The sequence below is a fragment of the Lynx rufus genome, unplaced genomic scaffold (assembly GCF_022079265.1).
Source record: "Lynx rufus isolate CCGP_SWC_20201006 ecotype Redwood Valley unplaced genomic scaffold, mLynRuf1.p SCAF_2, whole genome shotgun sequence".
NCBI lineage: Eukaryota > Metazoa > Chordata > Mammalia > Carnivora > Felidae > Lynx > Lynx rufus.
This window is the reverse complement of record NW_025814834.1, coordinates 179,996,756-180,140,934: the sequence shown is the minus strand read 5'-3', so window position 1 is coordinate 180,140,934 and position 144,179 is coordinate 179,996,756. Positions and strand designations below refer to the sequence as shown.

The following is a 144,179-nucleotide window of genomic DNA, read 5'->3' as shown; positions in this document are numbered from 1 at the left end:
TCCATTCCTTCCCAGAGCGACTTGGGTATGAAATGGCCTTGGGACCTTTCTGGGCAGTAAATTCTTACCTTTACATTTTAATAACTTTTGTGAAGTATACATTTTGAAACTGTTAATGCTTACTCTCTTGCTTTCAGCCCCATCTCACTATGTGATCCAAGGAAGGCAGGCACCTTAGGTCCCAGGCAGGAACTGGTCCATAAAAAAATAACCCAGTACATCTGCTACCAAAAATCAAATTAACTCTTCAAAATTACAATACCAATAATTTAATTGGAAAGATGTAATTCTTTAAAAAGTAATTAAATGACAACACTATTGGGCCAAAGAATGCTAGTAGGTTGTAAAGGATAGTGATGGGTAATTGTTTCCTCTGCCATGTTCCAAAATGCATTTTATGAAAACATACCGCTTTTATAACCGAAAACTTCAAACCTTGCATTAAAAAAAATTAAATGTTTACATTTTTTTATTGTGGTAAATGCACATAAAATTTACCATCTTAATCATTTTTAAATGTATAGTTCAGTAGTGTTAACTACTTCGCATTTTTGTGCAAGTAATCTCCAGAACTATTTCATCTTGCAAAATTCAAACTCTATAACCATTAAATAACTTCCCATTTTCCCCTTCCCCCAGCCTGTGCCAACCACCATTCTACTCTCTCTCTGAGTAGATCTAGATACCTCATGTAAATGAAATTACACAGTATGTCTTTTTGTGATGGCTATTTCATGTAGCCTGTCTTTTAGGTTCATCCATGTAGCATGGGTCAGATTTTCCTTCCTTTTAAGGCTGAGTGATATTCCATTGTATGTATACACCACATTTTGTGTATCCACTCACTCACTGATAGACATCTGAGTTTGCTTCTGCTTTGTGGCAACTGTAAATGTTGCTATGAACATAGGTGCACCCAGAAATGGAACTGTTAGATGATATGGCCATTCTATGTTTAATTTTTTGAGGAACCACTATATTGTTTTCTTCCCCCCACCCCCCACTATATTGTTTTCTGAAGTGGCTATATCATTTTACATTCCCACCAACAATGTGTAAGGGTTCCAATTTCTCCATATCCTTGAAAATGTTTGTTTTTTTATTATTTTTTAATGTTTATTTATTTTTGACAAAGAGAGAGAGATAGAGCATGAGTGGGGGAGGGGCAGAGAGAGAGGGAGACACAGAATCTGAAGCGGGCTCCAGGCTCTGAGCTGTCAGCACAGAGCCCAACGTAGGGCTCGAACTCACAGACCATGAGATCATGACCTGAGCCGAAGTCGGACACTCAACCAACTGAGCCACACAGGGAGCACCCCCCTTTTTTTAATAGAACAGCCGTCCTGACAAGTGTGGGATAATTATCTCATTCTGGTTTTGATTTGCATTTCCCTAATAATTAGCGATGTTGAGCATCTTTTCATATGCTTGTTGGCTTACAGAGTTTATTTTAAACCAAACAAAAACTACTTCACATTTTAAAAATAAACTCACTTTTTAAAACTTATCTGCTCCTGGGAAAGTCCCTTTCCTCCATCAACTTGAGAAACTGGCAGGCCGAGCTTACAAACCTTCATCTACATTGCAGGCCTTCCTTGTAGAACAGCTGCAAAACTGGAAGCTCAGAAACAGTAGGTGGTGACAGACCAGTCCTGTTATTGCAGGAAAATGACAAGCTTGCCCCCTAGTGACGGGTTAGGAAGATAATAGAAAAGGCAAAGGTTTACCTTAAAAGAAAAAGCACAACCACCACAAAGAACATCTCTACCCTACCCAGAATCTGGAGAGAAACTAGTAACACAAACTACTAATCAATCACAATAGTTTATTCACAGAGACAGTTAAAAAGATCCAGTTCTGAGGGACAAAATGTGTCACAAAACCTTTGCTTACAAATCCCTAGGTGAAGTTGCCTTGGGAATAATCTGTCCTTCAGCATGATGAGCAATGCCAGGTGAGTGGACTGGGGATGCTAATTTTCAACTGTGGATGCCTCCGCTAAAGCACAGCTTATATTTCATCCTCTTTGGCAATCCTGAAGCATAATGACCTTTAACTTTTATGCTGCACATCCCTCTCAATCTCTAAGAATTTATTGAAGCTCTGACTCTAAAGGCAAAAAGGAAGCCCACACCAATGATTACATAAGTCAGAGGGTGGAAGTCGTGACTATTTAACTGTTCTTAGCTCCTTAAGCCCTCTATTATGTAAGTCAAGACTCTGATTTTCAAGCCCTCCCAACTAAAATAATAATAATGATAATAATAAGGTCTGATTCCTTCAGGCACTGTGGCTGCTGAGTCCTCCTGCTCTTTGTCTCCCCTCTCCACCCCCCTCCCAGTCTCTACTGCTCTCTAGTTTGCCTTTTTTCACAGAGCACAGAGTCTGAGACATAAAATCCCATAAATGTGTGTGTCTTCACAGAACACAACAGATGAAAGAATACTGACTGAAATAAACATTTCAGGCTACAACCTAGTAGGTGACACTCTGGGGTAATGGGTCTATGTAACCAGAGCTACTGACATTAAGTCCCAAGTCTTCCTGCTCCAGCAGGTTGACCTTCAAGGGCTATGTAAGACATAGGAGGTGCCAGCCTCAAGCTGTGTGTTACTTAGAAGCATGGGCCACACTACCCAAATGTCAAAGGCTGGACATTTTTCTGCTGTTCTTTGTGCAGCTGCCGGGCCCGGTTTTTTAGCACCTCGGCCTTTGCCTCATCTTTATCTACACCATCCCCCAGCCTGTACATGCGGCTGGCATTGGCACAGGCCCAGACATGGCCCAAGTCACAGGCTTTCATTGAGTATTTACATGCCAGGCCCATGTCCTTGGGAAAGCCAGGGGCACCCTGCAGGAACATGGCACTGAGATTGAAGCAGCTGGAGGCATAGCTGCCTTCACAGGCCCTTGTGTAGTAGTCTCTGGCCTTCTCCAGATCAGGCTGGCCATCTTCATTGACCTGTCCATCATGTGCCAAGAGACCAACGTTGTGACATGCCTCCACAGACTTCCTTCCAGGCTTCTCACACGCCATCAGAAAGCAGCTGGAGGCAGCTTTCAGGTCCTGGGTCAGTCCACCTGGGAGGAAGGAAAGGGAAGAAAAAAATAAACCCAACCAGGGCAGAACCTGCATGTCTGAGGCCAAAGTTAGAGACTAATTCCTGAATAAAGTTCATACATTTTGAGCTAAGGCAGCATGAAAGGAAGGTGGCCTGGTATATAGCACAAAGACTTTCCAGCCTTGGAATCTTTTGTTCAAATGATATCTTATGAGGCAGACCACCCCTAAAGGAGGTGAAAGGTGGGGACTATAAGAACTACCTCATGGGATTATAGGGAGAACATGTGATCTTATAAGCACTTTGTTAAATGTTCATTAAATGTATATTGAATACATATTATTTGCCAACTACTGTTCTAGGTTCTGGAATAAACAGACACAGTCCCTACCCTTATAATCTAATGAAACAGATATTTAACAACCACACAACCTAATGTATGATTTTAAGTGTGACAAGCATTTGGAAGAAAAGTCCAAGATGCTATGAGAATGTATCATGGCTCTGACCTAGACCAGGTTAAGATCAAGGAAAGTCTCCCCAAAGAAGTGATATTTGAGATATAATGGGGAAAAAAAGAAGGAAAAAAAAAATGGAGTAAGAATTGTTCTAAGCACGAGGAATAGGATACAAAGAGAAAAAAAGCTCATATGTCTAGAACCCAGAAATCGCTAGGGAAAAAAGGCTGTAGAGACAGGTAAGGGTCAGATCACAGGTCTGACGCATCTTATTAAGGATCCTGTACTTTATCTTAGAAATTATGGGAAACTGCTAATGGGTGATTTTAAGCAATGGTGGTGACAGGGCTCAATTTTCTCTTTAGTTTTTAGATTTTTCTTTTTAATGGAAAATTTCAAATCCCTATGTACTATCACTCATTCTCAAAAAATACAAACACTATCTTTTAACATTATTTTTTAAAGAAATCACTCCAAATCTACCACCTAAAAATAACCATCATTATCATTAAGAGAATACCATTCCAGTTAGCTTTGTAGTATATATTCAGATTACATGCTGGCTGGCTGAATGGACAGCTAGATAGACGTATGTACTTTGAAAAATTGGATTGTATATGCTAATTTTATTTTTTAAAGTTTGTTTGTTTGTTTGTTTGTTTGTTTATTTATTTATTTCGCATGTGTGAGAGCACAGGAGGGGCAGAGAGAGACAGAATCCCAAGCAGGCTTCGTGCTATCAGCACAGAACCTGATGTGGGGCTCAGTCACATGAACCATGAGATCATGACCTGAGTTGAAATCAAGAGTCGGATGCTTAACCAACTGAGCCACCCAGGTGCCCCTTAACTAAATCTAAGAAGTACTAACTCACAACTATAAAAGGTGAGGATACTGGTGTCTCACATTTCCTTCCATCTTTCCTCCCCCGCCCTCTACTTTTTGTTACTTCTCTATTATTTTAATTTAGGAAGACAGCATAGCACAGTGGTTAACAGAAGCCTGGGCTCTGTAGCCAGAAAACCTAGGCTCCAGTCCTGGCTCCATTCCTTGCTGGCTGTGTGACATTAGGCAAGTTACTTAACCTCTATAAGCCTCCATTTTCCTCACCTGTAAAATAAGGAAAACAGTACCTACTTCATATGTTAGAAGCTTAAATGCGTTTTTACAAAGAGCCTGGCACATAATAAGTGTCCGGGAAACATTGTGGTGTTTCTATGCTCTAAAGGTTTATATTATTTACATTCTATTCAGTAACCTAATAAGCCCAATAGTCATTCTAAATGGATTCCACTCATCACCAGTCTTTTCATTAGAGTTTCTCCATTCCTGAATTGTTTCTTTTGATTAACTTCTTTATTGGTTATCAAATAGATTTTTCCAGAAAAACTCATACATAGATTCTATTTCCCCTGAGTTCTTTCAGTTCTGAGAGTGTATTTGTGCCACCTTATATTTAAATAGGATATAGGTCTTGCTTTTATACACAGCCTAACAATCTATGCCTTTTACTGGAGTGTTTACTTACATTTAATGCAATTGTTGATTATAGCTGGGTTAAAATCTATAGGGGCGCCTGGGTGGCTCAGTCGGTTAAGCCTCCGACTTCAGCTCAGGTCACGATCTCACGGTCCGCGAGTTCGAGCCCCGCATCGGGCTCTGGGCTGATGGCTCAGAGCCTGGAGCCTGCTTCCAATTCTGTGTCTCCCTCTCTCTCTGCCCCTCCCCCGTTCATGCTCTGTCTCTCTCTGTCTCAAAAATAAATAAACGTTAAAAAAAAAAATTAAAAAAAAAAAATCTATAATCTTACTTATTTCCCATTTGTCCCAAATGCTTTTTGTTTTTTCTCCTTTCTTGCATTCTTTGGAATCGTGTATTTCTTTTTTTAAAGATTTTATTTCACTTTTAAGTAATCTTTACATTCAACGTGGAGCTCAAACCCATAACCCTGAGATCAAGAGTCACACTCGGGGCGCCTGGGTGGCTCAGCCGGTTAAGCGTCCGGCTTTGGCTCAGGTCATGATCTCGCGGTCCATGGGTTCGAGCCCCGCGTCGGGCTCCGTGCTGACAACTCAGAGCCTGGAGCCTATTTCAGATTCTGTGTCTCCCTCTTTCTCTGACCCTCCCCTGTTCATGCTCTCTCTCTGTCTCAAAAATAAATAAATGTTAAAAAAAAAATTTTTTTTTAAATAAAGAGTCACACTCTCCACTAACCCAGCCAGCCAGGTGCCTTGAATCGTGTATTTCTTTGAATTTTTTTTAATGTTTATTCATTTTTTGAGAGAGAGAGAGAGAGAGAGAGAGAATGAGTGGGGGCAGGACAGAGAGAGAGAGGGAGACACAGAATATGAAGCAGGCTCCAGCCTCTGAGCTATCAGCACATTTCGATGCGGGGCTCGAACCCACGAACCATGAGATCATGACCTGAGCTGAAGTTGAATGCTTAGCCAGCTGAGCCTTGAATTGTGTATTTCTAATAATCCATGTCATTCTTATCACTGGTTTTTTAGTTATACTTCCCTCTTCAGTGACTTATCTAGTGAACATATAACATTAATTTATCACAATCTACCACAAATATTATACCACTTCACATATAATGTAAGAATCTTAAAATACATTTTTATTCATTTACCACAGTTCTATCCTTTGTATTATTGCTACTATGTCTTACTTCTACGTATACTTTTTAATTTTACTTCTATATATAAACCTCACAATACACTGCCATTATTTTTGCTTTAAACAGTCTTTTAGAGATATTAAGAAATGAGGAAAAAAGTCTCATATCTGCATACATATTCTAATGTGCTTTATTCTTATGTATGGATCTTAGTTTCCATCTGCTATCATTTGCTTTCAATCCAAACAACTTTAACATTTTTTGTGGTGCAGGTCTGCTAATGATTCATTCCATGAGCTTTTGTCTGTCTGAAAATGAATTTATTTCAACTTCATTTTTATTTTTTTAATGTTTATTTACTTTTTTTTTTTCTATTTTTTTTTTTTTAACGTTTATTTATTTTTGAGACAGAGAGAGACACAGCATGAACAGGGGAGGGTCAGAGAGAGGGAGACACAGAATCTGAAGCAGGCTCCAGGCTCTGAGCTGTCAGCACAGAGCCCGACGCGGGGCTCGAACTCACGGACCGCGAGATCATGACCTGAGCCGAAGTCGGCGGCTTAACCGACTGAGCCACCCAGGCGCCCCAATGTTTATTTACTTTGAGAAAGAGTACATATGCAAGAGTGGGGGAGGGGCAGAGACAGAGAGAGGGAGAGAGAGAATCCCAAGCAGGCTCCATGATGTCAGTGCAGAGCTGGACATGGGCTCGATCTCATGAACCATGAGATTATGGCCTGAGCTGAAATCAAGAGTTGGACGCTTAACCGACTGAGCCACTAGGTGCCCCCATCTTCATTTTTAAAGACATTTTTGCTAAAGTAGAATTCATGTTGGATAGTTTTTTTCTTTCATCCCTTAAAGATGTTGTTTTGTCTTCTGGCTTATGTTGCTTCTGATGAAAAGTCAGGAGTTGTTCTCACCACTATTCCCTTCAAAGCCTTTCTCTGATTGCCTTTTTTTTTTTAATTTTTAAAAATTAAAAAAAAAAATTTTTGATAGAGTCCACATGGGGAGACAAGCAGGGGAGAGGCAGAGAGAGAGAGAGAGGGACAGAGAGAGAGAGAGTTCCCAACATGTGGCTTGATCCCATGACCCATCATGGCCTGAGCTGAAATCAAGAGTTGGACACCCAACTGACTGAGCCACCCGGGTGCCCTTCTCTGATGGCTTTTAAGATTTTCTCTTTATCTTCGTTTTTCACCAAATTGGTAATAATGTGTCTAGGTATAATTTCATTGGTTATCCTCCTTGGGTTCAGTGAGTGCCATGGATCAGCAGACTGATACTTTTCATCAAATTTGGAAATTTTTCTGCTGTTATTTCTTCAAATATATACATATTTTGCCCCAATCTGTTTTCTTTCTGGGACTCTGATATACATGTGTTAGGTTGAAGGATACTGACCCCTACAGGTTGAGGCTCTTTTTTTTTTCTCATCACTTCATTTTGGGTAATATCTATAATCCTATATTCAAGTTCACCAATCTTTCAAATTGTCTATTTTGCTATTAAGCCTGTCAAGTAACTTCTCATTTCAAATATTATGTTTTTCTACTGTAGGATTTCATTTGGTTCAAGTGTTAATTTCTCTAATGTGATTTCCTATCTATTCACTCATTATGCCCATATTTTATTTTAACTTTTAAAAATATTTATTACACCTGTTTTAAATTTTTTTTAATGTTTATTTATTCTTGAGACAGGGACAGAGCATGAACAGGGGAGGGTCAGAGAGAGGAAGACACAGAATCCGAAGCAGGCTCCAGGCTCTGAGCTGTCAGCACAGAGCCCGATGCGGGGCTCGAACTCATGGACCGTGAGATCATGACCTGAGCCGAAGTTGGATGCTTAACCGACTGAGCCACCCAGGCGCCCCTATTACACCTGTTTTAAAATATTTAACTGTTGGGGCGCCTGGGTGGCGCAGTCGGTTGGGCGTCCGACTTCAGCCAGGTCACGATCTCGCGGTCCGTGAGTTCGAGCCCCGCGTCAGGCTTGGAGCTGATGGCTCGGAGCCTGGAGCCTGTTTCCGATTCTGTGTCTCCCTCTCTCTCTGCACCTCCCCCGTTCATGCTCTGTCTCTCTCTGTCCCAAAAATAAATAAAAACATTGAAAAAAAATTAAAAAAAAAAAAAAAAAAAGTCCATGATAGTTTTAAAAAAAAAAAAATAAAATATTTAACTGTTAATTTCAACATCTCTGTCATATCTAGGTGTTTCTGTTGACTGCTTTTTTTCTGTTTAGCAATTTCTTATTTTATGCTAAACACTGTACATGATACTTTGTTCAATCTGGATTTTGCTATATTCCTTTGAAGGTTGTTGAACTTTTGTTCTGGTAGCCAAAATCCCTATGGCACTTGTTTGTAAGTTTTGTTAGAGCAGATTATAGAACAGTCTTGCTACTAGGGCAATCTCAGTTGAATGTAGTGTTCAATGTCTCTCCACTCGGGCTGGTTGGAATTCAAACCACTCCCATTACTGTGAAACCTCTGGAACCTCTTCTCAGTTCACAGCTCCCCAGTAGCTTTTCAATGAAGGTCTCTCAGTCTCCCTCTATGCATGTGCTGCTTAACATTAGGCCAAAGACCTAAAAGTACTCCTATATGGATTTCTGGAGTGCCTTCTCAGTATAGCTTCTTTCTTCTCTAGCATTCTGTCCCTCAAATTCCAACTGCTTTATTCACCAGAAATTCTGACTTCTGCCTCATCAGTTCAGCAAAATTGTCATGCTCTCTTTGGCTTCCATCTCTGTGATAGTCTGGAAAGAACTTCCAGGCAGAAAAAGTAACCATGGACGGGCTCACATTTTATGTTTCCCTTTTCTTGAGGATCACAGCACTACACTGCCTGTTTTTCATATATTTTATCCAATCTATGGTTTATATTCTTTTTTTTCTTTTTAACTAAAGAAAAGGGTGGAATTTAATCTTCATTTACAGGATACTGCAAGATACGAAATTCCACACAGAAATAAGAAACCTATTGAGAAGAGAAGCTTCAGACAGTATACATAACTTGGAACTGTTCAAGTATAACTGTAGTGTAAAAAATGCTATAATAGCAAACCACATTTAAAAAGAATTCTTGGGGGGGGGCACTTGGGTGACTCAGTCGGTTAAGCGTCCGACTTCGGCTCAGGTCATGATCTCGCGGTCCGTGGGTTCGAGCCCCGCGTCGGGCTCCGTGCTGACAGCTCAGAGCCTGGAGCCTGTTTCAGATTCTGTGTCTCCCTCTTTCTTTGCCCCTCCCCCACTTGCGCTCTGTCTCCCTCGATCTAAAAAATAAATAAACATTTAAAAAAATTAAAAAAAAAAAAAAGAATTCTTGGGGCGCACCTGGGTGGCTCAGTTGGTTAAACATGTGACTCTTGATTTCGGCTCAGGTCATGTTCTCATGATTGTGAGATCTTGCTCCATGTTGGGATCCACACTGAGCAAGGAGTCTGCTTAAGATTCTCTCTCTCTCTCTCTCTCTCCTTCTTTTTTAAATTTTTTTTTAATGTTTATTTACTTTTGAGAGAGAGAGTCAGAGTGTGAGCAGGGGAAGGGCAGAGAGAGAGGGAGACACAGAATCTGAAGCAGGCTCCAGGCTCCGAGCTTCCAGCACAGAGCCCGATGCGGGGCTCGAACCCACAAACTGAGAGATCAGTTTGTGATCTGATCCTGAGCCGAAGTCAGATGCGTAACTGACTGAGCCACCTAGGCACTCGCTCTCTATTTCTGCTCCTCTCCCAAGCTTGTATTCTCTCTTTCTCTAACATAAAAATAAAGTAAAATTGAAAAATTAAAAAGAGTTTTTGGGGCACCTGGGTGGCTCAGTCAGTTCAGCAGCCAACTCTGGAATTTGGCTCAGGTCGTGATCCCAGGGTCATGGGATTGAGCCCTGCATCAGGCTCTGCACTGAGCATGGAGCCTGCTTGGGATTCTCTTTCCCTCTCTCTCTCTCTTCCTCTTCCCCACTTATGAGAGCACTCTCTCTCTTTAAAATAACATAAAAAGTAAAAATAAATAAAAAATAAAAAGACTTCTTAGTAGAGAAACAGTAAGACAAACGTATAGCAAACATAGTACACAACAAACAACTTTCTGCCCCAGCTGTACAATCTAAAAGTTAAAGCTTCCAGATCTGCAATCCTGAATTGAGAATGTATAGCATTTGGAGGTAATTTCTGGCACATTTTTGCCCCCTCTTCTTCTACAGAGAAATACTTCTCAGTTGAGTGCAATGAAGCTTTGTATAAAACTCATGGTTTTGTGGAGCTTCAATTTTGTCCAAACCTCCACTTTCTTCAATCATTATGCTAAGTTTCTCAGTTTCACCTAGTTTCTTAGCAGCCTGAAAGATATTTGAAATAGCGTTCAGAATAACCCCAGCATCTTCCACAGTTAAGAGGTTCATCAGTGGTTCTATTATACCACAATGAATAAGATTTATAATCTATTCAACTGGCCCACCAGTTGAATAGTTGGTCACAGCCCATACAGCTTCCTTTTGTGTTTTAAAGTTTTCCTTAGAATGCCAGTGAGAAATGGGATTAACCCATGATTCGCAACTTGCTATGTCTGGTGCCGGCAACCAGCTGTGATGTTTCACACTGTCCACAGTGCTTCCTTCTGAGTATTAGTTTTGGGGCTCATTATCAGGCTGGGGAAGATGGCAAGTGCTCCCACTTCTATTACAACATGAGTCGGTTCATCTGTCCCAGTGACAATACTTCCTATGGCTCTTAGCACAGAAGTCACAATTGACAATTTAGGAGCTCTTAGAAGCATTACAAGTTGGGGCACAACTCCCCTTTCAACAACCACTTTTATCTGCTCATTTGGACCACCAGTCTGGTAAGAAATGGTCCAGCAGGTATCTGCCAATACTTCTGGATCACCATAATGCAGGAGAAGAACTAAAATAGGAAGAAGTTGCTTAACAGCATCTACAGGAGTACAGGATCCTTTCTGTAACAAAAATTTGGAAGCGTCCAGATAAGATTACCTAAGTAACCACATGCTACAGACGACATATCAGAAACTGCAAGAAGGGCCAACAGTGGGTCAAATGTACCATACTTGAAAACCAAATCTCAGAAAACTGAACTATCGCGTACAATGTTTCCTAGAGCTCATACAGCTTGTTCACTGATGCGAGCATGGGAAGATGTCAATGGAGAAATGAATGCTGGGACAGCACCTCTATCTACCACAGCCTTGGTCTGTTCTGATATTCTAGAAGCAATGTTAGTGAGAGCTCAAGCAGATTCAACTGAATGGGACTACAAACAATTCTGTCCAAAAAGGACACAAATTTTGGAATGAAACCAAGCCAGATGATGTTCTCTATGGGGGCTGCTTTTCCCCAGAAAGCAGTTTCTTAGCAGCTTGAGTAGCCTGGAGGTGGCTTTCCAAATTGTTGCTATTTATGCTTTTGACAATGCTATTAACAGATCAACTTACACTGCCCTGGTTGTTGTGGAGAAGTAGATTTATTAGGAAATTAGCTTACGTTTCTCCTTTTCAGCATCTAGTCTTCCTTCTTAGCTTTCCTCAGGTCCACATTAACTTCTACTTGACACCACCTCATTTTTATACTGTCTTTCCCCTTGTTCTTGAATCTGTTAAGGTGGGCAGCTGGTGAACTGCAGTGTCATTGGAAGACTGGGTTGTGACACAGAGGGAGAAAGCTACAAAGGCCGACTCAGGCTTCCACAGAAAGCACAGGCTATGGGTTGGCTGCCCTCAAAAACATCCACCACAGCTCAGCCCAAGACAGTGTCCGTGGTTTATATTTTTACAAGTTCATTTTAGGGGTGCCTGGGTGGCTCAGTTGGTTAAATGTCATATGCTTGATTTCGGCTCAGGTCATGATCTCACAGTCGTGAGATGAAGCCCCACTTCGGGCTCCATGCTGAGTGTGGAGCCTGCTTGTTTGGGATTCTCTCTCTCCCTCTCTTTCTCTGCTCCTCCCTTGCTCATGCTATCATAAAATAAACTTTTTTTTTAAAGTTCATTTTAGTTCCTTATGGAAAGAGGATTAGAGACCTGCATTAATCTCCTAACTGTAATTCAAGCAGGAGAGGAAGGTAGCTTGGCTAAGAATGATGCAGGAGAGGGAGAGAGGGCAGATTTGAGACATATTTTGGAGATACACTGGCTATTAGCTACTACTAGAGAGAGATCCACTTGCTAAGGTGGAAGATAATGGGCATAATAAATTGGGGTGAGAAAAAACAATTAAGAATTCCATATCTGATTTAAGTTAAAAAAATTTTTTTTTCAATGTTTATTTATTTTTGAGAGAAAAAGAGAGATAGAGTGCAAGTGGGGGAGAGGCAGAGAGAGAGGGAGTCAAAGAATCTGAATCAGGCTCCAGGCTCTGAGCTGTCCACACAGAGCCTGACACAGGGCTTGAACTCACAAGCTGTGAGATCATGACCTGAGCCAAAGTCAGACCCTTAACCAACTGAGCCACCCAGGTGCCCCTGATTTGTTAAGTTTGACATGCCTATGATAATTCTAAGTAGATAGGTCTAATAAAAAATCAGGTATGTGTGGTCTGAAGCTCACAAAAGCAATCTAGATTAGAGATAAAAGATCTGTTTGCGGGGTGCCTGGGTGCTCAGTCAGTTGAGCATCAGACTCAATTTCAGCTCAGATCATGATCCCAAGGTCATGGGATGGAGCCCCACATCAGGCTCTGCGCTGACTGTGGAGCCTGCTTAAGATTTGCTCTCTCTCTTCCTCTGCCCCTCTCCCCAACTCATGCTCCCTCATAAATAAATACATAAATACATACATACATACATACATAAATTTTTTAGATAAAAAATATTCATTTGCAATTGTCATCAACTTATCTGAGCTTTCATGTCCTCCTCTAAAGCAATCCCACTTTTTAGAAGAGGAAATTGAAGACTCTTAAACAGAAGGGAAACAAAAGTCATCTATTGTTACCACCACCTAGAGACCATCATTACTTAATTTTTGGTGTATTTCCTCCTAGCACTATGTAGTTTTTTATGTAGTTTGCGGTTTTTTTTTTTTTTAAAGTAATCTCTGTGCCCAACATGGGGCTCAAACTCACAACCCTGAGATCAAGAGTCCCACGCTCTACTGACTGAGCCAGCCAGGCGCCCCAATTTGGTCTTTTTACATTTGTAATCATGAACCTTCTTCGTGCCCCATTAGAAACCCTTCTTAATATCTGTTTTATTGGCTGCATAATATTTCCTCAAAGACATATGTGTCAGAGTTAACTTCTACTTCTTTTCATAGGACACATAGATTGTTTCACAAGAATAGTTCAAAGTTGATTTCCTATATGAAAACATTTGGCCAACATATTCCTTGGATGTGCACACTCTAAGTGTGCAATCCAGAGTAACTTCTGCAGCACAACCAGACCTGTTCACGTTGATAAAATGTTTTACAATTTAACAAAGCAGTCACATCTATTCTCATTTGATGCTCAGAAAAATCCTATGAAGAAGGTATGAGTGGACCTTCTTACTCTAATTTTGTCAACAAAGAAATTGCTACTCAGAGAAAGAAAATGCCTTGCCAGATGCTACACTGTCTAAAAGTGGGTTCTTTGGCCTCCCACTCTTTCCCTTGCCCCAAGCTATCCTTGGTAAAAGAGTTATTAACCTGTCTGTGTCAAGAAAGGACACGGGGTGATTTTTTAGCAAAAAGCAAAAGCAAAAGCAAAAAGACTGGAAAATTCTTTGGCTCAGAACTAGGCAGGGGGAGTCAACAGTTTTGGCTTTTAAACATGGCAGGGCCCAAGGTCTGTTAAACAGCAATCCAAAATGGCTTGAGTAGCAAAGATCAGCTAACAGGATCTTCCATGACCACTTTGGTTTGAACATCCAGAGAAATTTAACAGGATTAAGTACTGATCTCTAAACACTCTGTGTTCTTTCACACCCACATACCTTCTCTTTGCCTGAGATAACTCTTATTACCATCTCCACCAAACAAACCACACTCTGTCCTTCAAGGACCAGTTTGAATGCTGCCTCTTCTGCGACAGCACCCCCTGTGTCAACACTGAACACTCACTCCCAGCACTGACCCTCTATAGTATTTTACATATCTCTCTGAAGATGCTTCTCAAGCTCTCCCAGGTGTAACAGGTATTAGAGTCCTCCTTCCCTCCCTCTACTGGTCCATACTTAATTTATTCTCTCACTAAAGACAGTAAAAGTGTGCTCAATAAAGTAATATCTAAAAGAAAAAAATGTCAATATACAATCATTAATCACATCAATTTGTCTAATAAGAGAACAATTTCAGGGCCTCTTTTGTTTTCTCTAATTCAATAAGAAATTCAAAGTCCTTGTGAAATATATAGTAAAAAACGGTAAAAAGATTACTTAACATTAAAGGGGGTGGGGGAAAATGCCTGGCTGGCTCAGTTGGTAGAGCATGTAACCCTTAATCTCAGAGTTTTGAGTTTGAGCCTCATGTTGGGTGTGGAGATTACTTAAATCGGGTGAACGTCCAACCTCAGCTCAGGTCATGATCTTGCAGTTTGTGAGTTTGAGCCCCACATCAAGCTTGCTGCTATCAGCCTGTCAGCACAGAACCTCCTTCAGATCCTCTGTCTCCCTCTCTCTGTTCCTCCCCCATTTGCACTCTCTCAAAAATAAATAAACATTAAAAAAAGAAACATTATTTTTTAATGGGCTAATTAACATTCCATCCAATGGAGGTAACATTATTTATTTAACTAAGCTGCTACTGTTGGCACACAGGTTTTAGGGGTTTTTTTTTTAATCATTATTTTAATGAAATTGTGTATTACCTGTAAACTGTAAGTTAATGAAAATAAAATTTTGCCAGATAAATAATACTAGGGTATCTTTTCACATAACTTTTACTTGCATTTCCAGTTATTTCCTTAGGAAGGACACTAGGAGAATTATTAGGTCAAAAAAATGCCTCTCTGCTCCATCAAGGGAAGCTGATATTCCTGCTGATGCTAAACTTTCTTCAAAATAGTGACTACCACAGGCCCCACGTCCCATGTGAAAGCAGAAATAGTTCACACAACTCCAGAGAATTAAAAAGACACCCTCTTCATCAAACTTTCACTGAATATCTTTCTAACCAGGCTTGGCTGGGCCCTGGGAACAAGAGATCAATGAATCATACAATCCTCAAAAAAACAGTTGCCTGTCAAAGGTCATATTCTCTATTTGTGGTGTTTTTAAAATATGCCCATAAATTCTTTGCTATTCTTTCCTTCAAAAGCCTGGATGTTAGTTCTCTCCTATTAGTGTGGACTGGACTGATTCACTTCTAACAAACAGAATGTGATAGAAATGAAAAACATGTGACCTCCAAGGGTAGGTCATAAAAGACACCGTGTCTTCTGAAGATGCTTCTCAAGCTCTCCCAGGTGTAACAGGTATTAGAGTCCTTCTTCCCTCCCTCTACTGGTCCATACTTAATTCATTCTCTCACTAAAGACAGTAAAAGTGTGCTCAATAAAGTAACATCCCACTCTCTTTTGGATCACTCACTATGGAGGAAAGCAAGATGCCATGTCAAAATGACACATAAGCAGCCCACAGACAGATCCCTGTCACAAAGAATGGAGGTCTCCTGATAAGAGCTAGAAAGGAACAGAAGGCTTTCCTAACAGCCATGTGAGTGAGCCATCTCAGAATTGAAAACTCTAGCTCCAGTCAAGCCTTCAAATGACTCTAGCCCCAACTCCCTGGCTAATGTCTTAACTGCAACCTCATTAGAGATCCTGAGGCATATAGCTAAGCAGATCCCAAATTCCTGACCTATAGAAACCATGTGAAATAATAACTTTGTTGGAATAATTTCTTATTTAGCAGTAGATAATTTAAACACTACTCACTACTATAGTGATAACTGCAATTAGGGAATGAGGAGAAAAGACAGATGGCAGAGAATTAATAATTGGTCCTTTCCTCTGTGGCAGGCACATGCTGATGTCTTTACCTGCATTATCTTATTATACTTATTTAATATTACTTAATAGCAAGTACTATTTTTTCTCCATTTTACAGGTGATATAACTGAGGCAGAGTTAGAGTGAATGGGTCAAGGTCCCACTTCTTGCTAATAATATTCCCTAAGGTCTGCCTAACTTGAAAGGCTATGTTCTTCCCCCTTGAACTCTCTCCAAATCTTCCCACAATGTGCTTGCCCACAGCCTGGCCAGTGAGGACCCTGAGGTCCTGAGCATGACGCTCAGGATGTCATGCCAGTACTACCATCAATGACAATGACCAAAGAAAGCAGGCACCACCTTACCTTTTCCGGTCACATAATAAGCCCCCAGTTTATAGCAGCTATCACTGTGTTTGTTCTCTTCACAGTTGAACTTCAATACCTTGGCAGCCTCCTCAAAATTCTTCTGGATCCCTTCCAAATAGTCCACCAACCGATAGCATCCTGTGAGGAGAAGGCAAGAGCTGTTCTTCATGTCAGGGGTTGCTGCTCAGCAGTGGGGAGGGCTGAGGTGTGGCAGGCCAGAATGTGTCTTTTATTGAGGACCAGCTTCTTTCTGTCCTCCTGAGGTGTAGCAAGGTGACCTCACCACAAAGAATGCAGGTGGTGCTCAGCCATTCCTACAATTGGCATTGTCTGTCCTTAGCCAGGGCTGAGCAATGTACAGTCTGGGGAGACAGTGGCCACTATTCTGGCTCCACCAGTCACCAGCCATTCTGGTGGAGCCCTTCTGCTCCCTGTTAGCCAGGGCCAAAGATCCACTGCCTTTCATGACTGAAACTTTGCTACCTTTGGAACTTCCCGGGAAGTTCAGCAATAAAACACCGGAAACCAAAAGGGTCCGTGGGCTAGTCTCTGTAGTAGCAAGAAAGTGGTGTTTCCCTGACTATATTCCTCAGCCAGGCTGAGAATGAGAAGCCCAAAGACTGAGTAGAAATGGTAGCTACTAAAGAAGTTGGAAACAGACTCTCCCTTTTTAGCAGTCTCTAATCCCAGTGAGTATCTTCTTAACATCTCTCCCCCCCATCCCTTCTTCATTCCAAATGGCACTCATGTCATTAATTTTCCTTCAACAAATATTTGAGCTTCTATGTGTGACCATGTACCACACACTGTTATAGATGGTGGGCATACAGTCACTTCCCCTCCTAAAAATTACATTCTAGACGAGGGAAAAAAATAAGTAGATAGGTGAGCAAGATGCATTTATATTTTTTAAGACACATTTAAACAGTAACAAATGTTATGTGATTGAAATAAAACAGGGTAAGATAGTTTGTTGTGCAAACTGCCGGAATAGTTACAAGACTGGGCAATCAGGGAGGACCTAGTAAGGACTTTAATGTCTGAGCTGAAATGTGAATAACAAGAATGAACTAATGATTTAAAGACAATAAAACAGGACGGGGGCAGAAAGTCCCAGGCACAAGAAACAATAAATTAAAAGACCCCAAAGAGGGAATAAGCTTGGTACAAATAAGGTATTATGTGGCTGGATCGAGGAGAAAAGGGGTAGGAAACGAAGAGAGAAAGACAGGGACGAGATAGCAGGGCATTGTGGAACACAGGAAGGAGTTAGGATTTTATTCCAGGTCAATGGCAAATCACTGGAGGGTTTTAGGAAGGGTAGTGATAGAGGCCCCTGGGTGGCTCAAGTCAGTTGAATGTCCAACTTCGGCTCAGGTCACGATCTCACAGTTCTAAGGTTCGAGCCCCACGTCAGGCTCTGTACTGACAGCTCAGAGCCTGGAGCCTGCTATGGATTCTGTCTCCCTCACTCTCTGCCCCTCCCCTACTTGTGCACGTGCGCACTCTCTCTCTCAAAAATAAATGGATATTAAAAAAAAATTAAGAAGAGTAGTGATATGATTCAATTTGCATTTTTATTTTTTTTTTTTAATTTTTTTTTTCAACGTTTATTTATTTTTGGGACAGAGAGAGACAGAGCATGAACGAGGGAGGGGCAGAGAGAGAGGGAGACACAGAATCGGAAACAGGCTCCAGGCTCTGAGCCATCAGCCCAGAGCCTGACGCGGGGCTCGAACTCACGGACCGTGAGATCGTGACCTGGCTGAAGTCAGACACTTAACCGACTGCGCCACCCAGGCGCCCCTCAATTTGCATTTTTAAAAGGTTATTCCAGGGGGCAGCTGGGTGGCTCAGTCAGTTAAGCATCCGACTTCAGCTTGGGTCATGATCTCATGGTTCGTGAGTTCAAGCCCAACATCAGACTTGGCGCTGACAGCTGGGAGCCTTGGACCCTGTTTCGATTCTGTGTCTCCCTCTGTCTCTGCCCCTCCCCCTGCTCATGCTCTGTCTCTCTCTCAAAAATAAGTAAAAATAAATAAATAAATAAATAAATAAATAAATAAATAAATAAATGTATGTATGTATGTATGTATGTCATTCCGGTATATGTTTGTATATGCCCAGATGAATATAGAAGAACAAGATGCATGAGGGGGTATACTCCAGTAATGGTGACAACCAACATGTTGTTTTGTTATTTAAAAATCTAATAAGACAGCATTTATTAGAACAAAATGAAATTTTAACTATCAGTTTGAAGGTAGATAACAGATTTTAAGGGAACGAGCATGCAAACAGAGAGGTTAGAAGGCTATTTTAGTTATCCTGGTAAGAGATCATGATGACTTCAAAAGACAGTAGGTATAGTCACTATTGCCTCCTCTCAGGCTCTACTTCTAAAGTGCTGCAGCCAGTCCTTGTATGCCCACCCTTCCCCATTCCAATGCTTAGTATACTCTCCAGAGTACATTACCATGAACTCTCTCCTCAAAAACATGTACGGCTCTTCACTGCCTACAGAATAGTCTAAATGCCTTACCCTGGCATTCAAGGCCTGACACACCTCACTCTTCAATCTTATTTAACTACACTACAGTCTCGCTTCAACCTTCCAGAAGACAGCATTCTATTCTCCCACCCTCTCCTCCATTATCAACAGTTGCCTGCTCCTCCTGACCTCCCCCCAGAAGTCTTTCCCGACAATCCTGCTCCTCAGTGACTCCAACTCCTCTTAGGACACAGGTGAGCCCTCAAAGAACCACCCTGGGTTCTTATTAAGCCATCATACTGCAGAGCAACTCTGGTTAGTTGGTTAGCTTCAAGAAATGGCTGTATCATATTCTGGAAACCAGACTGCAAGCTATTAGAAGATAAGACTAGTGGGGTGCCTGGATGGCTCAGTCGGTTAAGCATCCGACTTCAGCTCAGGTCATGATCTTGCGGTTTATGAGTGTGAGCTCCACGTTGGGCTCTGTGCTGACAGCTCAGAGCCTGGAGCCTGCTTCAGATTCTGTGTCTCCCTCTCTCTCTGCCCCTTCCCTGCTTGTACTCTGTCTCTGTCTCTCTCTCTCTCAAAAATAAACATGAAAAAATATTAAAAAAAAAAAAAAAAGAAGGTAAGACTAGTGTCATTTTTTTCCCCCTTTATAAACCACTCACCTGGTGGGTGAGCCCACACCAGGCTGCTCTGGGTGACCTCTTTTGGACACCAATATCCACCCACACACTCAAGTCAACTCAATGTTCCCAGAACACAAGGGGCACATTCATGCCTCAGGGCCTTTTCTTCACTAGATGTTACCTCTGCCTAGCATTGATCTCACAGACCTTCAAGGCTTAGTTCAAATATAACTTTCTCAATGACTACCTTTGACCCTTAATTCAAAATTGCCCTCCTCAACTCCCTATACCTCAGCCCTTTTTCCCATTGCACTAATGACTAGATTCTAACACACGATTTCATGTATTTCTTTACGTTTATTGTCCAATTCCCTCCACTAGAATGTAAGCTCCAGAAGGACAGGGAATTTTATCTGTTGATTGATGTATCCCCATCGCTCTACCCCCAGCACCCAAGCACTTCTCTTCGTACCCGCCCCGGCCTCCAGGCTCTGTCCCTCCTAGTATGCCGCCGCTGCGATCCCCGCAGGTCCTCGAGAAACCCAACCTGTTCCTCCCCAACACACACAACGTCGTTATCGTCCCATCGCGTCCCAACGAGTCCCCGGCCGGGGACGCCTTCCAGACCTCTTCCAGAGGTTGCTAGTGACCCGTCTAGCCCCCTCCCCTCCCCCATGCGTCCCCACGTGTCCCCAGGCTGCGCCGGAGGCGCTCACCGTTCGGGTCCTTCTCGCGGTAGCACTGGTAGTTGCACTCCACCTCCATGTTTTCCAGAAAGGACTTCACCTGCTCCTCGTCCTGGAAGTCCACCACGCCCGCCATGGCCCCTGCTAGCTCAGCCGACTTTAGCCGGCCGCTCCTCCCCTGGTGGTTCTGCACACCCGCCCCGCGGTCACGTGAGCCAGCGGAGGGGCGGGGCCTGGGGGCGGGCAGCGGAGGTCTGCGCTCACCCGTATCCCGGAAGGGGGGGCGCAGTGAACCTAAATCCTTGAGCTATTGAGGCCTCAAGTTGTTTGGCTGACACGTCTCTTGCTGTGTTCACTCCTTTCCTAAAACTGATGACGATCTTTGTGCAACACTTTTTTCTGAGCCGGCTTTGTGCCCTAATGATTTTCTGCCTGCAGTTATTTATTTCTTCATTCATTCATTCGTTTGTTCGGGGATCTCCAAGTGCCTACTGTGTGCCTCACCCAGGGCTTGGTTCCAGTAATACAACAGCTAGGAAGTATGGTCCCTGCCTTTAAAGAGCTTCCAGTTTAGTGGGAAGACATTTGTTGATTCTGTTCAGCAAGCATTCTGAGCATCTACTATGTGTTAGGTATAGCTGCACAAACCAATATTCATAAGTCTGTGCCATGACGTCTGGTTCATCTGTATGTTCCTCCCAGACCTATCCCCCACCTTCCACCCTCAACCTGAATGACCTAAGAAATGAATGGCAATGGGAGATGATTACTGGAACACAGTGGCTACAGAGGTTGTAGTAATAATTGTGTTATAATAGCTACTGTTTAAACAGTGTTGAACTTTGTTCCAGATTCTATTCTAAGAGATTTTATACATGTTTTCATTTAGTTCTCACTATGACCCTCATTGTGACACTATGGGGTAGGTATTATTATCCCCATTCTGCATATGAGGAAACTGAGCTCCAGAGAAATAACTTGTCCAAGATCATACAAGAAGTGAGAGAACAGTGGCATGATAAATACTTTTTTAAATAAAAGTGCATGTGGTACAAGAGGAACATATGAAGGAGATGGGGCAGAGGAGAGAAACTTCACCTGGCTTTTGCTTTGTTCTCTTGCACAGAATCATCAGTTCCATAAAGCCTAGACTGCAAGCTCTCCAAAGACAGTCAGATCCAGTTCATCTTTAAGTCCCAGACAGCCCTATTCTAGAGTCCTCAGTGGTACTCAATCCTTGGTTTCTCATCACCTACAGGAATGCTTCCCCAATGACTCCTCTATTAACCTATCCCGAAAGACATCAGAGAGTGGACTACTTCCAACCACTGCCTTATCGGGGAGCAGCTTCCTATAACTGGGAAATATTTCTGAAGTCCCAATTTTATTTTAGTTTAGTTCTTTAAAAAATTTTAAATGTTTATTTTTGAGAGAGAGAGAGAGAGAGCACAAGTGGGGGGGGGAGGGCAGAGAGAGAGGGAGATACAGAATCCAAAGCAGGTTCCAGGCTCTGAGCTGTCAGCACACAGCCCGACAGGGAATCATGACCTGAGCCAGAAGTCAGACGCTTAACTGACTGAGCTACTCAGGCACCCCCAACCCCAATTTATTTTTGAAATTCTTATGATTTCACATTAAGTTCCATAATAATATATCTTTTATAGGAAAATACAAGATTGTCTTTTCCCAAGCCCTTCAGTAAAATTGACATTCCAAGTGATATGCCACATGTTTGTGTGGTTTCTCATATGCCTGATCACCTTGGGAGACCCCTCAGTACACATACACCTAGAAGGGAAACCCTAACCTTTGATTTTAGCCTGGCCTTTAAGGCCCTGGTACAATGTGATTCTAGCTTCATATCATACCTCTCTTTCCTCATACCCCACTCAACCTTCTGATCTCTGAATAGGTCCCAGGTTTGTGTCCCTGTTTACTGCTGCTCTTAAGGCCTTAACCCCCCTTCTCTGCCCAAATCAGAGGAGAGAAGTCTTCCCTGTAGTCTTCCCAGGTGCAACAGCCACTTGTCTCCCAAAGTAAATTTAAATGTGCCCATTCCAGTGTTCCACACCACTTTTTATTCTCATATAATATAGTAGGAAAAGACTAACTTTGGAGGACAGATTTTTTTTTTTTTGAGGACTGATCTTAATCAGAATCTATGCCCCATGTCTACTAAGTAGTTACCTTCAACCAGTCACATTTATGAGCTTGATTCCTCTTCTGTAAATTAAAATCCTTTGTGGCTGTTGGTAGGACTAAAAGTTCATGTATACAGAATGCTTAGCAGAGTGCCTGGCTCAGAGTCATTCCTGTTCCAGAAACGTTTCTTGTTATGCCCATAATGGCATGAAAGTCCGTGTCCCCCATGACACTGTGAGCTTTTTGTCCCTTGTGCCAGTCATAGGGACAAGAACAAAGAAAGGCTTGGTGAAGATGATGTAGATAGCTAAGGTCAGGAACAGGCCACAAATGATACTTTTCCCTTAATCATTTGCTGAACTACATTAAAAAGAGCCCACCTGGGCAGTAGAGGGTGATAGAGAGTTGGGGAAAAGATGGAAGACAGGCTGGGCCAAGTATGAAGTTACACCTTTAAAAGAAAATTTAGTGTCATCAAAAAGGTAGCCAGTTTCTTTTTTAGTCTTTTCCTTATCTCTGTAGATTTATTCCTCCTTATTCTTATAAATGTTCACATTTACTTTTAAAACTTATTTAATTATTCAAGTAATACATGAATATATGCTTCTTGTAAATTAATCTCATGTTTTTTACCTAACATCCCTTTTTGTTAAGCAGGATACAGCTTGTAGACACCGTTTAGAGTGTTGCTGAAGCTGAAGGTCAGAGAAGTTAAGCGATTTACTCTAAAACACGTAGTGAGATGATGAAGGAGAAACCAGCCTTCTTAGAATCCTAGAGTTCACAATAACCATCCCAAATCCTGGAGGGAAGAATTGAAGAATATTATAGCACTCAACTCCTGACTCTAGACTTAGATTCAACTAATATTAATTGATCACTAATTATGAGTTTAGTACTTTAGATCCATTATCTCATTTATTCTTCATTCACTCAACAAACATTCCCTGGATGCTTGCAAATGGCCAGGGCTTAAGGGATGCAAAATTGAAAAATGCAAGCTTTCAACAAGAGCATCCAACTCTTGAAAGAGGAAAAGCACTGGTCAATAAACATATGATGAGATGCTCCTCCAAATGATCAAAGGAAGGCAAACTAAGAACATTATGATACCATTTTCATCTCTCAGATCAACAAAGGTTGGCATCTTGTGTTTGTTAGAATGCTGAGAAATGGGCATTCCCATACACTATTGGTGGGAATGTAAATTGATGTCTTCTCTTTGGAGAGCAATTCAGTAACATTTATTAACATTTAAATGTGCTTATATATATTTTAGGGGTGGGAGAAAAAATTGCAAACCACCTATCCCACAATGGACTCGGATCCTAAACATGCAGAGAATTCGTACAACTCAACAGTAAGAAGACATTTTATTTTATTTTATTTTATTTTATTTTATTTTATTTTATTTTAAATTTTTTAAGTTTATTTATTTTGAGAGAGACAGAGTGAGTGGGGGAGGAGTAGAGAGGGAGACAGAGAAGCTCAAGCAGGCTCTGTGCTGCCAGTGCAGAGGCCGATGCAGGGCTTGAACCCATGAAACCATGAGATCACGACCTGAACTGAAACCAAGACCACCCATGTGCCCCAGAAAACATTTATAGACAAAATATTTGAGTAGATGTTTCACCAAAGACATATGGAGAGGCAACAAGCACACAAAAAGACATCCAACAAAGGGGCGTCTGGGTAGCTCAGTTACTTGGGTGTCTGACTCTTGATTTCAGCTCAGTTCATGATCCTGGGGTTGTGGGATTGAGCCCTGCATCATGTTCCATGCTGGGCATGGAGACTGCTTGAGATTCTCTCTCTCTCTCTCTCTCTCTCTCTCTCTCTCTCTCTCTCTCTCTCCCCCTCTGCCCCTCTCCCCAGCTCATGCACATGCTGTCTCTGTCTCTAAAAGAAAAAGAAGGAAAGAAAAAAAAAAAAAGAAAGAAAGAAAGACACCCAGCATGGAGAAGTGCAAAAAAAAAAAAAAATCGGCACTGAGATATCACTACACAGCTACTAGAATGGCAATAATCAACAAGACAAACAATACCAAGTATTGATGAGAATATAAAAAAAACTAGAACTCTTATGTACATTTCTGATTGGAATGCAATATGCGGTAGCCAGTTTATATTTAAAAATTTTTTTTTACATTTTCTAAAGTTTATTTATTTTGAGAGAAAGAGAGCATGCATGTGTGAGCAGGGAGAGGCAGAGAGAGAAAGAGAGAGAAAATCCCAAGCAGGCTCCACGCTGACATGGGGCTCGATCCCATGAACCATGAGATCATGACCTGAGCTGATATCAAGAGTCAGATGCTAAACTGACTGAAGCACCCAGGTGCCCCACCACTTCACATTTTTCATGTTTTTGTTTGCTTGCTTAAATTTTATTTTATTGTGGTAAAAACACTTAATATGAGATCTACGCTCTTAATAAATTTTTAAATGCACAATATATTATTGTTGGCTGTAGGTTCAGTGTATAGTATTGTACAACAGATTTCTAGAGCTTATTCATCTTTCTTAACTGAAACTGTATGTCCTTGATTAGTAATTCCCCATTTCCCCAGCTGCTGGCAACCACCATTCCACAATGTGAGTCTAAGAATTTGACTGCTTTAGATCCTTCATATAAGTGAATTGTGCAGTATTTGTCTTTCTGTGACTGGCTCATTTCACTTAGCATAATGTCCTCAAGTTTTATCCATGTTGTAGCATATTGCAGAATTTCCTTCTTTTTAATTTTTTTTAATGTTTGTTTATTTTTGAGAGCAAGACAGAAAATGAGCTGGGGAAAGGACAGAGAGAGAGCGAGAATCCCAAGCAGGCTCCAGACTCTGAGTGGTCAGCACAGAGCCTGATGCAGAATTTGAACCCACCAACCGTGGGATAATGACCTGAGCTGCAGTCAGACTCGTAACCAACTGAGCCACCTAGGCACCCCTCCTTCTTTTTAAAGGCTGAATAGTATTTCATTGTATGTATCATCTACATTTTGTTTATCTGTCTGCCTGTCAAGGACATTTAGGTTGTTTCCACATCTTGGTTACTGTGAATAGTGCTGCAATGAACATGGGTATGCTAATATCTCTTCAAGATGTTGATTTCAATTCTTTTGGATAAATAGCCAGAAGTGAGATTGCTGGGTCATAGTATAATTTCATTTTTAATTTTTTGAAGAACCTCCATATTCTTTTCCATAGTGGCTGCCCCATTTTGCTTTCCTACCAACAGAGTGCAAGTGTTCCAATTTCTTTTTTTTTTAAGTTTTTATTTAAATTCCAGTTAGTTAACTCACAGTGTAATAATAGTTTCAGTTGTACAATTTAGTGATTCAACACTTCCTTACAACACCAGGTGCTCATCACAACAAGCATTCTCCTTAATCCCCATCATCTATTTAGCCCATCCTCCCTCCCCCCTCCCATTTGGTAACCATCATTTTTTTCTCTATGGTTAAGAGTCTGTTTCTTGGTTTGCCTATCTCTCTCTCTCTTTGGCTTCCATTTTCTCTCTATCCTTGACAATACTTCTTCCTCTTCTTCTTTTTCCTCTTCTTCTTTTTCTTCTTCTTCTTTTTTTTTTTCTTTTATTTTTTTGCATGTAAGTTTCACACCCAGTGTGGAGTCCAATGTGGGGCTTGAACTCACGCCCTGAGCTGAGATCAAGAGTTGGATGCTTAACTGACTGAACCACCCAGGCACCCCTCAACAAAACTTCTTGTCTTGTTTTGTTTAAAAAATTTTTTTTAATGTTTATTTTTTATTTTTGAGAGAGAGAGAGAGGGAGACAGAGACAGCGTGTGAACAGGGGAGGGGCAGAGAGAGAGAAGGGGACACAGAATCCAAGAGCCTGTTCTGAGCTGTCAGCACAGAGCCCAACGCAGGGCTCAAACTCACAAACCATAAGATCATGACCTAAGCCGAAGTTAGACACTCAACCACCTGAGCCACCCAGTACCCATTAAGCATTTTTTTTTTTGAGAGAGAGAGAGGAAGAGGGCACAAGTGACTGAGAGGCAGAAAGAGAGAGAGAGAAAAGTGGAGATCACCTGGGGCTCGTGTTTTTACCTGAAGTGGGTCTGAGCTCACCCAATGTGGGACTCGAACTCAGGAACCATGAGATTATGACCTGTGCTGAAGTCAGATGCTTAACAACCAAGCCACCCAAGCGCCCCTCTTGTTGTCGTGGTTTTTTTACATTTTTTAATGTTTATTTATTTTTGAGAGGGAGAGAGAGAAAGCACACGTGCACAAGTGTGTGTGCGCACAAGTGTGTGCGCGCACATGCACACAAATGGGGGAGGGGCAGAGAGAGAGAGGGAGACCCAGAATCCGAAGCAGGCTCTAAGCTCCCCCGAGCTGTCAGCACAGAGCCTAACGTGGGGCTCAAGTTCACTAACAGTGAGATCATAACCTGAGCCAAAGTCAGACGCTCAACCAACTGAGCCACACAGGCCCCCCCCCCCCCCGCCTTGTTTTTTTGATAATAGCCATCCTGGCCAGGATAAGGCAATATTCATTATGGTTCTGATTTACATTTTCCTGATGTTTAGTGTCTTTGAGCATCTTTTCTTATACCTATCAGCCATTTGTACATCTTTGGAGAAATGTCCTCTTGAATCCCTACCTCATTTTTAAATCAGGCTATCAGTTTTCTGCTGTTGAGTTGTAGGAGTTTCCCATATATCCTGGTGATTAACCCCTTATCGAATATCTGGTTTGCAAACATTCCCTCCCACAAACTTTTCATTCTGTTGATTATTTTCTTTGCAGTGCACTTTTTAAAAATATTATTTATTTTTAGTAATCTCTATGCCCAGCATGGGGGTGGAACTCATGACTCCAAAACCAAGAGTTGCATGCTCTATTGGCTGAGTCAGCCAGGCACCCCAGTGCAGACAGTTTTTAGTTTGATATAATCCCACATGTTTATTTTTGTTTTTGTTGCTTGTGCTTCTGGTGTCATTAAAATTTATATTTTGACCTAGAAATTCAACTTCCAAGAATGTATCCTACAGAAACTCTTACATAAAAATAAATATTTTCTGCACTTTTTGTTGTCATTGCTGGGGCTGTTGTTACAATAGAAATAAATATCGAAGAATAGGGGATTTGAATTCAATGTAGACATTAACAATAAGTAAGTCTATTCATACCAACATTGAAAGATGTTCAAATGCATTAAGTGAAAAACAGGGGCTCTGTTGGTTGAGTGTCCGACTTCAGCTCAGGTCATGATCTCACAGTTCATGGGTTCAAGCCCTGCATCAGGCTTTGTGCTGACAGCTCAGAGCCCTGCTTTGGATTCTGTGTCTCCCTCTCTCTCTGCCCTTCCTATGCTCATGGTCTCTCTCTCTCTCTCTCTTTCTCTCTCCCTCTCTCTCAAAAATAGATAAAACAGGGGCGCCTGGGTGGCGCAGTCGGTTAAGCGTCTGACTTCAGCCGGGTCACGATATCCCGGTCTGTGAGTTTGAGCCCCGCGTCAGGCTCTGGGCTGATGGCTTGGAGCCTGTTTCCGATTCTGTGTCTCCCTCTCTCTCTGCCCCTCCCCCGTTCATGCTCTGTCTCTCTCTGTCCCAAAAATAAATAAACGTTGAAAAAAAAATAGATAAAACATTTTAAAAAAGTGAAAAACAAAAAATTCTATGGTACAACAATTTTTTTTTAATGTTTATTATTTTTGAGAGAGAGAGAGACAGAGAGCAAGCAGGGGAGGGGCAGAGAGAGAGGGAGACACAGAATCTGAAGCAGACTCCAGGCTCCGAGCTTCCAGCACAGAGCCTGATGTGGGGCTCAAACTCACAGATGGCGAGATCATGACCCAAGCTGAAGTCGGCAGCCCAACCGACTGAGCCGCCCAGGCGCCCCTATAGCATAACAATTTTTTATTTAAAAAATAACCTTTTGGGGGGCGCCTGGGTTGTTCAGTTGGTTAAGAAACCAACTTGATTTTGGCTCAGGTCATGATCCCAGGATTCTGCGCTGAGTGTGAAGCCTGAGATTGAGATTCGCTGTCTCTCTTTCTCTCAAAAAAAAAAAAAATCTAAGGGCACCTGGGTGGCTCAGTCTGCTAAGCGCTGACTTAGGCTCAGGTCATGATCTCACAGCTCATGAGTTCGAGCCCCACGTTGGGCTCTGGGCTGACAGCTAGGAGCCTGGAGCCTGCTTCAGATTCTGTGTCTCCCTCTCTCTCTGTCCCTCCCCCGCTTGCACTCTCTCTCTCAAAAATAAATTTACAAAATTTAAAAATTAAAAAAAAATCTAATAAAAAATAGCCTTTTTATGTTTATAGGGAAAAAGAAAAAAAGAAAAAAAACGAGGAAAAATACCCTGAACTGTTCATAGTTAACTATGAGCTGGAAAGGAGGAAGGGAATAGCATACAGAGGACTTTCAGTGTTTGTATTCCATCTTTATTTTTATGATAATCATATATTATTTTTGTAAGCAGGCAAAATAATAAAAACATTTTTAAAGACATGATGTCTTCCCTAGACATGTTCACAGTCTTATGGGTCATTTCAGGATAGATATTAATATATCCATTTCATAAATGAGGTTCAGAGAAGTAAAGCGATTTCTTCAAGGTCACACAGCCCGCAACCCTTCCTCAAAGATTACGTATCTGAGAGCTGACAGGATTCGCCCAGGGCAGAAATGACCGGACCAATCACATTGGCTGTGAGGTCACTTTGAAGGGTTGGGATTGGTGCTTGTGACCAGCCGTCTGTCCGCCACTGCAGGTACAGCTTCGGATGTCAGGAGGCTCCTGACGATTAGGCTTTCCGGGGTTAATCTAGGGCACCAGTTCTCTGTTCTCTGCAGGTCCCCTGTGGCCCCTTAGCACCGGGTGGGTTAGCCGTGGAGGCGCCCTGCCCTTCCTGCTGTGGCCGGTCAATCCCCCAAGCCCGTCCCTGCACAGCCTACAGCACTCCCTCCCTGAATCCTTCCCACCGAAATCAGGGAAACGCCATGACAGGTGCCAGCGCTGCTCAGACTCGCGTTTCAATAGTGGTGGTGATTGCACATCACCTAGTCCCCGCCTGACCTGCCTGGCCTCGAGCCAGCGCGATGCAAGCAAGAACAGGATTCAATGCCACCTCTCCTTCTCTCCTGTCTTTGAGGTGCCCTGGCTGTGCTTCAAGCTGGAAAGGCTCCTGCTTTATACAGAAGGGGACTGGGAGCCAGAGAGAGGAAGGCGCTTGGCCCAGGGCACAGAGCAAGTTAATGTTCCTTCAGGGAAGCAAATTGGATGGTAACCTTTCCAACTTTATCTTCTCCTCCTCCTGACAAATATCCTCTCTCCTCTCTGCCTCTGGTTTCCTCTGTGTTTCTTGCCTATATATCATCATCTGAGGCAACAAGGTTTATTAAGAATGATAAGGACTTTGGGGAGCGCCTGGGTCGTTCAGTCAGTTAAGTGCCCGACTTCAGCTCAGGTCATGATCTCGAGGTCCGTGAGTTTGAGTCTTGTGTCAGGGTCTGTGCTGACAACTCAGAGCCTGGATTCTCTGTCTCCCTCTCTCTCTCTGCCCCTCCCCTGCTCATGCTCTGTCTCTGTCTCTCAAAAATAAATAAACACTAAAAAAAAAAAAAAAAAGAGTGATAAGGACTTTAGAATCACACTATCTTTGAATCCCACACTTGCTATGGGACCTTGGACAAATTGTGTTACTTTTCTGGCCTTATTTTCCTCATCTACTATTGGATATTAACTTCTACTCTATTTACCTGATATGAATAAATGAGAAATTGGTATCGAGCAGTGGTTTTCAAATGTGGTCTCTGAGCCAGCAGTACCAGAATCACCTGAGAATTTGTTAGAAATAAATATTCTCTGGCCTTACCCCAAATCTACTGAATCAGAAACTTTGGGGCCCAGCAATCTGTGTTTTAACAAACTCTTCAAGTGATTGCATGCTAAAGTTTGAGAACCACTGGCATACAATGAGTAAAACATTGTATGTAAAGACAATTCTGAGTTTTTCTAAAAGTGTCTTAGTTCTGCCTTTTACTATCTGGGAGGCCTTAAGTAAAGCATTTTACTTACCTGTTCCTTAACTTACTGATCTGTGAAATGGGACTAATGGTTGTATTCACATAACAGGGTTGTTTATTCATTCAACACAATTTTGAGTGCCATTATGTGACAATCACTTTTCTAGATTCTAAGGATACATCAGTAAACAAACAGACAAAAATCCCTGCCCTTATGGGGTATACATTCTAATGAGATTTTTGAGGATTAAGGTAATTATGATACTGGTGTATAAAGCTTAGTACAACACTGCACATATTAAGCACTCAGAGAATGGCAGCTATTATTAATGATGGGGAAAGGGCTTGTAACAATGAAATGCTATATTAGATGAAGCTGTGGGTTTCCTGAGACATGTCTGACTCATGCCTGTGTCATTAGAATCCAACATAAGGCTTGGTGCAGATGAGGGCTTGGTAAATATGGGATAAATGTATGTACAAAAGTCAGGGATTAATGTTGAGATCTCTTGTGCCTGAATGAATGGCTTTCCTATATAATCCATGTTTAAGAGTGGACAGCTCAACAACGAGCCACCCTCTCCAATGAGCCTTCTTCTCCCCCTACATTTATATATTTCACTCTTTCTAGCGATTGAAAGGTAACTTTCTCCACATTCACATGTTGTGACAGGTCTGAAATATAGTTGGTGTATGATAAATTTGTGTTGAGTGAATGAACGGATGCACTGAAATAGGGGTCCGGAGGCTTCAATTCTAATGCCTGTTCTGCCACTTCTACAGTATTGGCCTTGACTAAGTCCATTTTTTTTTTCAGATCCTCAGTCTCCTCATTTGTAAATGGGAATCATAATCCCTACACCAGCATGATACTGGTAGGAAACAGACCGGTTGTAATACCTAAGTTTTAAGGATACTTTGCACAACCACAAATGTGTTGTCTCCTTATCTGACCCTTCAGGAAGAATTGCAGAAAGCAGTAAAAGGAGGTAATGTAAGTATATCTCTTTGCAAACCTTAAAACAATGTTAAAATTAAGTAAGATACTATTTCTAATCATGTAATCTAGAATTTATAGGTTGGAAATGATTCTAAGTCCTTCCTACTGAACGTGTGATCTGCAGCATTGGCAGCATTTGAGATTTGGTAGAAATGCAGACTCTTGGGCCCCACTCAGACCTACTAAATCAGAATCTACATTTTAACAAGATCTTCAAGTCATTCACATGGACAGTAAAGTCTGAGAAGCACTGCTTTAAATCAGACTCATAGGACACACCCTGAAAAGATTTTGAAGATCAGCTTTAACTCCTACATTTTACAGGTGAGTACGCTGGAGCCCAGCAGAGAAACTTCTTTTTCTAAAAGGCAGATCTAGGGGCGCCTGGGTGGCTCAGACAGTTAAGCGTCTGACTCTTGATTTCAGCTCAGATTATGATCTCATGGTTTTGGGGATCGAGCCCCATGTCGGGCTCCTAGCTGACAGCATGGAGCCTGCTTGGGATTCTTTCTCTCCCTCTCCCTCTCTCTCTGCCCCTCTTTCACTTGCATGAGAGCTCTCTCTCTCTCTCTCTCTCTCTCTCTCTCTGTCTCAAAATAAGTAAATAAACTTAAAAGACGAATCTATGTCATCCTCATGTTAGAAACCAATGACTCCACCACCTTGCCTAGCTCAGCATTCAAGGCTCTGTCATCTGGCCCCTTCTTAGCCTCCACTTGACACCTCCCCACCTATATTAGACAAACCAATTACTCTCACCTACTCCTCTTCTCTGTCCTCAGGCTGTTTTCTTTGTGAGGGCTGCCCTTCCCACTTCTCTTCAGCCTCAGCTCAGACTATAACAGAGCTCAGACATGAGCTCCCCCAGCCCTTGTTTAGGACACCTTCTTACCTTTACTGGTTGACGGTGGGTGGTGATTAGCCAGCTATCTTCTCCACATCCTGAAGCACTGTGGTCATAACCCGTTTTTATGTTACCTGTTTTACCAGATTGTGAGCTCCTTAAGGATAGGAACCGGGTCTCGGGCCACAAAGGAGTCAGGCACTTTGTAAGAGCTCAGTTTATCCCATGGGACTAATGATTTGTAACATGTCTTCCAGGTCTGACTTTCTGAGTTTTTAAACTGTGAATTCCCAGAGAGCAAGGACTTGATATGCTTTTTCCATCTCACTCATGAGGATCCATGTGCCCGAGCACAATAGGCACTTATTGACCATCCAGACTGACTGGTTCAGCTGTTGCCGTTGTAGCCATTCCCATAATGTGTCCCGGACCTGGTTCACTGCAGCTTGTTCAGGGAAGTCCAATGACCCAACACCAAGAGCAGGGAAGGGATAGGGTTTCAGGGTAAATCATCTCAAGCCTGGGCTGAGATTTAGTGCCTTCTATAAAAGCTCACAGGATTTCTTTTTTTTTTTTTTTAAGTTTATTTATCTATTTTGAGAGAGAGTGTGTGTGAGCAGGGTAGGGGCAGAGAGAAAAAAAGAGAGAGAATCCCAAACAGGCTCCATACTGTCAGTGCAAAGCCCTATGCAGGGCTTTAACTCACAAACTGTGAGATCATGACCCGAGCCGAAACCAGGAGTCGGACACTTAACCAACTGAGCCACCCGGATGCCTCCAAAGCTTGCAGGATTTCAATCTGTGATTCCAAAAGTCAATTCCCGAGGCCTCTTGTCCCTACATAAGAACTGATAGGTCCTCAGTACATGTTGATAATTGAATAAGTGAATGGGTAAATTAATCTGGATTTCTAAGTGTAACTGAATGCTGACTGCCAGAAAAACAGAAGCTATGCAGGAAGAGGGTTGTAACCAAATGTCACACAATGTTAAAGCTGAATTACAAACTCCTTACCTTTGCACACAAGTCCTGCTGTGATCTGCCCCAGCCTGCCTCTCCAGCTTTCTCTCTTCCCTTGCCATACATATACTCTTTGTGCCTTGTCCAAAACTATTTGTAGAGCCTAAACACATCATTGTGGTTTCATCCTCCAGTGCCTTCACGCACGTGGTTCCCTTTCCTCTCAATTTAGGAAATTCATATTTGCCTTTCAAAACCCAGGTCAAGTGTGCTGGATGCCTCCTCTGTGCTCTGGTAGACACATGTGAGACACATATGAATCCTGATCCTATTCTTCTGCTGTTGTCTTTTTCCCCACAAGACTTGAGCACCTTGATGTCAGGGACTGAGTCTTATTTATGTTTGTGTCCTCAGTGTCCAGCATATGGTGTGACACAAAGGAGAGGTATTTACTGGGCATGTGAACCAGTGGAAAGAATGTAGAGTAAACGAGTTATTGTTAGTCAGGGAATTTGCCACCCATAGAATTCTTTCAGGTTTAAGAAGAGCTTTGCAAAGCCTCATTTAATATTTATTGAAGAATAAATTATTTGTAAATAATTTACATGCATATGACCTCCTAGGAAAGAGCTAGGACACTGAAGAGTAGATGACAGGCAAGGGTGCCTAGGGAAGTGGAATTTCATATGCACACGGCCCCCTGCCTCCTGTCCATGGCATATCATGATTTGGAGAACATGGGTAGATGACTGTCTGCAGAAAGGTACCTGGAGACAAGGCCGCAATAGTCCGATTGGGGTGAATGTTCCAAACTAGCTGCCACTTCTTCCTTTCTCCCACCTCATCCTGACAGAGAGTGGCAGAGGGGTTAAAGACCAGAAAATGTGTACACAAAGTATGAGATCTTGATCAGTTACCAGGCCTGGGAGTCAAGTTAATTCTATAACCTCTCTGTAAACTTCAGTTTCCTCATCTGTAAAATAGGGATAATAATACCTAGCTTGCAGGATTGTCAGGAGGATTTTATAACAATTGTTAATACTTACATAATGCTTATATCCTGCCAAGTCCTGTTCTAAGATATATATATATATATATATATATATATATATATATATATATAATATTATTATATATAATAATTATATAATATATAATAATTAATCCTCTTAACCTTCACCAAAATTCTATCAGGTAAGTACAATAAAATTTTATAAAGAAACAGAGACACAGAAATGTCACATAACTTTTCCAGGATCATGCATCTAGTAATTATGGAGCTAGGAGTGAAACCCAGGCAGATTGGCTTGCTCCAGAACCTATAGTTCTAATAGGTTCCGTACTCTATATTGCCTCTTTAAAAAGATAATTTTGTGAGAGTGAAGGTGTCTGGCTCCTAGTAGTGTATGACAAATACTGACAATAAAAAAATAATCCAGGGTCTGTAGTTGAGAGATGGCTCCAAATAGATTAATATTAATCCATTATTAATATTACTCCTTTTACACGTCTTGTTTTTCAACTAGTACACACTCCTGCAACTGGAAGAAGGTTTTGTGTCTGAATAGTCTGGGCTATTTTAAGATGCCCTAAAGGTAAGCTGACTTTGCCTTCTCCTGAGGAACTGGAACAAGTTCCTAGCACTTCAGCCAGAGGGCATTTGAGGGACATGAGGATCCCATGAAATTAATTCCTCCAGTCATGCCATGTTCTGGGCCCTGAAAACAGAAGTAAATTGAATCCAGTCAATACTCTCAAGCTCACAGCCCAGTTGAGGATACAAGCAAAGAGACGACTCTGATATAGTTTTGCTATAGAGGGAAGCTCATAAGGGATATCTAACTTAGTTATGGAGGGTTTGATCAGGAAAGGCATTCTAGGGGAAGAGATACATAAGTCTAGTATCAAAGACCAAGTGGAAGACATATTTGAAGAAACCAAGAAAGGGTTTCTTGACAGAGAGAATGCTATAAATAAATGCACAGGGGCTTGAAATAGCACTATATATATATATATATATATATATATATATATATATATATTCCAAGAACTATGTGTAGTTTAATATGGCTAAAACAGAGAGCTCAGGGACACAGAATGGACATGTTGTTGCTAGAGGCATGGACAGAGGCCATGTAGGAAAGTGCCTCAGTTGTCAAATTAAGGGGGCTGGCCCTTACCCTGGAGGAGATGTAGAGCCATTAAAAACCTCCAAACAGGAATGTAATGTGGTTTAAAAAAATAATTTGGTAGCAAAAGGGGGTTGAACTAGAGATTTAAGACTAGGACAGGGGTGCCTGGGTGGCTCAATCAATTGAGCATCTGACTCTTAATTTTGGCTCACGTCATGATCCCAGGGTTGTGGGATCAAACCCTGCGTCGCTTAAGATGCTCTCTCTCTCTCTCCCTCTGCTCCTCTTTCTCACTCACACTCTCTCTCTAAAAACAAGCACCAAAGCGTGAGCGTGTGCACACACACACACACACACACACATTTTTATATATTAAAAAAAGACTGGAAACAAGTTTTAAGCTCATGAAAAGATGCTCAACCTCATTAGTCATTAGGGAAATGCAAATTCAAATCATAACAAGATACTATTTCACACCTACTAGGATGCCTATAATAAAAAATATGGGGGCACCTGGATGGCACAGTCAGTTAAGCGTCCAACTCTTTTTTTTTTTTTTAATTTTTTTTTTCAACGTTTTATTTATTTTTGGGACAGAGAGAGAGACAGAGCATGAATGGGGGAGGGCCAGAGAGAGAGGGAGACACAGAATGGGAAACAGGCTCCAGGCTCTGAGCCATCAGCCCAGAGCCTGACGCGGGGCTCGAACTCACGGACCGCGAGATCGTGACCTGGCTGAAGTCGGACGCTTAACCGACTGCGCCACCCAGGCGCCCCAGCGTCCAACTCTTGATCTAGGCTCAGGTCATGATCTCATAGTTCGTGAGTTCAAGCCCCACATTGGGCTCTGCACTGATGTTGCAGGGCCTGCTTGGGATTCTGTCTCTCCTTCTCTCTCTGACTCTCCCCCCTTGTGCTGTCTCTCTCTCTCAAACTAAATAAATAAACTTAAAAAAAATTTAAAGCTGGACAATAACAAATGTTGGCGAGAATATGGAGAAATTGGAACTTTCATATATTCCTAGTAGGAATGTAAAATGGTGCAGCTTCTTTGGAAAAGAGTTTGGCAGTTCATCAAAATTAACCCAGCAATTCTACTCCTAGGCATATACCCAAAAGAAATGAAGACATGCATTGACATAAAACCTTTTACATGCATGTTCATAACAGTATCATTCATAATAGCCAAAAAAATGAAAATAACCCAAGTGTACATCAACTAATGAATGGATAAACAAATTATGGTACTTCCATGCCATGGAATATTATTCAACTATGAAAAGGAATGAGGTCCTGATACATGTTACAACATAGGTGAGCCTTGAAAACATAATGTTAGGTGGAAAAAGCCAGAGAGAGAAGGATACATATTATAAGATACCATTTATATGAAATGTCCAGAATAGCCAAATTCATAGAGACAGGACAGAGATTAGTGATTTTCAGGGCCTGAGGTTAGGAAGGAATGACTGTTGTTGGGTACAGGTCTCTGAAACTACTGGTGATGATTGCATAATTATGTGAATTCACTAAAAAAAAAAACAACAACACTGAATTGTACACTTCATCTATTGTTTGTTTTTAAGTTTATTTTTTTTAGTAATATCTACACCTAGTGTGGGGCTCAAACCCAGTACCCCAAGATCAAAGTCACATGCTCTTCTCAACTGAACCAGCCAGGTGCCCCTGAATTGTGCACTTTAAAAGGGTGAATTTTATGGCATGTGAATTGTATATCTAAATAAAACATGGGTGGAAGAGTGGCCAGTGAGGCGACTGAAATGATTTAAGCAGCAATCTTCAAACAGAGAACCCACACCCCTGGAAGTTCATGAAGACTTTCCAGTGGGGTACAAAGCATGAAAAATTTCTACATCCACAACTTTTATGTATACACTCTCCCCTAAAATTAATCTGCCTGGTAATGTGCCTTTTATTTCTTCTCTTTCACAACAATGTCTCTTTCACCTTTAAAGGAAAGATATACTTCTCACCTATGCTGAATATTACTGTAAGAGTATTGCCCTGGGGATAAAAATGTCTGGACCACCAATTTATGATGCCCTAAGAGGTAAACCTGATGGGATTTGGACAATTTCTTGACTGTAAGGGGTAAGGGAGAGGAAGGTGTCAAAGATGACTCCTAGGTCACCTTAAAACTCATTGATTTGATTATTCCAGGCTTCTGAGGGAGAGTCCCAGAAGAGCAAAGCAAGAATGTTTGGAAAGCAATTATTAAACTGCTAATAAAAATATAGATGTCAAATTTAAAATGTGTGAGGAGAACCATAGTTTATCAAAGTTCTTTTGGAAGATGCCAAAGGATAAAGTTGACAACTGATTTTGCCTTAGAATCATCTAAGGTGCTTAAAATGAAAAACTCTAGGTTTCGTGGGACATCCAGACAATGGAATATTATTTAGCACTAAAAATAAATGAGCATGAAGAGTCATGGAGAAATCTTAAATGCTTATAACTTCTACCAAGTGAAAGAAGCCAACCTGAAAAAGCCACACACTATATAATTCCAGCTGTATGACATTCTGGAAAAGGCAAAACTATGGGGACAGTAAAAAGATCAGGTTTGTCAGGGGTTTCCGGGGAAGGAGTGATGAATAGGCAGAGCACAAGATTTTTAGAGCAGTGAAACTATTCTGTATGATAATATAATGGTGCATATATGTCATTATACATTTGTCCAAACCCATAGAATGAATAACATCAAGAATGGACTCTAACATAAACTATGGACTTCAGGTGATTATGATGTGTCAATGTAGGTTCATCAGTTGTGACAAATGTACCACTCTGGTACATCTGGTGTGGGATTTTGATAATGGGGGAGACTAGCATGTGTGGAGGTAGGCAGTATTTTAGAAATCTCTGTACTTGGGGCACCTGGGTGGCTTAGTCGGCTAAGCACCTGACTTCAGCTCAGGTCATGATCTCGCGGTCCATGAGTTCGAGCCCCGCGTCCGGCTCTGTGCTGACTGCTCAGAGCCTGCAGCCTGTTTCAGATTCTGTGTCTCCCTCTCTCTCTGCCCCTCCCCTGTTCATGCTCTGTCTCTCTCTGTCTCAAAAATAAATAAAAGTTAAAAAAAAATTTTAAACAGAAATCTCTGTACTTTCCTCTCAGTTTTGCTATAAATGTAAAACTCCCCTTAAAACAAACAAACAAACAAACAAACAAACACACTGTTTCTGGAGTCCCAGCCCAGTCCCATTAAATTAGATTATCTGGATACTGGAGCAAGGCCTTATAGTTCTGAAAGCTTCCTATGTGATTCTAATGTGAAGTCAGGATTGAGAACCACTGGCCTAGAGAAGGAATATTGCGACTAAAACATAGGCACTGGTGCTAGGGATGTGAAGGAGGAAGGAAGAACAGATTTGAGGGAATTACCCATAGGATTCCTGGTCTGAAAGGGCTTTGCAAGACTCAGTATTTATTGAAGAATAAATGAATAACTTATGACCTCCAAGAGGTAAAATTGGCGAGATTTGGTTGACCTTTTGGCTGTAGGGGGTGAAAGAGAGGAAGGTGTCAAGGATGACTGCTGGGGTGCCTGGGTGGCTCATTTGGTTAAGTGTCCAACCTTGGCTCAGGTGATGATCTCACAGTTGGTGGGTTCCAGCCCTGTGTTGGGCTCTGTGCTGACAGCCTGGAGCCTGGAGCCTGCTTCTGATTCTGTGTCTCCCTCTCTCTCTGCCCTTCCCCCTCTCACATTCTGTTACTCTCTCAAAAATAAACTTAAAAATTTTTCTAAAAATTAAAAAAAAAGGATGACTCCTGGGTCATCCTTAAAAACTCATCTGTGGGCATCTGCCTCTGAGATAGGGAGCACAAGAAGGGGAACAAATTTGGGGGAAAGATAGGGAGTTAATTTTTGGACCATTGCTATGAGACGCCAGTGGGATACCCAGGTGAAGTCTGCATTTGGCGTTGGATGTGGAGGTCTGAAGCTTGGGAGAAAGATTCAGGAGATTTTTGGGCTCATCAGAATATAGGGCTGACCTCTCCGTGTCTACATGAAGTCCTCAAGAAATTTGTTACCATTCAAAGCACAAACTGTACAAAGATAAAGGGATTGTAATGTGTGTGTAGGATGTTTTCAGACTTCAGATATGAAGGACTGTTGAGTCTGTCAAGGTCCAGGATGCAGCCGCGGGAATGGGTGACTGCAGTGAAAGGGAGAGTCATTAGAATTGAGGATGTCAGGGAGCAAGAGGCTAGAGAGCTGAATGGTCATTGAGCTGAATATTGAAGTCACTCAACTTGTAGGATTGCAATAGCCCAGTAGCTCTCAAACTTTAGTGTGGAACAGAATCCATTAGAAAGCTTTTTAAAACACATATTTCTGGGCCCTACACCCAGAGTTTCTGATTTAGTTGTCTTGGTGGCCTGAGAATTTGCATTTCTAACAAGCGGTCTGGTAACTATCCTTTGACAATTACTGCAATAGAGTGAAGACTGGGTCAGATGCCAAGCTCTTCTATGAATGTGTTTAGTTGATAAGAGCAATGAAGGAGAGATACCAACTTGAAACAATTGATTTAAGTGTGGCCTTGGCACTTGGATGCTTCACCTAATGGTCATTTCTATATCAACCTTGGGCACATACTTCTCCCTACCCTCCACAGCAGAAGTTTGGGAAGCTCTTCTCTCCCCTCCTTAAGCTTTGCATCCTAGGGCTCTGATTCCTTGTTCTATGGAATATGTTTCACCTTGATGTTTGAATTAGAAACAGCTAAAGACACCTTAATTCCAAAACCAACAACTTCAGGGGAGTAAAAGAAGCCTGAACTGCCTAACTGCTTTCTACTCCCAGAGGTTTCACTATGTGTTGGGGAATAAAGAAAGGAAAAGGAAAACACTAGAGAGGTCATTTATAAATTAAGTGAATAATAGCAGGCAAGGCATATTTTTCAAAGTACCAGTAACACCTTGGTTTGCAAGCATAATTTGTTCCAGAAACATGCCTGTAATCCAAGGCACTTGTATATCAAAGTGAATTTCAAGAACTTTTGGTTCAGTTGTCATCATGTGACATTTGGCGTCACAGACTACTCATATTGTAAGACATTGCTCGTTTATCAAGTTAAAATGTATTAGAAATGTTTGCTCATCTTGTGGAACACTCGCAGAACAAGTTACTCGCAATCCAAGGTTTTACATAATGCTCTTTCTCACAGTAAACGTGTTTCGTGCCTTTATGCAACTCTCTGAAACGTATTTTACAAGCTTTAGGAGTTACCCCTATCTATTTACATTAAAAGTTGGGAAAATACAGAAAAGACTTGCAACTTACATTAAAAGACAGAACATGGTAAAAATGTACTCTTACTGGAGACCTCTGCCTTAGCCTGATTAGTTACATAAAAAGGCTTGTTTTCAGGGCGCCTGGGTGGCGCAGTCGGTTAAGCGTCCGACTTCAGCCAGGTCACGATCTTGCGGTCCGTGAGTTTGAGTCCCGCGTCAGGCTCTGGGCTGATGGCTCAGAGCCTGGAGCCTGTTTCCGATTCTGTGTCTCCCTCTCTCTCTGCCCCTCCCCTGTTCATGCTCTGTCTCTCTCTGTCCCAAAAATAAATAAATGTTGAAAAAAAATTTGAAAAAAAAAGGCTTGTTTTCTATCACTAATAGGTCTGAAGAGTTTGTTTCCTTTCCGTACAAAACCCTCTGTTGGTTGTTTCTTTTTAATTAAGACAGAACAAGAAGATATTTAATTGATTTTTAACCCACATTTCTCTTCTCTGGAGACATAATTTCTAATTTCACAATCTGGAGTTCTCATCAGCTCCCCCATGAGGTCTCAGAGCCATCACGTGAAGAGGATTTCTCATGCACTTTCTGATTTCTCAGAGCTCCTGTCGCTTATGTTAAATATCAGCTACTCTGTCCACCTTGGAGGCGTGGGCACCTAGAGAAATCAAGATTCGAGCTGAATAAGTATAGAGTCAGAATGTTACAACTGGCAGAGACCTTGGAGGTCACCCCACCTGACCACACAACCCCTCAGGACATTTTACAATCTTGATCAAAGGGCTCCAGAGAGAGAGAAGAAAGATTTGCCTAAGGCCTCAGCATCTCAGGGATCTAAGTGATCTTAAAGGCATTACATCTCACCTCCCTAGTGTCACAGCTAGGGCCTTGAATTCCATCCTTTGACTACTGGCATAGTGCTCTTCAGTCTCATCCTGAGACAGCACACTTATCTCAGCAGCAGGCAAGAAGGTGTAAAATCCTTCTGTTTTTCTGCTCAAATCATCCTCATTTGCCTTTGGGAATCTGAAAGAAGACAGTGGAAAGGAAGGATAGAGTGAGAGTGGCTCTCCCAGTGTCTTCTGGACTAGCATCATCAGCATCTCCTAGGAATATGCTAGTCATAAAATCTTGAACCCCAACCCAGACATAATGGATCAAAAACTCTGGGGGAGGGACCTAGCAATCTGCTTTAACCAGTGCTCCAGATGATTCTAATAGACCCTAAAGTTTAAGATACCTTATAGTAACTAATTCCTCATTAGACAGACCTTCTGTTCACATGGTCTTTCCTATCCTACAGAGAAATTCCAATCCTCTCCAAAGCTGTGAGGTAGTGGAATGAGCTCTGGGCTCAGATTTAGCTCTTTCATGGCTGACTTGGGAGGTTTCCTGTCTCTGAGCCTGTGTTTTCCCATCTATCATATAGATAACAGCCCCTTCTATCAGCTCCAGGGGATTGTTACAAGGATTACATGTGAGGGTAGCAGGGTGCCTGGTGGCTGTTGTTTAAGCATCTAACTTTGGCTCAGGTCACGATCTTGTGGTTTGTGAGTTCGAGCCCCACATGGGGCTCTTTGGTGTCAGCATGGAGCCCGCTTCAGATCTGCCCCCCCCCCCCGCCCCTCCCCAACTTGTGCACATGCTCTCTCTTTCTCTCTCTCTCTCTCAAAAAAAAAAAATGAGGGTTGCTGATAAACTGCTTTTTAAAAAACTGCTGTGACTTAGAGAGGGATTGTGAGAGTTAGTATATGGATTGCTACCTTCAGCCCTGAAAAAATCCCCTTGGTACTGCTTAGCTCTACACAGAGAGTAGCTGGCCACCAACCAGGGTGGACTTTCCTAACAGGTAATGCTTATTGGGAACTTCTGCCCTGAGTCTTAGGTTCTGAGTGGTTGGAATGCAGCTCGGCACCTCACACTCAGGAGAAGCCAATTTAAATGTCATCATCCTCAATCAGTTGGTTTCCCCTTTGCCAGATTGTTAAAGAGAAGGTTGTTTATTTTTAACTGGGAGCCTTTTTCACTATCCAACGTAATACAAAAGACAGAAGACCTTTAGAATGGTCCCCTCCCTTAGAGATTCAGGGCACTGAATATTAAAAATAACAGGAAATCCTGCCCTGAAATCAGTGAGTTGAACTGAAATTCCTAATCCTTTGTTTTCCCCTTTTCCCCTTCAGCTTTCTTGAATCACCTTTAGAATTAGAAGGAACCTGGGACGTCTGGGTGGCTCAGTTGGCTAAGCGTCCGACTTCAGCTCAGGTCATGATCTTGCAGTCGGTGGGTTTGAGCCCTGCGTCGGGACCTGTGCCGACAGCCTGGAGCCTGCTTTGGATTCTATGTCTCCCTCTTCCTGCCCCTCTCCCACTCACGCCCTGCCTCTCTCACTCTCAAAAATGAACAAATGTTAAAAAAAAAAAAGAATTGGAAGGAATCTGAGCAATCCAGTTCATTTCTAAACGAATCATAGAACTCCTGTCTATCCACCTCCAATGTTCTGTCGATCAGCTACTTTTTGCACATCTTTGGTGATCAGGAGTTTACTACCTCACAAGTAGCCCATTCCATGTGGGATAGTTCTTGCTTTTCGAATGTTCTTCCTGTTGTTGAACTGAAATCTTTCCTGTAGTTTGTCATCCCATTTACCTCTAGTTCTAACTTCTCTCTTTAAAAAAAAAAAAAAATGGTTAATGTTTATTTATTTTTGAGAGAGAGAGAGAGAGCATGAGTGGCAGAGGGGCAGAGAGAGCAAAGGAGAAACAGAATCTGAAACAGGCTCCAGGCTCTGAGCTGTCAGTACAGAGCCTGACGTGCGGCTTGAACTTGGGAATGGTGAGATTGAGATTGTGACCTGAGCCAAAGTTGGATGCTTAATCGACTGAGCCACCCAGGTGCTCCTGTAGTTCTAACTTCTAAAGCAAAATGGAACAAATTGATATTCTCTTTACAATAATGACAGCTATCATTCAAGAATATGAAGGAAGTCCACATTCTGTAAACAATTGACTTTCTGGATAAAAAAATTTTCACAAGCCCTGAATACCTTAGATTCAGACTTGATTATAGTTAGATTGAGACCAAAGGCCACAAGCTCAAAGTAAAAATTTTGTAAGGGTACAAGTGTTTCTGAGAGGACAAAACACTGATTTAACCATTAACTTCTGTTCACATAGGTAAGAAGAAAGAATAGTGTACAATTATGTACCATTTTTCTTTGAATTTAAGCTAAAGCTACACTTAATCTTGCCTCATAAAGTTGAGTTTCTATGTTTATCAAAAGGAGCAGGGTTTCCCAATAATATCAAAGGTTATTTTAATCACTTCAAAGAATCTCGATTTGTAACCTTGGGATTATGAATTGTCATAGGAAACTACATTTGTCAGAATGTTTGTTTCAGAAAATGATATTTGTTCATTTAAAGTTATAAACTGTTTGCCAAAAGAGGTTGATAAACCAAACAATGATATTCACCACTTACAATGAGTAATGACTGATCTAATTCTTTTTTTAAAATTTTTTCCAATGTTTGTTTATTTTTGAGAGACAGAAACAGAGCACAAGCAGGAGAGGGGCAGAGAGAGAGGAGACACAGAATCTGAAGCAGGCTCTAGGCTCTGAGCTGTGAGCACAGAACCCAACATGGGGCTCGAGCCCACCAACCGTGATATCATGATCTGAGCTGAAGTTGGATCCTTAACTGACTCAGCCACCCAGGTGCCCCACTACTGATCTAGTTCTAATTTACTCAACAAGAATAAAAGACTGTCAGAATCTCTTAAAATTAGCGACATCAATAAAGTCATTCTTCATCGTAAAAAAATATTTTACTTGTAAAATAAATAAGTGCCTCCCAATGATTATCTTTTGAATATATTTTTTAAAATTATCTTTAAAACCTTACTTACTTTTAGAATAGATAATACATCCTCATGACTAAAAAATCAAAAGGCACAGGGGTGCCTGGGTAGCTCAGTCGGTTAAGCATACGACTCTTGATTTCAGCTCAGTTCATGATCTCATGGTTTGTGAGATCGAGCCTCAAATCAGGCTCTGTGCTGACAGTGTGGGGTCTGCTTGGGATTCTCTCTCTCTCCTACTCCCTGTCTCTCTCTGCCCCTCTCCCCCTCACGCATGCTCTTTCTCTTTCTCTCAAAATAAATAAACATTTTTTTTTAACCAAAAGGTACAAAAGACTATATTATGAAAAGTCTCCCTCCTGCTATCCAGTTGTCCTTCCTAGCAGCAATTGATGATATTAGTTTCTTTTAAATTCTTCCAGGGATAATTTTTGCATATGTAAGCAATGTATATATATATATTACTACCATCACTTCTTACGGGAATGTTTGTATGCAATACACATTGTTTAGGACTTTGCTTTTTCACTTAAGAATAGATCTTTTTTGAAAAAATTTTCACGTTTATTTATTTATTTTGAGAGAGAGAGAGAGAGCATGAGAAGGGGAGGGGCAGAGATAGAGGGAGAGAGATAGAATCCTAAGTAGGCTCTGCACTTTCAGTACAGAGCCCAACAAGGGGCTTGATCTCACAAGCTGTGAGATCATGACCTGACCTGTAATCAAGAGCTGGTTGCTCAGGGGCGCCTGGGTGGTGCAGTCGGCTAAGCGTCCGACTTCAGCCAGGTCACAATCTCGCGGTCCGTGAGTTTGAGCCCCGCGTCGGGCTCTGGGCTGATGGCTCAGAGCCTGGAGCCTGTTTCCGATTCTGTGTCTCCCTCTCTCTCTGCCCCTCCCCCGTTCATACTCTCTCTCTCTGTCCCCAAAATAAATAAACGTTGAAAAAAAAAAAAAAAAGAGCTGGTTGCTCAACTGACTAAACCACCCAGGAGCCCCCCTCTTTTTAATTTTTTTTTTTAACGTTTATTTATTTTTGGGACAGAGAGAGACAGAGCATGAACCGGGGAGGGGCAGAGAGAGAGGGAGACACAGAATGGGAAACAGGCTCCAGGCTCTGAGCCATCAGCCCAGAGCCCGACGCGGGGCTCGAATTCACGGACCGCGAGATCGTGACCTGGCTGAAGTCGGACGTTTAACCGACTGCGCCACCCAGGCGCCCCTTAAATTTTTAAAAAAAAATGTTTACTCATTTTTGAGAGATAGAGCGTAAGTTGGGGAGGAGCAGAGAGAGAGGGAGACACAAAATCTGAAGGAGGCTCCAGCTCTGAGCTGTCAGCACAGAGCCTGATGCAGGATTCAAACTCACGAACCCTGAAATCATGACCTGAGCTGAAGTTGAATGCTTAACCAACTGAGCCACCCAGGCACCCCCCCAACTTTTTTTTTTTAATTTTGGAGAGAGAGAGAGTGGGGGAGAGGGGCAGAAGGAGAGAGGGAGAGAGAGAGAGAGAATCCCAAACAGGCACCCCATGCTCAGCATGGAGCCAGAGTTGGGCTCGATCCCACAACCCCAGGAACATGACCTAAGCTGAAATCAAGAACTGGACACTCAGGGCGCCTGGGTAGCGCAGTCGGTTAAGCGTCCGACTTCAGCCAGGTCACGATCTCGCGGTCCGTGAGTTCGAGCCCCGCATCAGGCTCTGGGCTGATGGCTCAGAGCCTGGAGCCTGTTTCCCATTCTGTGTCTCCCTCTCTCTCTGCCCCTCCCCCGTTCATGCTCTGTCTCACTCTGTCCCAAAAATAAATAAAAACATTGAAAAAAAAATTAAAAAAAAAAAAAAAAGAACTGGACACTCAACCAACTGAGCCATCAGATGCTCCTCATTTAACAATAGATCTTGAAGATCATTCCATACCACTAAAGAACTTGCTTATTCCTTTTTGTGGCAGTAGAATATGTATTGTAGGAATACACTGTTTTTTTGCCAATTTATTGATAAGCTGTTTATTAATAAACATTTAGGTTTTTTGCCATCTTTTGTTATTATAAAGAAAGCTTGTTAGAAGTGGAATTTCTGAGTAAAAGGGAATGTGCATTTAAAAATTTGATAGGGGTGCCTGGGTGGCTCAGCTGGTTAAGCATCTGACTCTTGGTTTCAGCTCAGGTCACAATCTCATGGTTTGTGGGTTCGAGCCCTGCATCAGGTTCTGCGCTGGCAGTGTGGAGCCTGCTTGGGGTTCTTTTTCTCTCTCTCCTCTCTCTGCGCCTCTCCCACTCGTGCTGTCTCTGTCACTCTCAAAAATAAATAAATAAATAAATAAATAAATAAATAAATAAATAAATAACTTTTTAAAAATTATTTTAAAAATTTGATAAATATAACCCTCAAGGGGCACCTGGCTGAGCTCAGTCGGTTAAGGGTCAGACTTCGGCTCAGGTCATGATCTCATGGTTTGTGGGTTCGAGCCCCGCGTCGGGCTCCATGCTAACAGCTCAGAGCCTGGAGCCTCCTTTGGATTCTGTGTCTCCCTCTCTCTCTCTCTCTGCCCCTCTCCCCCACCTCACTTTGTGTCTCTCTCAAAAATAAATAAACATTAAAAAAAAACAAAACACCTCAAATTGTCTTCCATAGAAATTGTTCCAACTTACACTCCTAGCAACAAAATAGAAGAGTACATGTCAAATTGCCCCTGCCACTCTATGGTGTCTTTCCAGTCTTGTAGATCTTTATCAATCTGATAGATGAAAAATAGCATTTCAAGCAAATTCCAATTCACATTTCTCTTATTAAAAGTAAGAATGATCATTAAAGAGCCATTTCTATGTTCTTCATATATATACGTATTTATATAAAGTTTTATTTAAGTTTATTTATTTTTGAGAGAGAGAGAGACAGAGCACAAGTGAGGAAAGGACATAGAGAGAGGAAGACACAGAATTGGAAGCAGCCTGCAGGCTATGAGCTGTCAGCACAGTGCTCAAACTCATGAGCCATGAGATCATGACCTGAGCCAAGTCAGATGCTTAACTAACCGGCTGAGCCACCCAGGTGTCCCTATATTTCTTTTTCTATTAACTATCAGTTTATGTTTTTTGCACATTTTTTCCCTTTGGATTTTTGTTCTTAATGATTTCCACTGTGTATATAAATATGAAAATTATCAATTTCCTATGATATGAAATGCAAACATGCTTATAGTCATTTGTTATCTCGCTCTTCTTAAGGTAGTTTTTTGCCCTACAAACATTTTTTTTTATTTCTACATAGTTAAATTTATCAATCTTTTATAGCATCCAAGTTTGTTTTGTAATTTTTTTAATGTTTATTCAGTTTTGAAAGAGACAGCGCGAGTAGGGGACAGGCGGGGGGCGGGGGTGGACGGAGGATCTGAAGTGGGCTCTGTGCTGCTGGACAGTGAGCTGTGCTAATAGCAGTGAGCCTGATGTGGGGCTCCAACTCACGAATCATGAGATCATGACCTGAGCTGAACTGACTGAGCCACCCAGGCACCCCTATATATTTTTTTCCCCTGTATTTCTTTTTAAGTAGGCTCCACACCCAACATGGAGCCCAACACAGGGCTTGAACTCACGATCCTGAGATCAAGACCTGAGCTGAGATCAAAGGTCAGATGCTTAACCAAAAGGTCAGATGCTTAACCAACTGAGTCATGCAGGCCTCTCTTGTTCTGTATTTCAAAAGCCCTTACTCACTTTGAGATTATAAAAATTTCTCCCATGGTTCTATCAAGTACTTTTTAGTTTCATTTTTTTTTTACATTTAAATCTTTGATGTATGAAATTTATCTTGATAAATAGTGTGAGGTGTAGGTCCAAGTTAAATTTTTCTAGATGGCTATGCAGTTATTCTAACACCAAAAACAATACTACCTTTTTTTTTGTGACCTAAAAATTAACTTTATCATATAAATTCCAATGCATGTTTGGATACATTTTGGATTTTCTATTCTGTGTCATTGATTACAGATCAACTGTGGCTCCATTCTTTCTTGATGGCAGAACCCTAATTTTTTTTAATGGTGATTTTCCTCTTCTACCACCAGGTCCTCAGGTAAGGTGACTAAGGTAAGTCACTAAGGTGACTCCCAGATCAGACATAGAGACTAACTCATGATTGGCCAAAGCTAATATTGGTAATCTTATTCTCTTTGTTATTTGTTGGTTTATTCATGGCCAGTAGGACTTTAGGGAAAGTCTATTGGGTGGCTACTACAAATAATAGAAATCAGTTAGACTTACAAGGAGAGGTGTATGGTTGGTAGTTGGACATATAAATCTGAAATTCAGAACAGAGGTCCGGAATGGAGGTGTAATTTGGGGGATTAACTCTGCATAGATCATATTTAAAGTAATGTGATGGGATAAGATCCAAGGAGCAAGTATAAATGGAAAGGATAAAAGGTCAAAGTGTTGACTGGGGCAGTGTTTAGAGGTCAGAGAAATATGGAGAAACCAGGAGCACCAGTGAGATAGAAGAAGAACCAGGGGAGTGGAATGCCATGGTAGCCAAGGAGAAAGAAATGTTTAGTGCACATGGCAGGTCAAGTAACTGTAAGACTTGACTGTTAATAAATGATGTCACTGGTGGCCTTGACACAAGCATTTCAGTGGAGTGGTAGAGGACAGGGTCCCACAGAAAATGGGAAAAATGAAGTCAAGACATCAAGGAGTACAGTACAGGCCACCTTTATGAGACATTTTGCTGTAAATAAGGGTAGAGAAATGGGGCAGGCTGGAGAATCAGGCTGAGAGCTGCAGGGTCAAGCTGGGTCAAGAGACGTGTTTTTGTTTTTACTTTTGTTTTTTGAGATGGAAGAGATAAATCCATGTGGGTATGTCAATGGAAAAGACAAATAACAATGATATAGAAGAGAGGAAGAACTTCTGGACAAATGTCTTTGAGGAAATGAAAACATGTGGGACTTGGCATTATGCTGCTCAAAGTGTGATCTGTGGATTAGAGATGGACTGTGAACAGCTTGTTACCAGTTTATGGTAGAAACTGAGGGTAAATATTTAGAAACCTTTATTGCAAGTTGATAGAAAAAATTTAGACTGTAGGATCTAATAACGAAAAGTCTGACCTAGCATTGTCAAATTCATAGAGACAGAAAGTAGAATGGTGGTTGTCAGTTGGGTAGAGGAGGAGAGAATAAGGGGTTATTGTTTAATGGGTACAGAATTTCAGTTTTGCAAGATGAAAATAGTTCTGGAGCTGGTGATCGGTGGTAGCACAACGATGTGAATGTACTTAGTGCCATTGAACTGTACACTTAATAATGGTGAAGATGGTAAAAAAAAAATTATCTGGGCTTACATTTTGCATGTCTGCTTTTAAATTTAATTTGTTCTAGTAATTAGTCTTTTTTTTTTATTTTTTATTTTTATTTTTTTTAAATTTATTTTTTTTTTCAACGTTTATTTATTTTTGGGACAGAGAGAGAGACAGAGCATGAACGGGGGAGGGCCAGAGAGAGAGGGAGACACAGAATGGGAAACAGGCTCCAGGCTCTGAGCCATCAGCCCAGAGCCCGACGCGGGGCTCGAACTCACGGACCGCGAGATCGTGACCTGGCTGAAGTCGGACGCTTAACCGACTGCGCCACCCAGGCGCCCCTAGTAATTAGTCTTTATTGCATTTTGCTAAAATTAGGTTTGAGATTGGAAAAAAAAAAAGTCCTTTATTTTATTTTTTAAATATTTAAAAATCTTTATTTTTGAGAGAGAGAGAAAGAGACAGTGTGAGTGGAGGAGGAACAGAGATAGAGGGAGACACAGAATCCAATGCAGGCTCCAGGCTCTGAGTTGTCTGCACAGAGCCCTACACAGGGCTTGAACTCACTAGCCCTGAGTTCATGACCGGAGGGGAAGTCAGATGATTAACTGACTGAGCCGCCCAGGCGCTGCCCCCCACCCCCCTCCAAAAAAAAAAAGTCTTCCAGCATAGGTAGTTTGAGAAGAACTAAGGAGGGTTTGACCTCAGTTAAAAGTCGAACGGTTCATGCCTACTAAGGAAAGGAAGGCAGAATGTAGAAGCAGAGTTACAGGCAGAGCAGTCAGAGGTTGACTAGAAGTCATGGTGACTGGTGGGGAACTTGTAGATGTTCTCTTTTTCTTTTCTTTTCTTTTCTTTTCTTTTCTTTCCTTTTCTTTTCTTTTCTTTTCTTTTCTTTTCTTTTCTTTTCTTTCTTCTTTTTCTCAGTGAATTGGTAGCAAAATCATCAGTTAAGTGAGGATGAGGGAGGAATGTTTAAAAAGAGATGTGAAATAGTTATCTAGTAGGCTGGGACAGTGTGTGGAATTGGAGAAATGTAGTAGTATAGCTAAACATTAAGGGTCTATTTGAGGATAATGATTATCAAATTTAAAGAGAGCCAAGTCAGTATGATTCTGGATTTTTTTCCTCTCCCCGGTTTTGCTGCAGGTTCAGGATTAGATTTCATCAGGTGAGTACAAGGAAAGGATTGAAGAAATGAAGGCTAATACCTAGGCTTTTGTTTGTTTGTTTATTGAGAGAGAGAGAGAGAAAGAGAGCATGCATGTGCATGCAAGCGTGAACAGGGGAGGAACACAGAGAGAGAGGGAGAGAGAGAGAGAATCTCAAGCCAACTAGTGCTGTCAGCTCAGAGCCCAATATAGGGCTCAATCTCAGGAACAGTGAGATCATGACCTGAGCCAAAATCAAGAGTAGGAGACTTAACTGACTGAGCCACCCAGCTGCCCTGGAATGATTTTCATGATGGACAACAGAATCTAAACTCAAGAACTTTCAAGGAGGGAAAGTAAGGACAGAAGGGCCATGTAAGGAAGGGTGAAAAGATAATAGGATCAGTAGATTTTGAGTCTTGGAGAACGAGTTGAAGCAGTTTTGGAGTGGGGTATTAGAGGAAGAGAGCTAGAAATGAAGGGATTTGTGATGGGAGAGCCAGATAATTAAAGTTGAGATTATAGAGGCGTTACAATGATTGGATATGATAAGATCTAAGGTAACAGCATGGAAATGAGAGACTGAGGCAAGGGTGATCTCTAGTGGAGAAGAGCCTGAGAGGTGAGGGCATTGCAAGAATTACCTAAGAGGGCACAGATCACCCATAATTATGACAATGGTAGTAAATGACAATGAACCAGAAACGCAGGGTCTATGGGTTACAGAAACGAGTTAGTGCTCTAATTTCCTGTTATGACGTAATATTTAAAACTCTTATTTTTTAAAAGGCTAGGATTTGAGGCTCCTTTAAGGACCTAGCAGGGGGAGAACCCAGAGGTCAGGCGCGCGGTCGGGACTCCTCCGCTGAGTCTGCGCAGTGAGAGCGGAGGCGGGGCCAAGCTCAGGCTCGCCATGGGGGTGGGCCATGCGGGGGCGGAGTCTATGCTCCGGATCGGGCTGCGGCTGCGGCTGCGGCTGCTGCACTTCCAGCTTCTGAGGGAAGGAGGCCGAGGCCTGGGCCAAGCCCGGAGCCGCCGCTCCCCGGAGCCTCCTGGAGCCTCCGCGCCGGCTCAGCCTGGGGGCGGGCTCAGGCCCAGCCCGCCGCCGAACCCGGGACAGAGGCTGCACGCCCGAGGACCAGGCCGGCGCAGCCATGGTGAGGGAGCGAGGCCTGCCTAAGCTGCAGCCGCAAGCCACCCTAGCCCCCGCGGCCTGCCCCTCCCTAGCTCGGATGTCCCCTCTGCCCCCTGCCTTTACTTCGCTCCCTTGTTACTACCCCCTCGGCGCCTCGCTTCTCCTTCCCCCTGTTCCCCGGCCACCTGCTGGGGTGACATACCCCCCCATCACCCCAGCGCTCTCCTTCCCGGTGACACCCTTTTTTATCACCTCCAGTGACAGCTTTCTCTGTCCCCTTTGCCGCCCCCTCCTCGTCCTTTAACCCGACCTTCCTTTTCTCTTACCATTTTACCTTTTTCTCTGTTTTGGGATCTCTACTCCTCTCTTTTTCCTCCCTATTTTCGCTCCTGCTCTTGGCTCTTGCTTCTTACTCCCTTTCATCATTTTATCTCTACTGCCCCCTCCTCTTCGTATCCTTTCTCCCCTTCGTCCTCTACCAGCCACATTTCCTCTCCCCCTTAATCGGATGTCCTCTCTCCCCCGCTCTCACAGCTGTCCCCATTTCCTTCTAAGGCTTCAGGGGTCTATGCAGAAACAATTCAAGGGCGATTGCTTCCCAGGAACAGTGGGGCTGGTAGATTCATAGGCTTTCTTCTTCCTTTTCTTTTTTGTAAAGGGAAAGGAGGAGATGGGAAGTATTGGGGAGAGCCTGGACGCCTTATTGCCTAATGTTATTGCAAAACCTGGGTGATAGTGTGTTTTGGAGTGAAGCATGGGGTGAGGGCTGGCATCTGTACTATGACCTTTTGAGATATCCAGCCTTTTGACAAATAATTAAACATGTTTTGAAATGTATTTTTATCTTGTGTGTCTTTTAGTGTGGAGGTACAGTTTGGGAAGTTTAAAAATATTTATTTAAAGGCTTGACTGTTGCTCAGAGCAAATGGTTTGTGTTTGTTTGGAGGCAGAGACCAGGGCATCAGAAAACTGAAAATCAGGTTGGCAGATTGTGACAATCTCTTTGATACCTTCTGATACCATCGTTTATTTTGCTCTTTCTGTCTTTGGTTGGGAGACCCTGATATTTGCACATTTTCTCCTTCCTGTTTCAAAATAAGTTGAGGCTTCAGTTGGTTTTTCATTGAGTTGGGTTACACATGGTTTGCAGTACATTTAATGAACACATTGCCCTATCATATATAGCAATCTAAATTTTGGTCCCTGGGAGGAATAAGACATTCCTGATAGTCATGTTCTCCTAGGAGGTTAGTCAGTTTTTGTTTTTCCTCCATTCGTTTTAGGAAAGTGGTTTATTATAAAATCATTTAATCTGGGAACTTCCCCTAACTGACTACATTTTGAGGGTATTCTTTGTCTACCTCTACAACAACCCTTCACATATAAAACCCATCACACTATCTTTGTGTGTTAACCTGTTTCTCCCCCTGAAATGTGGGTTTTTCTAGGCAGCAATGTGCCTTACTTACTCCTGTTGTTCCCAGCCCTCAGGCCACATACATGGTTGAATGATTCACTTTGTGGCCTCGTTTTCCTATCTGACAAGTATGATTTTAAACTGAAATTTGAGGCAACTAGGGGACTACATAGAGAGAGTGAGTTTGAGAATTTTATTTTTGGTTCAAAAAATAAATTTAGTAAGATGGGATGATCACTTTAGAATAACACACCAAAGAGCTGTCCTGCCTAACACACCAAATTTCTAGGTTTTTCGAAGTGTTGGCCCTCCCACTGAAAATGAATTTATGAGAACAGAGGGAGAAGATTTAAACTCTTTTTGGGTGTTTAGGATCCAGAAGTGTCATTTGAGCTGGGCCTGAAAGATGAATGTGATTATGATAATTTGGGGAAGGCACAGAATGCTTTGTTGTGAATGTGAGTAGAAAGTAATGAGAGTATATTGTAGGTAGCAGGATCATCTTTCTTTAGCACGGAGAGATGGGGAAATGAGGATGTATAGTAGGAAATGTAACTAGAACGGTATATCAGGATGACAGTAATTTCAACTTTGCCTGTAACTAACTTGATTTTCTTTACTTGTTTAAACACATACATACAGGGGAAGGGTGTATGTCTGGAAAAAGTGAAGAGAATGCAAAATAATAGCTTATGAGCTAAGAATTGTCTTTAGAGGCTACTCTATTTTCTTGTGCAATATATGTAGTAGGCAGTGAGTAAATAGAGTTAAACATTGTAAAGCTTTGTATTTTAGATTTTTCAAATTTTTCACTGTTGTGTTTTGAATAGTTGTTTAAGACAGGGGTTCTCAGATTTTACCATAAATCAAAATCAGCTGGAGGGCTGTGCCACCACTTCCTGAGTTTGATTTATCAGATTGGAATCGGGCCTGATAGTTTACATTTCTAACAAGTACTCATGTCATGCTGATGTTTCCGTTTTGTGACCAACACTTTGAGAACCTCTGGTTTAAGGTGTAGTTCTTTTTTTTCCTAATTTTTTTTGAGTGCCATTGACTGTGTTCGCACTGGGGGTATTACAAATAACAGAACAGATATGGACCCTACCTTTTTGTATATTGTGTGTGTGGACAATATAGACATCAAGCAAAAAGAGTAATTTTAAATGTGAAGAGTGCTAAGAAAAGTTGTGGGATCATAGTAGGGGGTAGTCAGGGCTGGCTTCTCAGAGGATTTTACTTTCAGGAAGGAAACCAAAGGATTAAGTTATAGGAGTTGTATTGTGGAAAACCACATAGAAGGAATAGCACAGTAAATGACCTGTGGTGGTACTCTCTCTTGCCTCCTTAACTCTGCATATCCTGCAGTCCTCAGCTCAAGGAACTCAGGGAAACCTCATCTGCCCCACTAACCCCTCAAAGAAAAATCCTAAGTCACAACCCCTCCATTGTGTAACCAACCCTCTTTCATAGAATACATATCAATTGTAATTATAATGAGAACTAGTCATAAATGCTAAAAAGTAATAAATCAGGGTAAAATATAAAATGACATTGTATAGTTGACCCTTGAACATTACCCTTGGGGGCATCAACCCCTGTGCAGTCAAAAATCCCAATATAATTTTTGATCCCCAGAAACTTAACTACTAATAATAGCCTATTGTTGACTGGAAGCCTTACTGATAACATAGTCAATTAATATATATTTTGTATGTTGTATATATTTTATACTGTATTCTTATAATAAAGTAAGATAGAGAAACAATGTTACTAAGATAATCTTAAGGAAGAGAAAATACTTTTTTTTTAAGTTTACTTATTTTTGAGAGAGACGAGAGTGAACAGGGGAGGGGCAGAGAGAAAGAAAGAGAGAGAGACGGTGCAGAACCTAATGTGGGGCTCAGACTCATGAACCATGAGATCATGACCTGAGCCAAAACCAAGAGTCAGATGCTTAATGGACTGAACCACCCAGACACCCCAGGAAGAGAAAATACATTTGTAGTATCGTACTGTAAAAAATCTGTGTATAAGCGGACCCACAGATTTCAGACCCATACTATTTAAGGGTCAAAGGCATATGAGTGTGTGGCAACTATTTTAGATAGTCTAGTTAGGCTAATATTTATTGAAAATGATTGTGTTAAGTACTTTATATATTTTATCTCATTTAATCATCATAGCAACCCAATGAGAAAAGTAGTAGCTCTGTGAAGGTGGAGACCATGTTTTGTTTGGCTCACAGTTGTATCTTTTTTTTTTTTAATTTTTTTTTAATGTTTTATTTATTTTTGAGACAGAGAGAGACAGAGCATGAACAGGGGAGGGGCAGAGAGAAAGGGAGACACAGAATCTGAAGCAGGCTCCAGGCTCTGAGTTGTCAGCACAAAGCCCAACGCGGGGCTCGAACTCACGAACCGTGAGATCATGACCTGAGCCGAAGTCGGACGCTTAACCGACTGAGCCACCCAGGCACCCCTCACAGTTGTATCTTTAACACTCACATAGTGCCTGGTGCATTTTAAGTGCTCAATAAATATTTTTTAAATGAATGAATGACTTTGGGGATGATCATAAAGTCAGGCATTGTTGGAGAAAGGAATGTTTGAACTGGGGGTTTTAACAAGTGGGATTTTGTTGGGTAGGAGTTTGGGAAGGAAGGCCATTCTTGGCAAAGGGACCAGCTTGAGCTTAAAAACTAGGACAGAAGCAGGCATGATGTATTCTGGGAAATATATGGCTTTACTATTCAGGGTGCAGGAGATGAGACTAGGTGAGCCTAGGGTCAGATCATGGAGGACCTTGAGTCATAAGCTCAGGAGTTTTGGCTTCACTATAAAGACCCAGAGTGCCTTGAAAGGTTTTCTTGTGTGAAGGAGTATCATAATTAAGAGATTTTGAAGGTTATCACTCTAAATCAGTATGAAACGTGATGGGGGGGGTAGAGCTATTGCACTAGTCTAGGTGAAATGTAAGTGTATGAACTTTCACTCTAGGCTTATTGTGGTGGTGATTTAAATTGGAGGAAGGAGAATATAAGGAAGTAAAATGTGAAGATCTGGCATACACTTTTTGGCTACGTGAATTTTCCATAGAGGCATTACTGTGGAGTTGTAGAAGCACAGACTCACTAACAGCTTTGCAATTTTGCTCACTGGGCCTCAGTTTTTATATATGTTGCCGCTAAGGATTTATGAGAATATTGAAACAGAGTAAATTTACTCTACCAAAGACTTTATTTATGTAGAGTATGTCTTCCAAAGGTCATATATTAGGTCACCGAAAGAGAATTAGTACTTCCCAACCTTATTTAATTTTTTTAATGGATTTTGTGTGGTATAAGAAAGGAGAAATTTTGGGGTGCCCGGCTGTCTCAGTTGGCGGAGCATGTGGAACATGTGACTCTTGATCTCATGAGTTCGAGCCCCGTGTTGGGTGTAATACATTGAACAAAACATATTAAAACAAATTTCAGCCTTTTCCTGTTTAACAAATGACACATTAACTAAGATAAAGCACTATTTGTCATATTTTAAAATGAATATATTGCAGTGTAGATTGAAATTATGTTTGTGGCATCAAAAGAGATACGAAATGACTTTTTAACCTTAAAATTGGAATCCTTGCATTTTTGTACTTCAAAAATCAAAAGGTTTTGTGCTGTTCTGTTTTATTTCTAACAACTTAAAAGAATTTTTTTAACTTTATTTATTTTGAGAGAGAGAGAGAGAGATTGCACACAAGTGGGGGAAGGGCAGAGAGAGGGACAGAATCTCAGGTGGGCTCTGTTTGCACTGATGGCGCAGAGCATGATGGCGGCCCAAACTCACAGACTGTGAGATCATGACCTGAGGCGGGATCAAGACTGGATGCTTAACCAACTGCGCCACCCAGGCGCCCCTGTTCTGTTTCATTTCTAAATGACAAAATAAAAGGAATGGTATTAAGCTGCTACTTGCAAGCCTGTTTCCACAAATAAAACATTGGAAGTATAGTTCATTTCCAATAAATGAAGAGTCAAATTGAATATAACTATTACCACATTTCTTGTTTTTTAAGTTTTTATTTTAATTCCAGTTAGTTAACATACAGTGTCATATTATTTGCAGTTGTACAATTTGGTAATTCAGCAGTTCTGTAAATCACCCTGTGCTCCTCACAGGTGCACTTCTTAATTTCCGTCGACTATTTAACCCAAACCTTAACCCTCTCCCCTCTGGTAATGGTCAAATTGTTCCCTAAAATTAAAAGTCTGTTTCTTGCTTTGACCCTCTCTCATTTTTTTCCTTTGCTTTTTGGTTTTGTTTCTTAAATTCCACATATGAGTGAAATCATTTGGTATTTGTCTTTTTCTGACTTATTTTGCTTAGTATTATACTCTTGAGCTCTATGGCAAAGTTTCATTCTTTTTCATTATTTTTTATGGCTGGAGATATAGATATCTCACACGGTCTTTATCTGTTCATCAATTGATGGACACTTGACGCTTGGGCTACTTCCATGTCTTGGGTTGTAAATAATGCTGCTATAAACATAGGAGTGCCTGTATTCCTTTGAATTAGTGTTTTTGTAATCTTTGGGTAAGTACCCAGTGGTGGGATTGATCGTTGGGTAGTTCTGTTTTTAACTTTTAAAGTGATACTTCGCTCTTAATTTTAACAACATTGAAAATAGTAGATATTTCAAGATTTTGTTGTGTACAGAGCATACGTGGTATGCATGTGAATTTATGGACTCTACCATACTTAAGGAGTCTGCAGTTTGGGTCCCGCTAGTTTATAGTGGTCCTATAGTGTTGCTAGGGCTGCACAAATTGTACTGTAGAGCTCAGGTGGCAGCTATAATATGGACAGCAATGGGTCTATGAAGATCTGTATCCTGGGTACTTGGCAGTGTCTAGCACATAGTAGGGTTCAGCAAATAGTTGTTAAATGAATGTGTTTTGCATATAATACTAGGACCCTTATTATCTTTTAATCTAATGATCTAATCATTTTATGAGAAAAGTCTGCATGCTCAGTAATACTGAGTACACATTATGTGTTTTTTGTGCTTCTGAGTTTTGTTTACACTGTTTCTTTTGTCTAGGATGCTGTCTTCTTTCTTGACTTTTTGACTTTGAGTGTCTCCTTAAGACCTATCTCCTTTGTGAAGCCTTCAGTTACCTCCAGGCATCCGTGGGTTACTCCTTTCTTTGTGTCTCTCTTGTACTTTGTATTGTTTGTTAAGGAGGGTGGCTGCCTCTCCAGATTGTGAGCTCTCTGAGGACAAGGACAGTAGTGTTTTTCAACTTCATGTTTTAAGCATTTAGCATAATGCCTGAGACATAGTAAGTAAATAAATATTTGTTCAGTAAAAGAGTATGTGTACTTTGTAGAGAATTGCCTAAGGTAATGTTAACTGAGATGTGAGTTATGAAAAGGAAAGAAAGATGAATACTCTGCACAGGTCCCCTGAGAGGAAAAAGAGGTTTGATGGGCAAGAAATGTTGGATCAGATAGTTTCTCTTACTAGCCCCCAAGAGGTGCTTTTGAGCTAGAATAAATGTTTCTGTCCAGAAGAGTTCAACAGGAAGACTTGGGGAAGAAGCCAGATGATTTTGAGATGAATTGCCAAGCAATGTCTTTTTGTATAAATACTTTCCAATTATTTGTCTATAATTTGTGGAGATGCCCTTCCAGAGAATAGCATATTTAAACACAGATAGTAAAGAATCAGTTACTGTTAAATCTAGAGGGGTGGTTAATTATTTAAACATTTTGTTAGCTCTGTGTAAAGATCTTTTGTTTTTCTTTTCCTATCTTTAGTTCTCCCTTGTACAAACATTTTTCTTAGCTCTCCAGCATCTTAATTCCTGTTCAATGTCATATTCTCCTTTTCTAAGGACACTTTTTAAGCTTGAATGTTCTTGGTTATATAATGTCAGGGTTTTTTTTTTCTTTTCATAGACCTTGTAACCTTTGGCAAATCATTTCACCTGTGTATGCCTTCATTTAAAAATTTCTCAAATGGAAAAGTTGTGTTTAATCTTCTCTGTGATCCCTTCCACCTCTTAAAAAATGTGATAAGATTCTAGCCAGTTAAGTTGTTATATAGTAGATACATTCTGTTAGCTATAGTACTAAGGGGTCAGGGCACTTGAGCTCTTAATCTCCATGAATATATTACCAACTTTTCACACCCCTTCATTCCATTATGTTAAAATTTGAATAGTACTGTAGTATTTTAAAGGCATTTTCATATATGTCCCATTTATTCTTCATTACCATTTTGTGAAGTAGTCAAGATAGAAGTTTAGCATCAATTTTACAGGTAATAACTGAGAAGTTAATTTATTTTCCTGAGATCACACAGCTAGTAAGTAGCAGAGCCAGAACTGACTGCAGGCCAGTGTTCTTTCCATTATTAACCTGGCTTCTCTGTTTACCATATTATATTTCAAAACTCATGTTAGTAGTTAGGAGAAAAATAATGCTGAAGTATCTGTTTGAATTAGCGATTCCTAGGATCTATTCATATGTTCAGTGATTACTGACCTGAATTTTTGTTTTGTTTCTTAGACTGTTTTATTACAGGAGTTAAAATGGAAGAGAAGGGTATTTATTTACCTTTCTAGGCCTTGATCTTTTTAAGTAGAACTCTAGCTCCTTGCCCTTTAGCACATAGTTGTTTGCCACACTGGCCAGGCCTTGAAGTGATACGTACAAGAAGCTTGTCTTACCTGTGTTTTCATTTGGCATCCAGGGATTTAGAAAAATAAGACCCTATAGTCCATGCCAAATAGTTCTATAAATCTGTACCCTTAGGCACAATATATCTGTGCCCTTGGTATTACCTTCCTTCTTCATTTATAAAATGATTGTGTTTGGGGACGGAGAAGGTAAAAGGTTTAGATCGTAGCTAAGGTTATCTTAGATGTTTATTGCTAGAAGTTTGACTTGGTTGAATCAGTAGTAGAAAATGCAAAAAAAAACAAAACAAACAAACAAACAAACAAAAAACCCCAAAACCAATAAACTAAGAAGAGATTTCCCGTGGAGTACTACTAAAATAAGGAGTCAAAGATTGTCCAGTATCTGAACTTTCTTATACCTGTGGACTCAAATGACACTTGTGTGCCTTTCATTCCCAGTCTTTAATTTCAGGCCTGGACTTAGGACTTAATATTTCTCTGTGGGCATACAGTCTTTTTATCTAGGAGTTAAAATTATCTTAAGTACATCTAACAATAAATTTGTGCTTGATTGTTCATTTGTTCACTCAATAAACATTTAGTGCCCACTGTAATAGGCATTACTTTAGGCTCTGGGAATGCAGCAGTGAATAAAACAGTTCTATTGAGTTTATCTTCTATAATAGGTAATATTTACTGAGCAGTTAATATATCAGTCACTGTTCTAAGTGTCTTCCACTTAGAATTTATTTAATTCTGACAATACTCCTATGATGTAGGTACTGTTATTGTCTGCATTTTGCAGATCATGAAACTGAAGCACGGGGAGATTAGGTACTTTGCCTAAGATTTTATTGTTTTGTGAGTGGAAGAACTGACACTTTAAACTAGGCAAGCTGACTCTCAAACCACCACTTTTCAGAACAGTATTACACAATCCTTCAGGGAGATGTCAATAAAAATTTTATTTTTAATCATAAAATTGTCAAGTTTGTAATCTTTGTAGTCACCTGGTTTTTGTCCCAGTCTTAAGAAAAAAAATCATCCAGGGATACAAAAAAAAGGAGCACTATCAGAGCCATTTGTCTTCTCTTGGAAGATTTGTCAGGTTTAGGAACATTTCAGGTATGTTGAGCCTGACTCACATGAGTTGGAACTGAGACAGCTACAAAAAGCCAGGATCCTAAAATGTCTACACCATTAGTGAAAAGGTAGCATAAAAAATAAATATCTGTTTGGGGTGCCTAGGTGGCTCAGTCAGTTAAGCGTCCGACTTCGGCTCAGGTCATGATCTCACGGTTCGTGGGTTTAAGCCCTGCGTTGGGCTCTGTGCTGACAGCTCAGAGCCTGGAGCCTGCTTTGGATTCTGTGTCTCCCTCTCTCTCTGCCCCTCCCCTGCTCACACTCTGTCTCTCTTTCTCTCAAAAATAAATAAACATTAAAAAATATTTTTTTTAAATATCTGCTTGATGGTGTAGGGAGACAAAGAGGGTTATTTGTCTTGACATGGACTCTGCACGGGAAAAATCTCTCGAGAATTTACAACCAACAACCTGCTGTCCTACGTGTCTGAAACCTAAATTTATATTACTTGTGTGAGATCATGGCTAGTAAGAAGGGAATATTTACTGAATAATTACTCTGTCAGGCATTGTGTTATGGGCTTTGAACATACTTTCTCACTTCATCCTGACAACAGCATCATGAGGTAAGTACCAATATTACCCCATTGTACCAAGGACAGAACTGAGGGTCAGAAAAGCTAGATAGTTTACAGTTTAACACCACTAGAATTCAAATCTAGGTCAGTATTCTTCCTACTCACCATAATGCCTCTGGAAAGGGTACTTCATGTTTGTCCCTCAGCTGCCTTATCTGTAAAATAAAATTTGCAATATTTTCTCTTTCATTTCATAAGACTATTGTGTCAAATGAAATAAAGAATGTGAGCTTCCTTTGTTTACTGTAAGCCATTGTTACCAGCATCATCCATAAAGTATATTTTTCTTATAATTAATCAAAAGAGAGACCTCAATATTCAGTGATCCTGAAAGCCCACAAGTTCTGTCTTAAGGAATTAAGGCAATTTTGATACTTTTTTGTATCAGATGTTTCCTGAAGTAGTATCATTAGGAGAAATAAAATAAGTTTTGAGACAAGTTACCATCCAGTAATTTACTAATTCATTCAAGAAATAACTTATTGGATGCATTTTATGGGGCTTTCAAGAATGAAAGAAAAGATGCCTGATCTCTTTCATTTTTTGTCATACCAGCAGTAGTGGAAGCCACAGTGCCCTCCAACAGTAGACTACAATTGTGATAATAGACAATTCCCAGTGTCCCTCACCTTCCCACTTGGTAGGAATGAGTGGGCCACTACTTAGAATATTGAAATGCTGCTTTGCCATGACCCTGGCAACATAGTAACAGATGAAGCTTTTAAATTTATAAAACAAACCAACCTACAAAATACATAACTAAGTCATGGGAAAGGGACTGAGAATGCCTTTCCTCTGAGTGTTGTATAGATGACTAAATATTTCAAGGAAAGAGAATATAAGGAAGCAAAAAAAAAAAAAAAAAGGAGAGATTAAAAGAAACCCATGAGAAGGTTTAGGAAGAGCTAATGAGTGTCAACATGAGCTTCCTCAAAGACAGACCCTGTAGCTTCCAGAATCCCTTGAGTAATGAGGTCTCTTTTTTGGTTAATTACAAGGAAAAATACACTTTATGGATGTCCCTAGTAACAACGTCTAAGAATAAAATAGTATATTCATATCCTTTATTTCATTTGATTCAATAACCTTATGAAGCGAAAGGAAAAATATTATAGGTGTCATTTTGTGGATAAGGAAGCTGAGGCACAAAATGAAGTGCCTTTTCCAGAGGCTAGTAGGAGGAATACTGGACCTAGGGTTTTAAAGAGCAATAGATAAGGAGGGATCCTCTTGTTGTTGGGGTGGTATGGAGCTAGGTTCTGTAGAAATGGAAAGCCATCCAAAAAGATACACTGCTATATAAGACATATGTCTTTTATGGGGGAGACAGAGAGAGAGAGAGAGAGAGATGATATCTCGGTAAGACATTTTCTTGCTCTTAGAAACTAGTACTTGCCACAAAAAGTAGTCAAGTGGAAAAAGCTGTTTTGAGGAACTATTCTTTTTTTCCCCTGGCTTCATTATCCCACACCCCTAGCTGTGCCATGTTCTTATAAGAAGCAGCGTTTCGGGGCGCCTGGGTGGCGCAGTCGGTTGAGCGTCCGACTTCAGCCAGGTCACGATCTCGCGGTCCGTGGGTTCGAGCCCCGTGTTGGGCTCTGGGCTGATGGCTCAGAGCCTGGAGCCTGTTTCCGATTCTCTGTCTCCCTCTCTCTCTGTCCCTCCCCCATTCATGCTCTGTCTCTCTGTCCCAAAAATAAATAAAAAACGTTGAAAAAAAATTAAAAAAAAAAAAAGCGTTTCAAAAGCAGGGAATCTGCTTACAGGTAGTTCACGTATTCACAGACTCAAGTAGACAGGCATTTGCTCTGTGCCAGAGTAGGGGATATAAAAGTGGGTAAGGCATGGATCTTAACTCCAGTCGTTTTCAATTTGTGAGACAGAAAGCTCCTCCTGATAGATGATGAACTGTTCTAAACATCCTTTCCTAACTCCTAGGGGCTGGTAAGTGATGCAGTTCCCCAGACTTCTCATTTTTATATCTACATACGAGAGAACTACTTAGTGTGTAATTAAGAATTACTGCAATTTAGGGGCACCTGGGTGGCTCAGTTGGTTTCACGTCCGACTTCGGCTCAGGTCGTGATCTCATGGTCTGTGAGTTCAAACCGTGTACTGGGCTCTGTGCTGACAGCTCAGAACCTGGAGCCTACTTCGGATTGTGTGTCTCCCTCTTTCTCTGCCCCTCCCCTGGCTCATGCTCGCTGTCTCTTGCGCTGTCTCTCTCTCACAAAAATAAACATTAAAAAAACCCTACAATTTAGTAATCATAAGCTAAAGTTACCAGATTATGAGTTAACTGAAGACTAGTCTTTAATGAACAAGTTTGACACTTGGAAGCGTTGCAAAGCTCCTACTACATATGTACGAATGTAGCTTGTTGGATTTCCTGTAATTTCTTGAAAGAGAGCTTTGTAATCAGTATATCAATAGTCTTGAGTTGGTACTTTTTTATTGTTGCTAGTTTTTTTTTTTTTTAATTTTTTTTTTCAACGTTTATTTATTTGTGGGACAGAGAGAGACAGAGCATGAACGGGGGAGGGGCAGAGAGAGAGGGAGACACAGCATCGGAAACAGGCTCCAGGCTCTGAGCCATCAGCCCAGAGCCCGACGCGGGGCTCAAACTCATGGACCGCGAGATCGTGACCTGGCTGAAGTCGGACGCTTAACCGACTGCGCCACCCAGGCGCCCCAATTGTTGCTAGTTTTGTATCTTAATTATGAACTGTCATTAATTTAACTTTATTATTGGTATCATTTGTTGTGTTTTATTTGTTAAGCTAGTGTGTGGTAATGTATATTTGCATTAATAGTACTCTCCACATAAAAGTTTCCCAATTTAGGGGCACTTGGGTGGCTCAGTCAGTTAAGTGCCTGACTCGATTTCAACTCAGGTCATGAGGACCTGGGATCAAGTCCTGCATTTGGCTCTGCACTGACAGCGTGGATCCTGCTTGGGATTCTGTCTCTCAACCTCTCTCTGACCCTCCCTTGCTTGTGTTCACTCTCTCTCTCAAAAAAAAAAAAAAAAAAAAAAAATTGAAAAAATTTCCCAATTCAGACTTTGACAATGTATTGTTAATCAAATAGGAAACATTCATTTTCTTGTTATTAAAACAGATATTTATAAAATTTCCTTGTAATGATACTTAATTGTTAATTTCCCCCTGGAGCTTGGGAACCAAGTAAGCTGTGAATTTTTTTTGCCCCACCTAAGTGAGCCACAAACAAAAAAATTTGAGAGCTACTAACTTTCTTTGGATTCATAGTCTAGAGGGGGAGACAGCCATCTAAGAAAAAGTTATACAATAGGTGACTATAATAGAACTATATACAAACTGTAGTGTGATTACATCTGTGTGTGTTTTGGTATATGAGGAATATCATGGAGGAGTGGGCATAATGTACTGGCTTTTGTAGAAGGAACAGGAATTTGACAGATGGACAGACGGGAAAGGGCATTCTAAGAAGAGGGAACTGCATATATAAAGAAAGGGAGGCATGGCTACCACTGGTAACATTCCTTCTCTGAACATCAGTTTCCTCAACAGAAATAATGTCTATTCTCCTTAACTCACAGAGTCATGATGATTATTTTGAAAAGGTTTTATAAATTGAAGTGCTAGCTATAGCACTTCCTTCCTTCCTTCCTTCCTTCCTTCCTTCCTTCCTTCCTTCCTTCCTTCCTTCCTTCCTTCAACATTTCCAACATTTGAGAGCCTTTTGTGTCTCTTGTAGGTAATGTCACGTCAAGACCTCTTTTGACATCCTTTCATTCTAGTCATTCTTTTCCTCTGTTTTGTTCCTTCAAGGCCCTGCTCTGTAATATCTAAACACAGGTGCAGAAGAGAAGATTTGTGTATATACCTAGCTTTAATAGTAGGAGAAATTCTTTAACCGCTTATATATAACTGTTTAAATTGTGACCTATGTATCTAGTCTTAACAGTATCATAATCCATGGACCATAATCCCCCACAGCCAAAAAGTCATTTCAAAATAAGTGTAAGTCTTTATTTGTAAATTGTGCAACATTGTGAAGTAGAAGGGAGTTCACAGGTCTGCTTCTCAAAATTCTCTTTTTATTTCCTGTCTGCTTCCCTTATACATCATAGCTGCTCCTCTGCTTTTCTTCTGAAAACCCTCCTAAGGCTCCCTTTCCAACAGTCCATCACTAGCAGATGGTAAAACCTGTGGGGAATGTAAGACTACATTGGGAAAGGGTATAAGAGCAGTGGTAAGAAGTTACATTATGGCCAATTCAGGAATAATATGTGTGCCCATGCATGTGTGTACACATACATGTTATTTAAAATTAAAATATTGTTACTGAGTTCAATCAAATGTCTGTTTTAGTTTGAATATGAAACTATTATATTGAAAAATATCGTCTGTGATAAAATGACAGTTTCTTGGTTATTTTATAATACTCGAAAAGCAGAAACAAATACAGCTTTTTTGGTTTCCATTAATTTTTATTTTTGTCTTTTTTCCATTTTTAATAATTTGATATATTCAGAAGACCATATGAAACATTTATGTAAGTCATGAAACATAGTAAACAAATACCTAAAAACCTAGTATCCCAAGTTAAGAAATAGAGCATGACCACTGCCATTTTTTTCCCTGTGTGCACCATTCCTTTATGCCACTTTCCCTACCTTTGAGGTATCCTCTATCCTATTTTATTTCATGTCTTTCCCTTGCTCTTCTCTGTAGATATACGACAGCATATTATTTAATTTGGAGGCAGCTCTCTAATCTTCTGAAATGCTTTTCAGGCAGTATAATTTCCTATGACTGTATAGATGTTTAATTAAAATCCTGCTGCATATATTTTTTATTTAACTTAGGTTAATACTTTATTCTTAGTGTTTTGCCATGTCTTTAAAATTTATTCAGAACCATACATATTGCTGTGTAATATTCTACAGAGTTGATACACTATGATTTGCTTACCATTTCCCCCTATTTTTTTTAAAGATTTTATTTTTAAGTAATCTCAAAACCCAACGTGGGGCTCGAACTCACAACCCCAAGATCAAGAGTCATGTGCTCTACTGACTGTGCCAGCCAGGCACCCCTCCCCCTATTTTAGACATTTGTATGTGTCAATTTTTTTTTTTTTTTGTCAGAAAAACTGTGATCAGTCCCTTTATGTGAATACCTTTGTTAATATCTCTGATCATTTACTATTTTTTAGGTAAATTCTTGGATGAAGAGGTACTGGATCAAGAGTGTGTATGTTTTAAAGACTATTATTAAATCTTTCATATCCAGAAAAATTGTGCCTGTTTACACTCTGACCAGCAGTATTGGAGAAGACCAATCTGGGCAAACTTTATTTGAATAATTCACTGTGTCAGGATTATATCCTGTTCCAGAAAATACCATATTAACCAAAAAAATGTTTAAAAGAGCTGTGTTGTTCTTTCATACTGGAAATTGGTGTTTTTCCTATTTGCTATAGGATATTTTTTCAGCCATTGTTCAGGGACCATGTCATTCTGCCTGCTATACTTGTGATAGTTAATTATAGGGCTTAGTTAATCTCTACTGATCTATCACTCCCTCTGAGAATTTATCTATTCTTACCATTCAGTTGTCACCACTAGGGGATGCTAATTAAATCTGTATATTCAGCTCAGTTCTTTCACCAAAGCATTAGTTCCTTTTCTGTACTTGCCTAAGCAGACAGACTCCATGACTACAACAAATTCTTCTGAAGAAGTAATCCTTTGCCTAGTCTTATCAGTATTGTCAATGAGGTTATGTGAGTATTAATCACTATTTCGTTTTTTATTTTTATTTTCTAACTTTTTATTTTGACAATTTAAGACTTATAAAAAGTTGCAAAAATAATACAAAGAATTCTTATGTAACAGTCACCAAAATTGCCCAAAATGTTAGCATTTTATTCCATGTGCTTTATTGTGCTCCCCTCTTGTTACACACACACACACACACACACACACACACACACATATTTTTTCCTTCCTGGTTAACTCCTTTAAATCTTGGAGTTGTTTTTGTTTTTGTTTTTGTTTTTTTTCCTTTTTATCTCAACTTCCCTTCTTCCTACTTCCCTTCTTCACCTTAGGGTGCTATATAAGATAAGAAAAAGGGCATAATATTTGAAATTATATACCTTGATTCAAAACTCAATTCTACCACATTCTAACTGGATGAATTTGGTCATATTCTTTCTGAGCTCTGGTATCATCATATACAAAATGTCTGTTATACCAGTCCTCAAGACTGTTGTAAGGGCTAAATGAGATAATGTGTGTCAAAAGTATGCTATATGATGAATGTTGGTCAGTCCTTCAGAGAACATTTGCCTGTTTAGTAGAGTGCCAGGCATTGTGGTAGGTACTGGGGTTCAGAAATACTTACTTCATGTTGTCAATTCTTCCCTCAAATTATTTTTTACTTTTGGTTGTTTTTTCCATTTTCATTACCTCTACCCTAATCCACAGCATCATCACCTCATGTCTGAGCCATCGTAACAACCACTGGGTCCCCAAACTGTTTTTTGGAATTTGCATCAGTGCCAAACTAATAATTGTTCTGAGAGATGGTATGGTATAGTGGAAGAAGTATGTACTTCATTATCAACAGATCTGGGTTTGTGTCTTGGCCCTACTTCTTAGAAATATTGTGACACTGGACAAGTCCCTTTACTGGTTCTAATTTGAATCCCTTTTCTTTCTTTCTTTCTTTCTTTCTTTCTTTCCTTCCTTCCTTCCTTCCTTCCTTCCTTCCTTCCTTCCTTCCTTCCTTTCGTCCTTTCTTTCTCTTTAAACCAGCAAATGTCAGGGACTGTGCTGGGTGCTAGGAATATAAAGCAAACATTAAGGGGCATCTGGCTGGTACAGTCGGTAAAGTATGCAACTCTTGGTCTTAGAATTGTGACTTTGAGCCCCATGTTGGGTGTGGAGATGACTTAAAATCTTAAAAAAAGAAAAGCGTTAATAGGTTCCTTGAACTTAAAGAACATCATGGTCTGGTGGGGGAGACACACAGTGATTAATAACTGTGGTTAACATGGCATTGTAAAAGAAACCTAGATTTGGAGTCAGATATAAGTGGCAGCTTGTTATGTAGTGATTAAAGCACAAAATTAACTTTACAGTCAGATTGCCTGAGGTCTAGTCCTGGCTTTGCCACTTCTTAGCTGTATCATCTTAAGCAGATTACTTAACCACTCAAAACCTCAGCATCCTCATCTTTGTAGAATGGAGATACTGATAGAATTTAACTTACAGAATTCTCATGGGAAGTAAATGAAATTATATATGTAAAGTGCTGACCATAGTTTAGGCATATAGCATATATTAACAAATAGCATGAGCTCAATAATTATGATTATGATACTGTTATAGCTTAGTGGGTAAAAGCTTAAAAATGTAGGCTGTGACCTCATTCTTGTGTTAGGAGTCCCAGTTGAGTAACCTGTTGGCCATGTAAATATGAGGAAGATATTTAACCTAAATCTCAGTTTCCTCATTTTTAAAATGCATCTTGTAATGAGACTTAGTGTTTCATGAAAAATAGCAGTGGTAATTTTTATTCTTGTTCTGCCATCTGCTGGCTGTTTTATCTTTGACATGTAAATTAATTTTTCTGAGCCTCGGTTTACTTACTTTGTTGAAAACAAAGTTGTTTTGAGATTGCAAGCATGTATAAAGTAGTTACGTTAGTGCCTGGTACCACACAGCTGTCATTCAGTACATGATAGCTGTTGTTGTGGTGCAGTTTAATTTGTCAGGTGCTGAGAGTAAAATCTGCTTTGGAAATTAACAAAGACATCACAGAACTTGTGATGTTTGACTGAATTTTGAAGGACATGTGAAATTTTACCACATAGAAGTACTAATCTAAAAAAAAGACTCAGAGGTATCTAAGTGCCTGTCACAGTGCTTAAGGAACAGTGTTAAGTAGTAGGTTGCATTAAGTTACACATAGTTTAGTGTACCTGGTAGGTAGCATATTTGGTGGGAGAAGGGAACAGTGGAAAATGAGAGTTGAAAGGAAGGTTGGAGCCTGTTAGTAAAACATTTTGAATACCTTGCTGAAGTGTTTACACTTTATTCTTAAGGTCTTTGTTTTTCCAACTTCTTTTTTTTTTTTTTTAAGCTATTTATTTATTTTGAGAGAGAGAGCAAGAGAGCATGAGTTGGGAAAGGGCAGAGAGAGAGAATCCCAGGCAGGCTCCACACTGTCAGCTCAGGCCCTATGTGGAGCTCTAACTCACGAACTGTGAAATCATGACCTGAGTCAAAATCAAGGGTCAGATGCTTAACTGTCGAGGCCACCTGGGCACCCCTGTTTTTCCAACTTCTAACAGCAGAGGAAACTAAATTTGCTGTGGGATAGGAAAGGGAATTTTTAGAAACTGGTGTTACAAACATTAATTTCTTGATAACTTCTGTTTTGTCTTAAAATTCATGCAGTGTTTACCCTCTACATCACGTATTTGTTTCAGTACAAAAATATTTGAAGTCACGTATTGGTTACATAATTCCCTCTCTGCCATCCTCCCATACTCTTCATCCCCTCAAATAATCTTTGGATATGTTTAATGTTCTGTGATGTGCCAAGTTTATTCTCTAGCTTTAGTTCCCTGGCACACCTCTGCTGGGAACCCCTTGTATGTGTTCCCAGCATGAGAACTGTGGTTATAGATAATCTGGCACCTTCGAAGCTTTTTTTTAGAAGTAGAGTAATAGGATAAGAGCTGTGCATTAAAGAACTGGGTAGAGCTGGATTGAATAGATTGCATTTCAATTAATTAAAAAGAACTTTCCTGGAGTGCCTGGGTGGCGCAGTCGGTTAAGCAATTAAACCTCAGACTCTTGATTTCAGCTCAGGTCATGATCTCACAGTTTTTGAGATCAATCCCCCACATTGTCGGCTTGGAGCTGGGTTAGGAGTCAGTTTAAGATTTTCTCTCTCTCAATCCCCACCTAACACCCCTACACCTCTCCCCCACTCACACTTACTCTCTCTCAAAATACACACACACACACACACACACACACACACACACAAAGAAGATTCTCATCTCTCAAAAAAAACAAAAAACAAAAAACTCTCCTTTCTAGAAATTGTTTAGTCTTTGAACTGTGTGGATTGTTTTATGATCCAGATGAAGTCAGGGGCACCTGGGTGGCTCAGTTAGGTAAGCATCTGACTCTTGGTTTCAGCTCAGATCATGAGTAGGTTTGAGCCTTGAGTCGCGCTCTGTGAGGAGGGTGCTTCGGATTCTGTCTCTATTCCCCCCCCCCCAAATAAATAAATTTTAAAAAACAACAACATTCAAATGAAGTCAGATTTGACTTCCTCTCTCTTCTGCTATTTTTGGTAGGAGTTTTGTTCTTACTCTGCCGGGGGTGTACCTAGTTAGTAAAGGGGAAAATCTCTGAGCAGGAATTTCCAAGAGATTCATTTTTTAGGCACTGAATTCTAGCTTCTCCTTTATCCTTTCTTTTTTAGTCATCTGTGCTACTGTTATTTGTTTCAAAATAAAGTAGGGGGCGTCTGGGTGGTTCAGTTGGTTAAGTGTCCGACTCTTGATTTTGGCTCAGGCCACGATCTCATGGTTTGTGAGCTCGAGCCCCGGATCAGGCAGAGCCTGCTTGGGATTCTTTCTCTCTCTCCCTCTCTCTCTGTCCCTCCCCTGCTTTCTCTCTCTCTCTCTCTCTCTCTCAAAATAAATAAATAAACAAAAAAAATAAAGTAGAAAGCACTGGTCTCTCAATACTTCTGTATTAGCTTAAATTACTAGGATTTGGGGAATCATGGGAGTTTAGATATTGGCTTAGATAACCTAAGTATAGTTCTAGTTCTTTCACTGCTTGATACATAACCTCTCTGTTCTTAAATGGGGGTGATTATCCTTGTTCATATCACAGGCCTACTTTTGAGTATAGGTGAGATACTGTATTCAACATTGGTATATAAAGTTGAAAAGGTAATATATTGCCATTGGATAAAGTTGTAGGCTCTGGAGCCACATTTCCTGGGTCTCAATTCTGGCTCTGTCCCTTACAAGCTCTGTGTTTCCAGACACACTGCCATTATCCTATGTTCTCTGGTTCCTGCTTTATCTCATTTAATCCTCACAACAACTTCATGAAATAGGCATTATGATTATCCCTATTATAAGTGAGAAAACTGAAGAACAAAAGTTTGGGTAATGTGTATGATGTCACACAGTTAGCAAGTAAGAAGTTAGGATGTGCACTCTAGCTCCAAAGCCCAGGTTATTAATATTAGGCAGATAACACTTCCCAACGGGAGAGCAACTATCTGGAAAATTCTTTGGCTTACCAATTAACAAGATAAAGTGGAATTTCCTTGAAAAGGAAAAATTTATGGGGTCCAAACCTCCTTGTTGAGTATATTTTACCACTTGTTAAAGAATGATTATTTAATATTATAAACCTTCATATATTACTTCCTGAGTTTATTCTGCTAAATGTCTTGTAAAAAGCATGTACTCATAAAGTTTGATATCTTCCCTCTGACACACAACTTTCATTTATTTTCTCTTCTGCAAAATAAATAATTTTGAAGTTTACCAACTGAGGTGGAAATATAGCTTGTTTCATCTGGGGGATGAATTTTAAACATTTAGGAAAATGGTACAATGAAGAATAGAAAAAGCAGGAAGAATTCATAGTTAAAACTTGGGAAATAAGATAGGTAAAGTTCTAGGTGGCAGCAGTTGAATTTGATGAATTATTTCCTTTGAAATTGTTCTAATGTGTCCTTACTACATCTAGCTGCAGAGGAACCTGGGATGTGTGGTCTTTGTTACAAGTGGTTGTGTGGTCAGGTAAAAATAAAAGGTTTTATTAACATAGAAACAGAGGACAGATATTAGGGTTGGCAGCCAATAGTCAATGTCACACTGGGCCAGCCATTTATGGCTTTTATGAAGTCTGTTTCCTCATGTATAAAATAATATATTTGCTACTCACCTTAGTACAAAATCAAATATGTGAATGGGAAAGCACTCTGTAAACTGTAACATGTAAATATTTTAATAACAATTTTTGATTATAGAAATCTGTGCTGAATAGAAAGTCTGATTTTTTTTTCGGAGAAGAAAACTGGTAACATCCCCAAAATTAACTACCATTGACATTTTGATGTATTTTTTTTCTAGTCTTGTATTTATTTACAGTTTCATAAACTTTTTTTTAAAAGTAGGCTCCATGTCCAATGTGGGGCTTGAACTCACGACCCTGAGATCAAAAGTTGCATGCTCTACCAACTGAGCCAGCCAGGTGCCCCTATAAACTATTTTTTACGACAGTTTTATTGAGATATAATTCACATATTATGCAGGTCACCCATTTAAAGTGTATCCCAATTCAGTGGTTTTTAATATGTTTGTAGAGTTGTGCAGCTATAACCACAATGAATTTAGAACATTTTCATCACTGCCCCACAAAAAAAGCCCTATAGCCATGAGCATTCACTTCCCATTTTCCTTCAACTCTTCCTCCACCCATCCCTAGCATCCAGTTATCTACTTTCTGTCTGTATAGATTTGCCTATTCTGGACATTTTATATAAATAGAATTATACGGCATATGTTCTTTTGTGACTGGCTTTTTTCACTTAGCATACTATTTTTTTTAAGTTCATTTATTTGTTTGTTGTAAGTAATCTCTACACCCAATGTAGGGCTCGAACTCACAACCCTGAGATGAAGAGTCACATGCTTCTCCAACTGATCCAGCCAGGTGCCCCACTTAGTGTACTATTTTCAAGGTCCATCCATGTTGTGTGATATATCAGGATTTTTTTTTTTTTTTTTTTTTTTTTTTTTGCTAAATACTATTCCATTCTGTAGATATGCTATATTTTGTTTATCTGTTCATCAGTTGATAGACATTTGGGTTGTTCCTACTTTTTAGTTATTCTAATAAGTTTTCTATAAATATTCACATACAAGTTTTTCATTTCCCTTAGGTAGATACGCAGGGCTGGAATTACTAAGTTATATGGTAAAATGGTATACTTTTTTTCCTCAAAGTGTCCACATCACTTTATATTCCCACTAGCAATGTATGAGAGTTCCAGTTTTTCTATATCTTCACCAACACTCATTATTTGACTTCCTGATTATAGCCACCCTCTTGGATGTAAGGTATTTATTTCATTATGGTTTTGATTTGCATTTCCCTGATCGCTAATAATGTTGAACATTTTTCATATGATTATTGGTCATTTATACTTATTTGGAGAAACATCTATTCAGACCTTTGCCTGTTTTTAATTGAGTTTTTTTTTATTATTGAGTTGTAAGAGTTATTTATATATTCTAGATACAAATCTCTTATTAGATATATGATTTGCAACTCATTTCTCCCATTCTGTGGGCTTTCTTTTCATTTTCCTGATGATGACCTTTGAAGCACAAAAGTTTCTTATTTTGATGAGATTCAAAGTGTCTGTTTTTTCTTTGGTTGTTTGTTCTTTTGGTGTTGTATCTGAGAAACCGTTTATTAATCCAAAATCAGGAAGATTTATACCAGTGTTTTCGTCCAAGATGTTAATTAGCTATTACATTTAGGTCTTTGATCCATCTTAAGTTAATTTTTGTATATGATGTGAAGTTGGACTCCCATCTTTGTCCTTTTGTATGTAGATGTCCATTTGTTCCAGCATCATTTGTTTATAAGCCTGTTCTTTTGCCCATTTAATTGTCTAGGCATGCTTGTCAAAAATATTGACCATAAAAAAATATTTACCATTGGGGCACCTAGGCGGCTCAGTCGGTTGAGCATCCGACTTCGGCTTGGGTCAGGATCTCGCAGTTTGTGAGTTTGAGCCCTGCGTCAGGCTCTGTGCTGACAGCTCAGAACCTAGACCCTGTTTCAGATTCTGTGTCTCCCTCTCTCTCTGCCCCTTCTCTGCTCATGCTCTGTCTCTCTTTGTCTCTCAAAAATAAGTAAACATTAAAAAAAAAATAAAAAAAAAACATTGACCATAAATACAAGAGTTTATTTCTGGATTCTCAGTTCTATTTAATTGATCTATATATCTATTCTATCTCAATTACTACACTATCTCAATTACTGTAGCTTTGTGGTAAGTTTCAAAATCGGCAAGTGTGGGTCCTCCAACTTTGTTGTTCTTTTCCAAGATTATTTCAGTTATTCTAGGTCCCTTGTATTTCTTTTCTTTTTCCTTCAAATTTTTATTTGAATGCTATTTAGTTAATGTACAGTGCAATATTGGTTTCAAGAGTAGAATTCAGTAGTTCATCGCTTACATACAATACCCAGGGCTCATCATAACAAGCGCCCTCCTTGATACCCATCACTCATCTAGCCCATTCCCCCATCCACGCCCCCCTCCCCCATCAACCCTCAGTTTGTTCTCTATCATTAAGAGTCCCTCTCTTTTTTTCTCCTTCCCATATGTTCATCTGTTTTGTTTCTTAAATTCCACAGATGAGTGTAATCATATGGTATTTGTTTTTCTCCAACTGACTTATTTCATTAATATAATACACTCCACCTCAATCCACATCATTGCAAATGGTAAGATTTCATTCTTTTTGATCACTGAGTAATATTGCATTGTGTATATACCACATCTTCTTTATCCATTCATCAGTCAGTGGACATTTGGGCTCTTTCCATAGTCTGGCTAGATCCCTTGTATTTACATATGAATTTTAAGATCAGCTTGTTAATTTCTGCAAAAAGTAAGCTGGATTTTGATAGAGATTGTATTGAATCTGTAGATCAATTAATATTAAGTTTTCTGATCTATAAATATGGATGTCTTTCCATTTAGGTCTTTAATGTTTTATTTTAACACTTTTCTTAAATTTATTCCTATTTTATTATTTTTGATGCTATTGTAAATGGAATTTTCTTTTTATTTTTTTCACATTTTATTTATTTTTGAGAGGGAGAATTAGCACAACTGGGGGAGAGGCGGAGAGAAAGGGAGACAGAGATTCTGAAGGAGGCTCCAGGCTTGAGCTGTCAGCATAGAGCCCGATATGGGGTTTGAACCCATGAACTGTGAGATCATGATCTGAGCTGAAGTCGGATGCTTAACTGACTGAGCCACCCAGGCACGCCTGGAATTGTTTTCTTAATTTCATTTCAAATTGTTCATTATAAGCGTATAGATATAATTGATATTATGTATTGTAAATAAAACAGGTCTTATAGCTTACAACCTTGCTGAACTTGCTTTTTGTTTTTTTTTTTAAGTTGATAGTTTTTGTTGTTAATTCCTTAGGACTCTCTCTTTTTTATTTTTATTTTTTTTTAACATTTATTTATTTTTTAAGAGACAAAGCAGGGGAGGGGCAGAGAGAGAGGGAGCCACAGAATCCGAAGCAGGCTCCAGGATCTGAGCTGTCAGCACAGAGCCCGACGCGGGGCTTGAACTCACGAACCACAAGATCATGATCTGAGCCGAAGTTGGACACTTAACTGACTGAGCTGCCCAGGCGCCCCTATTTTTTTTTTTTTTATGTTTATTTAATTATTTTGTGAGAGGGAGAACGTGCCAGCTGGGGAGAGCCAGAGAGAGAGGGAGAGAGAGAATCCCAAGCAGGCTCCCCACTGTCAGCACGGAGCCCCACCCGTGCCTTGATCCCACAAGCTGTGAGACCATGACCTGCACCGAAATCAAGAGTTGGACACTCAACTGAGTCACCCAGGTGCCCTCCTTAGGATTTTCTTTATACAGGATTATGTCACCTGCAAATAGTGATGGTTTTACTTTTTCTTTCCAATCTGTATGCTTTTTATTTCTTTCTCTTAATTCTAGGACCTTCAGTACAATATTGAATAGAAGTGGTGAAGGCAGGTATCTTTGTCTTATTCCTGAGTTTAGTGGGGAAATATTCAGACTTTTAAACATTAAGTATGATACTGACTGGGTTTCTTATAATCTTTATCAGGTTGAGGAAGTTCTATAAACTATTTTTATACCTTACTTCTGTATGTCATTAATTATGAGTACTTCTGTATGTCATTAATATATCTTTGAACTGTACTTTTTAATGGCTGCCATTAAAATGTCACATGTATGGTATAATGCGTTTAAGATTTGTGCTCCTGAGTCAGTTTTTAATTTGAAGATATACCTTATCAGCATGTGCAGAATGATGAGAAAGATGTTACTTTTCTGTGCTAGTTTTCAATTAAAACTTTAAAAATGAAGATAATGCTTGACTACTTTTTAGAATAGGGGTGAAAGAATAAATGAAATAGTGGATAATTCGTGTAAGATACTCAGCACAGTCACATAGAAAGCATGTAATGAATAATAGCTCCTATAATTGTATTTTAATTATATTATTGGGGATATTTAGAGTGTTTATTTCTATAATTAAAACCCTTACACTCACATCTTTGTGCTTATTTGATTAATTCTTTATTCCTCAGACTGGAATAACTGGGTTAACCTTTTCTATTTTGAGGATGCTAACACCTAAAGCAAATTCTTTTACCCACAGAAATTCATCTTGTTTAAATTATCAGATTGGGATGGGGATTTTGTGGGAGATCAAGTTGGAAAATAAATGGGGCTAGATTTTGGAAGAACTGAGTCATCAGTCTAATAATCTAAGAATTTTGTCTTCTTCAGACACATGGAAGTCCATTCAAGGTTTGAGCAGGGAAGGGTCATGAATAGTAATTTAGGAAGATTAATCTGCTATACCTCTGAGGTCTTCCCTGACCATCCTTGACTGATTAGGGCACCCTGCTTGTGCTTACATACTACCCAATATGTCCTCTAACATGGTATTTAGTGCACTTTATGTAAATACTTGTTTAAATGTTTCTCTTCTGCTTCTTGAAAACATAGGTCACCTGTTGTATTCCCACTGCCTAACACAATATCTAACATATGGTGGACTGAGTAAAAATACTTGTTGAACGAGTAAATGAATGTTTTGTTCTCTACTTTCCTAGAAACTAACTTGTTGGCTTTTGTATTCCTTTTATGTTTTTTCTGGGCTCCAAGGAGGAGGCATCTCCGTATTCCTTACTTGATATCTGCTTAAATTTCCTGACTACTCACCTTGAGAAGTTCTGTTCAGCAAGACAAGATGGAACATTGTGTCTGCAGGAACCTGGAGTATTCCCACAGGAGGTGGCTGATCGACTGCTTCAGACCATGGCCTTTCATGGTAAAAACTAGACAGAGGAAACCAGAATTATGCGCTGTTAATTGGCATTGGATTTTGAAATGCTGCTGTGGCCATTTAATTATTTTCTTGGAAAAGGCCAGATGAGCCTGATTCCAGGAAAAGGAATTCATTTATTTTTGCCTATCCTGCCACTTACTGTGTAATTTGGAATAAGTGTTTTTCTTTTCTAATCTGGGAAAATTGCTTTTTATCTTTCTTCTTCTTTTTCTTCTTCTTTGCTTTTCTCATGGCAAAAATAATTTATCTAAACTTTCAAAATATCCATTTAGAAATTTGCTGGTATAAAATACCTTACATTTTTCCTTTTTTCTTTTGAGAGAGAGAGAAAACACACACACACACACACACACACACACACACACACACGCACGATGAACAGGGGAGGAGCAGCAGGAGAGAGAGAATCCCAAGCAGGCTCCATGACCAGTGCAGAGCCCCACACAGGGCTCGATCCCACAACCCTGGGATCACTACCTGAGCTGAAATCAAGAGTCAGACACTCAACCGACTGAGCCACTCAGGCACCCCTACCTTACATCTTCATTTGGCAGTGGGAGAATAAATACTATTAGGGAGAAACTAACTTCTGCTGTTGACCTTTAAATTGGGAAAGCGTCGCTTAATTTAGTACTTCTGTTTTCAAAAACAAATTCTGAACATAAATTGGGAAAGTCTTCTCTCTGAAATTCTGTTTACGTATATTGAGGATTTTTGTTATTTCTGCTTAAGTTGAAAGGGATAATGTCTTTATATATTTCTGGTTTATAAACTCTTACAAGTAGAAAATAAAACTTGTCCACAAGTATAAAATAGAATGAAAGTGTGGCGATAATAACAACTATCATTTATGTATTGCCTGTTACATGCCATTTTATGTTTTCCTTGAATTTTCTCAAAAACTCTCTAAAATAACCATTACTATCCCATTTATATATAAGCAGATAAAGAAACCTAGGTTCAGAGAAGTAACTTGTTAAAGGTCACAATGCATCAGTCCTGGTTTAAATGTAAGTCTGTCTGATTCCAAATCTGTGCTGTTTTCACCGCCACACAATCTTTCTACATCCCCCTTAGAGATATCCCTGCTCCTAGATGCCAGATAATGCTATACATTTTTGCTGTGGCCTTAAATATATATATATTTATATACATAGTTTATATATACATAAAGTTTGAATCTAGATAATGCATTTCAAGGAAGGGTAGGAGAAATAAGGCTGTAATTGAGACATTTTGGAATAATTTTGGAAAGAAGACGTCTGCACTCCTTTTTGCACTAGTTGCTCAAGTCTGTAGTCTGTTTGAATTCTTCCAGCCTGCCAAAAGGAACTAGGGTAAATTTCAAAGGTACTACATATGGTAAAGTTAAGGATCCCTTACAGAATTTAAGAGAATTTAAAGAGATTATGACAGTGCCAACATTTCTTTCTTAGTCTTAGTTTAATGATTATGCTTAACATACTCAATTCACATATATATACATATAACTAATCTTAATTTTTTTTTTCAACGTTTATTTATTTTTGCGACAGAGAGAGACAGAGCATGAACGGGGGAGGGGCAGAGAGAGAGGGAGACACAGAACCGGAAACAGGCTCCAGGCTCTGAGCCATCAGCCCAGAGCCCGACGCGGGGCTCGAACTCACGGACCGCGAGATCGTGACCTGGCTGAAGTCGGACGCTTAACCGACTGCGCCACCCAGGCGCCCCAGTAATCTTGTAAATAAAAAACATAAATGTTGGGGCACCTGTGTGGCTCAGCCGGTTAAGTGTCCAAATTCAGCTTAGGTCATGATCTCACGGTTTGTGAGTTCAAGCCCGGCATTGGGCTCACTGCTATCAGCGCAGAGCCCTCTTTGGATCCTCTGTCCCCCTCTCTCTGACCCTTCCCCACACGCAAATGCTCTCTCCCTCTTTCTCTCAAAAATAAAAAATGAACATTAAAAAAACAAGAATGTTAACTAAAGTTTTAAGTTTGCCACATTATTTTTGAAATATAACCACTGATAGCTAAGAATAGCAGCTAACAGTTATTGAATACTTATTATCACATACCAGGCACTGTAGCAAATGCTTTATATGGGTAAAATTATGGAAGTAATTTTTAAGTGTAACTAAATAGTTGTACTCCATAGTAGTGTCTTAGGCTATATGCTTCATCAGTGTGTTTTCTGCCTCTCCTTTGCAAGCTGCTATCAGATGAGGAAACTGAGAGTCTGAGAAATAACCTGCCCTCCCATTGTGTTACCCCAATGTGATTACCTGCCTTATTCACCAAAAAATGTTCTGAATTACTTAATCTCTTTGCAAAAATTATACCCACTTGCAGACAATCAAGGGTGGATACTATTCACCTGAAACTAATATAACATTGTATGCCAACTATACTTCAGTAGTAAACATAAAAATTTAAAAAGTAGAAAGCTGTGGGAATGCAAGCTGGTGCAGCCACTCTGGAAAACAGTATGGAGATTCCTCAAAAAACTAAAAATAGATCTACCCTATGACCCAGCAATTGCACTACTAGATATTTTATCCAACGGATACAGGTGTGCTGTTTTGAAAGGACACATGTACCCCAATGTTCATAGCAGCACTATCAACAATAGCCAAAGTATGGAAAGAGCCCAAATGTCCATCGATGGATGAGTAGATAAAGAAGATGTGGTATATATATACAATGGAGTATTACTTGGCAATCAAAAAGAGTGAAATCTTGCCATTTGCAACTATGTGGATGGAACTGGAGGGTATTATGCGAAGTGAAATTAGAGAAAGACGAAAATCATATGACTTTACTCATATGAGGACTTTAAGAGACAAAACAGATGAACATAAGGGAAGGGAAACAAAAATAATATAAATACAGGGAGGGGGACAAAACAGAAGAGACTCATAAATATGGAGAACAAACTGAGGGTTACTGGAGGGGTTGTGGGAGGGGGGATGGGCTAAATGGGTAAGGGGCAGTAAGGAATCTACTCCTGAAATCATTGTTGCACTATATGCTACCTAATTTGGATGTAAATTTTTAAAAATTAAATTAAAAAATTATCCATTAAAATATTCAAGCCCTTTGGAAAAAGAAACTTAAAAAAATAATAAAAAGTAGAAATCTGCGGGAAAAAAACCTTACAGTACTTCTAGGCTGTATTATATGTTACATGACAAGTTTGAAATTCAACTTATGTATTTGTCAAATGTAGATTAAGAGATAATTAAAATATGAAAAATTGAAAAACAAGTGGATACTACTGATAATATGCAAAAGAACATACTGCCAATTCTTGTCACAATTTATAAAATTGTTTTATCAGTTTTTCTGTGTATTTGAAAATTTTCATAATAAAATGGAAGAAGTCCTATGAATACTTTTAGAATTTATAATATCATTTTTTCTAATAGCATAATGATTTTAGAAAATACTTAGCTTCTTTACATCAAAAATTGTTTCTTATTTACCCAATTCAAAGGAGTAATGATACTGGTAGCAGGTTTTATTAAAATAAGCCAGATACTGGGGTACCTGGATGGTTCGGTTGGTTAAGCGTATGACTTCGGCTCAGGTCGTGATCTCGGTTCACGGTTCAAGCCCCGTGTTGGGCGCTGTGCTGACAGCTCAGAGCCTGGAGCCTGCTTCAGATTCTGTGTCTCCCTCTCTGTCTGCCCCTCCCCTGCTCACGCTGTATTTGACTCTATCTCTCAAAAATAAATAAATGTTAAAAAAAAATTTTTTTTAAATAAAATAAGCCAGATGCTAACAAGTTTTACTTATGGGGATCTTTGATTCTCTTGCCATAATCTTTGCTTATTCTGTGTCATGGTGCTAAAAACTTTCAAGGGAATGTGTGCATAAGAATTAGAAATCAGAATAAGAATTTTGTCATCTAATGGTAATGCCTCTGTACCTAATCTAAACTGATACACCTTGACATGTTCAACCTTCTGTTTTGAGATTAAATTGAAAAGAATAATACCTTTTGAAACATTATGGATTTCATCCTTGAATAGTCAACTAGACTTTCTAGGTGACTGAGAGCTCATACTCCCAGAGTAGTACCCCACTTATCTGGAGCTCACATTGCTGGTCACCTTTGCTGTCTATAGTCTAAACCAGAAAGAAATAAAAAATGCTGTCGGGCGAAATCCTTGCATTTAGGCTTGTGTACTTCACTTCTTGAAAGAAGCGCTTGAGGAACCTTCATTTAGAGCATATTCTTGAATGGGAGTATTGAGAACTGTGGTAGAGTAGGAGGATCCTAAGTCACTTTGTCCCATAGATATTCCTAAATAATACCCACATCAGTGTAGATAATCTAGAGCATATTCTTAAATATACATGGTTCTAGTTACCTTGGGTCTTTTTTTTTTTTTTTGAGAAAGATCTCTCTCTCTCTCTCTCTCTCTTTTTTAATGTTTGTTCATTTGAGAGAGAATGGGGAAGCAGCAAAGAGGGACAGAGAGAAATAGAGAATCCCAAGCAGGCTATCAGTGCAGAGCCCGATGCGGGGCTTGATCCCATTGAACTGTGAGATCATGACCTGAGCTTAAATCAAGGGTCAGATGCTTAACTGAGTGAGCCGCCCAAGCACCCCCCTTGGTTCATAACAAACTAAGAATTGATCATCTAAAGGGGACAGGCTGCCAACTAACAACCCAAGTAGATAGTATGACAGTGAAGGAAGATTTAGCTTAAATATACTGTAGCAAGTACAATTATTGGTCATGGAAAAAAGTAGGTGATTCTTAAATATGTTCATTTTTGAAAGAAGGGGGAGATAATCCAGAAAGATTTCCTTCAGATGTAGTAATGACATTTGGGTAGTGCTTTCAGTTTGCAAAATGCTTTTTATATATATTGTCTTATTTAATCTTCATAGCAGTCCTTGTGAGGGAGACATAATTATTCCCATTTTATAGATAGGGAATCTTAGACTTGTGGAATAATTTGTCTAGTGTCAAAAAGCCAATAAATGTTGGAACCAGGACTTAAACACAGGACTGATTTCCAGATATCATGCTCTTTTTAAAAATTTTTGCTGTTAAAAAAAATAATAAAAAAATTAAAAATTCTTTGCTGTTTTAATTCCATTACTATTAAATGTAGAACCTTAAACTTAGTTATTAGAAAACTTTACTTAGCACCTGGGTGGCTCAGTTGGTTAAGCCACCGACTTGATTTTGGCTCAAGTCATGATCTCACAGATCCTGAGTTCCAGCCCCACGTTAGTCTCTGCTGTGACAGATCCTCTGTATCCATCTCTCTGTCCCTCCTACCCCCTCCTCTCTCTAAATAATAAATAAATATTTAAAAAAAAATTACTTAATAAGATTGACCCAAAGAGACCAGGAGTAACTATTTTACAAAATGTATGTATATGATATCAAAATTTGACAGCACATTTTGTAATGCACGGTGATAGTCACTATAAGATTAAAATCAGTCTTAACTGAAGAGAATAAAGTTTCATCTATAAAAGACAAAACTGACATTAAAAAATATGTGCAAATATATTTTGTGGTATAAACAGGAAAACATTGATCCTAACTCAGAATCTATTTCCATTTTTGGTTTGCACAAGGGTCCTCAACAGAAGATCCTTAACATATGTGTAGAGGGGGTTACTAGTGGGTTCAGAAGAGGCCCAGTAGAAGTAAAATGTATAAGAAGGAAGCTCCGGAGAAGAAGAAAATTATTAAACACCTGTTGTGTACCTGGTGTTATGTTAGGTATTGAGTGTACAATATTGAACACAGGAGGAATCTTGCTTTCATGGAGCATATTGTTCAGTAGGACTTGTTAACTTACTTAACTGTAATTAAGAAGCAAACCAACATATGGAATTACAACTTGTGATCAATTCTCTGAGGGAAAAAGAACATGGTTCTCTCAGGGAGAATAAAAAAAGAAGGCATCTACTTTAGATTGGATGGTCAGAGAAAGCTTCTCCAGGGAGGCAATAACTTGGCTGAGACCTGCATGATGAGGAGGCGTCTGTAATGTAAAGATGGGGTCTCTCAGCACTGGCCAGGAATTCTTGAATATTTCCCTGATCAGCTACCCAGTGCTCCTAAAATTTGTTTAAAACTGTTTTCCAGAGTAGCTCTACCATTTTATATTCCTACCAGCAATATATGACTAATTCAGTTTCTCCAAATACTTGCCAGCATTTGCTATTATTACTGTTTTTTGTTTGAGTCATTCTGATAGTATTTGAGTCATTTCTTTAAGTATTTTTGCAGTCCTGCCCGCTTTCTCTTCTTCTGGGACTGCAGCGACATAAATAGCTCTATTCACTTTTTTTCCCAGTATATATATGTTTTTCTGGTTATTTAGATTTAGGTAATTTCTGTTGTTTTAGTTCACTGATTCTGTTGTTCCTTACATTCTGTTGTTGAGCTCAACCATTATTTTTCATTTTTAAGATTTCCCTTTAGTTCTTTTTATATTTTCTGTTTGCTGAGGCAATTTTTCATTTCTTTTGAGCTTGCTTATAATTACTTATGAATTTTTATGATGGCTCCTTTAAAATCTGTCAAGGGATGTCAGGGGGCTCAGTCAGTTAAGCATCCAACTCTTGGTTTCAGCTCAGGTCATGATCTCACGGTTTGTGAGATCGAACCCCACGTTAAGATCTTCACTGACAGTGTGGAGACTGCTTGGGATTGTCTCTTTCCCTGTCTGTCTGCCTCTCCCTTGCGTGCTCTCTCTCTCTCAAATAAATAACATTTTTTAAAAAAAGATTTAAAATCTGTCAAATAATTTTAACATTTCTCTTATCTCAGTGTTGACATCTATAGATAGCCTTTTTTCATTTCGAGATCTTATGATAAGTGATTCCTTGGTATAATAAGTGATTTTTGATTAACATCTAGACATTTGAAGTATTATGGGACTTTTCTGTTTTAGTTTGTGTCCCTGATGCCATTCCATTGAGGAAGGTAGAGGCCTTTTTATTGCCTACCTTGTTATTGCCAGATTGGGGTATATATTCTGGTTCCCCTCTTGACTTCTGTTGACACCCAAGACATGGGGCTTCTCAGTACAGTTATGCAAGGGATGGAGTTCTGGTTCCCCACTAGGATTCTACTGAATCCTTCCTAGGATTCTTCCTAGCAGAGAGGGATGTGACTGAATCCTTCCTAGGATTCTTCCTAGCAGAGAGGGATGTGACTACCTCATTTCTCTTCCCGTTTGACTTCCACTGACATTTTGGGGTGAGGTGGCCTCATTACTGTTGGGCATTGGTGAAAGACTTGACTCCTCATCAGGCTGTGTATGAGACTATCCCAACAGGGAGGGGAAGGGCACCTCATTACTGCCAGATGGATGTGAAAGTCCAAGCTCCCTGGATGGTATCCACTGCCATCAGAGGGGAGAAACTGGTTCTTATCACCCAACAAGGATGAGAGACCTGGCTCCCTACTCAGCCTTCTCTAACACCTTCCTGTGGGGAGATTGGGGCAACTAGTTACAGGTAAGGAGGGTAAAAGTCTAGGCCCCCCGCTTGGCATATGATGGTATGGGTGAGGGTGGGACCACAGTCTTTTCTGTGGTGGTTGGCTGAAGTAAAGTAGTTACTGCCTATAAGTTTTCTGTCCAGGGGTGCATGGCTGTCTCAGTCACTGGAACATATGACTCTTGATCTTGGGGTTGTGGGTTTGAGCCCCACACTGGGTATAGAGATTACTTAAAAAAATTAAATCTTTAAAATAAAATAAAAGTTTTCTGTCTTGTTAGGTTGCTTTCTTCCTGGTTCTTTAGCTAGAATGAACAGATTTGGGGGAGCTTTTTTTCTTTTTTTTTTTTGGTCCCTGTCTGCATTTCTGGGTTGCCAACTTCTTCAACTTTAAGAGGGATATATGGGGCAAGGAAAAAAACTTCAGGAACTTCATCATGTCATTCGTTGGGTCCCAAGGTCCCTAGCTGATCTGCTTTTCTTCTCTTTAAGCATGATCTAGCCCCAGCTCACCTTCCCATCTTGTTTCTTGTCTTTCCCCACTTGCATGCTTAAATCTCTGAGCATATCTCATTCCTCTTCCCCTCTTTATTAGGGAAACGTAGCTCTACCCTTTCTTATGTTCAAGCAGTGTAGAACTACTTGCCATTTCCTATTTTTGTGCTTTCACATCTCTGAGGTCTTTGGGAGGGCATTTTTTAATTGAGATAAAAGTGACATATAACATATTAGTTGAAGTGTACAACATGATTTGATATATGTATGCTAAGACTTTGTTTATGCTGTTTATTCTTTCAATACCACTCACCTTTCTGCATCCTTGAATTTTTCTTCATCTTTGAAGGACTTACTCAAAGATCACCTCTTCCATTGAATCTTTCTAGGTCTTCAGGCATAGTGAGTTGCTTCCTTTTCTTTGTTTTCATGGTACTTTGTACTTAGCTCTGGTATACCATATACTTCAGTTTGTTACCATTGTTTGAGACTTCTACTCCATGGAATTTTGAATTCTTTGAGTTTAGGGACATATCCTATTTTTCTTTGTATATACGTTTCATGGTGTTTGGCATATAATAATTGCTTAATAATTGTTCAATGGCTGGAAACTTACCATGAATTAATTAATTAAATTAACTCCCCTGAAATAGAATTGAGGTGGTTTAAGACTGTCTCTCGAATGGCACTGCTCAAAGAAATACAACATAAGCCACAAATGTGAGTCATATATGAAATTAAAAAAAAAATTAACATTTATTCTTTTTTGAGAACAGAGAGAGACAGAGTGAGAGTAGGGGAGGGGCAGAGAGAGAGGGAGACACAGAATCTGAAGCAGGCTCCAGGCTCTGAGCTGTCAGCACAGAGCCAATGTGGGGCTCGAACTCACAAACTGTGAGATCATGACATGAGCCAAAGTCGGACACTTAACCTACTGAGCCACCCAGGCACCCCATGAAATTTTAAATTTACAAGTGACCACATTTAAAAAGTAGAAGCATGAAACTAATTCATATTTTTATTCAATCTAATATATCCAAAATAACATTTCAGCATATAGTCAGTAAGAAAATTATTAGTGAGATATTTTTCATCTTTTGTACTATATCTTCAAAATCTAGTGTGTATTTTACACTTACAGCATCCCTCAGTTTGGACCTTCTGCATGTCAAGTGCTCAATAACTCTGTGTGCTAAGTAGCTACTGTATTGGACAGCACAATAATTCCACAATAATGGAATTCTTTTTTTTTTAAGTTTATTTATTTATTTTGAGAAAGAGAGAGAGTGGGAGAAGGGCAGAGAGAGAGAAAGGGAGAGAGAGAATCCCAAGCAGGTTCCATGCTACCAGCGCAGAGCTCAATGTAGGGCTCCATCTCACAAACTTGTTAGATCATGACCTGAGCTGAGATCAAGGTTAACTCTCAACTTACTGAGCCACCCAGGTGCCCCCGTAATTCTTAATATATAGTCATTTTTGTCCACTGTGACAGGTAAAGGTTTTTCTTGAGTTTAACTCTTTAACCATAAATAAGTCTGCAAAATCCACTAGAAGGCAGTGCTCCCTTAAAAGAAAAAAACAAAAACAAAAAAACTTTAGTTCTAATTTAAGGGTGACAGGCTGACCACCCAAGTTCTATCTTTAGTATGAGTCTGCTGAAGTACCACTTAGAGTTTTTCCCTTGACTCCAGGCTATTTATTTACCTGCTCCCAACTATTCACTTACCCCAAACTATTCTTAGGCCACCTTATATTGGCATGGCCATTATTTCTTTCACAGTAAATGTTGTTTAATTGATTCATGATATTGTTGAGATAGATGTGGTTCCAAAGCATCATATACTTCTGGCACTATTAAGATCAGGTAGATCTCTAAGGGAGTTTAAAAAGTTGCTGTATCTACTTTGAATTCATCTGACGGAAAGGGGTTATAACCTCTAGATACTTTTAATAAAATTTCAGATCTAGCCAGTGGTTCAATGAGTTATAGACATGCATATGGTAAATATATGTGTGTATATATATGTTTGTATGTATAATAATGTGTTATAGTGAAATTGAAGAATAAACTCATAATGTAGTAGTAACAAATTAATCCCCCAGATTGAATAGCTTAACAAAGTTTATTTATACTTCACTTATGGTACATAAATGGTGCAAGTACATGGAGGGTTCCTCTCCATAGTTGCCCTTGGATCCAGGCTGATGGAGACTCCAGTCTCAGAAAACTATACTGTCTAGAACTTGAAGATTCCTCATTTGTCATGCAGGAAAAGATAACATGGGAAATCATGTACTGACTCTCGGGTCCTTCAGCCTAAAGCCCATTGGCCAGAACTAGGCACATGGCCCCATCTAACGCTAAGGGTGGGCTGGAAAATGTAGTTCTCTCTGTGTCCAAGAAGGCAAGTAGAACCAGATATTAGTGAATATCTGTAGTATCTACCACAGTCCTGATTCTGCCACTTGCTAGCTCTCTGATCTTGGAAAGCCACTTTTCTGAGCCCCAGTTTACTCATCTACAAGTTGTAGATAATAATATTTTTATCTTGTGGAATTGTTAACATATATTAAATGAAATACTGTTACATGGATGTGCTTTGGAAATGTAAAGTATGCTGGAAATTTTAGCAATTCTTTAATCATTTTTTGAAATTAAGTGCTGCTTGTTTTTTTTCCAGGTCTACTGAATGATGGAACTGTAGGTATTTTCAGGGGCAACCAGATGCGCTTAAAGCGAGCTTGCATTCGCAAAGCCAAGATCTCTGCGGTTGCTTTCCGGAAAGCCTTCTGCCACCACAAGTTAGTGGAACTTGATGCCACAGGTGTGAATGCTGACATCACAATTACAGACATCATCAGTGGGCTTGGCAGTAACAAATGGATCCAGCAAAATCTCCAGTGCCTAGTGCTGAACTCATTAACTCTCTCCCTCGAAGATCCTTATGAGCGGTGCTTCAGCCGGCTTTCTGGCCTTCGAGCATTAAGCATCACTAACGTTCTCTTTTATAATGAAGACCTGGCTGAAGTTGCCTCGTTGCCAAGATTAGAGAGCCTGGATATTTCTAACACCTCGATCACAGACATCACAGCTTTGCTGGCCTGCAAAGACCGACTCAAGTCTCTAACCATGCACCACTTGAAATGTTTAAAAATGACAACTACCCAGATATTGGATGTTGTTCGGGAACTGAAACATCTGAATCATCTTGATATTTCAGATGATAAACAGTTTACATCAGACATAGCTCTTCGCTTACTAGAACAAAAGGACATCCTACCCAACCTTGTCTCACTAGATGTTTCTGGGAGAAAGCATGTGACAGATAAAGCTGTTGAAGCCTTTATACAACAACGGCCCAGCATGCAGTTTGTAGGTTTGCTGGCCACTGATGCAGGTTACTCTGAATTCCTCACCGGCGAAGGACATTTGAAGGTTAGACTTTAAAAATGTATTATTTTGTCAGGCTGACCAATGTCTTAGTTTGCATAAAACTCCACTAAGATGAATGTCTAACAACATATGGAACATGTTTGTGAAAGAGGGCATTGTATAGTGGAAAGGCCTTGCTTTAGAGTGAGAGAGTTCCGATAAAAATCCTAGCTTACTTGCTTTGTGACTCAGAGCAAGCTATGGATGTAACTTTTTGGGTTTCCATTTCTTTATTTGTAAAACAGATATTCTTACAGAATTCTTCTGAAAATTAATAGTCATATATGTAAAGTGCAAGTCCTAGTAGGCCCTGGATAAATGATCATTTTCATGCTGGTAATGTTTAGATATTTTGAACCACTGAAACATACCATTTCTAATGGGTTGCTTTAAAAAAACTCCTTGTTAAATTGGTATCCATTGGGAAGTCAAGTTCTCCAAGGAGATCTTTGCTGTAGAAATGGTGGAATTTTGCTTTTCTTAAGGTTTTTCATGCCTAATAGTTTAAATTCATCTGCTTGGTACAGCTTGGGATTGAAAGATGAAAAAGATACAGGATCTGCCTCCAAGGAGCTAAGTCTGACAGGAATGGTGATGGTACAATCCTCAACAACTGTAAAGCCAAGGATCAGTGTAATTGCTGTAAGAGTAGGAGAAATTTCTTCTAGCTGGAGAATCTGGGACTTGATGGAAAAAATAGTATCTGAGTCAGACCTTGAAGGATAGAATAATGGCAAGTTTAAGAAAAACTAATATTTTTCTAATATACACTGTATCTTCTAAATGCTTTACATTGATAGGTATTAGCTCCCCCCACCCCCATTTTATAGATGAGAAACAGACTCATAGAAATTACATGATTTTATAGTTAGTTAGAACCAACAACTGGATTTATGTTTAATTCCAGAGCCCCATTTTTTTCCCCCTACTGCCAACACTACTTAAGCAGAAGCATCTTTTGATCCCACCTGGAGCAGAGTCAGGGATGGCTTAGAAGCGGATACTGTGACCCAAATGGCAAGGTATCTTTTTTGAGTAACCAGCATTGACTCAAAAAAGGAGAAGGAAAAGTTAGTTGTAAACATCTTATGAACATCTCAGTTCTTAAATTATTTGTAAATTTAGACCTTAAAAAATAGAATGTAAAAAATGATTTTGAGTCACTCTTTTTATTCATTCAATGTTTATGTGCCTCCATGCACTAGGCACTGTGCTGGACATGGGGATTTGATGGTGAGACCAGACTGATGTGATCTTGCCCTCATGGAGCTTGTAATTTAGTGAGGGAGTCAGACAATCAAATATCATATGCCAACAGTGTGTGTGTGCTTTAAGTATATATACACACACATACACATTTAAATATATGTTTAAATATATATCACATACATATATATATTTTTATATATACTATATATACACACACATATATATGCTTTAAACTTTATTGTGCTAAGAATCTGGAAGATACACAGTATTATGTATGAGAATGTTCAACAAACTTGATTTAATTTAGGCTTCTGTAAAGAATTAAAAAAAATTTTTTTAATGTTTATTTTTGAGTGACAGAGAGACAGAGTGCAAGCAGGGGAGGGACAAGAGAGAGAGGGAGTCAAAGAATCTGAATCAGGCTCCAGGCTCTGAGCTGGCAGCACAGAGCCTGACATGGAGCTTGAACCCACGAACTATGAGATCAAGACCTGAGCTGAAGTCAGATGCTTAACCAACTGAGCCACCCAGGTGCCCCTTCTCTAAAGTTTGTTTATTTATTTTGAGAGAGAGAGAGGGGGAAGGAGGGAGGGAGGGTGGGAGAGAGAGAGAGAGAGAGAGAGAGAAAGTGGGGAAGGGCAGAGAGAGAAGGAGAGAATCCCAAGTAGGCTCCAAATGGTCAGCACAGAGCCCAATGTGGGGCTTAAACTCATGAACTGTGAGATCATGACCTGAACCAAAATCAGGTGTTGGATGTTTAACTGACTGAGCCACCCAGGTACTCCGAGTAGGTGTAAATCTTAAGTATGAGTAGGTTGGTAGAGGACATTCTAGACAGAATAATATATGTAAATACATGTAATAGGAAGGAGCATGGTACATCCAAGGTACTAAAGAAGGCCGCTGTGGCTAGAACGCAACAGTAGAAAGTCATAAAGCAATGAGATAAGGCTGGAGAAGTAGGCATCAGGGCCAGACTTGGAAAGATCGCATAAGCCAGGTTCAGGGCAACAAGAAGTGTGAGGACCTTACTTAACAACTTGTTATGGAACAAGACAGATGTTTAGCACAGGGCTTGTTGATGAAGGAAATATAAAAATGTAAATTACTATTGTAATGTTACAAATTGCTGCCTAGCAAATTGGTCTGATGGTAAAGAATGGCAAAAATTAGAAGAGAAGAAATCCCTGTGTGCTGAGAATTGAGGGAGAATTTCCCAGAAAAGGTGAGCTTGACCTGTGTCCTGAAGAATGGAAGGAATGTGTTCCTGGTACATTAAGCTAAATAATATTCTCAAGGCAAAAATCCTACCAGAGGATCTGGTGTGATACCAGAGCAGTAAAATTTTTGCTAATTCTTTTTAAAAACCAACAGACTCTTCAGTGAATTAGCCTAAGTTGCAAAATTGAGGCTAGTAGGACATCTGTATTCCATAATGCCTCTGTGAAAACAAGTTTGATTTCACGAACAGAACGGTTATTGCTTTGAAATCTTGGCCATATGAAGCACCTACTTTATTTGCTATTATTGTCTAGTTTCTACCTCTGTAAACATTGAAGCAGTGATTCTCAACCTGGACTACAATTAAAATCATCTTGGGGCGCCTGGGTGGCGCAGTCGGTTAAGCGTCCGACTTCAGCCAGGTCACGATCTCGCGGTCCGTGAGTTCGAGCCCCGCGTCAGGCTCGGGGCTGATGGCTCAGAGCCTGGAGCCTGTTTCCGATTCTGTGTCTCCCTCTCTCTGCACCTCCCCCGTTCATGCTCTGTCTCTCTCTGTCCCAAAAATAAATAAAAACATTGAAAAAAAAAATCATCTAGAGTATAATTATGTGAGATGATGGATATGTTAACCAACCTTATCATGGTAATCATTTCACAGTATATACATGTATTAAACGATCATGTTGTGCACCTTAAACTTATACAGTGATATATATCAATTATATCTTGATAAAGCTGGAAAAAAAATTTAAGTTTTGTTTATTTAAGTAATCTACACCCAATGTGGGGCTCAAACTCACAACCCTGAGATCAAGAGTCGCTTGCTACTCTGACTGCGACAGCCAGGCAACCCTGGAAAAAATTTTTGATTAAAAGAAATCACTTGTAGAGCTTTAACAATTAAATCAGAACCACAGGAAAGTGGGGCTCAGGCATCAGTATTTTTTTAAAGCTCCCGAGGTGATTGCAATATACAGCTAAAGTTGAGAATTGTTTTAAAATAATTTTTTTTTTTTAAAAAAAGGAGATCATGGGGTGGGGGGCGCCTGGCTGGGTTAATTGGGAGAGCATGCAACTCTTGATCTCAGGGTCATGAGGCCTAGCCCCACATTGGGTGTAGAGATTATTTTAAAAAAAGAAACATACTTAAAGAGATCATTGGAACTTTTGCCCTTTATTCAACTATATTCAAAAATTGATGTTCCTTTTAAGTTATTTGTTTACTAATTTGAGAACTGAAAAATAGTCATGTTAAGGAAGGAGAGCCGAGATTACCAAATCTCTTTTTTAAAAATACTCCAGTGTAGGGGCACACCTGGGTGGCTCAGTCTATTAAGCGTCCAACTCTTGGTTTCGGCTCAGGTCATGATCTCACGGTTTCTTGAGTACAAGCCCTGTGTCAGGCTCCGTGCTGACAGGGCGGAGCCTGCTTGGGATTCTCTCTCTCCTTCTTTCTCTTCCCCTCCCCTACTTGCACTGTCTCTGTCTCTCTCAAAATAAATTTAAAAGACTTAAATTTTTTTTAAAAATCGCCTAGTTAAGCAAAGTTGATGAAAAACTTGTCTGAAATGATTGTCTTAGTAGTGTAATGCTTTAAATTAGTTGAGGTTGGCTTTTTGGCTTTACGTGCCTCAGTTTTTTAGGCCACACTAAAGAATGTAAGAAATAGAAACACTGTGACTCTCCAGTATTCCTTATAAGGCATTATGTGGTACTCTGAGTTGGTGGTTATAAGAACAAGTGGTTTGTTTATCACACTTTCATGTATATTACTTAGTTGGATTTCTTGACTCTCTGAGAGAGGTATTATTGCCCTCAGTGAGAGGGAATGGCTTTAAGGGTTACAACCAACTGATACTAGAGTCTGCCTTTGTGTTGGACTATTTGATGCCAAAGCATGTGTCCTTTCCACTACATCTCATTGTCTGTATTTGAGAATCTTAAGTACTTTCCTACTTACCATAGAATTTCTGTCGTCAGTATTTCCCCACCAAATTTGCTCTCCTGTCACCATCAGCTTCCTGAATCTTCCATTTTTCCATAACTACCATCTTTTCTTTTTTCTTTTATTTTCCTTTCCTTTCTCTTCTCTTCTCTTCTCTTCTCTTCTCTTCTCTTCTCTTCTCTTCTCTTCTCTTCTCTTCTCTTCTCTTCTTAGAAAGAAAGCATGAATGGGGAAGAGGGACAAAGGGTGAAAGAGAGAATCTTAAGCAGACTCCACATGCATGGAGCCTGACATGGGGCTTGATCTCACAACTGTGGGATCATGACGTGAGCTGAAATCAAGAGTTGGACACTCAACCAACTAAGCCACCCAGGTGCCCCTCCACAACTAGGATTTGTTGGCCATCTCATTCCCAGACTTTGGGGTAATCTAGCATGCTGTGGTTCCCAGTCCCTGAGAATCACTGGAAATGTGCTAAATCCAATATTAGTTCTTAGTCTTTATCTTATTTGATCTAAGGTGGTATTTGTCACAGTTGATGTTATGCTCCTTTTTTTTTTTTTAATGTTTATTTTTTGAGAGAGAGAGAGACAGAATGTGAATGGGGGAGGGGCACAGAGAGAGAGAGAGGGAGACACAGAATCCGAAGCAAGCTTCAGACTCTGGGCTGTCAGCACAGAGTTCGACGTGGGGCTCGAACCCACGAACCGCGAGATCATGACCTGAGCCAAAGTCAGACGTTTAACTGACTGAGCCACCCAGGAGCCCCTGATGTTATCCTCCTTGAAATACTTATTTTTACTCAGCTTCCTGGGTATTACTCTTGTCTTATTTTTATAAAAATCTCTTCTTCCTCTCCCAGGTCTCTAAATATTGGAGTGTTCCTTTTCTTGGTCCTTAAATCTATATGCTAGACTTCTCCCTTGAACTAAGACCCCTATATTGAACTGTAATAATCAACATTCAGTGAAGAGCTATATAAGTTTTTAGGCAGAAGAGTTGATCCATTTCAAAAAACATTTACTAAGTACTTTTATGTATTTATTTATTTATTTATTTATTTATTTATTTATTAAAAACCCCAAACAGCTCTTTAAGTATATTGTTAAGTGAAAAACACACAGTTTTGAATAGAGCATACAGGAAGCAACTTATGTAATAACAAGTACAGGCACATGTATGTATATGTTTGTAATGGATTGAATGTGTCACTCCCAAAATTCATATATTGAAACCTTAATCCCTTTGTGGTGGTATTTGGAGGTGGGCCCTTTGGGAGGTAATTAGGCCATGGGGGTAGAGCCCTCATAAATGGGAATAGTGCCCTTATTTAAGGCTAGAGAGCTAGCTAGCCCTCCTTCTACCATATGAAGATATGAGAAGTCTGTAATCTGTAACTCAAAAAAGGGCCTTCACGAGAATCCAACCATGCTGGCACCTCGATCTTGTACCTCCAGGCTCCAGAACTTGGTAATTTTTTTTTAAATTAAGTTTATTTATTTTGAGAAAAAGAGTGGGGAAGGGGCAGAGAGAGAGGGAGAAAGAGAATCCCAAAATGAGATGAGGGGCTCTATCTCAAAGCCATGAAATCAATCATGATCTGAGCTGATATCAGGAGTCAGACACTTAATAGAGCCACCCAGGCACCCCTATTTATTTATTTATTTATTTATTTATTTATTTATTTATTTATTTATTTTTAATGTTTATTTATTTTTTAGACAGAGAAAACAGAGGAGGGTTAAAGAGAGAGGGAGACAGAGGATCCAAAGCAGGCTCTGTACTGACAGCAGAGAGCCTGATGTCAACCACGAGATCAAGACCTGAGCTGAAGTCAGACATTTAACCACTGAGTCACCAAGGCTCTCTGAACTTGGTAATTTTTTATACAGGAATCACTTTAGGTCGTCTGCCATAATGAACCCCTTTCTCCCACAGCATCAATCTCCCCTCCTGGCGTTCTGGGCTGCCGTTCTGGGCTGCCGTGTTCTCTCAGTTGTAAATTCAGGAACAGCTTCAAAGACAGTCTCCTACTGAGTACTTTTTAAAGATGTCTGAGTTAGTGCCCCTGCCCTCGAGGAATTCTATTCTAGTGGAGAGGATACAGATAAACTTTAAAATAGCTTTAATTCAGTGTGGAAGATGCTATAATAGAGTTATATACACAGTGCTATAAGAAAATTTTTCCTTAGGGGCTCCTGGTTGTCTTAGTCTGTTAAGTGTCCGGACTCTTGAAACCCACTCAAGTCATAATCTCACGGCTGTGAGATCAAGCCCCGCATCAGTCTCTGTGCTGACAACATGGAGCCTGCTTGGGATTCTCTTTCTCCCTTTCTCTCTGTCTCTCCCCTGCTTGCTTTCTCTCTCTCAAAATAAATAAACATTTAAGAACAAAAAAGGAAAGAAAAGGAAAATTTTCCTTAGAATATAAATTTTAATTTTACTCAGTATATTAAATATTAACAAGGCTTAATTTAGTGGTTGAGGACATTTTCTCTGTTTTAACCTGGGTGGCTCAGTCATTTAAATGTCTGGCTCTTGATTTTGGCTCAGGTCATGGTCTCATGGTTGGTGAGATTGAGATCCTGTCAGCCTGCTTGGGATTCTTGGTGTCCCTCTCTCTTTGCCCCCTGCCCCTCCCCCCCATCCCTGGCTTGCACTCTTGACAAACATACAAACACACACCTTAAATTAATTAATTAATTAATTTGTTTGAGAAACTAATACATACAGATACTTGTTTTTTATCATCTAGCATATGAACTTGACTTAACTGAAGATGCTTATAGTTTGAGGAGCCAGACTACTTGATTTGAAGGTTTATCACTGGCTAGAGAAGTATTGATCACTGAATAAAACATACATGCAGTGAAATTTGTTTAGAGTATTTAATTCCCAGTAACAAAAATTCTTTAATTTTACATTCAAAGATAACTTGAGGCTGTATTTCATATAAATATTAAAAAGTAGTTGAATCAACCAGATGTGAGTAAATCAAGTATTACTGAAATCATTGTTATACATTTTCTACATTTTCCTGCTTATAATCCTTTTTATTTCACATAATATTTTAATGTCTTTCTAAATCTAAGAAAATCTAAGAAAAAGTTTAGAATGATTAAAAAAGAACTGAACACTTAGAAATTTTTCATTATTCAATAACCATTTATATATGTGAGTACATAATCAAGACCAATATGTATGTGTGTATATTTTACATAGTTTAAAAAGAATTTGTAAAAAAACTTCCCTTGTTATTTCTACAGTCTTATAAATGCTTAATATGTGCTCTTGTGTCAATTGGCACACATCTGTCCTGTAGTCTATCTTCCAACTTAAAGAGATTAGTTCCTTGAATGACAGATAGAGGTTGTTTTTGCTTTTTTTTTTACCTTAATGTGAATAAGACAGATGTCAAGACCATAAATAACAAATGTGTAGCTTAAGAAGGTGCAAATAAGGTGAACACACTTGAGGACATTACTCAGGTTAATAAATAGAACTTTTCAGCTACCCTGAAGTTCTGTGTGCCCCATCTAGATCACAGCTCCCTCTTTCTCCACAAAAGTAACCTCTTTCCTGACTTGAATAATATGTCCTTTGTTTTTTCAATTTTTTAAATGTTTTATTCATTTTTTGAGAAAGAGAGAAACAGAGTATGAATGGGGAAGGGGCAGAAAGAAAGGGAGACACAGAATCTGAAGCAGGCTCCAGACTCCCAGCAGTCAGCACAGAGCCCGATGCACGGCTCGAACTCACAAACCGTGAGATCATGCTTTTTTAAATCTCTCTCAAAAATGAGTAAACATTAAAAAAAAAAAAATTTAAAAGATCAGAGAAAAAAGGCCAGTGTAGCTTTAACATTGAGTTAGGGAAGTTAAGGGGTTACCTTAAGGGAGAGATAAGAATCTAATCACGTGGTAAGGCTTTATAAATAGTGTTAAATATCTTAGGATTTACTTTAGGTGCACTATAGAAAATCTTACCCATAGGCTTATAGGGGGGTCTAAGCCTATCTAACATCTCTTTAGCATATGTCCACCTTCACAGGATGACTATCCTGGGTAGGTTGGAAAGTAATCATTCCCATTTGTTTCAGGCCTTACATAGTTATCCTGGGTGCCGTCTATGCAAATGATGTTTGGAAAGTTAGAGGGTTGAAAAAATCCTAAAAACTAATCTTCTGGCTATGTTCAAAGGTGTCTGGAGAAGCCAATGAAACTCAGATTGCAGAAGCGTTGAAGCGGTACAGTGAACGGGCATTCTTTGTCCGGGAAGCCCTATTTCACCTTTTTAGCCTGACTCATGTGATGGAAAAAACAAAGCCAGAAATTTTAAAGGTAAGAATAAGGAACATGAACATTTTGAAATTATCTCCCTTGATATAGATGATGGTTTTGTGAAGAAAATAGTGAAAATTTGCATTTAATCTTTGGACTTTGGGGGGTGGGGTGGGTAATGGGATTGATGATGTATGATTTTAATTTTTAGCCATAAATGAGAGAGAAAATAGTTGCATAAAGTTTTTGAAGTATTATAGTAGTCTCATTAAGCAACATCATTGCCTTCCACCTCATATTTAACTACCTAAAACCAGTGACCAGTGTGATATTTTTTTCACCATCTATAGTAGAAAACTGAATTATAACTCTAGAATTACACTACTGCATTGTATTGGTTCCATATAGACTTTTTAAAGAAATACAATATTGGAATTCCATAAGGCATCTTTCCATGACACTTATTAACCACCTGTGCTTTCATAATTAATTCATGTTATTCCTCAATTAAAATCTCTTAACCAAGACAGCTTTTGAAGGCCAAGAAAGTATGTTGTTTTTTTTTAAGTAGGCTCCAGGCACAGTGTGTAGCCAAACTTGGGGCTTGATCCCATGACCGGGAGATCATGACCTGAGCTGAAATCAAGAGTCGTATGCTTGGGGCACCTGGGTGGCTCGTCATTTAACTGTCCGACTTTGGCTCAGGTCATGATCTCACAGTTCATGAGTTTGAGCCCTGCGTCAGGCTGTATGCTGACAATTCGGAGCCTGGAGCCTGCTTCACATTCTGTGTCTCCCCCTCTCTGTCCCTTCCCTGCTCATGCTCTCTCTCTCTCTCTCTCAAAGAATAAATAAACATTAAAAAAAAAAAAAAAAAAAGAGTTGGATGCTTAACTGACTGAGCCATCCAGGTGCCCCAAGAAAGGAAGATTCTTAATTTTAGTTGATAGCATAGGGCAGTGTTTGTTAGAATGTGGTCCTTTGGGGGCGCCTGGGTGGCTCAGCTGGTTAAGCGACCGACTTCGGCTTAGGTCATGATCTCACAGTTTGTGAGTTCGAGCCCCGTGTCAGGCTCTGTGCTGACAGCTCAGAGCCTGGAGCCTACTTCAGATTCTGTGTCTCCCCCTCTCTCTACCTCTCCCCTGCTCAGGCTCTGTGTCTCTCTGTCTCTCAATAATAAATAAATGTTAAAAAAAAAAAAAAAAAAAAGAATGTGGTCCTTTGTCCACCAGGAGTCTGGGATATTGTTTATTTTAAAAGCATATTTGTAAAAATAAAAACAAAATTTTAAATAAAAAAATAATAAAAGTATATTTGTGAACCCCACTCCAAGAAATTTAGATTCAATAGGGCTGGATGAGGACAGGAATCTGCATTTTTATAATCCCCAAAGATAATTCTTATACACATTTGAAGCCAGTGAATATAGGACTGTATTATATTTGATGCCTCATTTAGTGGGCACAATAATCCCAAGAGAAAAGTTTTATCTCTTATTTTACAGATTGTGTAACTGAGGGTCAGTGAGATTAAATAATGTAACAGTAAGTTAGTGGCAGAGCCAAAAATGACTTAACCAGCCAGTTATCTTAAATTTTGAGAATGGGGTGCTTAACATTTCAATCACTGAGATGCTATTGTCCCCAACACCTGTCATCCCCTCCATATATACCAGAGAATATTGGTACTTGGTATATGAACTATCTTTTTTTGGTTTTGGTTACTATGAACCTGAGCAACAAAGGACCTCTAGTCCTCATCTAAAATACTTATTCATTGATTCAGGGAATGGTACAGAGAGATTTAAAAGAATATAGATCATTCTTTTAAGGAATTTAGCTGCAAAAGAGCGCAAAGGAAAAAGATGATAGTTAACCGAAGAAGGAGGTTTTTTTTTTCTTTTTTAAGATGGGAGAAAAATAGCTTGTTTGTCCTATGCTAATATGAATGATCCACTACAGAATGAAAAATTGATATAGGAGAGGGAAGAAGAGCTGGAGCAATGTCCTTGAGTAAACAAGAAGGAAAAGATCTAGCATATAAGTGCAGGGCCTACTTTCAGAGATGAGCCCAAAAGATCCTTTATGGTAGTGGGCAGGAAGGCAGCATTTGGGTGTTTGTATACTGGTAAAGGGGATACACGTGGTAGTGAGAATCCCAAAGTCTTCTCTGAATGTTTTCATTTTCTCAGTGTAATTGGAAGCAAGGTCTTCAGCTGATAGTGAAGATTGGGAGGATTGAGGAGAGAGGAAAAGATGAGGAAGTGGTTATCTAGGCCCAGAGGGAAGTGAATGGATTTTATGGTACTGTAACTTTAGCAGTGTCCTCAAGGAACTGAATGTCGGGTTTTGAAAATGAAAAGTTTGCCACTTGTTTACTCTAAAGTCAGTAAAAAATTATTTAGTGCTTAGTGTATAGTAGGCACTGTACTATGTCTGAAAAATACAAAGATGAGTTATCTGAATAGAGAAAATTCATTAGCCCAACAGAAAAATACCTCAACATGAACAACTTGATACCTTCCTGAACCAGGTAGGCAGGAACTACATGTTGATGAGTGACTACCATGCCCTAGGCTCTTTGCACTTGAGGATAAAAAAGATAAGACATCATAGAAATTATCATAGATAACAAAGTAATGATGCTATGTTAAGAGGGCTTGTATTTATACTGTAAATAAAAAGAACTAATTTTTTTTCCAGCTTGTGGTTACTGGGATGAGAAACCACCCTATGAATTTGCCAGTACAACTTGCTGCAAGCGCCTGTGTATTTAACTTAACTAAGCAAGATCTTGCTGCAGGAATGCCTGTCCGACTGCTGGCCGATGTGACCCATTTGCTGCTCAAAGCCATGGAACATTTTCCCAATCACCAGCAGGTAAGCATGTGGGAATTCCTAATCAAGTAGTCCTTTTAGTATCCCCTACCCTCCTCCTTATCTCCATAAAGTTCGATTTAGTAGACCAAGACTAGAATTTCAAATGCCTTCACAGGCTGTAAAGTAATAAATTTATGGTATGACTGAGTGTAGGACAACAGGAAAGTAGAAAACTAAAGAGTGCATTCCCTGCCTAAAAGTATTTAAATCCAAATGTTGAGGGAAATAGTGCAAACCATAAAAAAACGCATCTTCCACCTCAGTCTTGAGTTTGTGATAATTTCAGCAAACAGCCATAGCCTATTTGTTCTGGGCCAGGCACTATCAAGTACTGGGATACAGAAACGAATAAGACATGGATATTCTGTTTCTAGCAGTATGGTAGACTACATAACCTGTCCTGTCCTCAGGATGAAAACTAAAAATGTTGCTTGAATTATACTAAAAAAATTTTTTAAATTGAATTTGGGAGAGAGAGAGCATATGTGCATATATGCAGGGGGAGGGCAGGGTGAGAGGGGAGGGAATCATAAGCAAGCTTCACTCCCATTAGCACGCAGGACTCAGTCTCATGAATCGTGAGATCATGACGAGCTGAAATCAATAGTCAGATGCTCAACCAAATGAGCCACCCAGGTACCCTTATATTTTTAATTAAAATTTAGCAGGCAGTTGATAAATTAATAAAAAATACTCAGAGGTTGGGGTGCCTGAGTGGCTCAGTCAGTTGAGTGTCTGACTTTGGCTCAGGTCATGATCTCACAGTTCGTGAGTTCAAGCCCCACATCGGGCTCACTGCAGTCAGCGCAGAGCCCACTTTGGATCCTCTGTCTCCCTCTCTCTCTGCCCCTCCTCTGTTCATGCTACCTCTCTATCTCTGTCAAAAATAAATAAACATTAAAAAAAATTATGTTAAAAAATACTCAGAGGTGAAAAACCAAGTAAAAATGACAACCCAGATTGGTGAGTGAATCATTAAAGATAGCTTCCCTCATTGAGGGCAGTTGCCAAATTGGATGAACTTTAGGCTTTGGCTTTTGTGGCCTCTGGAAGCCAGGTGGACAGAGAAAAAAGCAAGATCCACCCAAAGGCCACCAGAAGGGAAAGAGATTAGCTGGTATTAATTCTGTTTATTATCCTATCTTGTCTAATGGAGACAAAAAAAAAATGTACAAGTGAACTTGTATGGGTCCAGTGGAAGTTAGTCTTTCAACAATAGGTGGGCAGAATAAAAGTTGTAAGAAATCATTGGTATTTCATCAGCCACCTTTTTTTATAAAGGCTACCCCTGGTTAAAAAATAACAAAGCAATATTTCATTAAGGAATTTTTTTCTCCCTTTGGTTCTTTAGTTACAGAAGAATTGCCTCCTTTCACTTTGCAGTGACCGGATCCTTCAAGATGTTCCATTCAACAGGCAAGTGATAGCCCTAGAACTTAAAATGGGGCAAAATCTGTCTTGGGCCATTTCTTACCAGTTGGGATATCCTTGGTGTACAGTTAATTAAGTGAATGGGATTGTGCATTAACTTATGAAATGCTAACTCTACTTTCTCTAATTTAGTACTTTGACATTCCTGATAGCAGATTGGCCCCTGTTTTCATAGCCCTTTGCTTAAAAATGTATATTTTTATATTATGGTTTTTAGAATATCCACACAATATTGTAGGCTGAAGAAACCGAGGCATTTAGATTCCATGTCTTGATCAGAGTTTTGTGTCTAATGACTACAAGGCTAGAAAGACTCAAGCCTTCTAGTTCTAGGTCCAGTGTTCTTTTCTCTGTACCATATCTCTTATTATTACTGTTATTTGATACTGAGTTATAGAAGAAACTTCTTAACCAGAGGTTAAGGGAGGTTAGATAGTTGGATTCAAATAAGCATAAACGATTCCCTTGTTTTCTAGGATACTGTGATTTGAGAGCTAAAAAGGTGATTTTTTTTGTCATCTTAATATTTTAAATATAATTTTTTAATGGTGGTATTTTGAAAAAATATATCTTATGGTTTTATGAAAAGTGTACATCTCAAGCAGCAATTTTACTGTGATTTACTTTTATTCAGGTAACAGTACACTGTTATCTGGCACAGCTGAGGAATGAGGTGTTCCATTTACTATTTCAAATAAATAGTTTGGATAAAAATATAACAACAGCTATCTTGTGTAGGTTACTAATTTTATTTTATAAATATTGAGCATCTGTACTGATTACACAAAGTCATATGTAGGAAGGACATAGTCACTCTCCTAAAAGAAAAGTATCAACTAACCGAAGATTTGGCAAATTTTTTTAAAGGGGCAGCAAATAATATTTTGGGCTTATGAGCCATAGGGTCTCTGTTGGAACTACTTAACTCTGCCAGTGTACCTCCAAAGCAGACAATATATAAAAAATGGGGATTTTACTATGTTTCAATAAAACTTTAGAAAACAGGCAGCTGGACCCACAGCTGTTAAAATCACTATATGTAGGCTACAGTTTACTTACCTCTGCTCTAGCCAATACACTCTGCTAGATTTGAGCTTCTTTGTGGTCAGAGATTGTGATTGGTTAATCTCTTTGTCTCTAGTGCTTAAGTGGATGTTTGGTGGATGAATGAATGAAAAATGAGTATAACAGAAGACAGAATTTTTCATAGAAGAAGATGACAGAATGCATTGGGCCCCCAAACGAGGAGGGAAAGATTTCATCTGATTGGTGATCATTAAAGATTTCATGTTAGTGATGGCATTTGAGATCATAAAGATAACAACTAACCTGTATAAAGCACTTCCTATTGCCAGATGCTATGCTAAATGTTTTACTTATGCTTATTCAGTCCTTACAGTCTTGTGAAATCGTTACTTTTGTAATCTTAATTTTATAGATGAAGAAACAGAAGCATAGAGAGGTTTAGTAGCTTTCTTAAGGTGATAAGATAGCAAGTAGCAGAATTTAGATTTAAATCCAGAATGGCTCCAGAACCTCTACTTTTTACATCCATGCTGTGTTGCTTTGAAGATGAGAGCTGGTTGAATTGATTGTTTTATGTTGTGGGAACTGCACAAATAAAGGCACAGAAGAAGTTGATAATAATACCAGTAAAAAATGACCTTTATCAAAAGCTTGGTATGTGCCAAGTTCTATACTAAATCTTAAGCTTTATGTGTAGTATCGTTTAATCCTCACAACAATCCTATAGAATAGATCTTATCATTTTGCAGGTGAAAAAATAGAAGTTCATAGCGATTAAGGAAATTGCCCTAGGTTCCCAAAGTTAGTAAGTGGTAGAAATGATACTTGAATCCAGACTGAATTCAGTGTGTGTGATATGCTTAATGACTTTATGGCATTGCTTCACATGGTAAAAGAGTTTATTTTATTATATCAGCAACATTAGGTAGAACTAAAATTCAAACCCCAAAATGCAAGGAAGTTCAGAATCTGTGCTGTTAACTATCAAGCTATCTTAACTCATAACTAGGGCATGTTTGGGGACTAACAAGCAGTAAGCATAGGGTAGGCAGGAAAAAAGATGTGAAAGTATGGGCCCATTGTTAGAGTCCAAAAATACTGTGAATACAGGAGTGACATCATAACTAAGTTTTCTGACAGATTTATGTATTACTGATGTGTAGACACAAATTGAAGGGAAAACAATGGAGGCAGAATGGCCCATTAGGAATCTATCATAAAACAATCAGAGATGGCCTTGGGAATAGAACGGAGGCAACAGTAAATTTGATGGAATTTGCAGAGGAGTACTTTATATCACTATAATTCAGCCAGCATGTATTAAACACTGTTTGTATGTAAAGCTCTGTAATGAGTTCTTGGTAAAGAGGGCTAAATAGGATATGGTCCTTTACCCCAAGGAACAGGTGAGGCTACAGATAACCACAGCTCTCTGACAGAGTTACAAACAAATGCTAAGGAGCAGTGAGAAGGCAGTGATAAACTTGTCAAGGAAAGCTTCTCAGAGGAAGTGATATATGAGCTGAGTCTTGAAAGATGAAATTGTGGGTAAGATAATCAGATATATTCTGTGGTGGTGTCCTGATTTCTCTCCTGTCTCACACCCCACATTCAGTCCTTTGACAAAGCCAGTTATCTTCAAAATATATCTAGAATTCAACCATTTCTCTTCACTTCCATTTCTACCACTTGGACTGGGCTAAAAATGATTTCTGTCCTGAATCATGTGGTAGCCTCTGAACTGTTCTCTTTACTTCTTTCTTTGCCTTCTTGAAGTTCATTTTAAACACAGCTAATAGGATAATCCTATTAAAAATATAAGTCAGTTCATGTCATATCTCTGCTTAGGATCTTTCTATGGCTTTCCATCTCATCTGGAATAAAAGCTAATTCTTTACAAAGACTAAGATCTGGTCCCCCTGTTACCTCTGACCTCATCTCTTTTTAAAATTTTTTTAAATTAGTTAATTAATTAATTACTTTTTTTTTTAATGACTTCATCTCTTGGTACTACACTTCTTGTTGTTCTCTCTGTTCTGGCCTCACTGGCTTCCATGCTATTTCTCAAAACCTCCAGGCATACTCCCTATTCAAGGTCCCTGTATCTACCTTTCCCTCTGCCTGGAATGCTTTTCCCCTAGATATCCACATGGCCAGCTCTCTTACTTCCTTAAAAGTTTCAGTGAGGCTTTTCCTAGTTACCGTACCTAAAATTCAACATTTCCTATCCTTTTTACCTGTTTACTCCTTTTTTCTCTATAGCATATACCATAGGTTTTACTTGTTTGGTTTATGATCTGGTGTCCATACTGCGATGTAAGCTCTATGAGAGTAGAGATATTTTCCTGTTTTGTTCACTACTCGATCTCCAGCACGGGGAACAATATCTGGAACAAAGCAGGGGCTCGATAAATGTTTGTGAATGAATGAATGAATATTTATTTCTGTTGTGCTAGGTACTGTAAGGAACCCAGACAAAACTCAATACAGTGTAGAAATCACTACAGAATAGAAATATGTTACAATCTAGAAAATGAATGCGGGATAGTTTTGATATTTTCCAAACTCTTGTTTCTTTACAAAGTTTCAGAATTAATAATGAGGCACCGGCTCCAGAACACGAAGTATAATTGTTATTCTGTATCAGTTAAGAGGAATTTTCCCTTTCTTTCGCACCTACCTGAATTGTAGCATCAGCTCAGCTAGAGCTGTAAGACTGTGCTTGAGCCTCCAGGATTCATTCATGAAACCCTCTTGTGTGTTTTCAGGTTTGAAGCAGCCAAGCTTGTCATGCAGTGGCTCTGCAACCATGAGGATCAAAACATGCAAAGGATGGCAGTTGCTATCATTTCCATCCTGGCTGCCAAGGTACCTGAACTCCTATGATTGAATAATTTTATGTAGGCAGCTATTTCCCATTACAGTTACTACTTCCCCCAAAATCTATATGCCAGAAAAGTTAGTACACCTCTTCGCCAGTCTGTTTGTTCAGTCTACATTCAATATTGCAGAACTGCATGTTAATGAAAGATTTTAGTCTGACCTTTAGAGTTTGTTACAGTGAATGATATTAAACTGACACTAACTAGGGGCGCCTGGGTGGCTTGGTCAGTTAAGCGTCCGACTTCGGCTCAGGTCATGATCTCGCGGCCCGTGGGTTCGAGCCCCGCGTCGGGCTCTGTGCTGACCGCTCAGAGCCTGCAGCCTGTTTCAGATTCTGTGTCTCCCTCTCTCTGACCCTCCCCTGCTCATGCTCTGTCTCTCTCTGTCTCAAAAATAAATAAACGTTAAAAAATAAATAAATAAATAAACTGACACTAACTAGTGAGTTCTTGGACATTTACTTTGTCATCTGCTTGCTTACAGCTTTCTACAGAACAAACTGCACAGCTTGGTGCTGAACTCTTCATTGTCAGGGTAAGTCTGTTATACCCTCTATGCAGATCATCAGAGAGTTTTCATTTTCATTGTTTTCAGGCAGTGTTGTGTTATCTTCTGGTATTTCATTACTTTTAACTGGATGTATTCACTTATTTTCATAGAGGTAGCTTTATTCCCTAACAGAGGTGGAAAGAGCCTTGAACTAGGAGTCTGATGACCTAGGATCTAACTTGTAAACTCAGTTTGTCAATTTAGACAAATTATGTGAACCATTGGAACCTAAATAAGCCTTAAGATCCTATCTAGTTCTAAAATTCTGTTATTTTGTTATTTATGAAGAAAATGTAGACACTGCCTTAGGCATAAGATTGTGCTACATGCTTTGGGGGGAAAAGATAATTTAGATAACTGACAAATGATTTTGCTTGCTTACACTCAGTTGAGGAGATGATATAGTGAACAATGAAAAGTTTAAAAGCTTTAAAGAAAATAAACAGTGTTCTTGGGAAGAGTGGAGGAAAGCAGTCCACTTCAGAGTTTCTTGTTACAATCCTGTCATGATGTATGTGAACAATAATGGTAGATAGAAAAGGCAAATGAAAGACTTCCCCTTTTTAAGATTTTATTTTTAAGTAATCTCTACACCTGACATGGGGCTCAACCCACAAGAGTCACACGCTTTACCGGCTGAGCCAGCCGGGCACCCCGAAAGATTCCCTTTTTTTACGATTTACGAGTTATGTATATAATGAGAAAGTCATTCCTTTGATAAATATGTATAGGATACTTAGCAAATTTCTATCACCTTACTAGATGAGGGATTCACATCGAATTATATCTATAATTTCTGTTCATAAGAGTAGTCTGTCTATAAGTAGTAGTAGAGAAAATAGTTATGTAGACATGGTTGTAATATAATCTACTAAGTATAATAATAGCAATATGAGTGAAAATAGTAATGTAAAGAGAGGAGAATGCTGTTGATGGTATGATGGAAAGAGTAGGAATTCTGGAGTCAACATATCTGGGTTTATTCCTAATTTTATCACTTACTAGCTGTAGTTTCTATAAACTACCTTATACAGTTATTATGAAGATTAAATGAAAAGGAAATTAAGATTAATTGAAGGGGTGGTGCCTGATCGGCTGTCAATAGAGCATGTGACTCTTATCTTGGGGTCATTAGCTCAAGCCCCACATGGAGCATAGGGCTTACTTTAAAAAAAAATTAAGAAGGAATATATGCTAAGTACTTAGCACAAAATACAATATATGTTAGGTAAGTAGAAAAGGATGCTACGTTTACTTAGTTTTTACTATTTTCAGGAATGATATTTTTAGTTTTAAATATGGCTATTTATTGCTATGTATGTGTTTCAGTAATTTTGGCTGGAGGTATAAAGATTTTAAGGAAGTCATCCACTTACATGCTTTGGGGGAAAATTAAGCTTAGTTTAAGCGGAAATTAGTAGCAGTAGTAGTGGTAATCACTAGCTTTTTTTTTCCTTTTTTTGAAGCTCTTAATTATCATCCACAATTTGCAGATGAGGAATCAAAGAATTAAATTAGCAAACAAGGTTACACAGATGCAAATTCTAGTACCACACTCTTAGGCACTATGCTTATTAAGTTACATAATTGCACCTAGATATTTTTGTTTCTTAAAAAATTTTTCCTGAATTGTATGTAACGTTAAGTAATAGTGTTCATTAATGTTTTTTTGTATCTGTTTGAGCAGAGCACCCTTCCCCCCCCCCCAAATTATTATCTAAAAATGGAGTTATGGGTGCCTTATCTAGGTCTCAAAACATTCACTTTTCAAACTTAGTTTCATTTCTCCTTCTCCCCCTCCACTTTTTTTATCCCAGGATCTGAAATGAATATATGCTATGACTGATTGGGTAAGACAGTTTGTCCTAAGCTTTAATCATTTTGCGTTTTATTTTATTTACAGGGTATTAGATTTTAGGGATGATGAGAATAATAAAGGATTTCTGAAGATCCTATATATTTTTTCCTGTTGAAGGAAAAATCTGATCCAAGAAGCTGGTTGTTGTACTTATAAAAACCTTTCTAGGAAATGTTTTAAGCCACAAGACCAATCCTCATGACTTGTGATTATTACCACCAATTGTAGTAACAGCTTAGTGATAAGAAATTCATTGTATTTTCCTTCTTTCAGCAACTTCTTCAAATAGTGAAGCAGAAAACCAATCAAAATTCAGTGGACACTACTTTGAAGTTTACTTTGAGTGCACTTTGGAACCTCACAGATGAATCTCCAACCACTTGCAGACATTTTATTGAAAACCAAGGGTTAGAACTCTTCATGCGGGTTCTAGAGGTTAGAATGGGAATTTAGCCTATAGTTTTGACATTGATTGATTAAAATATTCACTTATTATATTTGATTCTTTACGTAGTTATAGGTTTTTCGTTCTTTTTACAGTCTTTCCCAACTGAGTCATCCATTCAACAGAAAGTTCTAGGACTTTTGGTAAGATATAAATATTTCCTGCTAAATTCCAAGCTGTAATTAATTATTTTTCTTCTGAGATAATACATTGAAAGTTGTTTCTCTATTTGTAAACACTTAATGACATCAGAAAATATATACAATATAATAAAGTGGAAAAAAAAAAGCAGGCCATAAAACAATGTATACATATTAGGATTTTCACCACATTAAAAGGAAAAATATAAATTACATAATTTTCTCTATATTTTTTGGAATAATACAAAGCTTTATAGTGGGCCAATTTTACTTTTATAATCAGGGGGGGAAATCTCATTAAAAAATCTCACTAGGGGCGCCTGAGTGGCTCAGCCGGTTGAGCATCCGACTTCGGCTCAGGTCATGATCTCGTGGTTCGTGAGTTCGAGCCCCGCTTCGGGCTCAGGGCTGACAGCTCAGATCCTGGAGCCCACCTCAGATTCTGTGTCTCCCTCTGTCTGCCTCTCCGCTGCTTGCACTCTGTCTCTCGCATTGTCTCAAAAATAAATAAACATTAAAAAAAAAAAAAATCTCACTAAATTGTAAGTGTTCTCCATGCTGTGTTTGGTAATTAATAATTACTACTTAAAAGACTGCTTAACAAATTAGATATTCCAAGGGCACATGGGTGGCTCAGTCAGTTAAGTGTCCCAACTCTTGATTTCAGCTCAGGTCATGATCTCACAGTTTGTGAGTTCCAGCCCGGCATAGGGTGAGTTCGAGCCAGCTTCTGGTGAGCCCAAGCCCTGTTTCCAGTGAGCTCTGAGCCCTGCAGCGGGTGAGCTCAGGCCCTGCAGCAGGTGAACTTGAGTCCTGCTTCAGGCTGCAAGCTGACAGTGTGGAGCCTGCATGGGATTCTCTCTCTCCCTCTCTCTGCCCCTCATGGGATTCTCTTTTTACCTCTCTGTGGCCCTTGTTCACTCATGCTCTCTCTCTCAAAAATAAACAAACTAAAAAAAAAAGAGCTTAAATCACACACACAAAAAATTAAAAAAACATAGTGAGCCCTCTAGGATTTGAGATAAAGGTGAAGGATCAAATGTTTTGTTAACTTTAATCACTGCAACATTAGAAACATGCCTGTGTGGTAAAAGCTCTTTTTAGAGCAGATCTGTGCTTTTGAGGAATTAGATCATGGGAGGCATAGATTAGTGAGTAAAATATATATACATCAGTGTTTGTTTTATAGATGCAAGAGATAAGATACTGAGCAATGAGAGATGGATTTTGGGGAAAGCTAAGGGCTGGCATTTAAAGAAGACCTATCTGTTCACTGTAGCTTCAGGTTAATATAAAGTAGAAAATGTAAAAAGACCTAAATTCCCAGAAATAGGGAAGTATTAAATAAATTAAGGTATTTGATTATTTTATTCAGAGTTCATAGGGATTATTAGATACAGAAGTTGGTTCACATCACCACAAGAGGAAAGGTGGAATTTATTTTAAGTATTCCATAAGGCTTTAAGAGAGCTTCCATAGGGCTTTAAAAATGCTTTTTTTAATTTCAAAAAGAATACATGCTTATTATAACTGGTGAAACAGTGCAAAAGTGTATTTGAAAAGCTTAAGACTCTGTCCCCAGACTTCAATCATTTTCATTTCCATGAGGTAGTTAATATTAATACAACCTGGTGTGCTTTCTTCCAGATCTTTCTCCATTACTTTGTGTTTGAATTTTTTTTTCAATAACCTATTTTGAAATATTGCATCTAAATTTTTTGTGGTCAGAGAACATACTTTGATGTGAGTCCTTTAGAATTTATTGAGACTTGTGTATGACCCAGAATATGATCTTTGTAAATGTTCCGTGTGTAGTATGGAGCCTGCTTTGGATTCTCTCTCTCTTTCTCTCTTTGCCCTACCCCCCGCACATGCACACATGGGTCCATGCACTCTCTCTCTCAGTAAATAAAACGTTAAGAAAGAAGAAAAATGAATGGAAATGCCTTTTCATATTTGAATATGTGAGATTAGAGAGGAGCGATGATTAATCATTGATGCTGGTGGAAAAATAGATTATACACATTCATGTAGTGTATAGTTAAACTTGTCTCTTCTACCCTCTTTTTCATAGTTGAAGAAGAAACTTGTTAGTCATTACAGAGAATACATTTGGACATGATGCCTTTCACTTTCATTTATTATAAAATGACTTAAGCTAAGGAACAAGTAGTCTCTTAATAATCCAAAGTTCAGTGTTTTGGTTCCTAAGAAATGGAATCAACATGTTAGGAAGAAAATTATTGTTTCATAGTAGATCAAATTAAGTTTTAAGAATGAGGATTAATCTTCAGAGCAGTATGTTAAGTTGGATCTTAGATCCTTTAGACCCATAGTCTACATTGGAAACCCCTCAGTTGTTTCCCATGCGAACAGAGGTCTTCCTTATGTACTGTGTAAGGAAGCCATCACACCCCAAGCCCAGATAAAACGTCTACCTTATATAGGCCAGCAGTCAAACTTTGGCATTCAGTGGAGGTCTAAGGCTGTGAAATTTTTAAGACACAAATTACTATAATGAGGGGTGGCTGGCTGGCTTAGTTGGTAGAGCACGTGACTCTTGATATCAGGGTTGTAGGTTCAAGCCCCATGTTAGGTGCAGAGATTACTTAAAAATAAAAAATCTTAGGGGCGCCTGGGTGGCGCAGTCGGTTAAGCGTCCGACTTCAGCCAGGTCACGATCTCGCGGTCTGTGAGTTCGAGCCCCGCGTCAGGCTCTGGGCTGATGGCTCAGAGCCTGGAGCCTGTTTCCGATTCTGTGTCTCCTTCTCTCTCTGCCCCTCCCCCGTTCATGCTCTGTCTCTCTCTGTCCCAAAAATAAATAAACGTTGAAAAAAAAAATCTTAAAAAACGATCACTATATTGCTCAAAGGGATGCTTTTTTGCCTTCATTTTATTTATGCTCTCCACATTATTCAGAGCTGCTAATCCCTTTGTCCTTTTGATACACTCACCCCTCTCTGCTTTCTTGATAACCAAACTTTCCTGGTTTTTCTTCAACCTCTGTTACTGTTGCTTCTCAGCTTGGAGTTTCTCCAGACCACACAGATGGTATAAATTTGAACTACAATCTTGCATGAGGACAGTCCCTTATTGAAAATGGCAAGAGAAGACTTTTCCTTTTAGGCCAGATCCCAGATTACAATAGGCCTCTTTTTCATTCACCTATGTCAGTCTACTCTTTTTCTGAGGTGTGATACTTTGAAAGTCCTTGTCTTATATGTGAAGTCTTAGTTCCAGTTTTTAGCCTTACTTTCTGCCTTTGCATGGCTATTAAAACCCAGTGCTCTTGACTCTACAAGTCAGTGATGGCCTGTTACTGCTCTGGTTTGGTTCCCTATTTGCTTTTTATCCCAGCAGGTTACATATTTAAAGGTTGTTGAGTCACCTAGGTGGCTCAGTCAGTTAAGTGTCTGATGCTTGATTTTGGCTCAGCTCATGATCAAGTCTTAGTTCATGGGATCGAGCCCCACATCCAACCTCTGTGCTGGCAGCACGGAGCCTGCTTTAGATTCTCTCTCTCCCTCTCTCTCTGCCCACCGACCCCCTTGTGCTCACATGCTCTCTCAAATAAATAAACATTTTGAAAATAAATAAATAAACAAACAAATAAATAAAGGTTGTTAGCTGTTTTCCCACTATCACTTCTAGATATTTTATAGCAGGGGATTTTTTAGGTTATCCACCTCATCATTTTGCCTGAAAAAGGAACTCACTACTGTTTCTGTATTATTTTATTGTTTTGGGAGGAGAGAAAATAAATCACCCATAAACACACTGTGCTAACATAACAAAAGTCTTCACCTTTTATGTATGTGCAGATACATGTTTTTTTTTTAATGTTTATTTATTTTTGAGACAGACAGAGAACGCGCGTGGGCACAAGTCAGGGAGGGGAGAGAGAAGAAGACAGATTATCTGAAGTGGGCTCTGCACTGACAGATGAGGGGCTCATACTCACAAACTGTGAGATCATGACCTGAGCCAAAGTCAGACACTTAACCAATTGAGCAACCCAGGCGCCCCTGCAGATACGTGTTTAAATTGTTACAATCTCTGTTCCTTCTTAGAATACAAATGGTCATTTAGCCATTATGCATATTACTTCAATTTTTATATCTTCTTTTTTTCCAGAATAATATAGCTGAAGTGCAAGAATTGCATTCTGAATTAATGTGGAAGGATTTTATAGACCACATCAGTAGCCTCCTGCATAGTGTTGAAGTGGAAGTCAGTTACTTTGCAGCTGGAATTATTGCCCATTTAATATCTAGAGGTGAACAAGCTTGGACATTGAGCCGTAGCCAGAGGAATTCTCTTCTGGATGATCTGGTAAGGTCATTTGGTGTTTTCTAGAAGCATACAAACAAACATTCATCGTAGTTAAGCTATCAGAGTTTCATAATGCAATAATGCAGTGCTGAATAAATATTGTATTCTTTCTTGTGTGTCTTGTGTCTTGCAGCATTCAGCTATTTTGAAATGGCCAACTCCAGAGTGTGAGATGGTAGCATACAGGTAATTAGCAAGATAATTAATATTAAGCCCTTAACCTAGTCATTTCGCTTGCTTGGAGATTATTCCTACCAGGTGTATAATGTATTTTCCCTCAGGCATCTATCTTCTTACTGGTTTTAAAAGGATTGAAATATTTTCACTTTTTTCTGTTACCTGTCATTCATCATTTCTTCTTTCATTTCACATTTATTGAAGAAAGTGCCAAGGACCTGTTCTATGCTCTTGAAATTCAAAGATGAGTAAGACATGTTGCCTACATTGAAGAGGCAGAGGAGAGAATAGGTGAACTAGAAGATAAAATTATGGAAAAAGAGGAAGCTGAGAAAAAGAGAGATAAAAAATCCAGGAGTAAGGGGAAAATTAGAGAACTAAGTGATGCACTAAAAGAAATAATCTACGCATAATTGGCACTCCAGAGGAGGAAGAGGGAGGGAAAGGTGCTGAAGGTGTACCTGAAGAAATAATAGCTGAGAACTTCCCTGATCTGGGGAAGGAAAAAGGCATTGAAATCCAAGAGGCACAGAGAACTCCCTTCAGACGTAACTTGAATCGATCTTCTGCACAACATATCATAGTGAAACTGGCAAAATACAAGGATAAAGAGAAAATTCTGAAAGCAGCTAGGGATAAACGTGCTCTAACATATAAAGAGAAACAGATAAGACTCGTGACGGATCTCTCTACTGAAACTTGGCAGGCCACAAAGGAATGGCAGGAAATCTTCAATGTGATGAACAGAAAATATATGCAGCCGAGAATCCTTTATCCAGCAAATCTGTCATTTAGAATAGAAGGAGAGATAAAGGTCTTCCCAAACAAACAAAAGCTGAAGGAATTCGTCACCACTAAACCAGCCCTACAGGAGATCCTAAGGGGGATCCTGTGAGACAAAGTACCAGAGACAACGCTACAAGCATGAAACCTACAGACATCACAATGACTCTAAACTCATATCTTTCTATAATAACACTGAATGTAAATGGACTAAATGCACCAACCAAAAGACATAGGGTATCAGAATGGATAAAAAAAATAAGACCCATCTATTTGCTGTCTACAAGAAACTCATTTTAGACCTGAGGACACCTTCAGATTGAAAGTGAGGGGATGATGAACTATTTATCATGCTACTGGAAGTCAAAAGAGAGCTGGAGTAGCCATACTTATATCAGACAAACTAGACTTTAAATTAAAGGCTGTAACAAGAGATGAAGAAGGGCATTATACAATAATTACAGGGTCTATCCATCAGGAAGAGCTAACAATTATAAATGTCTATGCACCGAATATGGGAGCCCCCAAATATATAAAACAATTACTCACGAACATAAGCAACCTTATTGATAAGAATGTGGTAATTGCAGGGGACTTTAACACCCCACTTACAGCAATGGATAGATCATCTAGACACATGGTCAATAAAGAAACAAGGGCCCTGAATGATACATTGGATCAGATGGACTTGACAGATATATTTAGAACTCTGCATCCCAAAGCAACAGAATATACTTTCTTCTCGAGTGCACATGGAACATTCTCCAATATCACATCCTGGGTCACAAAACAGCCCTTCATAAGTATAAAAGAACTGAGATCATACCATGCACACTTTCACATCACAATGCTATGAAGCTTGAAATCAACCACAAGAAAAAGTCTGGAAAACCTCCAAAAGCATGAAGGTTAAAGAACACCCTACCAAAGAATGAATGGGTCAACCAGGCAATTAGAGAAGAAATTTAAAAATATATGGAAACAAACAAAAATGAAAATACAACAATCCAAACACTTTGGGATGCAGCAAAGGCAGTCCTGAGAGGAAAATACATTGCAATCCAGGCCTATCTCAAGAAACAAGAAAAATCCCAAATACAAAATCTAACAACACACCTAAAGGAAATAGAAGCAGAACAACAAAGACAGCCTAAACCCAGCAGAAGAAGAGAAATAATAAAGACCAGAGCAGAAATAAACAATATAGAATCTAAAAAAACTGTAGAGCAGATCAACGAAACCAAGAGTTGTTTTCTTGAAAAAATAAACAAAATTGATAAACCTCTAGCCAGGCTTCTCAAAAAGAAAAGGGAGATGACCCAAATAGATAAAATCATGAATGAAAATGGAATTATTACACCAATCCCTCAGAAATACAAGCAATTATCAGGGAATACTATGAAAAACTATATGCCAACAAACTGGACAACCTGGAAGAAATGGACAAATTCCTAAACAGCCACACACTTCCAAAACTCAATCAGGAGGAAATAGAAAGCTTGAACAGACCCATAACCAGTGAAGAAATTGAATCAGTTATCAAAAACTTCCCAACAATTAAGAGTCCAGGACCAGATGGCTTCCCAGGGGAGTTCTACCAGATGTTCAAGGCAGAGATAATACCTATCCTTCTCAAGCTATTCCAAAAAATAGAAAGGGAAGGAAAACGTCCAGACTCATTCTATGAAGCCAGTATTACTTTGATTCCTAAACCAGACAGAGACCCAGTAAAAAAAGAGAACTACGGCCAATATCCCTGATGAGTATGGATGCAAAAATTCTCAATAAGATACTAGCAAATCGAATTCAACAGCATATAAAAAGAATTATTCACCATGATCAAGTGGGATTCATTCCTGGAATGCAGGGCTGGTTCAACATTTGCAAATCAATCAACGTGATATATCACATTAATAAAAGAAAAGATGAGAACCATATGATCCTGTCAATCGATGCAGAAAAAGCATTTGACAAAATTCAGCATCCTTTCTTAATAAAAACCCTCGAGAAAGTCGGGATAGAAAGAACATACTTAAACACCATAAAAGCCATTTATGAAAAGCCCACAGCTAACATCATCCTCAATGGGGAAAAACTGAGAGCTTTTTCCCTGAGATCGGGAACACGACAGGGATGTCCACTCTCACCGCTGTTGTTTAACATAGTGTTGGAAGTGCTAGCATCAACAATCAGACAACAAAAGGAAATCAAAGGCATCAAAATTGGCAGAGATGAAGTTAAGCTTTCACTTTTTGCAGATGACATGCTATTATACATGGAAAATCTGATAGACTCCACCAAAAGTCTGCTAGAACTGATACATGAATTCAGCAGTTGCAGGATACAAAATGAATGTACAGAAATCAGTTGCATTCTTATACACTAATAATGAAACAACAGAAAGACAAATAAAGAAACTGATCCCATTCACAATTGCACCAAGAAGCATAAAATACCTAGGAATAAACCTGACCAAAGATGTAAAAAATCTGTATGCTGAAAACTATAGAAAGCTTATGAAGGAAATTGAAGAAGATATAAAGAAATGGAAAAACATTCCGTGCTCATGGGTTGGAAGAATAAATATTGTCAAAATGTCAATACTACCCAAAGCTATCTACACACTCAATGCAATCCCAATCAAAATTGCACCAGCATTCTTCTCGAAGCTAGAACAAGCAATCCTAAAACTCCTATGGAACCATAAAAGGCCCCGAATAGCCAAAGTAATTTTGAAGAAGAAGACCAAAGCAGGAGGCATCACAATCCCAGACTTTAGCCTCTACTACAAAGCTGTAATCATCAAGACAGCATGGTATTGGTACAAAACAGACACATAGACCAATGGAATAGAATAGAAACCCCAGAACTAGACCCACAAAAGTATGGCCATCTAATCTTTGACAAAGCAGGGAAGAATATCCAATGGAAAAAAGACAGTCTCTTTAACAAATGGTGCTGGAAGAACTGGACAGCAACATGCAGAAGGTTGAAACTAGACCACTTTCTCACACCATTCACAAAAATAAACTCAAAATGGATAAAGGACCTGAATGTGAGACAGGAAACCATCAAAACCCTAGAGGAGAAAACAGGAAAAGACCTCTCTGACCTCAGCCGTAGCAATTTCTTACTCGACACATCCCCAAAGGCAAGGGAATTAAAAGCAAAAATGAACTATTGGGACCTCATGAAGATAAAAAGCTTCTGCACAGCAAAGGAAACAATCAACAAAACTAAAAGGCAACCAACGGAATGGGAAAAGATATTTGCAAATGACATATCGGACAAAGGGCTAGTATCCGAAATGTATAAAGAGCTCACCAAACTCCACACCCGAGAAACAAATAATCCAGTGAAGAAATGGGCAGAAGACATGAATAGACATTTCTCTAAAGAAGACATCCGATGGCCAACAGGCACATGAAAAGATGCTCAACGTCGCTCCTCATCAGGGAAATAATCAAAACCACACTCAGATATCACCTCACGCCAGTCAGAGTGGCCAAAATGAACAAATCAGGAGACTACAGATGCTGGAGAGGATGTGGAGAAACGGGAACCCTCTTGCACTGTTGGTGGGAATGCAAACTGGTGCAGTTGCTCTGGAAAACAGTGTGGAGGTTCCTCAAAAAATTGAAAACAGACCTACCCTATGACCTAGCAGTAGCACTGCTAGGAATTTACCCAAGCGATACAGGAGTACTGATGCATAGGGGCACTTGTACCCCAATGTTTATAGCAGCACTCTCAACAATAGCCAAATTATGGAAAGAACCTAAATGTCCATCAAGTGATGGATGGATAAAGAAATTGTGGTTTATATACACAATGGAGTACTACGTGGCAATGAGAAAGAATGAAATATGGCCCTTTGTAGCAACGTGGATGGAACTGGAGAGTGTGATGCTAAGTGAAATAAGCCATACAGAGAAAGACAGATACCATATGTTTTCACTCTTATGTGGATCCTGAGAAACTTAACAGGAACCCATAGGGGAGGGGAAGGAGAAAAAAGAGAGAGAGAGGTTAGAGTGGGAGAGAGCCAAAGCATAAGAGACTCTTAAAAACTGAGAACAAACTGAGGGCTGATAGGGGGTGGGAGATGGGTATTGAAGAGGGCATCTTTTGGGATGAGCAGTGGGTGTTGTATGGAAACCAATTTGACAATAAATTTCATATATTTAAAAAAAAAAAGATGAATCCAATAAACTAATCTGGAAAAAAAAAAAAAGACATGTTGCCTGCAGACAAGAACCTTACAGCCTAGTGAGAGACACCAAATGTGAATCAGACATAATTCACTATTAAGCTAGTTATATACATAGGATGCTATGAAATTAAAGATGACAGTACTTAAATGCAATGGAAAATGGTAAAAAGCTTCCAGAGGAAGTAAATTATGAGCTGAATTTTGAGAGATAACTAAGTAGGGGCAGAAGATTTTAGGAAGAAGAGATAATGTCTTAATGCAAAGAGGTCCAGGACAAGATGATACACTGAAAGAACTAGAAGTAGCACCAGGTTAGTTTGGGGAAACAGTTTGTGATAATTTCTTAAAGTGCATATTGGATGCCTCACTGTTTATGATAGGTGACTTCAGAGCTAAGTTACTAATTTCCTGAAGGACTCCATATTGCCATATAAATAACATTATTGCATCTTATTTTTGTTCTCTACTTCACAAATGCTGATAGTGCCAACATTTTTGATTCCCCCAACTTATGTTCTATCTATTTTGGAGCAGAAGGCAGAGGCCTGGTAGAAATTGAAAGGCTGGTATTCACTTTCGTGGTGTTCTACCAGATAGTTGCCAATTAACTCCTCCTTTTCTCAGTTTCCAAAACAAGGTCTGTTGTTCTTAAATGTTTATCTTCAATACCAAAAGAGTATTTCCAAAAAAATATTTCTGCCAGTACCTTGTTCTGATCACCTTCCAACTTTTGTACCAAAACTTTATGTGAATATGATCCTTTCTCAAGTGTCTCAAGACAAGGAAAAAATGCTCTATAATTCATTTATATTAGTTTAAAAATAGTTGGATGAAATTTCTAGTATGAAAAGCTCAGGAATTATTGCTTTAGAAATGACACTAAGTATAGGATGTAACTTTATTTTTTTTCTTTTGAAACTTTAGGTCCTTTAATCCATTTTTCCCTTTACTTGGCTGTTTCACAACACCAGGAGTCCAGCTATGGGCAGTTTGGGCCATGCAACATGTCTGCAGCAAGAATCGTATGTACCAAAAAGAGAACTATGTTTTTCTTTCTCAAGTGATATTCTCCTTACACAAGAAAGCCATTTCTAAATAGTATATTTAAAAAAAAATTTTTTTTTTACCTTTGTTTATTTTTGAGAGACAGAGACAGAGCACAAGTAGGGGAGGGGCAGAGAGAGAGGGAGACACAGAATCCGAAGCAGGCTGCAGGCTCTGAGCTGTCAGCACAGAGTCCAACGTGGGGCTCGAACTCACAAATCGCGAGATCATGACCTGAGCCGAAGTCGGATGCCTAACCGACTAAGCCACCCAGGCGCCCTTTAAGGTATATTGAAGTGATTTTTTTTTTTTTTAAGGACACAGTTTTTAAAAGACACAATATAAGAACCTTTACGGGTGCCTGGCTGGCTCAGTTGGTAGAGCATGCAACTTTTGATCTCAGGATCATGAGTTCAAGCCCCACCCACACTGGGTGCAGAGATTACTTAAGAGAGAATCTTAGGTTATAAACTAAATTTATTCTTTCAGAATTATCTCAGTAATACTAGATACTGAATAACAGTGATGAATGAGACACTGTTCTGACGTCATGGAGTATAAAAATTAGGTTCCTACATGGGGTGCCTGGGCGGCTCAGTTGGCTAAACGTCTGACACTTGACCTCAGCTCAAGTCATGATCTCAGGTTGTGAGTTCAAGCTCCCATGCTGGGCCTTTAAAAAAAAAAAAAAAAAAAAAAAGGAGCCTATAGTGAGTCCATCTGCTAATCAAAAGTTTTAAGGTGATCCAGTGATTATGGTACATTTCAGTGCCCAGTCCTCATCCACACAAAACTTCATTGTTTAAGACATTGCTGTCTGCACTCATGGTCTCTGGAGAAGCAAGAATTTGGATCAGATTCCATATTCTTTTTTGAGGGTTATGATACAACTCTTTGTTGGTTATTTATTAATAAAATTCATTCCATTAAATGATTTGAAACACTGCAGAAAAAACACTTTAATAGTAGAAACATTTTAATACAGTATAAATTAAAATATTTGAAATTAGGGGTGCCTGGGTGACTCAGTCGATTGTGTCTGACTTCGGCTCAGGTCACGATCTTGGGGTTTGTGGATTTGAGCCCCACGTCAGGCTCTGTGCTGACAGCTCAGAGCCTGGAGCCTGCTTCAGATCTGTGTCTCCCTCTCTTTCTGTTCCTCCCCCACTCATGCTCTGTCTCTCTCTCTCTCTCTCTCTCTCTCAAAAATAAATACACATTAAAAACTTTTTTTTTTTTTAGTATTTAAAATTAGAGATCAGGACCAAGGAAAAATAATTGGAAAAGAAATTAAAGGTTATAGGGAAAATAGTAGAATATAAATATATAGACCATACATGGTGATTCATGTTCTTTCTGTGGCTGGGCTGCAAATAATCAGCTACATAGTTCTCTTTACATATAAGGAGGAAATACCATTCCATATCCTTACAGGGAATTAAAGCTTTTCTGGGCAATTAACTACAAATTAAAATTTTTTTTACGGAACCTCAATAGGGATGATATTATAAATGGACTCATATAGGAAGTGTGAGAGTTGTTTTTAACAATAGTGATGTAGTAAATAGCAGTAACATCTTACAAGATACCTTCTTATTCTTTGATGAAAACTCAGTGCATAACACAAAAAGGCAATTCAGTGAAAGCTCTTTTATGTGAGATACACAGAGGACAGGGGTTTAGGGAATAGGATGTGATAGAGAAAACTGCCTTGTACCCAGCTAAACTTCTACCTCGGAGCTTTTTTGTTGTTGTTAAATTTTTTTTTTTAACGTTTTATTTATTTTTGAGACAGAGAGAGACAGAGGATGAATGGGGGAGGGTCAGAGAGAGGGAGACACAGAATCTGAAACAGGCTCCGGGCTCTGAGCTGTCAGCACAGAGCCCGACCCGGGGCTTGAACTCACTGACCGCAAGATCATGACCTGAGCCAAAGTCGGCTGCTTAACCGACTGAGCCACACAGGCGTCCCTACCTGGGAGCTTTTCTGACCCCTCCTACTATATTCCCCAGTTCATTCATAGACACTTCCTCTGGGGTGCCTGGGTGGCTCAGTCAGTTAAGCTTCTAACTCCTGGTTTTCACTCAGGTCATGATCTCATGATTTGTGAGTTTGAGCCCTACATCAGGCTCTGTGCTGATGATGAGGAGCCTGCTTGGGATTTTCTCTCTCTTCCTCTCTCTTTGCCCCAGTCACACTGTCTCCCCCTGTCTCTCTCAAAATAAATAAGCTTAAAAAAATTGAGACTGCCTCAATAGCTATATTAAACTGCCTCTGATCCAAAAATGTCCTCCTTTTATTGTCCTTACAGGTTCTGAGAACTCCCTAGTTTCTTAACAGCCTATCACATAAGTATTTATTTTTGTTATTACTTTTAAGTGTTGATGTTCTTTTAAGTTTATTCTGTGGATGATCCTCCCGAAAAATTTATTCCAAAATGCACTGTAGGGGTGCCTGTCTGGCTCAGTCAGTAGACCATGTGACTCTTGATCTTGGGGTTGTGAGTTCGAGCCCCCTGTTGAATGTAGAGATTATTTTAAAAAAATGAAAATAAACAAAATGCACTGTAATTGGGGAATGTTAGAATATTTATCTCCAACTCAAGTAGTTTAGGTTTCTATATTCCTGCTTCCCTGGCTTATTTTGTTTATATTTAAATGGAATTGACTTCTCAGTTTGCATTAAAAGTTCTAATGCTGCTTATAGCTTTTAATAATTAAGAGATAGTATAGCATAGTAGCAAAAGCACACAGGAATCTACCTGGATTCAAATCATGTTCCAGCACTTATGTATGACATCTTGAAGAAATCAGTAAGCCTGGGGCCGCAGTTTCACATTTGTTAAATGGGAATAATAATAGTACCTATATCACACGTTATAATGAGTATTTTCCCGTATTTTAGAAAGTTTTTGACAACATGATTTTTAGTAATCACATAATCTTTATTGTATGGTATATTAGTTTCCTAGTACTACCATAACAAAGTACCACATGTGGGTGACTTAAAACAACAGGAATGTTTGTCTTTCCATTCTGGAGGCTTGAAGTCTAAAATCAAGGTGTCTTTAGGGCCATACTTTCTGGGACAGCTCTAGGGAAGAATTCTTCCTTGCTTCTTCTAGCTTCTGGTGTGTGCTACCAATCCTTAGCATTCCTTGGTATGCTACCAAGGAATCACACACGCATCACTCCTGTCCGATGACCATCTTGTCCACATGTCTTCACATTGTTTTCTGTGCATATGTTTCTGTGTCCAAATCTCCCCTTTTCATAAAAGAACACCAGTCATAATGGATTAAGGTCCACTCTAATGACTTCATCTTAACTAATTATATTAGCAACAACTCGATTTCCAAATAAAGTCACATTCTGAAGTACTGGAGATTAGGACTTTAACCTGTGCTTTTGGGGGACATAACCCTTAATACATTCCTCTATACTTAATAAATGAACTTGGCAGTAATTTATATAGCCACTTCCCTATTGATCAACATTTAAGTAGTCTACCTTTTAATTTTAAAATTATATCCAAGCACTTGTTTGAGAGATATTCATCAGACCGTTATTTACAATAGCAATTAAGTTTAAGTAACCTAGAGGTCCAGCAATAGATAAATGTGAAGTAATGTTGAAATACCCAGACAATGGTATATTTGTATGTTATTAGTAAAGAAGACATGATAGAAAATTATATAAGCAGAAATTTATACTCTGGGGGCCATGACAGAGTAACTTGTACCAGACTCGCCCTCTAACCATTAATACTAGAAAACACAGGGTGGGAAAGATTTGGAACAAGTCTTTCTAGACAGTAGGCAAAAGGCAGCAAAGATTCCCATCCCTGAAAGAGAACCAAGTACAGCACAGCAATTTCATTGACCTGAGGAGATAAGTTTGGTGAGATTGAGGTATCGGACAAAATGTATGGAATTTATAAGGCAGAGTAATGCAGAGGTGAAAGCTACATCTAGAAGAGACTCCAGAAATCTTAAAGGTTTCTTGAGTTTTTGTCTGATTAGTGAGCTGTGAATGTCTAGGATGAGACTCCTTGAGGTCTGAGAAAGAACAAATACCAAGGAGTGGCTAACTGAACAACACTTGGAGCTCACACAGGGTTTGGAAATACTAGACTTCCTAACACTGGAAAGAACTTAACACCCAGGGCATTCAGTATAGATGCTAGAAGAGATTAAACTAGCCCTAAAATAAAGGCTTCTCTAGGGTGACACTAACACAGCTTAAAAACAAGTTTGAAATGGTTAAGTTGCTCTGAAAATAAATTAACTTTCTGCCGGAGAAAAACTAAGCACTCTTTTAAAAAAAGAACAAAATCTAGCCTAACTCAACAACATGTTTAGTATCTGATAAAAATTGCTAGATGAGGGAAGAAGCAGGAAAATGTGACCCATAACCAGAAGAAAAATCAGACACTTGAAATAGACCCAGAAGTGATGGTGATAATGCAAATACCAGAAAAGTAACTTCAAAAAAATTTTTATAGATACGATCCAAGATTTTAAAGAAAACATGAATATTAATAGAAGAAAAAATATAAAAAGTAAATAAAATAGAAATACTATAGCTAAAACTTTAAATATTTGACATGAAAAATATCTGGATGGGGTGCCTGGGTGGCTCAGTCAGTTAAGCATCTGACTTCAACTCAAGTCATGATCTCACAGCTTGTGGGTATGAGCCCAGCACTGGGCTCTGGCAGATAGCTCAGAGCCTGGAGCTGCTTCAGATTCTGTGTTTCTCTCTCTCTGCCTCTCCCCTGCTCGCGCTGTTTCTCTCTCTCTTAAAAGTAAATAAACATTAAGGGAAACAAAAGTAGTGTAAAAACAGGGAGTGGGACAAAACAGAAGAGACTCATAAATATGGAGAACAAACTGAGGGTTACTGGAGGACTTGTGGGAGGGGAGATGGGCAAAATGGGTAAGGGACACTAAGGAATCTACTCCTGAAATCATTGTTGCACTATATGCTAACTAATTTGGATGTAAATTATTTTTTAAAAAATTAAATTAAAATTAAAGAAAAAAATAAACATTAAAAAAGGTTCTAAAAATGAAAAAATATATATCTGAATGAACTTAATAGTAGATAACAGAAGAAAAGATCAGCAAAATTAAATGCATAGCAGTAGAAACTATCTAAACTGAAGCTTAGAGAGAAATAAAGCTTGGGGGGGGGGGGCGGTGGGTATGTGGGGTGGGAAGAAAACCAGAATTACCCTGAAATCAGTACCAGACAAAGACCTTGTAAGAAAAGAAAATTACTGAACAATATCTCTCATGAATGTAGATGAGGAAATTCTTAATTTTCTAACAAATGGAACTCAACAGTGTATAAAAAGGACCAGGAAGGTTATTCCAAGAATGCAAGGTTGGTTTACATTGGAAAATCAGTGTGTTCCTTTCTATTACCAGAAGAGGAAAGAAAAGCAATCTGGGGCACCTGAGTGGCTCAGTCAGTTGAACGTCTGACTTCAGATCAGGTCATGATCTCACGGTTCACGGGCTTGAGCCCCACGTTAGGCTTTGTGCTGACAGCACGGAGCCTGCTTCAGATTCTCTCTCTCTCTCTCTCTCTCTCTCTCTCTCTCTCTGCCCCTTTTCTGCTCGCGCACTCTCTCGCTCTCAAAAATAAACATTAAAAAAAAAAAACGAAAAGCAGAAAATAGATGCAGAAAAAGAATTGACAAAATCCACTACACAGTCCTGATAAAGGATGTCTAAGGAAATCCTATAGCTAACATCAAAATTAATAGTGAAAAATTAAATGTGAATGTTGCCCTACCAAGATCAGGAACAAGAGGGTGTCCAGTCTCACCATATTGAACATTGTAATGGAGGATTTGTCCAGTGTGATCAGGAAAGAAACAAAAGACATCCAGAGTGGAAAGAGTGAGGTAACAGATGACCTGATTATCTCTGTAGAAAAATCCCATGAAATCTGCAAAAGGGCAACTAGTTCTAATTGAGTTTAGCAAGGTTCCAGGATACACGATATACACAATAATCAGTTGCATTTCTGTATACCAACAACAACCAATATAAATGGAAAAATGACATTTACAATTGTGTCAAAAACTATGAAATACTTAGGGATGGGTGTATCTGACCAAAATGTATAGACCTGTACACAGAAAAACAAAGCACTGCTGAGAGACCTTGAAGAAGGCCTAGCTAAATGGAGAGATCTACCTTATTCATGAGTTGAAAGACTTAATAATGTTAAAATGACAATTCTCCCCAAGTCTGTTGTAGATTTATACAGCCCCAGTCAAAATCCCAGCAGGCTTTTGAAGAGAAATTGACAGACTGATTCTAAAATTCATACAGAAGTGCAAAGAATATTAAAATAACTTAGAAAAATGAAGAACAAAATTGGAGCACTTCCACTACCTGACTTCCAGCTATTCTATAAGCTACAGTAATCAAGACAGTGTTTTGTGGCTCCAGTGTGTGTTTTCTCCACAACTCACCAGGCAATTCTCCCATTCTCAGCAACACTGACTAGATGTCCTACAATCCTACAAATTTAGTTTAATTCTGACACTATTAACCTGGAGATGGCATCAGATCCTACAGTCCCATAAGACTACTGCCCTACTTCAGATGCCAGTCCCAAGTCTAGGTTTTTACCTGTGCTTCTGACTGGTTATAAAGATTAGAGGTTCCTATAAGCCCCTCTTCTGTTTGATTAATTTGCTAGAGCAGCTCATAGAACTCAGGGAAACATTTAGTGACATTTACCAGTTTATTATAAAGGATATTATAAAGGATACTGATGAACAGCCAGATTAAGAGGTACATAGGGTGGGGCCCAGAAGTATCCTGAGTACAGGAGCTTCTGTCCCCACAGAACTTGGGGTGCACTGTCCTTCAGGGCATGTGGATGCATTCACCAACGTGGAAGCTCCTCATATCTTCTTGTTCAGGAGTTTTTATAGAGCTTAATCTGCACCTTCCTCACTTACCCTTTCTAGAAGTCCAAAGATGGGGCTGAAAGGTCCAACCCTCTAATCATTTGGACTTTCTGTTCACCAGCTTCATCCTGAGGCTAAGGACTCTGCTCTGTCACCTTATTAGCATGTTCTCAAAAGGGACTCCTGATAAATGACAAGATACTCCTATTGGGAAATTCCAAGGATTTGAGGAGCTCTGCCAGGAACCTGGGACAGAGACCAAATAATTTCTTATTCTACCACGAGCCACCCCAATCTTTGACCGCAGATCCTTTTTAACAAAAAGATCATAACAGTTAACAGATACTGGCACATCATGAGAGTCCTATTCAGTCATTAGTAATCATATCATATGAAAATGTCTGCCAGGGCAAGGCCACTCAGATTTGCAGCCTTCCATTAGATCTTGTAAAGTTTCAAAAGCAGAAGTGGTCTTAAGGTGAAGCCATATATTGCTCTCAGGCAGCTGGTACAACTGAGCTAAGAGATATCTCTTGCTCTGAGCTTCTTTAGCGGTGTTAGTGTTCTCTTGGATTTCACTCATGACATGACCCATTTGTTCATTTCTGTACCCTTAGCTACTATTTTTCTTTCTCTTCATTTATACCAAACTTTTCTACCTCTGGAAGGGACATTAGTTTTGGTCACTGTGCTGATCTAGATTGCAGGCAGCAATACTAGATTAGTACATGTCTCCCACTGAGTCAACTCTCATTCAGAGAGGGTAAGATTACATAGGTACAGAACTAGTGGGCTGTATTTACTTCCGGGCAGTATAATTGCATTCACTTTTCATCCCAATTCTGTCAGATGGAACATCTCCTCTCCATTAGGCTCTGGGGAATTCTGACAAAAATATTTTATTATTATTTACTCTTTTAGGGAGAGAGTGTATGAGAGGAGCAGAGAGGGAGAGAGAGGGAGAATCCCAAGCAGGCTCCATGCTCAGTACAGAGCCCAACTCAGAGCTTGATCCCACAACCCTAGGATCATGACCTGAGCCTAAATCAAGAGTCAGACACTCAACTGACTGAGCCACCCAGGCACCACAAAAACATTTTAAAATACAGTTACAGTTTTTTTACTTAGGAATCATCCCTGCTTCCAACATGTGTAGTTGCAGCCCTGATCTGTGACCACTGCATCAGGCTGGGAATTTTTAATTTTTTTTTAAGTTTATTTTATTTTGAGAGAGAGAGAGAGCAAGCGTGCATGTGCGCACAAGTGGGGAGGGGAAGAGAGGGAGGCAGAGAGAGAGAATCTTAAGCAGGCTTTTAACTGTCAGTGCAGAGCCTGATGCAGGGCTCGAACTTAACAAACCTCAAGATTATCGCCTGAGCTTAAGTTGGATGCTTAAGTGACTGAGCCACTCAGGTACCCCTTGGGAATTTTTTTTTTTATTGCTTGTTTATTTTGAGAGAGAGAGAGAGCACAAGGAGGGAAGGGGCAGAGAGAGGGGAAGAGGGGATTCGAAGCGGGCTCCGTGTTGAGAGCAGAGAGCCCGATGCAGGGCTCAACTCAAGAACCATGAGATCATGACCTGAGCCGAAGTCAGATGCTTAACCAACGGAGCCACCCAGAAGCCCCTGGTTGGGATTTTTTTTTTTTTTTTTTTAAGTTTAATTGGAGCTCCTGGGTGGCTCAGTCAGTTAAGTGCCAGACTTCAGCTCGGGTCATGATCTCACGGTTCATGGGTTCGAGCCCTGAGTCTGGCTCTGTGCTGACAGCTCAGATACTGGAGCCTGCTTCAGATCCTGTGTCTCCCTTTCTCTCTGCCACCCCCCCCCAACTCTGCACTGTCTCTCTCTCTCTCTTTCAAAAATAAACATTAAAAAAATTTTTTTTAAGTTTAATTGATACAGGGAAGAAGAAGAAGAAGAAGAAGGGGGAAAAAAAAGTATAGTCATTTTACCAGTATCCTCCCTTGGCAAGAGTTACATAGCCATACCAGCATCCTTTCCCATTCCTTCTTCTCTGGATCCACCAGAAAAACGGAAGAATATCTAGTGGGGACACTCTTTTTAGCCCCACTCATATTGAGCATGAGCATACTCTCACAAAGGCATGGAATCTAGCTCTTCAGACCTGTTTCTCACCTCTACCCCACCCCGTTTTTATTTTTTATTTTTATTTTTAATTTTTTTTTTTTAACGTTTATTTATTTTTGAGACAGAGAGAGACAGAGCATGAACAGGGGAGGGGCAGAGAGAGAGGGAGACACAGAATCTGAAACAGGCTTTAGGCTCTGAGCTGTCAGCACAGAGCCCAATGCGGGGCTCGAACTCACGGACCGTGAGATCATGACCTGAGCCGAAGTCAAACACTTAACCGACTGAGCCACCCGGGCGCCCCCCACCCCCTTTTTAAAACAACCAATATATGAATTGCCCATTCCAATTCTTTGAAACTGTTACCCTGAGGAAGATCTCTCTCTGCCCATTGTTGGACATTGGAAGGGAGGAAAAAGTGTTACTCAGCTCTGCCAATTTGTGCCTCAGAGGTTGCAGGAAGAATGTCTAGATTCAGCCTCTGTCTGCATTGCTGCAGTACCCCAGATCCACTCATTTCATGGACCCAGGTGGCTACCTCGAGGGAGCAGATGGGCCTGAAAATTAAACTGATGAAGACAGATTTACAGAAGAAAAGCATACAAATTTTATTAAAACTTCAAAGTTTTATATGTGGGAATCTTCAAACAAGAATGAAGCCTTGAAGTGACCAGAGCAGGAAGCTTTTATACCTTTTAGATAAAGAAACAAATTTGTGAAAAATTGACAAGACAAAGATGTTTTAGCTAGGGGTAGTAAATGGTGAAGAAGTGGCTAGGAAAATAAGAGTTAGTTAAATACAGTTTGTTTGTACAGATTCCTCAGCCCCCAATTCCAGGTCTCTGGTGATAAAATATCTTCCTTTTTCCTGGTACAAGGAGGGTGCCTTTCACATGGGCGTTTTATGACCTATTTCAGGGAAGAAGGGTGAGGGAGGGAAGTCAGAGTAATCTTCCTGCTTCTGCTGTTTTCTCAAACAACTTTAGCTTAGGATAGTCAATAGGCCAAGAAGCCATGTTTTAGGGCAATGTGTCCTGAACTCCATCAACATTATACACTGTAAAGTATGTTCCTTGATCAGAAGAAATGACAGTCGGCTGTCCAAATTGTTTCAATGCCTTATGTTTTGGTTGCTCTATAGCATTCTAAGCATTCATATCTATCACTGTCTGAGCAAAGCCCAGTCCAGAGTCAGTATCTACTTCTGTCAAGACCCATCTGTATCTCCCCAGGACTACCAGTGCTAGTCTGACTTGCTAGCTATGATCAGGGCCTTTCCCCCCAGGGAATTTGCCACATAGCCATCTACAGTGTCTGTCTCCTTTGCTGGCAGGCTGAACAGTTCTTGCTGGCAATTTGTGCCTCAGAGATTGCAAGGGGAATATGTCTACATTCAGCCCATATCTGCATTGCTGTAGTATCTCCATATCCACTTATTTCATGGACCCATGTGGCCACCCCAGGCAAGTTCTTCTGCTGGTCTATTCCAGTTATCTTCTGAACCTACAAGGAGTTCTGATGGGCGTAGAAATGTCCTACTAGAATGCACTCTTCAGATTCCCACAGTGATTTCCATAGGGCCATGTCTCATACAAGCACCCCTTCAGTTCTGTTCCTATTGCCCTTGTGCCCATCCGTATGCTCAGGCCATTGACCACTGCCCTCGAGTCATTAAAAACCCAAAAAGAGCCTTTTATCACTTTTCAATTCTCTAATCACTGCTGGGAAAATAGCATGCAGTTCAGCTCACAGCGCTCATTTGCTTTTACCTTTTTTAGTCAGAGTGCTGGCCTTTCAAACAGGATGTTGTCTGTTCACCTTGGAACTACTGTCCACAAACCAAGCAACTCTTTGTCGGCTAGTGGACAGCTGTTTACAAGGTACTGTCCAAGTGATGATAGAATGTAGCAGCTCCTTGTACAGTTTCAAAGTGGGTCCTAGGGAGAAAGAGTCTTCCTGCCCATGATTATACCCTCCTTGCATTCCCCAGGTAGCATTATCCTGTATAAACAATTTCCATTTCACTAGGGAACTCTCCTAGCACTGCCATCCCCATTAGAGTGTTTCTCTGACATCACCCAGAACACCATGCATATTTCAGGTTTTAAGATCATTTTTTAATCCTTCTGTCATAAGGTAGCTTCAATTAATGTCAGATAGCAAGGTAGTAAATGCCTCTTGGTTGGAAATTCTCTAGTCCAATGCCCCAGTCTGTTCTTCACATAAGTAAGGCACAGAGAATTTGTCCCTACCAGCACTTCGGCCTATATTCTACACTGCACAGGCTTGAGAAACCTTCTGGTACCCATTTAGCATGTCTACTTAACATTGCTTGAAGAGTAGATTTACATGCTTTCTGTTTTACAATGTTAGGTAGGAGTAACATTTCCTAGTCAAATAAAATGTCCATCCTTATAATACAGTCAAGTAAAAGAAATACAATCACTTTACATAAAGCCTACTCAACCATACCAGTTGTCCTACAAACTTTTAGTTTAATTCTATTACATTCCTGACTGTAGCCTTCATTAGGACTTCATCCACAGATTTTGACTTTATATTACTAGGTAGGTGAAGTGTTCCTAGCGAGACATAATGCTCATTCCCATAAGACATTCAGGTAAAGGAAACACAGCTTCTTTACGTAAAACCTGTTTAAACATTCCACCTTTCATAATTCCATCAACCCATACATTAAAAAATTTTTGTTTAATATTTTTTTTTTTTTTTGAGAGAGAGAGAGCGAAAGAGTGTGAGTGGGGGAGGGGCAGAGAGAAAGGGAGACAGAATCTGAAGCAGGCTCCAGGCTCAGAGCCCAATGCGGGGCTTGAACCCACACACTGTGAGATTATGACTTGAACCGAAGTCAGCTGCTTAACTGAGCCACTCAGGTGCCCCTCAACCCACACATTTTTATTTTCTCTCGATCTAATTATAAGCCCACATTAGGGCTTCACCAGTGGATTTTGGTAACTTTTCCATTCCTGACCAATTTACCCAGTCTTACCTGAAAGGCTTTGAGTCCCCAGTGAGGGGTCATGCCAAGGAATCCTGGCCCTTTTATCTTGATTAATCTGCGTAACCACTGCCACAAGCAGTTGCTGGTAAGGTTTAGATCCATCTCTAAATTCTGTTGGCAACTTTTACCTTTAGTAACTGATTGCAGCTCAGCTGCTACTCCATATCATGGTGAATACCTGGCTACTCTGGAATCAGAGGTTTTTCATCCCTCTTTCATCTTTTCTCTTCCCAAACCACATATTTTTATGAGCCACAGCCATTATAGCAAATACCATTTCTTTTTTCCTTTTTCTTTTTTTTTTTTTTTTATTCTGAGGGAGAGAAAGAGCACATGCGAGATGGGAGAGGCAGAGAAAGGGAGAGAGAAAATTCCAAGCAGGCTCTGCGTAGATGGTGCCGAACCCAATGCAGGGTTCGAACTCATGAACAGCAAGATCATGACGTGAGCCAAAAGAGTCAGATACCTTAACCAACTAGGCCACCCAGGCACCCCTCAAACCCCACTTCTGACATCAATTCTAACACGTGTTTTTCCACACTCCACCAAGCAGTTTTCCAGTTCTCAGCAGACAGCATCTGTGCATACTACAAATTGAATTCAATTCTGACATTTACCTGGAGACAGTGTCAGATCCCATAGGTTAAGGGTTAGTCCCACAAGACTGCCTTCACTTCAGACACCAGTTGCAAGTCCAGGCATAGAAATAGGCAAAGGTTCAGTGGGCCAGAATAGAGAATACAAAAATAGGGCTAGACATATATGGTTGATTAATTTTTGACGTAAGTTTAAAGTGCATTCAATAAAGAAATGATAATCTTTTCAACAAACAGTGCTACAACAAATCCAGCTACAACCACTGGATCTCTGGATGCAAAAAAAAGTGAGGGGTGCTTGGCTGGCTCAGTTGGAAGAGCAACTATTGATCTTGGAGTTGTGAGTTTGAGCCCCACATTGGATGTAGAGATTACTACAAAAAATAAAAAAAATAAATAAAAAACTACTTTAAAAAAAGCCCCACTTTAGGCATGGAGCCTACTTTAGGAAAAAAAAAAGTGAGCTTATTCTACCTTGGACTCTACCCAGCCAAACACCCCCAAAAATTAACTCTTAATTGATCATAGGCCTACATATGAAACAACAAACTATTTAAAAGTACTAGAAGACATGCCTGGGTGGCTCAGGCAGTTAAGCATCCAACTCTTGATTTTGGTTCAAATCATGATCTCACGGTTTCATGAGTCTGAGCCCTGTGTCGGGCTCTGCGCTAAGTGGAGCTACTTGGAATTCTCCCTCTCTCTCTGCCCCTTCTCCACTCGTACTCTGTCTCTCTCAAAATAAATAAACGTTAAAAAGAAAAAACAAGTTCTAGAAGAGGGGCACCTGGGTGGCTCAGTGGGCTAAGTGTCTGACTCTTGGTTTCAGCTTTAGGTCATGATCTCAGTGGTTTCTGAGTTCAAGCCCCGTGTTTGTCATATTCTGCACTGATAGTGCAGAGCTTGCTTGGGGTTTTCTCTCTCTCTCTTCCTCTGCCCCTCCCCCTCTCATGTGCACGTGCTCTGTGTCTCTCTCAAAATAAATAAATAAACAAACTTTAAAAAAGGCTCTAGAAGAAAACAAAAAATCTTTGTGACTTGATGTTAGGCAGATTTCTTTTTTTTTTTCTTTAAGATTATATTTTTTAAGTAATCTCTACAATCCAATGTGGGGCTTGAACTTACAACCTGGAGATCAAGAGTTGCTTTCTTTACCGACCAAACCAGCCAGTCACCCTGCAGATTTCTTAAATATGCACAAAAGCATGATCTACAAAGGAAAAAAAATAGCTAAATTGCCCTTGATCGAACTTAAGGACTTCTGTTCTTTGAAAGATACTGTTAAAAGAATCAAAAGCCAGTACACATATGGGATCAAAGTATTTGCAAATCACATGTCTGATAAAGCATAGGTATTCAAAACTTTTATAAAGAATTCTCAGGGCACCTGGCTGGCTCAGCCAGGGGAGTGTGTGCCTCTTGATCTTGGGGTTGTGACTTTGAGCCTGTGTTGGGTGTAGAGATTTCTTAAAAATAAAATCTTCTTTAAAAAAGAAAAAAAGAAAGAAAGCTCTCAAAACTTAATAAGAAAACAATACAAGTGAGGAGAAAATGGACAAAAGGGTTGAACAGATCCTTTACCAAAGAAGATTAATGGATGGCAAATAAGCACATGAAAAGATGTTCAACATCCTTAGGACAGACATATATATCAATGCATTAGAATTGAGAGTCCAGAAATAACCCCCAAAATTGATTTTTGACATGGGTGCTAAGACAATTTAATGGGGAAGGAGTCATTTTTTCAACAGTGCTGGGAAAACTGAGTAGGCACATGTAAAAGAAGAATCTGATTCCTTACTTCATACTGTATATAAAAATTAACTCAAGGGGCGCCTAGGTGGATCAGTGAGTTGAGTGCCCGACTTCGGCTCTGGTCACGATCTCCCAGATTGTGAGTTTGAGCCCCACATCGGACTTGCTACTGTCAGTGCAGAGCCCGCTTTGGATCTTCTGTCCCCCTCTCTTTGCCCCTTCCCCACTTGTACACATTCTCTCAAAAAATAAATTAAAAAAAAAAAACAACAACATTAAAAACTAACTCAAAGTAGATTCTAGACCTAAATGTAAGAGCTACATCTACATCTACATAAGCATATAAAATTTTTAGGAGGAAAACATAGATATAAATCACTATAACCTTGGATTAAGCAGTAGCTTCTTAGGACACCAAAAGCTTAAGTGAAAGAGAAGCTAGTTTAATTGGATTTAATTAAAAAAATGAAAACTTTTGTGCTTTAAAGGACACCATCAAGGAAGTGAAAAGACAATTTACAGAGGACACCATCAACAAAGTGAAAAGACAATTTACAGAAAGGTTGAAAATATTTGCACGTTATATATCTGATAGAGGGACATGTTTTCAGAATATATAAAGAGTTCTTACAACTCAATGATAAAAATAACCCAGTTTAAAAATGGGCAAAGGACTAACTAGACTTTCTACAAAGAGATCATGTGAACGGCCAATAAGCACATGAAAAGAAGCTCAACATCATTGGTCATTAGAGAAATACAAATTAAAACCACAATGAGGGGTGCCTGGGTGGTTCAGTCAGTTAAGTGACTTTTTTTTTAATCTTTCTTTTTTAATGTCTATTTATTTTTGAAAGAGAGACAGAGAGCGAGTAGAGGAAGGGCAGGGAGAGGGAGACACAGAATCCAAAGGAGGCTCCAGGCTCTGAGCTGTCAGCACAGAGCCTGACACAGAGCTCGAACCCACAGACCATGAGACAATGACCTGAGCCGAAGTCACGTTTAACCACCTGAGCCACCCAAGTGCCCCAAGTGTCAGACTCTTGATCTCAACCCAGGTCATGATCTCTGGGTTTGTGGGTTTGAGCTCTGTGCTGTCAGTGTGGAGCCTGTATGGGATTCTCTCTCTCCCTCTCTCTCTGCCCCTCCCCCACTCGCTCTTGCTCTCTCAAATTAAACAAACATTTAAAAATTAAATAACACCACAATGAGACACTAGTTTATGCCTACTAAAAAGGCTGCCTATAAACAAAAAGATGGATGATGGCAAGTGTTGGCAAGAATGTGAAACAGCTTTCTCATTCATTACTGATAAGATTGAAAAATTGTACAGCCATTTTTGGGGCGCCTGGGTGGCTCATTCAGTTATGCATCAACTCTTGATTTTGGCTCAAGTCATGATCTCATGGTTTGTGAGTTTGAGACCTGCATCAGGCTTTGAGCTAACAGTGGGGACCCTGTTTGAGATTCTCTGTCTCTCCCTCTCTCTTTGCCCCTCCCCCAGTTTCTCTCTCTTTCTCTGTCTCAGAATAAATAAACATTTAGAACAATGAAAAAATTATGCAACCACGTTAGAAAACAGTTTGATGATTTCTTATAATGTTAAGTGCACATTTAGCATTTGCCCAGCATTCTAAGTATCCTCAAGATCACTGAAACAGAAAGTCCACAAAAATACTTATGTTGGGCTCCTGGGTGGCGCAGTCAGTTAAGCATCCTACTTCGGCTCAGGTCATGATCTCATGGTTTGTGAGTTTGAGCCCTGCTTTGGGCTTTCCATCTCAGTGCACAGTCTGCTTCAGATCCTCTGTCTCTCTCTCTGTCCCTCTCCCTCCCTCCCCCTCCCCTGCTCATGTCCTCTCTCTCAAAAAATGAACATTAAAAAAAAAAAAAGATTAAAAAAATAAAAATACGTAGTATAGGCAATGCAATAGAATATTTACTTAAAATACTTAATACTTTATTTTTTTATTATTTTCTTCTTTTTTTGAGAGAGAAAGAGAGAGAGAGAGAGAGAGAGAGAGAGAGAGAGAGAATCTCAAGCAGGCTCCATGCCCAGCACAGAGCCCAACATGGGGCTTGAACTCACAACAGTGAGGTCATGACCTGAGCCAAAATCAAGAGTTGGACACTTAACTGGTTAAGTCACCCAGGCACCCCTGTTTATTTTGTTTTATTATTTTTTTTAATGTTTATTTGTTTTTGAGAGAGAGAAAGACAGCTGGGGAGGGGCAGAGAGAGAGGGAGACAGAGGATCTGAAGCAGGCTCTGCACTGACAGCAGAGAGCCTGATGTGGGAATTGAACTCACAGAATCTGAGATCATGACCTGAGCTGAAGTCAGACACTTAACTGGGCCACTCAGGCCCCTCTAATATTCAAATTTTAAAAATACTTAAAAAACAAAACAAAACACTACCACATATACATAGCAATATGGACACATCTCAAGTCAGGCTGAGGGGGTGAGTTCCAGCCCTGCATGGGGCTCTTTCTGACAGCTCAGAGCCTGGAGCCTGCTTGGGATTCTGTGTCTCCCTCTCCTTCTCTGCCCCTCCCCGACTCGTGCTCTGTCTCAAAAATAAACATTAAAATAAAAATTTTTAAATAAGCCATGCTGAGCAAAAATAGACTCAAAAGAATACATACTGTATGGTCCTATTTACTTGAAGTTCTAGACCAAGCAAAAGTCAATATCATAGAAATTAGAGAAGTGGTTGCCTAGGTGAGGCTGCAGAGAAGATTGCAGAGGTGCACAAGGAACCTTTTTTTTTTTTTTTTTATTCTATATTCTGATTGTGGTGGTTATACAAGTGTATACATTTGCCAAAACTCATCAAATTATAGATTAAATTGGGTATATTTTACTGTGTGTAAATTATACTTTAATAAATATGACTAAAACTAAAAATACTTTTAAAAGTGGTATATATAAAAAGAAAAAATACTTAAAAACAAGGCAAAGAAAATATTTTAAAAGAAAATTACGTGTACAATACGAATGCCATTAAATTTTTTTTTAAATATATAGGATATGCATAAAAGTGTAATAGCACCTATCTTACCTATGATTTGGGATCAAACAAGTTTTCTTTTCCAGATTGTCTATGCTTTAAGGTTATGATTTTTATTTATTTATTTTTGGTAAAAAAATGGTTTATCCATTTCATTTTTTTGGTATAAAACACATGGGAGAAACCTATTCAACCTAGCCAATCAACATACAGCCTTCCACATGGAAAGGTACTTTTATCAAACTTTGAGTCTAAGAACATACAGATGTTTCTTTTCTTTTTTTTTTTTTTAAGGACATGCAAATGTTTCTTTTACCATGTCTAAAGTAATTGTCTATGCTTTTCCATGTAACTGTTTTAAAATTTCCATATGCCTCCATTATTTCATCTGTCCCAGTTAAAGTATAAGGAAAGGAGGAAGAGGGTTGGTTTAAACGTCTAAGTTTTCTACTGCCCTTTCTTTCCACATAGAGACTTGTGGATGTGAGGAACCAATCCCCCCACCCATAGCTGTGGTAGCCTTGATAAGAGAACCATATATATATGAATATGAGAATTGTATATATATATGAATTAGAGAATCATTGTTATGTGTGGAGCCTTGCAGTGTAGACATAACATCATTACAGAGGTATTTATCAAGGTTTAGCATGTATTAGTAGTCAATAGCAAAAATAGCTCAAATTTTGGGAATGCAAGCTGGTACAGCCACTCTGGAAAACAGTATGGAGGTTCCTCAAAAAACTAAAAATGGAACTACCCTCCAACCCAGCAATTGCACTACTAGGCATTTACCACAAGGGATACAGGTGTGCTGTTTCGAAGGGACACATTCACCCCAATGTTTATAGCAGCACTATCAACAATCGCCAAAGTATGGAAAGAGCCCAAATGTCCATCGATGGATGAATGGATAAAGAAGATGTGGTATGGGGCGCCTGGGTGCCACAGTCGGTTAAGCGTCCGACTTCAGCCAGGTCACGATCTCGCGGTCCGTGAGTTCGAGCCCCGCGTCAGGCTCTGGGCTGATGGCTCAGAGCCTGGAGCCTGTTTCCGATTCTGTGTCTGCCTCTCTCTCTGCCCCTCCCCTGTTCATGCTCTGTCTCTCTCTGTCCCAAAAATAAATAAACGTTAGAAAAAAAAAAAAAAGATGTGGTGTGTGTATATATATATATACACACACACATATATATATACACTTACACACACACACACACACAATGGAGTTTTACTTGGCAATCAAAAAGAATGAAATCTTGCCATTTGCAACTATGTGGATGGAACTGAAGGGTGTTATGCTAAGTGAAATTAGTTGGAGAAAGACAAAAATCATATGACTTCACTCATATGAGGACTTTTAGACACAGAACAGATGAACATAAGGGAAGGGAAGCAAAAATAATATAAAAACAGGGAGGGGGACAAAACAGAAGAGACTCATAAATATGGAGAACAAACTGAGGGTTACTGGAGGGGTTGTGGGAGGGGGGATGGGCTAAATAGGTAAGGGGCACTCAGGAATCTACTCCTGAAATCATTGTTGCACTATATGCTACCTAATTTGGATGTAAATTTAAAAAAATGAAAAATAAAATTAAAAAAAGAATTAAAAAATAGCTCAAATTTTAAGTGACAAAAAGAACTTTTTTGTGTGTAGAATAATTTTTTTTAAGTGTTTTAAGAAAAGCTCTTTCTCCTCTTTCAGCCTCAAGGTATTGCAGCATGCTGATTGAGGAAGGAGGATTGCAGCATTTATACAACATCAAAGAACACGAACAGACGGATCCCCATGTCCAACAGATTGCTGTGGCCATTCTAGACAGCTTAGAAAAACACATTGTGCGCCATGGGAGACCACCTCCCTGTAAAAAGCAGCCCCAGGCTAGACTAAATTGATAGCCATAAGTAATTGAATAGCTGAATCACAGGAATCCTTTTTGTGATAGGTTCATTTGGAATATCTTACCCTCTGTGATGTTTTAGGGGTTTCTATGACAAGAGTCATAAGATCAGTTTGGGATTGACCGTGTAAAGTACTGCCCATGTGAACAGTCTCTAATTTGTCTTGTGATTTTTAACTTCTGAGGCAAGAAGGATCTGTTCCTTCATCATTGCCTTTTAGGAAATTTTCCACATCTTTCCGTGTTTGAACTTACCTGTGCTTGAAATTCTACAGTTTTATGATAAAGTTTGCACGAACCCTTAAGCCAGACTTTTCTGATCTTAAAGTCCCTTCCAATCAATTTGCAGCTTCAGATAAGCTGTTAACCTGATTTCTGGCACTGCTTCAGTTGTAAGTTTTATACTGCTTCTGTATAAAATGGCTTTCTTCTCTGTGTACCTTTTATAAGATGTCCTTCTTAGTGTGAAAGAGCAGAAATCCAAGTCCTGTTTGAAAGCTACTCACCAACTGGAGCCTGGGTGGATGGCAGAAAAAATATATTGGAAGGAAAACTATTAAGGGGGAAAGAAATAAGGAACTAGAGAAAGGTCTGCTCTTACAATACAGTTTTTAAACTGGGACAGGCTATCCTGAAGCCCACCTCTTCTGAGGCAGTAAGCAGTAGCTTATTCTTCATATTTATTCCTGGAAGCATGGGCTGCTGCTTCCTACACAGACTGCTGGTTACTCTCTAGAAATATTTCCCGGGACATCACAGTGTAAAATATTACAACATTCTGTGTTAAAGATTAATTGTCTGAATCTCTATAAGTCATACTATTGTGAAAATGTGAATTTTTATAAAATTGTCTCTTGTTAAAACTGAGCATTATTTTCCCTCTATCAAAGTCATTTTATTCAGTGACATAGAGACTACACACGGTATTACCTGCTCAGTTAAATACACTTAACAACAGTAAATTTTGTCACAAGAAGTTAAATTTTCTTTCTTTCTTTTTTTTTTTTTCAAAATACATGTATCTTAATGTTCTCATGTTGGAGAAAGATGTCCACACCTCACTGCCAAAAATGAATGAGAAGCATTAGACTGTTGTTAAATACAATGGTTCTAGATGTAGCGTGTAAAAGGAAATATTTTTTGATGGGTTATTTTTTAGACAATTGCCTTTCCTTTTGAGATACCCATTACAGCAGAGTAAAGAATCAATTATCATTATATCAATAATGGCAGCTGGGAGGCAGCAAGTCACCAAGAAATTTAATTTCCATTTAAAATTTTAGTTTGTGAATAAGGTTAATCACAATTTCAGATGACTGCATTTTTTTCCATAGATGGCTAAACTGTTTTCAATAGAGATTTAAAATGGTATGTTTAAATTATGGTGATTATTCAGAGGCATTTTTATTTAGAAAAGAGCTGGCTTATTAGTGTGCTGATAGCATTTTTGACATACATATTTCATACCACTATCACAAAAATCATACTTGAATTATTTCATACTCCTTCGCAGGGATGAAAACTTAAACTAAAAGAAAATAGTTATTTAGAACCATTAAAAACCATATTATATTGTGGATTACTTCTGACTTAATTGGTTTAAGGAATTTTTATAGGCACAAGATAAATTTTCACGGATTGTCTATTTCAGGGGAAATGGAAGATTCTTTTAGCTTTCCCCCTTTTTCCTAGATTTTAATGTCTAAGGCAAAATGTAGAAAACAGGCCGGCCTGCACTAGCTTGGAAATCGCTAGCTATTTTGACTATCTCCAGGCCTCTTAGCTTGTATAGTTAGGGAAAAGCCTGTTTGAGAAGTTTGGCTTCAAGTGTCTCTTCTGTCCTGTTGAAGCAAAAGTATGTGTTCCTTATTAGGCTAGGCTTAGGTTTTTATCTTTACAAATTGTTTTCAGAAATAGCTAACAATGTACAGAAAACAATAACTCCCTTCATTGCTCAGAATAACTTGATAGATGAAGACTTAAAAATATTGAAAATTAGTTTTAAATTTACTACTTTGAACATTGGTAATGGTGGGATATTTCTGAGTCTTAAAAGCAAAATAATTGCTCACATCCCATATATAAAAATTGTAGTGCCTTTGTGGTTGGGATGGTTCTTAAAATTGTGTATCTAACTAAGGCACAGAATTGTCTGCAAGGTCTTGAATCTGGCTAAAATATAGTAGATGTATATATTGAAATTATGAGGCATAACTGGCCTGTGTCTACAGTTGGAATCTATTAGGCCTATCTTTTACATGCGTATAGTAGAATGTAACAGTACTTGGTGCCTTCAAGGGTTACCTCTTCAGTGGCTTAGAGGTGCTGTTTCAAGCACAATTTAGACTAGGGCTGAACCACTCATTGCTCAAATCACTGGTGCACTCAGATATTGTAAAATATCACTACATCAGTCCACAAGCAGCAGCAAGGTTTAGATCTACCAAAGGAAATGGAATTAGACTTTTTAAGAGTATAATGATGCATGTTGGTATCATTGAGTAAAACAAGAACAGTCTAAAATTAAAGCAGAAATCAGGCATCTTGTTCTTTACATCAAATAAGTTTTGCTCGTGGTCTTTACACTCTAAAAAATCATTTTTTCCTTTTGGCAGTTGAAAAGAAACATAAATCAAGTAGTAATAAGGGGTTAGTTTACTCTCTGGCCAAGGACTCAGTGGTTACTGATCTTAATTGAGGATTTGAAAAATCGTATCAGACCCACAGTTCTAGGAATTGACCTTAAATACTGCTGCTCTTTACCCCTGGACAGAAATGCCAGCTAGTGGCACTAGTCAACTTAATTACCTAAGGTGGAGGTGAATCACCATAAAAGGGTGCTATAGGAATTGAATTTCATGATCTCTTTCGTTTGCAAACTTCAAAGATTCGTGTTTAAAAACATCAAATCTATCAAGCCTAAGAAGTTGTTCTTACTATTGAGACCTTTTGAGTTGGCCCTTTTCCTCCCTAGTCACTTTCATTTAGCTGTATGTTTAATTATGCCATGTGTCAAGATAAGATTGGGCCTTCTTCTAGCCCTTTGGAGCACGTTTTAATGAAAATATATTTTATGTTCTCAGTTATGATACATTAATGAACAATGGTTTTGGCTTAGTGTTTTAAAATGCATGGCGCCCTCGTAGAACAACCTGCAGCCAATACCTGAGACTGAAAAGAGGTCATGAGTAGCAGGGAAAACCCACCCCTTTCCTGCCCTCTCTAATGCCATGTTTACAGTATTTGTTCATTGCGCAACTTTTATTTTGGAATAAACAGTATTATTAAACTGAAGGTGTAAATTAAAGGCAGTATCATAATGTCAGCTGATATGGGCAGTTTTATCTGTATGTTACTTATTTGGGAACTTTATATGGATAGGGCCTCAGAGTAGTGTTCTAAGGCAGCCTGTAGAGAAGTTTGCAAACTTACGGTTTCCCTCTCGAATCTGTTGTAGCAGTTTCAAATGATTGTGTGGATATTGGATGTTTAACCTTTACCATTTGCTTTGTATCGACACATTTTTCATTTTAAGTGTTAACTCATGTACTGTTTACTTTAGGAATAATGCAAATCCAACCTTCATCCAGTGATGAGAATAGCAGTATGATAGGAATTTGCTCAATGTGCTTTAAATGAGTAATTGCTTTATCTTTTTTAGTATCTGATAGACTTTGCATGACACGGTACACTCCTAATTATGCATTCTTTAGTTTCCAAATCTTAACCTAAGACATTCTATATTAACTGATGGGTAGCCTGAGAAAGAGCTTTCTCTGACTGTTTCTCCCCTCAGTCAATATTTTTGGGTAAATTATGGGAAAGTCAATGCTATTTCTCATTTCTCTGGATGAAGCGAAGTTCATTTGGATGGCACAACCAAACTTTAGAGCTAGGTAGAATGGCTATTACGAATATTTAGAAAATCCAAATTTATCGAAATTACTCTATGGAAAATCATACATCTAGTTCATTAATACTATTAGCGTAATTTCGAACTTCCTTTTGGGGAAACTGTTCAAATGGGTTCTTTTAAGCTTATTTTAATCAGCTTACAAGCAAGAAGCTACTTAGCTAATGAAAGCTGAGATACACTTTCATAAAAGCAAGAAATTGTTGAAAGCATTTTTTTCTTTAAAAATGGGATGATGTTAATGTCAAGATTTATACTGAGATAATCCGCAAGAATAAAATTTTAAAATCTTAAAATCCTTGACTTTTGTAGAATTCCCACTGTCAAATTCCCACGGACTTATGAGAGAAAGGCTATCTTTTGCTTAAATTTCGATGGAAGAGTTTAACTCCTTTCAAAGGATATGAAAAATTCATTGGGAAATGTAATGTGTATACATTTCCAAGGCTCTCAAATTCTCTGGACTGAAGGCACTGTTCTCACTGTGGCCAGATGAATGGGAGTGTTCTGTACATGAATCATGCTATATTTTAAATCAGGACATCACTTAGGTATTAATGTTGTGTGTACAGAGTTTTGTTTTGGGAATTTTTTTTTTGCCTAAATAAATGTTATAAATTTTATGTAAAGCGTGTCTTGTCTACTTTATTTCTAGACTATTTGCTTTAATGCAAGATATAGATTCCTTAGTTATTAACTTGTAGCAATGGCTTACCAGTGGTTTTATTGCACAAGTTTCTAGTACTGGATGGAACTCCATTCATTCATTTCATTAAATACCTGTGCTAGGTACTGTTTAAGTGTTGGAGTTTATATAATTTATAAATCCCTCAGGAAACTTACAGTTTTGTGGGAAGGAAATATTAAGCATAGAAATATTATTTTAAATTGCATTACAGGCCAGTCCACAGTGCTTATTATAGAGGCACAGAGATCACAATCCAAACTGGGCACCCATTACACAACCCCAAGAAGACTTCCTAGAGAACATAATATCTGGGTTGACATTCATTCACACAACTATTGAGATAATTAACTGATATAATGTATATTAAGAGTATTTAATGAGGGAGATTACCAAAAAACAAGGTTTAAGCCAGAAAGAAGCCTTAGTTATTT

At 39.4% G+C, this 144,179-nt stretch overlaps 2 protein-coding genes across 2 annotated transcripts; one reads left to right on the top strand and one right to left on the bottom strand.

Annotated features, from left to right (window-relative positions):
- Nucleotides 1–1,829: 1,829 nt before the first annotated feature.
- LOC124515369 (cytochrome c oxidase assembly factor 7) lies at nucleotides 1,830–20,416 on the bottom strand. Its single transcript, XM_047084193.1, has 3 exons — nucleotides 20,274–20,416; nucleotides 16,432–16,572; nucleotides 1,830–3,081 (listed from the first exon to the last, which is right to left on the bottom strand). The coding sequence occupies exons 1-3, from the start codon at nucleotides 20,377–20,379 to the stop codon at nucleotides 2,633–2,635; spliced, it is 696 nt and encodes a 231-aa protein (XP_046940149.1). The 5' UTR covers nucleotides 20,380–20,416; the 3' UTR covers nucleotides 1,830–2,632.
- Nucleotides 20,417–51,889: 31,473 nt separating this feature from the next.
- On the top strand, nucleotides 51,890–143,683 carry ZYG11B (zyg-11 family member B, cell cycle regulator). The gene is made up of 14 exons (XM_047082674.1): nucleotides 51,890–52,042; nucleotides 77,853–78,018; nucleotides 88,676–89,430; nucleotides 98,002–98,142; nucleotides 100,785–100,961; nucleotides 102,313–102,377; nucleotides 106,187–106,286; nucleotides 106,785–106,835; nucleotides 108,982–109,143; nucleotides 109,249–109,296; nucleotides 113,428–113,625; nucleotides 113,759–113,811; nucleotides 119,723–119,820; nucleotides 138,952–143,683. Exons 1-14 carry the CDS (start codon nucleotides 52,040–52,042, stop codon nucleotides 139,140–139,142), a joined length of 2,208 nt encoding a protein of 735 aa, XP_046938630.1. The 5' UTR covers nucleotides 51,890–52,039; the 3' UTR covers nucleotides 139,143–143,683.
- The last annotated feature ends 496 nt before the right edge of the window (nucleotides 143,684–144,179 follow it).

What these genes read in the sequence shown, in the direction of transcription:
- LOC124515369 (XM_047084193.1), bottom strand. Translation starts at nt 20,379, where the DNA reads ATGGCGGGCGTGGTGGACTTCCAGGACGAGGAGCAGGTGAAGTCCTTT. An exon ending in CCGCGAGAAGGACCCGAACG is followed by an intron (nt 16,573 to 20,273) that starts GTGAGCGCCTCC and finishes TTCTCCTCACAG; the next exon opens with GATGCTATCGGTTGGTGGAC. An exon ending in TTATTATGTGACCGGAAAAG is followed by an intron (nt 3,082 to 16,431) that starts GTAAGGTGGTGC and finishes CCTTCCTCCCAG; the next exon opens with GTGGACTGACCCAGGACCTG.
- ZYG11B (XM_047082674.1), top strand. An exon ending in ATTTTCCCAATCACCAGCAG is followed by an intron (nt 100,962 to 102,312) that starts GTAAGCATGTGG and finishes TTGGTTCTTTAG; the next exon opens with TTACAGAAGAATTGCCTCCT. An exon ending in CTGAACTCTTCATTGTCAGG is followed by an intron (nt 106,836 to 108,981) that starts GTAAGTCTGTTA and finishes TCCTTCTTTCAG; the next exon opens with CAACTTCTTCAAATAGTGAA.